The following is a 127,692-nucleotide window of genomic DNA, read 5'->3' as shown; positions in this document are numbered from 1 at the left end:
AGACGCGCTGTGGGTGGGACAGGGGAGGCAGAGTGGGACCCCCGTCCGAGGACGTCCTTGAGGAGACTTCTGGAGTGAGAGACGGTGCCCAGGGCAGGCTATGGCCACTAGACTTCACCAGAACGGAGCAAAAGGCCAAAGGAGGAGACAGCCCCACACCAGTGAGTCCGCCGTCGGGCCCCGCCGTGCCCCGCACCCCGACCCCTCGGTCCCCTCATTCGGTCTCTCCTCCAGGACCCCCTTCCCCACTCTTTGGGGTCCCCGTGCCCTCTTCCGGCCGAGCCCTTTCTTCTTCTTTCCCTCGAGTCTGCCTCACCTCCTCTGGGATCCCCCAAGTTCCCGCTGCCCTTGTCCAGGTCGCCTCAGCTCCCGCCCGCCCCCCGCCCGCAAGCCCCTATGCCCAGCGCACCAGGCCCCCCGCCAGGAGGGCGGGGTGTCGGCCTGGCCGTGCTGACCCGCGTGCCCCTCAGCGGTGCAGAGGCTTCTGAGCTGGGCGCTGCCCACGTCCTGGGGCCGGTTCCTGTGGCGCCAGCCGGGCCAGTTCCCCGTCACCGCTTTCCTGCTGGGGGCAGGCACCGGGGGCCTCCTGGCCGTAGGTGAGCGTGGGGCCGGGGCCGGGGCTGGGGAGCGGGCCCTCCCTCGACCTTCGCCCTGACCTGCGCCCTCAGGTCTCTTTCAGCTCCTGGTGAACCCCATGAACATCTATGAGCATCAGAAGGTGGTGGTGCTGTACGGCTTGGTGGGTTAGTGCTGGGCCGAGGACGGGGACGCCCGCAGGCCTGTGGGGCACGGCCCAGTGCCGCGCGCCCAGGGCGAGTCTGAGCGTGCGCCTCTGTACCCAAAAGTGTCTCGTAGCCTCAGCCCCGTCTTGGGCTTTGAGGGGAGATGCAGAGGGAGGAGGCCCCCAGTCTCTGGGAGAAACGGGGCCCTTACACTTCGGGGGACTGCCCCGTCTGAGGGGCTCCCCGTTACCCACACGATGCAGCTCAAATCCACAGCCCTTCCTAAGGCCCTTCTCTCCTCTCTGGCCTCGTTTCCCGTGGCTCCTGAGAAGGTCGTTCATCCAGCACTAACTGCGCCCCCACCGAGGGCTCCGCGGGAAGCGAGGCCGACAGGCGCGCGGCTCTTCCGGAGTTTAGTTCTGGTGGAGAGAGTTGGAGGATAAACCAGCAAGAAACAAGCGAAAATGTTTCCAGTAGTGACAAGTGATACTGAAAAAAAGTAACGGGAAGGGGCCAGGGAGCTGCCTTAGCTTGAGCAGTCAGGGCGGGCTTCCCGGAGAAGGTGCAGTTTGAATGGACACTTTGTATCAGGAGGTGTTGGGCTGCAAGAAGGGAAAAGCCGCTGGAGATGCTTATCATCTCATGGTTTTGGAGGCTGGCGAATTCCGCAGCTCAGAAGACGGCCCCCCCCCAGGAATTCTGCAGCTCAGAAGGCTCCCCCCTCGCCCCCCGCGCCCCCCACCCCCCAGTTCCTCTCATCATCTTTCTCTGGCGTCTTTGCCCCGCCAACCGCTCCTCCTCGGGTCGTGACGTGGCTGCCGCAGCTCGGGCGTCGCACCTTCACACGACCATGTCAAAGGCCGGCACGTTCCTTCTGGATGCGTCTTCTGCGCACAAGGGCAGCTTCGCTGTCATCCGCCCCCAGCCTGCTTCCCCGCGCATGTCCACGGTCGGAGCCGCAGCACGTGCCCCCGACCCCGCCCAGGGAGGCCGTGCCCCCGACCCCGCCCAGGGAGGCTGCGTGCAATCTGCTCCGTCGCCAGCCTCTGTGGGCCCCCAACGGGAAACTCTGACCACTGCCTTCTAAGCTACTCTCCCCCTGACGACCGCGACACAGACCCTGAGCTTTCTGGTTGTTTTCATTTAGGAGGCCTGGTCCTGCTCCGGTAATCACGGCTATTTTTAGGTTTGAAAGATCCAATCCAGTCCGCATCAGAATTTCAATCTCGAGTCTATTCCCCAGCTTCTTCCCTCTTTCCCGTCCCCCCTCCCCCCAGGCCTGACCCGCTCAAGCGTGACCAGGCGGGGGCGGGGCGGGGGGGGGGGGGATCCACTTCCTTCCCCTCTGCTGCTACCATGTCAGAAAGGGGATTAGAAGAATTAGAGGAAAAGGGACAAAAGTCTGAAGTCCCCGATACCGTTATAATCCCACTGCGTCTGTGTGCCAGGCACTCACTCCCTGGCCGTCCCGGGAGGACCGCTCTGGTCTCTGGAGGCTCCGTGGGGACCTTGCAGTGCCCAGGTCCGGCTGAGGGCAGCTCCACTTGGCTGGCCTTGAAGGACGCCCTGCGTACCTGGGTCCCGCAGGCCGCCCCGGCCTTCAACTTGTGGTTTCCTCCCCTAGACAGGTGCCGTCTTGGATGGGGAAGCTCGCAGGTGACTCGAGGCCTGCCACCCTCCAAAATGGCCACTCGTCCCAGGGACACGCACACCCCAGCCCCGCCCACCTGGGAGAGCAGGGCCCCAGTTCATGTTCCCCACGCTCCCCAGAGTCCTGCTGAGCCGTCGCCCCAACTCGCCCCTGCTCCGTGCTCTGTCCGCCACCTGGGCATGGTGCCACCGGGCTCTGCAGCTCGGCAGGCCAGCCGGGGAGAGAGGACAGGTCCCCCTGGAGTGTCTCGCTGGACGTGGGGCGTGGAGGCCTGCCCTCGCCGCGGGCTCGCCTCCTAGGTCTGCCTGCTCCGACCGCGTCCCACCTCGTCTGGGAAATTCACGTTTCTGGTCTTGTCTTTATGTAGCCGGTTGTGGTGGGCGACAGGAGTGAGGGACGGGCTTGGCTCCTGGGCGCCCAGAGGGTGTCTGCAGCTCTAGACACCCTCTCTAGAATGCAGGGCGACTCTCGTCACCTATCGTCCTCCGCCCGAGTCTTTGGCCAAAAGGCCAGGAGCACAGAGCGAGACCCTTTTGATATCCTGCTTTACCGTGATTGGGTTAGACAAATACAGAGCTGCCCGAGGAGCCAGAGCGGGGACAGGCCATCACCCTTGAACAAAACCCAAGCTGTGTTAGCAAGGAAGAGGGCAGAGCGCTGCTGGGTGGCGCCCGGCAGGGCTTGCCGCAAACCCGTGTGACTAGGTGGGGCCGGCCAGGTGAAGTACAGGGGCGGGTGCTCCTGGCAGGGGGGACGGCCGGACGAGGACCTGGGTGGGGGCGGCGGAGGAATGACCTGGGCACGGTCCAGGAGCGGCGGCAAGGCCGGCGTGGGTGGACGCGGTGGGTGGAGGGCTGAGGAGCATGGCGCCACTCCGGGAGCGGGGCAGGGGCCAGACGCAGGACTCTGCACGTGTGGACGGAGCCGAGCTTTGACCCAGTGTGGGGGAACGTCGTTGGATGGTTTGAGGCGGAAAAGGGACGTGATCCGATTTCTGTTTTCACAAGATCACGGCTGCCTTGTGAAATGCAAGTGCAGGCCAGCGCGAGGGCGCAGGACCCAGGGAGCCCTGGGCCGCGTGACGGCCGTGGAGACGGGGCGAAGCCCGGGCGGGCGGGGTCCACACGGGGCTCTTCTTCCCGCTTCCCCGACCAGCTCATGCTGCTCCCCCGGCCTGGAAGGCCGACACTTACTCATCTCCCAGGCCCGGCTGACACATCCCGTCCTTTGTCCGGCCTTCGCGGCCCCACCCCGGCCCGCAGAAGGGCCCACTCCCTCCTGGCTCCCGGCACCTTAGAAGCGCCTCCCTGTGCCCTGAGCACCACGGGCTGTAGTCATTTGTTTACTCGTCTGTCTCTCTCCCTGGATTACGAGCTTCAAGGAGCTCACTGTCTCCTGCCAGAGACCACAAGGAGACACACGCAGAACTGCTCGAACACACCAGGAGGGGCTCACGGGCCGGGCGCGGGCCGGCCACGCCGCTGCGGCTGTCAGGGCCACCCCTCTCGCCGCGCCCAGCGCCAGCGCCTGCTTCCAGAACGTTCCCCTTGTTGTCCTCTCTGCTCCCTCGGCACCTCGGCTGAGTGGGAATCCAGCCCGGAAACGGGAGGCGTCGGCCGCCTTCGCTGACACAAACATGCACACGCACGCACGCACGCACACGGAGCCGAATGCACGGGTGGCCGGGGAGGCCCAGCGGCGTCACCGGGAATGGGGACGAGGGCAGCAAGGCGGTGGTGCCCGAGCGGGCGGGGGTGGCGCTCCGGGGAAGCCAGGTCCCTCACCGCCTCGCCGCCTCCCGGGCTCTCCTGACAGGCTTTGGGGCCGCAGGCTGGGGGACCTCTCCCCACATCCGCTGTGCCAGCCTCCTGCTTATACCCAAGATGCTGGGCAAAGAGGGCAGGCTCCTCGTGCTGGGGTACGCCTTGGCCGCCATCTACGAGGGTGAGTGTGCCCCTGGCTGCCGGTGAGAGGCTCCGAGGCAGTGGCCCTGTGCAGGACACCCAGCGGGAGCCAGGCCCGGTGAGGCAGCGAGGGTGGGACCCAGGCTCGGTGGCCCCTTCTTGCCACGTGGCCCTGACAGGGGTCCCCCATCGCTGGACCCCCTTAGTTTACACAGGTGAAAAAGGCGGGGGTCAAACGAGATGGCCCAGCTCTAGAAAGGGGTCACCGGGTGCCGAGCGGGCCCTAGGGGTGGGCTGGAGAAAGCTCCTGAGCGCCACGGGGCGCCCCACCCCCACCCCGCCCCGCAGGACCGCTGGCCAACCTGCGGCACAACCTCCACGCGGTGGTGGCCTCGCTGGGCTGCACCGTGGAGCTGCAGATCAACAACACCCGTGCGGCCTGGCGCGTCTCCACGGCCCCCCTGCGCACCGTGTTCAAGGACCTGCTGGTCAGGGCCCTGCTCAGGACCCCGCAAGGGCGGTCGGGGGGCCCTCCCCGGGGCCCAGAGGCCTTGAGCTAGATGACATGGGACCCAGGCTTTACTCCTTCCCGGTGGGGGCGCCCCCTGCAGGTTTCACGGACTGCCTTCAAACACTGCAGGGTGTGCCCAGGGCCTGGGCACCAAATGCTGGTAGAGACCCCCAGGCATCACACATGCCCCTCCCCCACATTTCCAAACACCTGACTGGACAGTTAGTCCTCTGGGCAGCTGGACAGCCCCATCAGGGGACCGGGGCCTTGGCTTTGCGGGCCTGGGGCTTTGGAGTTGGGCGTTGGAGACCAGAGGCTTGGAGGGACTGGGGAGTCGAGAGATGGGGAGGTGGGGGCTGAGGGGCTCGGGAACATCGAGACGGCACAGAGGTCTGAGGGACCAGCCACGTGGGCTGAAATCCATGGACCGGCTGAGCCCTTCCCTGGCTTGGTGAGGGGTCTGGGATGGGAGGCCTGCTGGGGAGCTGGGAGCCTGGGAGGGGACTGGAGCAGAGGCTGAGAACCTCAGTAGGCCTAGGGCCAGAGCCCAGAGCTGGCCAGTGCGGGGAGGACAGGCCAAGGGGCAGCAGAAGCTCTAAGCTCCTCCTCCCCACCCCCTCCACACCCAGGGCAACAGAAAGTCACTGGAAGCCGAGACCCAAAACGTCTCCAACTCCTTCAAGGACCTGGACACCCAGGTGAACAGTGAGGCCGGCTACACACCTGAGGATGCCGTGGGCTTGGAGGAGACAGCCCCGGGCGTGGGCGCCCACCACGCTGTGGCCGTCGGGCGCCCCCTCTCCACACAGAAGAAGTTTGAGCTGAAGACCAAGCTGCGTTGCTCCTGTGAGAGGCGTCCCCGGACACCACCCCCCTGGCAGGGCGGGGCGGGGCCAGGGCCCCCGGACCTGGCGGTGGGGGCCTCAGACAGCCCTGGGCCTCCCCGCAGACCTGGTGAACAAGGCCATCCTGAGCTGCCGCCGCTGGTTCGACCGCAAGCACGAGCAGTGCTTGCAGCGCATCTGGGTCCCGCTCCTCAGCCACCTGCTCTGCCTGCCCATGAAGTTCAAGTTCTTCTGTGGCATCGCCAAGGGTCAGCCGGCCCGCAGGAGGGTGGGGAGCTCCAGGCGAGGGAGCCGGGGCCTTGGGAGGCACGGGGTAGGCGCGGGACAGGAAAGCAATCGGGCGGCGGCTTCGGGATCTGAGGACAGGGCACCCTCGGAGCCGGTCCCTCCGCAGACTGGCTCTGTGACCCGGAGGAAGTCTCTGCTAAGCCCTGAGCTTGGCCTCCGCACCTGCAATGGGCATAATCCCGCTGCTTCCCCCACTGAGGGGTTTTGAAGATTTAAGGGGGTGACACATGGGACGAAGGGAACAGAGCGGGCGCACAGAGGAGCTGTGGGTGCCTGTCCCCGTCGCCGTTATCGTTTGGGATGTCACAGACGGGTGAAAAACGGGGAAAGGCAGGCCTCGTTTCCCGGGAAAAGAATTCCAGGAGAGCAGGAGGGGAAAGGCTGGGGGAGGTAGGAGGTCAGGGGCAGGGGGCGAAAGCAGGATGGAGAGGAGCCCAGGGAGGGAGGCCCGGAGGCCAGGCCGGGGACGCAGCCCCTGACCGGCCCCCTGCCCGCCCCCCGCCCGCCAGTGATGGGAGTCTGGTGCCGCAGCCGCATCCCAGTGGAAGGCAACTTTGGGCAGACCTACGACTCTCTCAACCAGTCTCTCGGTGGCCTCCGTGGGGAATTTTCAGCCACGATTGACCTCAAGGTGGGAGGCGCGGGCCCGGCGGGGGTGGCGCGGAGGGGGAGGAGGGCACGGGGGGTGGGGCTTGAGGAAGGCGCGGAGAGGGCACCGGAAAGAGGCGGCTGGGTGTGAAGGAGGGCAATGACGTTGGCGAGGGCACCGGGGGACAGGGAGCGGGACAGTGCCTGGCCCGTGGTGGTAGCCGTGGTCCTGACTTTGGGACTGAGTGGTCAACCAGGTGCGAGACAGGGCGTCAGCTCCTACCAGAGCAGGGGGGGAGCCTCCATCACAGAGAGTAGCCAGCAGAAGGCAGGGGCAGCTCCCGCAGGCCCTGGGACGAGCGGGGGGACAGGCCATGAGCGGGGCGCCGGGGATGAGCCGGGGCACAGGGCGCACCGCAGAGAGGCGGGGTCTGGGCCGGCGAGGCTGCACCTGTGCCCTCCGTCAGGAAGAGAAGCGGGCCGGGCTGCTGGGCGTCAACACGAGCTGGGAACACGTGAGCACCGGGCTGCGGGACTACGTGCGGCAACAAGAGACCCAGCTGGAGTGGGCGCTCGGGCTGCTGCACGTGCTGCTCTCCTGCACCTTCCTGCTCGTCCTGCACGCGTGAGCCCGGCCCCCGCCCCAGGCGCCCTTCCCGGGCTGCGGCTCTGGGTGGGAGCCCCCCGCCCGCCCCGGGAGTCCTAGGAGGGCCGGGCCCGCCTCCGCCTCCCAAGGCCCACGTTCCTGTGCCTTTAACTTCGCCTTTTACAAAGGCGGGCGCGTCGTTTACCCAGAGTTCAAGGAGACGTGGGCATTTCATCGGGCGAAACGTCGCCCTCGGCCCTGCCGCCTTGAAAGGGCGCCGTTGCCATTCATCCGCCTCCCTCCAGCCTTCATCCCGACGCTGACGTTTTTACTTTTCGCTTCGACTTTTGATTTTTTTCCTTGCCCTTCATACTCCCTTTGCCTCCGACTTTGTGCCATTTTTATCGTCCAATTCTGCTTTCATTTTCTCCCGCCTGCTGCGTTGGCAGCTACTTTCCCTCCATTTGGACCAAAGTCCTCAACCCCGCCCAGCCTGGCGTCCAGCTGGGCTGCCCTGGGCCTGGCTCAGCCGCCTGGCGACCTCGGGAACCTCTGTTTCCTGTCTCCACCCCCAAATGCCTGAGATGGGCAGGGGCTGGGCGGGGACAGCCACAGGGGCTCCTGATCTGTCTGTCCCTGTGTGTAGGGTCCAGAGGGACTGCCAGTGAGTGGTTGTGTGGGTGCCTGTAAGGGCAAAGGTGGATGAGCCACGTCCCCGCCCTCAAGAAGCTCATGGTCACGGGTGGGCCAGAGAGGCGTCCACCAAACAGAGATGAGTCAAGGGCTGCAGGGCAGGTGTGGGAGCTGAGCAGACGCCCCTGCAAGGGCCACAGCTGGCCTTCGAAAGGTTGCGCCACAGTCTGAGGCGAGGATGCCGGCAGCTGCGGGATGTGGTGGGCAGAGGACCAGCTGCAGCAGGCATGGCCAGGAGAGTCTGGGAAGCCCAGCAGGACAGCCTGGAACCGGGGCGAGTTGCAGGATGGACTAGGGTAGGCTGGAGGCAGGAGTCCTCAGTGGGTCAGAGGTTAGGGAGCCTGGCTGGAGTGGGGCGTGGCAGGAAGGGGAAGGTGTAGCAGATCTCAGCGCTAGCTCTGGGAGCGAAGGAAGGAGGCACCGAGTCAAAAGGCACTTCCAGGCTTTCAGCCTGGTGAGGTCACTCTCTGGAAGGGGCAGCGTTGCCGCCGGGCGCGGCCCGGGCTCCGGAGGCCCTGGCGTGGCTGCCGTAGGTCTCTCCACAAGGGGGCGCTCACAGTCTTTCCTCGCATTCATGGCTGTTTCTATCTCCAAGGCAAAGATGTGCATAGCTTCTTACAAGGTCCCGGAACCAACGGCACTGGAACCTGTGCTGTTTACAGAGCTTATTTAATGTAACTTTACAGTTTCAAACACACCGTCAACAATTAACGTTTTTCCTTGGGAAACCGAAGCGTTATGCAGGCCCTTAGGAGACACGCAGGCCCGCACGCACAGAAAACACTGCTCTGCTGAAGAGTAAGAGGAAGGACGTGAGGGTTGGAATGAGCTTTGCCTGAAGGAACTTCCAGGAGATGTTTTGCAGTCTCAGCCAAGAAGTGGGGACGCAAGAGGCGAATGTAGGGGTCACCATGGATCGGGGGACTCCTGCAACCTTGAGGGGTCCCCACCCCTGCGCCTTTGCTTCTCCTGCTCTCCCCTCCGCTGATACTCGTCCTGCGAGATCCCTTCCTCGCCCCGCTCCCGTGCACGCGCCCGGCCCTCCCAGCCCGCAGAGTCCCCATCTCATCTGTCCCCTCCGGTGTCTGTCTTGCACCGGACCACGTGCTGCCGGAGGGCAGGACAGTCCCTTCCCGGGATGTAGATGGCGCTCAGGGGTCAGCTGAATGAGTGACTGAGCCTCAAGGAAGCCGCGGGGGGCGGGGGGGGAGCGGGCGCGGAGCACCGGAACAAGACAGAGCCATCCGCGTCCGCAGGTCCTTTTCCTACACGGACAGTTACAACGCGGACATTCGCTTTGACAACATCTACATCAGCACCTACTTCTGCCAGATCGATGAACGCAGGAAGAAGCTGGTGAGTGGGCCCGGCCCCGCCCTGCGCGCGCCCTGCGCGGCTTCGCCCTCCAGGAGGGCAGCGGGGAGTGGGAGGGGGCCCTGGAGCCCCTCACCCTACGGCTTCTCTCCCAGGGCAAGCGGACTCTGCTGCCGCTCCGCAAGGCCGAGAAGAAGGCCGTCATCTTCCCCTACGACCCCGCCATCCAGGCCTTGGAAATGAAGAACCTGGTGAGGCCCGCGGGCGAGGCGCGGCCCTGAGCGGGGGCGGGCAGACGCGGCGGAGGGGGCTCCGCGCCCACCCCTCCCCGCTGCTCCGGGGCAGATCCCGGAGCTCCTGGAGACGCTACCCGCTCTGCTGCTGCTGGCCGTGCTGTGCGGGCTGGACTGGGCCCTCTACTCCGCCTTCCACACCATCCGCCACCACTCCTTCCTGCAGTACTCCTTCCGCAGTGAGCGCGTCCCGGAGACATCCCCCCGCCAAATTCCCACCCCGATTCTTCCAATTGTGCCACCTCCTCCTGGGGTCGACTCTCTGGCCCTGCAACCCGACAGTGGCCACGGGGCCTCCGCGCCCAACCCCCTTGTGTCCGCAGCAGGGCGGGGTGGGAAAAGCGCCGCTGAGGGCCGAGGCGGCTTCTCTGCCTTGACCTCGCCCTGTCCCCTCCACACTGACTTTCCTGACACGCGCCCTGCCCCGCTGTGACCCTGGCCTCAGGCAGCCACAAACTGGAGGTGAAAGTCGGCGGGGACTCCCTGCTCGCCCGGCTTCTCCGGAAAACCATCGGGGCCCTGAACACGTCTTCGGAGTCGGTGGTGGAATCCAGCAACATGCGTGAGCGATGCTGAGATCGCGGACCAGAGGAGTCGGGCGCTGAGGGCAAGGGTCCTTCCAAGGCGGAGGGCTGGGGGACTGGCCTTGGGCGTGGTGAGTCGGGAGTTGAGCAGGCACTGTCAGGCCCTACTCGAAGAGCTGCAGAATGACAGGCTTGGGGCAGAGGCCTCTGGGGGCTGGGGCCTCAAGGCCAGGGGGGCCGTCCAGCAGAGCTTCCGGCTCCCATGGAACGGTGTTCTGTCTGTGCCATGCTGAGCCCAGAGCGACGTGGGCCCAGTGCCCACAGGACAGGTGAAGGGCAGGCGGGAGGACAGCGAGGTATCAGGGACCTAACCGGCGCCCTCGCGAGGGTGGGGAATTCATCCGCCGCTGCCCTGTGCCTGGGCTGGTCCTGCCTGGCCAGACGCTCGACACGCCTGCGCCCTCCACGCCAGCCTGCCTGCCCCAGCCCGTGTCCCTGGACGCCAGGGCCTACGTGAGGACTGCACTCCCCGTCGGCCTGCTAGTGTGCCTCTGCCTGCTCCAGGCTTTCGGCTACCGGCTCCGGCGGGTCATCGCAGCCTTCTACTTCCCCAAGGTGCGCCCTCCCGGGCCTGCGCACGCATGCGCGCGCGCACGAGCTGGCACCCAGCTCCCCCCCCCCCACCCCGCCCCGGCACTGCCGCTAGCATTGACCCCTGTCCCCTGCTCCAGAGAGAGAAGAAACGGATCCTGTTCCTCTACAACGAGCTCCTGAGGAAAAGAGCGGCCTTCACCCAGCTGAGGAGGGCGGCCATCGTGAGGCAGGCTCAGCAGCAGAGGGCTCCAGTAAGTCCGGGCCCGGGCCCCTGTGGCTCCTGGCTGGGTCTGAGAACCGTGGGAGAAGGGTGCCTCCCTTCGGTCCACCCAGCCCCATCCAGACCCTGGCCTTCTGAGATTCGGTGAGTCCTGCCGTGATTCATGCCAAGGGCCCTGCTCGTCCAGCTCCAGGAGGCCGGGGCTGTGCCTGTCTCTGTTCCCTAGAAGCCAGCCCAGCCCGAGGCACTCGGTGGAGCACCAGGAAGCAGGCAGAGAGGGATTGGATACAGTCTGGTCAAGGGAAAGCAAGAGGGGTTCATCAGAAACAGGGACCCCAGCAAAGCCACAGAGCACACTGAATAGGGCTGCAGACCAGAAGCTTGGTGCAGTTTAGGGGTGGGACAGGTGGCCCGGAGGTCAGGGAGCCTCGTGAAGAAACACATGGTATACAGCAAGGGCATGGAGTGGAACCAGGTCCCAGTCACACTCCCGTGTGGCCCTGGCCAGGGTCCTCCCTGGACCTGCTTTCCCCTCTGAAGAACAGGGCTTGACAGACCTGTAGGCTGCTCACTAGGGGGCGGTAATGGAGCAGTGGTCAGGGGTGGGCTCTGCAGCCCAGGGCCTGGGTTTAAGTCTTGCCCCCTCCCCTTATGACTGTGACAATAGCGGGACCTTGAGGGTTCACCTCCCCGCTGCGCCTCGGTTATCCCCTTCTGTAAAGCGCAGCTAACCACTCCATCTGGTTGAATGAGTTTTGCTGCCATGCTGCAGGCATAGGGCAGCTCTGTCCGCCTGTTAGTTGTCACCGTGTGACCCTAGGCAAGCGACCGCCCCTTCAAGCATCCGTTTTCTCATCTGAAAAACAGATGACGGTGATGATAACAACATCGGCCTCACGTGGTTGTTTGAATTGAGTTAATTTACTTACAGTTTCTCAGTACAGGGCCCAACATTGTAAAAAATTAAAAAACGAGCGGTAGCCATTCTTATTCAATCAGCCCTAACGAAGCTCACGACCACGAGACTTCGTTTGCTTAACTCTTTCCTCCGGTGGTAGATCCCCCACCCCATGATGCACAATGGGGGCTGAATGAATGAATATCCGATGGGAAAAACGAACGTACTGTGAGTCCGTGACCCTGTCCTGACGTCCAATGGGTTTCGATGGGCAGATGGAAAGGCGCTCACTCCAAGCGGAGGGAGGAGAATGTGCAAAGCCTCCGAGTCCAAAGGGAGCGCCAGGTGCCAGGGCCAGTCGGAGGGGAGACTGGCACAGGAGGGGCAACGTTCCGGGAGGCGTCAGCGGCAGCGGAGGCCAGAAAGGCCCGAGACTGTGCAAATCCCTGAATGCCAGGCCACAGAGCTCTGCTTCTGGCTGGCAGGCAGTGGGCTTCTGGAGTTTTTTTGAGCAAAGAGCGACCTGATACGGTGGCCTGCGGAGAATTCCCGGCAATTGTGTGAAGAGAGAGGGCGCGGCAAGCACCAGCCTTGTGGTTGGGAACCGGGGTCCCCGGGTCCAGCCAGGTCTGAGCGTTTGCCACCTGTGAGCCTTTGGGAAAGTCACGTAACCTTTGTGAGATTCATCTTTCTCATCTGTAAAGTGGGGACAGTCTTATCTGCCCTACTCACTTAGCCGCACCGTGAGAACCAAATATAATGACTTATGGGAAAATGCAAATGAAGGTAGCTGCTGTCACCAGCTGGGAGAGACCAGGGCTGCATCCTCCCCTCTCCATCGCGGAGTGGGGGCTCTCTCGGACCCACTTCCATAGATAGCACCCTTGCCCTCCAGGGATCTTCTTCACCTGGTCCAGCCTCCTCCAGCATGGGGGCATTGTCACGCCCTGAGACTTTAGACAAAAGCGCTGTCCAGTTCCCCTCACGCCTCTTTTCCCCCTCCTCGCTCCCCAACTGGCTCTGAACCCTCCTCGCCTCCCAACAGCGCCACCGCCTGGCGGACGTTCTGCACCGCAGCTGCCCACTCCTGCGCCCCTGGCTGCGGCGGCGCTGCGTGGTGTGCCAGGCACCGGAGACGCCCGAGTCCTACGTGTGCCAGACTCCGGACTGCAAAGCCGTGTACTGCAGGCCGTGCTGGGACGACATGCGGCAGCGGTGCCCCGCCTGCACGCCCCGCGAGGAGCTCTCCTCCTCCGCCTTCAGCGACAGCGACGATGACGTTACCTACGCGGAGTGAAGGGGCGTCCTGCTCGCTCTCCCACCTCGCTCCTTCCTGTTTAATAAAATGCCGTGTACACTCCTGCTGCCCGCGCCTCTCGGGTCCGGTACCGGATCGGCGGGGGGGTGGGGTTTGCGGTGGGAGCCGGGCGCGGCCTGGCGGGCAGTTGGGAGGACTGGCCCCTGATCGCCGCAGTGCCGAGCAGCCGACGAGAGGCGGGATGGCAGCAACGGGTCCGGACCCACGGCCGGGTCGCACCGGGCTTCGGCTCCCACTGCACGCAGCCGCGGGAGAGCCGCGCTGCGGGGCGGAGCGGGCGGGGCGGTAGTCTCCGGCGGCTCGCGGCTTCGGTACCGGCTCGCGGCGGGGGCGGGGCCTGCCGCGGCGGAGGGGCGGGGCCCGCCCGGGCCGGGTGGGAGGGGGCGGGGCGGGGCCCGGCGGCTGCGCGGCGCGGCGGGGTGCGCGAGGCAGACCCGGCCGCCGCGGCTCCTCGGCGCGCGGCCCAGCACCTGCCGCCCTCGGCCGGCCCGGGGCGCCGCTGCCATGCGGCTGGCGCTGCTCTGGGCCCTGGGGCTCCTGGGCGCCGGCAGCCCTCTGCCCTCCCGGCCGCTCCCAGATACAGGTGAGTGCCGGGCCGGGAGCCGGCGGGGGAGGACTGGGAGGAGGCGCAGGGAAGTCGGGAGGCATTGGGGTGCTGGGGTCAGAAGACCCTGGGAGACCCCAACCAGAGCGCGGCCCGCCCTGGTCTGCTGTCTTGGGCCGAGGGCCTGGCGACTGGGGTGGAGACGGAAGGAGGGTCATCCTCAGCATCGTCCCCGCGGGCACTTCAAGGCTCCGGTACCCGGCACCGAGGAGGCCTAGCGCAGCGCCCCATTCCCTAAGGCCCGCGGGAGAGGGTCGCCCCCCCCCAGGACTGACGTCTCGCTTCTCAGGGGCCTAACTGACCATTCCACCGGTGCCAGGGCGCCGAGTGGACACGGCTCAGGGTTCGGCGAAGGGGATTCTTCCCGGCCCTCCTCCCGGGCCTGAGCGGTCAGGCCCCCCTCCCGCGTGCCAAGGCCCCCAGAAACCTGGCTGAGAGGGAGGGGCCCGGGAGACGCCGGGAGAGGGGAGAATTCGCCAGGAAAGAGGCTGGGACACCGACTCCTCCTTGGAACTTTCACTTCCCGCTGCTGTCTTGGGCCGGGGGCCCAGAGGGCCGGCCGGCGCGGGTGGGGTGTCCGGAGGAGAGAGGGCCATTGTGGGGCGGGGGCGGACTCGGGGAGGAAGCGGAGGCTGTGGGGAGCGGGTGTGCCGGACTGGGCACGGGGGTGTTTAGGGAGGGGGGTGTTTGCACTGCTCACCCAGAAACGGGCGTTCCCAGCATCTCCGATGTGAGTGGGCGCCAGGCCACAAGGCTTCGCCCAGTCCTCAGAGGGGGCGTTCCTGGTGGGGGGAGACTGGGTGGGAGTGGAAAGTCGGGAGGGTCCCTATCAGAGCCTAGGATTGGCCTGAGAGGGACAGGGAGGGGCCACAGGTTGGGCAAGCTGGACTTCCTTTTTGGGGAGGCCATGGGTTGCTGGGCTGAAAGCAAGATATTGGAGAGGAGCCCCCACGCCTTAGTGTTCTCCTTTAAGTCCCAGCATGCAGTGCAGGACTCAGGTGGGTCAGAGGGCACCAGCCACCGCCAGCCTTGGTGCTGATTCTCTGCGCATTCTCTTGGGGTGTCCTGGGGGTCCCTCAGGTGGTGCTGAGGAGGAGCAGGCCAGGTCAGCAAGGGTCCTGAGCGGGCCTTCAGAGGGCCAGGCCCTTCCGGACGGCCTCACGCTCAGCCTAACAGAGGTGCTTCAGGTGAGCCCCCCCCATAAAGAAACATGCCCCCCGCCCCAGCCAGGTGTCTCAAAGCCAAGCCTGGCCGAGGAGCAGGTGAGTAGTGGACCTCACTGTGGCACGGACACCCCAGGTCCAGCTGCCTCTCCCACTGCACCCCAACACCTGGCTTCATTTATCTCCCTCTCCCCTGGACACACATCTGTCTGCTAGAGCCCCACCCAGCCCATCCATCTCCACTGGGAGATGCAGAGGCCAAACTCGCTTTGTTGGTCTGTGTAGTCGTTTTGCTCAGTGGGGCACTGAGGTCCTACTGAGTGCCCCCTCCCAAATTCTAAAGCTGAGTCAGAGGAAGGGCTGGAGCCTGCGCTGGGTCCTCCACGATGCTTCCTCTCTGGGCAGGAAGCCGAGAGGGGGGAGGGGGGCGGCTCAGATACCTTCCCTGACCTCCCGGCCCACCCCCCAGAACAATGCCCCAGGCCAGGCGGGGCTTCCTGGCCCCTCCCTCCCAACCCCCCCCCCCCAGTGATCTAACCCTGGTGCTCTCCTAAGGGCCTAACATTTTCTGATTGGGGAGGGTCGGGATTTGGGGCAGGATCAGGGAGGTGACCTGTCCTCTGGTGCCCACAGACCAATGTGCCCGAGACTTTGCGGATCAAATTGGAATTGGATGGTGAGAGTCACATCCTGGAGCTGCTACGGAACAGGTAATAACGATAGCAGTAATGGCGATAATTCCGTGGCTGGCGACACTCAGTGCCCGGATTCATGTGGCGCTCACGGCAACCCCAGAAGGGAGTCCGCGGTTGCTACTATTGTCCTCATTTTATAACGGAAGAAATCAAGGCACAGAGAGGTTAGATAACTTGCCCGAGGGAGCATTTGACTTCTTGCTCCCTGGCGTATGTCATCAGTTTGGTTCAAATAAACTCTTACAAAAATTAAAAAAAATAAAAAAATAAAAAACACGAAAAACCACCTTGCCCAAGGTCACATAGCTAGTGTGTGGGGAAGCTGGGTGGAGCCCCGGTGCCCGGCAGGGTGTGTGGCCCAGCCGCCACCCTCTGCTGACTCTGGAAGAACAGGAAGGTTGGGGGATTTCCTGCCCCCCCCCGCCACCCCCCTACCACCTTCAGGCCTCGGGCTGTCACTGTGCCACCCTGGGAGGCAGCTGACACCACCCTCCTTTTCCTCCGCAGAGAGCTCGTCCCAGGCCGCCCGGCCCTGGTGTGGTACGAGCCCGATGGCACCCGCGTGGTTAGTGAGGGACACACTTTGGTGAGTCTGACTGGCCTGCACCCTGTTTCTGGCCTGAAGGTAGGAGGGAGGGGGCAGGCGGAGGGCGCTGTCCCTTGAGGATGTGGGAGGACGCCGCGTTTCTTCCCCAACAGGCGACCCCAAACCCTGGCTGTCCCTCGAGCGGTGCTCTGTTTCTGTGCCCTAGGAGGACTGCTGCCTCCAGGGAGCCGTGCAGGGCCATCCGGACTCCTGGGCCTCGGTCTGCACCTGCTCCAGCCTCAGGTACCGGGGCTGGACCCCATGGAGGTGGGGGGTGGCAGGGCATGAGGCACGGAGCCGAAAAGTCTCTGATTTCCTACATCCTTCCCTAGGGGCTTGGTGATCCTGTCCCCAGAGAAAAGCTACGCCCTGGAGCTGGGGCCTGGCGACCTTCAGGGTCCTCCCACTGTCTCCCGGATCCAAGACCTCCTCCCGCCAGTCCACGCATGCGCCCTGAGCCGGCGGGAATCAGCGCCCCCCCAGGCTCCACCAGAGCACCCCCTGGGACAGCGACACCGTCTCCGGGTAAGGGGGAGCAGCAGGAGGGCGGCCCTGGGGCCCTCGGAGCTTCGTTCACGGTGACGACAGCTCCTGCGAATGCAGTGACTGCCACGTGCCAGACATCGCACTGTGTGGTCAGACAGAGGCGCCCGAAGAGCCCGTTGACTGACGGGCCACCGGGACCCTGGCAGGCCAAGGACTCGGCCCACGGGGACCAAGAGTAGGTCATGAAGCTGGGAGCAGAGCCCTACTTTTCTGTCTCCAAATTCAGAGCTTTATCCGAATTAAAAAATAACAATAATAGCCGAGGCCATCAAATACTTACCAAATACCAGACACAGTTCTAAGCGCTTCACGTATACACTGAGCCATTTGATCCTCCCAGCAACCCGGCGTGGTAAGCAGTTTTATTATCCCCATTTTACAGATTAGGAGGCTGGGTTCTCATGGCTCTACGATTGACATTTTACATAGCCAAGTGTGCTCTCTACACAGGGGATCACGAGACCCAAGGATCTGAGTCCAGGACTCACATCTGAATCCTGGGTGTACCACTTATTAGCTGGACGGCCGTGGGCACCTTGGCCTCTCACACGATGGAGCTGCCGAGCGCCTGCCTCCCGGGGCCGCCGGGGGTGGCACATGCCCGGCGCGTGGCGAGCACTGCCTCAGCAGCGGCCGTCGTCACCGTGAGCGAAGCTCCGTGTGACCACACGGCGGGAGTGGACACAGGTCGGTTGCCCCACGCGGTGGCTGGCGGTGAGCAGCGAGCGTGCCTGACGCGCCTTCTTTCCACAGCGGAGGCGGGACGTGGTGACAGAGACCAAGGTTATTGAGCTGGTCATTGTGGCCGATCACTCGGAGGTGAGCTCGCCAGGCCCCGCGGGTCCTCCCCGGCCCCGCCCGCCCCGCCGCCTCTCACGGCCGCCTCTTCACCCACAGGTCCAGCGGTACCCGGACGCACAGCACTTGGTGAACCGCACGCTGGAGGTGGCCCTCCTCCTGGACACAGTGAGTGTGGGGCCGAGTGGCACCCGACAGCCCCGCCCCGCCCCGGGGAGCCCTGCCCTGAGCCCCAGCTCTTCCTCAGCTCTTCCGGCCGTTGAACGTGCGTGTGGCGCTGGTGGGCCTGGAGACGTGGACCCAGGGCGACCAGATCGAGATACACCGGGACCCGAGTGTCACGTTGCACAACTTCCTTCGCTGGCGCCGGGCCAACCTGCTGCCTCGTTTGCCCCACGACAGCGCCCAGCTGGTGACGTAAGAGCCCCAGGCTGTCGGCGGAGCGGGCTCTGCCCCGGCCTGGCCAACCTCACGCCCCGGCCCCCTAGCAGAGGCCCCGAAGCTCGGGCCACCCTGGCCTCGGGGCGTGACCTTGATCTCTGTCCCTCAGTGCTACTTTGTTCTCTGGGCCCGCGGTGGGCATGGCCATCCAGGACTCCATCTGTTCTCCCGACTACTCGGGAGGCGTGAACATGGTGAGTTACCTCCAGGTCTCCCCCTCAGTCCTGGTGGAGCTCCTCCCAGCCGGGGTACCATTCGGTCGCTGAACCCCCACAAAGTGGGCACAGAGGGCAGCGGCGCACTGTGGCCTCTGCTGACCGGGCACCTCACTAAATGGCCAGCTCGTCAGTGTGCCGCCCTCGCCCGGGAGGTCTTCCCCCTGAGGCTCAAGGAACAGAGGTCCCCTCCCAGGGCCACACAGGGAGGCAGGGGGACGGAGGCAAGACGGAACCCAGGTTTCCCCCGACCCAGGACTGGGCTCTCCTCCGGAAGCAATTGAGGAGGGAGGTGGTGCCTGCTGGGAGGTCCCGGGGGAGAGCACAAGGGTGGACCGCAGCTCCCCGCCCCCACAGGACCACTCCACGAGCATCCTGGGAGTGGCCTCCTCCATCGCGCATGAGCTGGGCCACAGCCTGGGCCTGGACCACGACTTGCCCGGGACCCGCTGCCCCTGTCCAGGTCCAGCCCCAGCCAAGAGCTGCATCATGGACAGCTCCACAGAGTGAGTAGCTGCAGGGTGTGCGGGGAGGGGCGGGGATAAGGTGGGGGTGCGGGCGTAGCCCCAGCCTTCCTTGCCGCCCTCCTCAGCTTCCTGTCAGGCCTCAACTTCAGCAACTGCAGCCGACGGGCCCTGGAGAGGGCCCTCCTGGGCGGCATGGGCAGCTGCCTCTTTGAACGGCTGCCCGACCTGCCCTCCAAGGCCACTGTCTTCAGACACGTGATTGCAGAGGCCGGCGAGCCTTCGGCCTGTGCCTTCCCGGAGGTGAGCCCCGCCCACTCCATGCCCCTGCCCCGGCTCTTGGGCTCTGTCCAAGCGTCCCGAGCCCCTCTCTGGTTCTAAAGGGCCCTCTCACCCCTGGCCCACCTCCCGGCCTGCAGGGGCACCCTTCTGGGATCGGGCTCCGGGAGGAGGGGCTGGGTGGGCTCTCAGGCCAGCCTGCTCTGAAGCTCGGCCCCCCTGTGCGCTGACCCACAGGACTGCGCAGACCCCTGCTGTGACCCCTTCACCTGCCAGCTGAGGCCAGGGGCACAGTGTGCATCCGACGGACCCTGTTGTCAAAACTGCCAGGTGGGCACAGCCTGGACTGGCCTCCGGAGCTCGCCTGCCCGGGGCCGGGGTGGGAAGGGTCATTCTGACGCCCAGGGCCCGGCTGGGTTGGCCCGGCGCCCACACCGATGCTCCCTCGCCCTCCACAGCTGCGCCCGGCTGGCTGGGAGTGTCGCCCGGCCAGAGGCGACTGTGACTTGCCCGAGTTCTGCTCAGGAGACAGCTCCCAGTGTCCCGCGGACGTGAGTCTAGGCGATGGCGAGCTGTGTGCTGGCGGACAGGCCGTGTGCGTGCAAGGCCGTTGCGCCTCCTATGCCCAGCAGTGCCAGGCTCTCTGGGGACCAGGGGCCCAGCCCGCCACACCGCTCTGCCTCCTCACTGCCAATACTCAGGGGGACGCCTTTGGGAGCTGTGGGCGCAGCCCTACTGGCAGCTACGTGTCCTGTGCCCCGAGGTGAGTGAGGGAGGGGCCGCTGCCCGGGGCTCGGGGGGGCCTTCGCCCTGCCCCCACTGACCTCGTGCCGCCTCCCTCACCCCAGAGATGCCGTTTGCGGGCAGCTCCAGTGCCAGGGGGGCACAGCCCAGCCTCTGCTGGGCTCAGTCCGGGCTCTGCACTGGGCGACACTGGACGCCAACGGGACCCAGGTCAATTGCAGCTGGGTGCACCTGGACCTGGGCAGTGATGTGGCCCAGCCCCTCCTGAGTCTGCCCGGCACAGCCTGCGGCCCTGGCCTGGTGAGCAGCCCTGCAGGCAAGGCCAGGTGGGGAGGGACATCCGGACCGCGGCCAGTGGTGCCTGGGTCTCACCGGCCCCCAGCGTCAGAGGCACAGACTCCCAGGGGAGTTCACGTTCCTACTCGCCACCGAGTAAAGTCCTGTTTTCCCAGGAGCCTCGGTTTCCCCATCTGTAAGAGCAGGGTGTGGCCTCAGCTGTGTTGGCGAGAGTGTGACCTTTGCTCTTCTTCCCCACGGGACAGGTGTGCATCGACCATCGGTGCCAGTCGGTGGGTCTCCTGGGAGCAGAGGAGTGTCGGAGCAAGTGCCATGGGCATGGGGTGAGCTGAGGGGGGGCGGGGCGGGGCGCCTGGAGGGAGAGATGGGCCTCGCAGGCAGTTCCAGTCCTTGCCCCGTGGCCCGGGCGGCTTACTGACCTCCAAGGCCAGCGTCCTCATCTGGCCAGTGGGCGTAATGATCGCGCCCACTTCCCGGGGTACGCCCAGCGCGTAGGAGGCACTCACGGGGGTAGCGCGACCTCGTTTCTGGTGGAGAGGCCACTCTCTGCGCGGCGCTGGCTCTCTGTGCCCCGTGACCCCAGCACGCTTCCGGTCGCGGACACCTGGGGTCTTCAAAGGCCAGGGACAAGAAACACGTCCCAGAGCGCAGAGCCCCTCACTGCCCCCCTGTGCCTCCCAGGTCTGCGACAGTAACCGGCTGTGCCGCTGCGAGGAGGGCTGGGCACCCCCGGACTGCAGCGCGCAGGTCACAGGTAGCCCGGCTGGGGCGGGGCAGCTGGGAGGGCGGAGGGCTCATCCTTTACGCGCCTCTTTTTCCAACTCCCCCTCACCGCTGGCTCCCTGTGACCCCTGACCCCCTCGCTTCCCCTGAGTATGTGCCCCTCTCCCCGCCCCCAGCTCCTCCTGGGAGCTGGGGCCTCAGCCCTGCCTTCGCCCGCCCGCAGCCTCCAGCCCCCTGGCCGCAGGGCTGCCCGTCGGTCTCCTGCTGTTGCTGATTCTCGTGCTGCTCGGCGCCAGCTACTGGCACCGTGCCCGCCTGCGCCAGCGACTCTGCCAGCTCAAGGGACCCAGCTGCCAATACAGGTTCCCGCCTGCCCGCTGCCAGCTCCCTCCAGAGCCCCCCACCCCCTCTGCACGCCCAGACCTCTTCACCCACGCGTAGTGGACCCACATGGGGTGCTGGGATGCTGGGGCCACGCCCCCCAGGGAGCCCCACCAGGGAAGTGGGGCCCCCCCCAAGCTAGTCAGCTTCCCTCTCACCCCTGATTGGCCCTAGGCCCCCCACATGCTGCTCTGCAAGGGCTGGCCGCAGAGGGTTGACCCAGCTCCAGGGCCACATGTGGATGGAGGCTGGGCCTTTCTCCATGTTCAGGGCAGCCCAGTCCGGTCCCCCGGAACGCCCGGGACCCCCGCAGAGGGTCCTGCTGATGCCAGGTGCCAAGGTGAGTGCTCGGATGCCAGAAGAGAGAGGGCCTGGCTTGGCTGGGCATCCAGCCCAGGCCCTGGGTAGGGGGACATAGAAAGCTCTAGACTCAGAAATGGACTCACATGGCCCTAGAGTCAGTCGGCGGAGCCAGGGCCAGCTCTCCCGTCCCCCACTGGCTGCAGGCTGAGAAGCCAGTCCAGCCCAGAGTGGGGAGGGTCCGCCGAGCTCTCTGAGCTGGCTAAGCTGGTGGCTTGGAGAGGTGGGTCTAGCCCTGCTCCTGGCAGTGGCCCTGGAGAGGAAGGGTGTAGGGGCCAAAATGGCCTTCAGTATGCCAGGACCTGGTGAGTGCCCGCGCCCTGAGCCCTCTGGACCTGCTGGCAGGAGCCCGTGTGTGGAGGTGGTCTGCATGTCCCCTCCAGCACCGTCACCCCCTCTGCAAGAGACTGAATAACCGCGAGCACGGCCGCCACCACCCTCCCTGGACACTGACCCCTCTCTGCCCACATCTGTCTCTGCTCCCTCCCCACCCCACTCTGTGCCTGTCTGCTCCCCCTGCTCTCTCGCAGGCTAGTGCTCTTGGCTTTCCGGCACCCCCCTCCAGGCCGCTGCCTCCTGACCCTGTGCCCAAGAGACTCCAGGTAAATCTGGGCCAGGCCCTGCCCAGGGCAGGCGGGAGGCTTGGTGCCCAACTGCAGTTCTCATCCCTGTTCCCTGCCAGTGGTGCTCTTCTTTAGGGGACCAGGGTGCCCCTCAGCCTTCAGACACTCTGAGCCCCAGCAGCAGCAAAGGGTGAGCCTCCTGCCTTGGTTTCTACCACCATCTGGTGGTCAGTGGCGGGACTGCAGCCGGCCAGGGACACCACGGCGACCCCTAACTTCCTCTCCCAGGCATCTGCGGTCATGCACCCAAGCCCTGCGCGCATGCCTCCATTCTCTCCTGCCCCTGGCTGATTCTGCATGTTGACTTGAATCCCTCGAGAGAACCTCTGCATGCCCACTGCCCCTTGCTGTGCCCTCACAGCCACTGCCCCTCTCTCTGTTCAGGCTGAGCTGGCTGACCGACCCAATCCCCCCACTCGCCCTCTGCCGGCAGACCCGGTGGTGAGGCACCCAAAGGTAACAGTGGAGGGAGAGAAGGGCACAGCCTCTTCCCCCACCCAGGGCAAGCCGCCCCCTCTGAGCCTGAGGGCACATACCCCTGTGGAATTTGTAATGGGTGACAGGTTTGTCTGGAGATAAAGGTGACCTCTGGTGCTGCCCCACCCCCAGAAGGTGGCGTTCCCCAGCACCAGTCCATGGGGGTGGCCAACATAATGCCCCCTCTCGACCCCTCCCCCTACCTTCCCTCCCTCTCAGGGGCCTGCCAAGCCCCCACCCCCCAGGAAACCACTGCCTGCGGACCCGCAGGCCCGGCGCCCTTCAGGTGACCTGCCTGGCCCAGGAGCTGGAATCCCGCCGCTAATGGTCCCCTCCAGGTGGGCAAAGAGGGGCGCTGAGGATGGGTGGGCCGGGTGAGCAGTCTGGGGAAAGGGGACCTTTGACCTTTTTTCTCGGCTTCCCGCGCTCCAGGCCTGCGCCTCCGCCCCCAGCCTCGTCTTCGCTCTACCTCTGACCTCTCCTGAGGTTCCGCTGCCTCCAACCCGGACTTAGGACTTAAACAGGCAGCGGACCGGCCCCCTGAAGTCCCCAGCGATGACAGAGGGAACCCGAGCCTGGAAGCAACGGAGCCAGTGTCTTAAGACAGCGGGCACCGCCAGGAGCTGTGGAGCATCACCCTAGGGACCCGCCCACAGAGTTGCAGCTGGGAGTTGGGGAGGGGCTGGGCGCGAGACCCGGCTGAGCCAGGGGTGCGCAGCCTTTCTCTGCTCTGTTGCAATAAACGAGAGATCTTGGGAGCGCGCTTCCGCGTTGTCTGCTTATGAAAGGCCGCGTCGCTCCTGCTGCAGTTCCAGGTCTGGCCGCCAGGAGACGCTGCCGCCTCAGACGAAGACGGGATAGGGCGGACAGGGCAGCGTGTGTCTCCGGGATGCTCTCGGCTTCTTTCCGCCCGGCCTGGGATGGCTCAGAGCAATCCAGCACCAAAGGAAATTGTACGCCTTTTGCCTTCCTCAGTCGCCAAGCCCTCGCCCCCAACACCCTGGGGGGACCATCGACACACCGGCCAAGCTCTTGGACCCGCCGTCCCCACCCTCTGGCGAGCCGCTGGGAAAAGTGGATCTGGCTGGTGTTCTCAGAGCCCCGGAGCCGGGGCGGAGTGGGGCGGCGGCTCCCACGATCCCAAGGGCTCGCACCTGCCTCCTCCCCCGCCCCCACCTGAGGGCTCGGGAACAAAGGTGCTTTGTACCAGCCGCAACCACCTCATTACTTCGTCTTCGGGACTGGGGCCGCGTGGGCCCCCAGCCCAGAGCAGAGGTGTGGGGAGGAAAGGGACAGGCGCCAACCCCAAGGTGAGCATCAAACTCGCCACTGAAGGGCCGCTGGGGAGAGGAGAAGGGGTGTCCCAGGAGGCGATTTGTTCCTCCCCCTCCACCTACCCCCCTCCGCGCTATCCCTAGATGTGCAAAGAAAACGGGGCGATGTGCTAAGGTGGCTGGACAGGCTTCGCGGATCCTGCCGCGGCCCTCACTTTACTCTTTCTGGGTAAAGGGCGCGTGCTCCTGTTTAAATCTTCCAAACTTCTAATAAGGCCTTCTACCCTGTACTAATGCAGACACGAAAGACATGACCTTCTTAGAACCCTCCCTCTGCCTGCCCCCCGCGACGCGGTCCAGCCTCAGCAGCAGCTGGGCTAACCTGGCGCGCGCCACAGGGCACAAGGGGTTAATGGGAGTTGGCGCTGAGTGGAGAGGCAGAGACGCGCTCCCATTGGTGGAAAGTTAAGCGGGGGCGTGGCCTATGGGTCTCCGCACACCGCCCCCTTTCTCGCACCCCCCCTTCTCCACTTTGTACCTTTCTCGCGGCGACTGCAAAGCGGGCCGGGCCGGGCCGGACCAGACCAGACCGGACCGCGGGGGCGATGCGGCTGCTGCCCCTGCTGCGGACTGTCCTCTGGGCCGCGCTCCTTGGCTCCCCTCTTCGAGGGGGCTCTGGCCTCCGCCACGACTTCTACTGGAACTCCAGTAACCCCAGGTAGCCGGGCCGAAGTCGGCCAGAGGCCAGCCGGGCCGGCGCGCTCCCAGGCCGGGCGCGCGCCTGACTCTCGCTCTGTGCGCGGCGCCGCCTGGGCCCGGCCGCGCGCCGGGGCTCCTTTGTTTGAGCCGGCGGGGGAGGGGGAGGGGCGAGGCGCGCCCCGGGTTTCCCCCCACCCGCACGTGTTGGAGGGGCGGCAGAGGACCCCAGCCCCGAGGGGTCTCGGAGCCGGGAGCTGAGGGGCCTCGGCCAGCACTCCGAGCCCCGCCCCCCTCGCTGCGCCCGGGGATCCCCACCCTCCCTCCGGCCCGAGCTGGGGCGGACGGGCTTGAGAGCGAGGGAGGGGGCTTTGCTCTTGTGAAAGAGCGTGGGTCCCTCTCAGGCTCGCTCGACCTCCCCTCTGGCTCTCCCTCTCCTGATTTCGTTCGGCATCTCTGTTTTCATCTTGGTCATTATCGGCCCTCTGTTTCTCTCCAGCCTCAGCCCCGCCTTTCCAGCTGAACCACCTTTGGGCAAGTTGGTTGACCTCCCTAACCTCAGTTATCTCATCTGTAAAATGGGCTAACAATACCCAGTGCCTTGGGAAATCTGGCGGCGAACTGAGGTCACGCGTTTGAAAGAGGAGAGGGCTGTACAGATATAAATTATTATTTCTTCCTTTCTCCCCGAGCTGCCTGCCTTCGAACCTCCGTATTTCTGACTGTTTCCATCCCTCTCCCCAATTCCCGCTGCCTCTCTGCTTTCTCCATCTGTTTTCCTTTCTGATTCTCTACTTGAGACAATCTGTGACTCTGCATTTATGCACTCACTAACATTTATCAAGCACGCACTGTGTACCAGGACCTGTGCTAGGGTGTGGGGATTAGAGAGATGAGAAGACCTAGCCTCTGCCCTCTGGGAGCCCAAAGACCCCCCGGGGAGGGCGGGCAGCCGGGGCTGGTCATTACGGCCCATGTGCAGTGATCAGAGCTGTTGTCCTCCTGCTTGGCTAGGAATTCCTCTCTCTGTTCCAGGCCATTGCCTCTGAATCACTGGGAGGACTTGTTAAAAATTCAGGTTCCTAGCCCCCAACCCTGAGGTTTGTGGTTCATTCATTCAATCCACAGATGTTTGTTGGGGGCTGTCCTTGTGCAGGACGCTTTTCCAGGCACTAAGGAGGCTGTGAAACAAAACGTACAAAGGTCTGGCTTGTGTTCTAATAGGTCTGAGCCGAACCCAGGAATCTGCATTTCTAATCAGGACTCCTGATGCTGGTGGCCCATGGACCACCCACTGAGGGACAAGTGGGAGGCCTTTCCTAGGTCAAGCTGGGCTGTGTGTAGGGTGGGGACAGGGCAAGTGGTCCATGCTGTGTTTGACGCTTGGGGGGGCAGCCTGTCCCAGCGCCTCCCACCTGCACTGCTGCCCCTGGGGACTCCCCTGCTCTGTGTGCTGGCCTGGCGTTCTTTTCGGTGCTGGACTGAGGTCTCTGCGTCTCCTAAGGAGGCTGCTGTTCCCAGGCTCCCCCTCAGCTGCAGCCTGCCCTGGGGACCCGGGTCTCCACCCCTTGCTGCAAGCGGCCATCACCCAACACCGACGATGCGCGGGTGCTGTGCCAGGCCCTGCTTGGCTGCTGGGCCACAGAGATCGGTGGCCGCTCCTACCCCACAGGCGGGGTGTGCTGAGAGGCCTTCTCACGTTTGAGCCCCGAGGTTAACCTCTCTGAACCTGTCGCCTCGTCCATTTTTTACACTCCCTTTGTCTCTCGAGAGCCATCAGTCTGGGGACCTGGGGCCTGGCGGAGCTGCTCCCTCTGCAGAGGGCGGGGAGAGGCGGACAGGGGCCTGGCCCGGGTGTGCCGTGCCATGTCACCCTCGGCCCACGCCCGCCTCGTGCCCACAGGCTGCTTCGAGGAGACGCAGTGGTGGAGCTGGGCCTCAACGACTACCTGGACATCTTCTGCCCGCACTATGACGGGCCAGGGCCCCCTGCAGGCCCTGAGACGTTCGCCTTGTACATGGTGGACCGGCCGGGCTACGAGGCCTGCCAGGCGCAGGGCGCGGGCGCCTTCAAGCGCTGGGAGTGTGCCCGCCCCTTCGCCCCCTTCGGCCCCGTCAAATTCTCAGAGAAGATTCAGCGCTTCACACCCTTCTCCCTGGGCTTCGAGTTCTTACCTGGAGAGACATACTACTACATCTGTGAGTGAGGAGGGACAGTGGCCACCTCCTGGGGGAGCTGGGGGGTGTGGGGCCCCTGCTGGTGCTGCCAGTCAAGGCCGAGAGCCAGAGGGGAGGGGCAGGGATGGCACTGGGAGCGAAGGCCAGGCCTGGGGGGCGTGGGCTGTGGCCAGGGAGCGGGGTGAGGCCGAGTCCAGGGCTCGCTCCCTATGTCTAGAGTGAGTCTGTAGAGAGGAGGAGGGAGTTGGGGGAGCTAGGAACGGGGACGAGGGCGTGAAGAGGGCCATGCATGGGGCCTGGCATCTGGATCCGGCCCAAAAGGAAGACGCTCTCCAGGGAGCCGGGCCAGAGAGAGGCCGGGCAGGTCCGAAACAGAATCTGCAAAGCAGTCTGTGCTAACGTCTCCCTCCCGATCCCAGCGGTGCCCACCCCGGGCAGTGCCGGCCAGTGCTTGAGGCTCCAGGTGTCCGTCTGCTGCAAGGAGAGCAGTAAGTGGGTGGACACGGGGAGCAGCGCTTCTGGCTCACGGGGGCCCTTGGGAATGGGGGAGGCGTGCGGAGAATCTGGGGGCATCAGACTCCGAGGGGTTCAGGCGGGGCTGTGAGCTGTGGCTTCTTCTCCCCGATTGAGCCTGCGGAAGCTTCCACTGCAGCCCTGTGTGCGGGGCCCGCGGAAGCACATGTACAGGGACAAGGCCCTCGAAGGCCTCAGCTGAACTGGTGGTTTTTAGGGGCAATCTGGGGGAGACTCGGAAGTTGGAGCTTGGAGAGGATGAGGTGGTAAATTGTGGGGAGTGGCTGGTTGGAGACCCTGGAGAAGAGGAGGGGGTGAACAGCAAATGGGGAGAACGGAGGCTGCCGGAATGGAGGCCCCATCAATGCCCCCTTCCCCCCACAGAGTCGGAGTCAGCCCATCCCGTTGGGAGCCCTGGAGAGAGTGGCACATCGGGGTGGCAAGGTGGGGGTACTCCCAGCCCCCTCTGTCTCCTGCTGCTGCTGCTGCTCCCAATTCTGCGACTCCTGCGAGTTCTCTGAGCCAAGCGGACCCTTCCTGCCACCCTGGGACCCTGCGCCCCCCAAGACTCCCGGGAGGAGGAGCCCCACCACCTGAGCTGGGAGTGCCAAGTCAGACAGACAAGATGGTGGAGCGATGGGGGAGGTCAGTGGACCGGAGCTGGCCCTCGCAGGTGCCGGCCCCTTGTCCCAGACGGAACATGGCCTGTGGGGAGCTACAGACAGCCCTGGGCGCCTGGAGCCCTGGCAGGACAAACAGGGTTTCCCTCGGCCGCTCGATGGTCCCGCCGCAGCCCCCAGGACGACTGGGATTAGGGGGGATCAACTCCTTGAGCCTGCTGGCCCGAAGACCTGGGGCTGGCGGACTGCAGACCAGGGCGAGGACGCAGCCCAGGCCTGCCATCTGTGCCCAGCGCCCTGGGGGCCCCTTTCCCGGGGCAGCACCTTCCCCTCCCAGGGGGTCACTCATTTGTCTTCTGTGAAGACAAACTGGCCTTGAGGCTGAGTTTCATACTGATTTGTATTTTTATAAGTGTCTGGACCAAACTCTCAATAAACCGCCCATCTTTGCGTTGCTCTGGCCGACTGACTGCCCCGGGGCCGCTTCCCTCACGGCGGGACTCCCTGCAGCCTCTGCTCTCGGCTTGGCTCGGCCTGACCTCCATGCCAGCTGTGCCCACGCCGTCCCTGCCAGGCCTCCGTGGGCACCCCTCTGGGCAGTGTGGTGTGGGTGCCAGCAGCAGCTGTGGAGCTTGGCACCCTCTCCCACCTCCCTTGCTGGCTTCCTGTGCTGAGGAGGGGCGGGCACCCTGACAGCCCACCCACTTGGGGCACTGCCCAGGCCGCGGGGGCACCGAGGAGGGCAGCACCTGGGTTACAGGGTACCTGGGTCTCTGGGATCCAGGCGTCCCCCCTCCCAAGGGCAGTCTGGGCGGTGCCGGCCTGGAACGGGGAAGGTGGGGTCAGATCAAAGCCTCCTTCCCTGGCGGCCTCTTTGTTCTCCGCTTTTATAAGGAGGAGGGGGTGGGGCAGAGGAGGGGGGGCCCTTTGCTCTCAGCCCCACACCGTCTCCCACCCCTGGCAGGCCAGGCTGTCATCCCCCCCGAGCCCGACCGGGGCCGCCTTTCTGCACGGTGCCCTAGGTGGAGCCGGAGGAACGGAGGAAGGGGTGCCCCCTCCCCCACAGCTGTGCCCTGCCCGCCCGGTGCCCCGCCGCCGCCACGGGCATGGTGCCGGCCCGCCTGGCAACCAGCCCACGATCGATAGGTGGATGTTGTGCTGATTAGCTCGGCGGCTGCGGCAGCGAGAGGCGGCGTGTGAACGCGGCGGTGGGGGGCGGGGGGGGGGGGGCAGGGGGCGCTGCGCGGAGCGTGCTGGGGGTCCAGAGCCCGACAGGCTGAAATGCGGGCGATTGCGAACTCCTCCCCCACCCGTGGCGCACCTAGGCCAGACTCTGTCCCTCTCGGTTAATTCCATTGCTCTGGCTGAGGCCTGGGGTGGAGGACAGCGGCGCGGCGGGGTGGACACGAGGTGACCCCTTCCCCCATCCGAGGCCACTATCAGAAAAGGCCATGCCTGGAGGCGCGTGTGCCTGCGTCTGCGTGTGTCAGGCCCTCACCCGAGACGATCTTTGGCGGGAGGAGGGGGCGGGGGAAGTGGGGCTGGAGCGCGACGGCGTGGAGTCTGAGCTGAAGGATGACCTGTGGGCCCGGTCTTCCGGTCCTGGGTTCGAGTTCCATCTCTACTGTCATCCTGGAGCTTGTCTATACGTCGCTATGGGAACCGATTGTACTGCTACCTCCCCTCGCCAGTGAAACCGTGGGCGGGGCAGGCGGGGGCGGCAGGTTGGCAGCCCCTACCCCTGCACCGAGGACTGTGGGGGCCTCACCCCGCTCCCAGCGGGCGCAGACACCCGCTCTTGGCCGAACAAGCCAGGCGCGCTCGCTCCCGAGTCGGGGCCGCGCGCGGATCCGCGGCGGATGAGAACGCATGTGCGGAAGAGACGGCGGCCAGGCCGCGCTGCGGGAGGCCGGACGCACGCCCTCGCTCAGCGGGACGCGCGTTTGACACAGACACGCCCCCGCCGGCCGCCGGCTGCCCGCAGGTGCGAGGGCGGCCACGTCTGCAGCCGCGCGCTTGTGCGGGGGGGTCGCGAACTCGGGCCCGCGGGCCGCGGGCCTCAAGCCAAACCGGCCCTCCCCACCCTCACCCTCCGCGCAGCCCGGGGCCCGCGCGGACAGCTGATTCGGTCCCGGGGCGCGTCCCCCTGCAAGGAGAGGGCCAAGTCCGCCGCTGGGGCCGAGAAGGGCTGAAGGCGCTGGGGCCGTCTTCCCCGACAGGGCCCTACCTACCCATGGGAAGTCCTCCAGGCATGTTCCGGGGCGCGGTCGCAGGAGGCTTGGGCAGGCCTGCAAGTTTTGGGGCGTCGCCGATCTCCCCTAAACTCAGCGGCGCTAGACGGCCGAGGGTGGGGCCCTCAAATCGCTGGGCCTGCCTAGCCTCTCTCAGACAGATGCGGGAACTCCCCCGTCTGTGGCCCCCTCGATCTCGCTGGCCTGAGAGCCCGGGTCTCTGCCACCCGATTGTGGATTGTGCCCCCCACGTTCCGGGGCTGCAGATCGCCCACTCCCCCAGAGGCGAAACCCTGAGGTCTCGGCCTTTTTATGTGCCGCCCCCCTTTTTTCTCCTCTTTCATTAATTCCTTCCTTCCTTTCCTTAGTCATTCATTCAGCGAATGTGAGCTCCTAGCACACCCTTCTTTCAGTCGGCCCCCATCCCGTCAGCTGGGGGTCGTCGGGGAATCCCAGCAGTGACGCAGTTGGAGAGGTGCACTCTGGCTTCCAATAGACTAGGATCCAGGGACATGGGGCATGAGGTCATCTGCGGTGATGCTCATTGGTTGGAGCCTGGACTTGAGGGGGTCCCCATAGCTACCGACGGCACCTCGGAGCTGGAGAGTGGTGGGCGTGGTGGGCGCTTGAACTCCTGAGGCAGCTTGGGTGGTACTGGGTGGGGGGCGGGAGGTCTCCCCGCTCCTGCAGCCCTGGCCCTACCAAGCAAGCTCTCATCTTTCTTGGGGTACTTTTTCTCCCTCAAAGTGCTGGTCAGTGCCACTTAACCCAGGAAGGCTGGGGCCGGGGGTGAGTGCGAGTAGCAGCCTCGGGGGCCTGGACGCCCAGCTGCAGCCGCCCGGAATGTTAATTCCGAGATCCTTGTGCTCATCAGCATATCGTCTGCATCTCATTTGCATTCTCTTCATTTAAGGTCAAATTGGGCAGACATCTCCACGTCTCCAGCCCTGTCGCTGTCTGTGTCCCGTCTATCCCTCAGCATAATCTCTCTCTCGGTTGTCCAGTTCCTCACCCCGCCCCTCTTCCCAGCCTCCGGCGTCTCCTGGCGTGGGAGGGTGGGAGCGGGGCCGCCTAGCTAAAGGAGAGAAGATAAGAAGTGGGCCGCCCCCTCTGGATATTTGGTGACAGATGGGGAGGGCCGGTCTGTACTGCCTAGAGACTCAATTGGCAACGCGAACGGTGCGGGGAGGTGCCCTGGGCTGAGCCGAGGGTCTCCAGGGCCAAATTACCCACAGGCCTGGCAGGGTGCTGAACTGGGATGCCTGCTTCCAGCGAGGGGCAGGCCTGCCCACCTGTCTGGTGCCAGGGCAGCTTCTGTCCTCCAATTAAGCCCTAATGAGGTGTCGTTAACCCTTACCTTGCCAGCCAGCCCTCAGGCGGAACGCAAATTCACGGTCTCACACTGAGCAGAGAGGGAGAAAGGAGGCCTTTGCGATGGAAGGGGGCAGAGGCGGGACTAACACGCACTTGGTGTCCTCTGTGTGCCTCTGGGGGAGGGGCCTGGCCGACTGTCCAGAGGCATTTATTCTTCCATTCCTCAATTCAACAATTACCTATTAAGCCCCTCACCTACTCCTACTAGCTAAATACCAGGCCGCATGCTAGGAGCTGGGATACCACTTGCATAAGACAGGATCCCTTCCCTTAAGAAATCTCTGGATTACTCAAGAAGACAAACTGGCCAACAAATAATTATAATGCCAAGTGCAAATGCTATTATAGAGCCATGGACAAAGTGGTGTGGGGACACAGGGAAATAGGCCATCGGAGAAGGCTTGGGTTTTGAAGGACAGAGTTTATGGCAGCGAGGGGGTGTGCGTCTGACTCGGTGTGGGTTCCTGCTTAGCTGTGTTTTTGGGGTGGCTGGTGTCCTCCCCCCAGAGCTGCATGTTTTGCCTCTGTGCGTGCGTGTGAGTGTGCCCACGTGTTATCTGGATCTCTCTGTGTCTGGAATCCCTTCTCCTGAAGGCGCGTTGTGGTTTTATTACAGATCGATGTTTGTTGTGAAGCTCTTGCACAGATCAGCCTGAACCTGCCCAGCCCAGGGGAGGGAAACTGCAGAGCCGATGCTGGCTCTTTGGGAAGGGGTGGGCAGGCACCATCTTCACACCTGGGGGCCCAGACCCTTGGTGCCCCAAGTGGCGGCAGGCTTCCCAAGGGAGGCTAAGGTCTGGGCCCCCAGGCTATGGCAGGGTGTGCCCAGGCCACAGTCCCTGTGCCCCTGGATCCCCAGAGGAGCCATGGGGGTTCAAGCCACCACTCCCCACCAGGTTCTCGGCCCCCTCCCCCAGCCCGTTCGGTCTGCGGAGGAGCAGGCCGGCTCAGACCTGTCTGCTGCTCTCTCCCGCAGGGAGGCAGGGAGCAGATCCTTTTCAGGGGACAGGAGAGGGCTGGGGAATGCTGAGGCCCGCTGGGAGGCCCCGGGTCCTCCACCCTGACCCTCCGCGGCTCTCTCCAGCCTGGGTTCTCCCCACCCCCTCGGGAGGGTCATTTCTCTGGAGTTTTCCCAGACATAGCTTTCTTTGCCAGGGAGGTTCTCGACTGCTGGGTCTAGAGCTCCAGCAGTGAAGACAGGTGTGGCAGGGGGAACAAGGAGATGTGACCGTCTCTGTGCTCAGCGATGTCTACCCCCAATTCCCTCTGTCTCCTTACAGCCACTTGCTAGAAGGCGAAATTTTGGTGGCAGGGAAGAGGAGAGAGTCTGGATCAAGGGAGAATTTTTGGGGTTAAGGAGAGGTTCCAAGGTAGGGGACCTCTTCTTGTCAAGATGGGGACTTCTGTTTGGGGCTGTAACTTCTCCTCTGCCTGATTCCATCTAATCCCTTCCCACCCATCCCTACTTCCCAAGCCCCAGGCCACTTCTCCCATCACGATAGCTGTTAGAGCAGGTTGGTGACAGGGAACAGAGTGAGTCTGGGTGGGCAGACACCAGGAGATAACCTCCTCGCGATAACGAGGAGGCCTCCATGCATCAGACCTCTCTGGGTCCTAAGCGCTGTGCTAAGTGCTTCCCAGAGCGGGGTCCAAATCCTCATCCCAACCAGCTCCTCGAGGTGGGGTCTCAGTACCCCAACAGGGCTGAAGCAACGAGCACAGCCAGTGAGTGGCAGAGCTGGAATTCGGACCCGAGCCCATGCTGTTCCCTGCTGGGCCAGCCCGCCTCCCCTTCAGCTTCTCCCGAAGCACACTCAGAGGAGTCACACGCACTCCAGTGTAACGCCCCAAAACGCCTCCCCGCTTCAGGCGGCTCAGCTTGCCAGGCTCATTAGAGGGATCAGGGCATGACTAGGATGGGAGGGTACGGCACCCCGAGCGCCCCCACCCACCGGGGCCTGCGTCCTCGGCCACGCCTCACAGCCCTGCTGCCCACAGTCGGTCGTGTGCACAGTTCCAGGTCAACACATGGACATTTGAGCGGCACGCAGCCTGGCCGGCACGCACTGCCCCCCCCGCTGACACCCGGGTCTCCGCGTTAGGGCCACACCGGCCGCCTGCCTGCACTGACTGGGTCACACGCGAGCCCGTGCGAGGTGCAGAGCCTGTGAATATTTCATGTCTGGAGCTGGCAGCTGCCTCTCCCGCTCACATGTGTGTCCCATCCTCCCTCTCAGAGGCTCCCTGTTTATTTGTTTAATGAATTATTTATCCATGCTCCCCTTCCCTCCTGGCCTCCCCTTCTCCCGAGGCCCCGGCCGCCATCATTTATTGAACGCAGCTCAGCTCTGTGGTTGCCACCCAGCGTCCCAGGAGCCCCTTGGGCCACACAGCCTGAGCGCTCCCTCTGCCCCCGACCTGTTCAGCTCCCTGCTTTCTTAGCCCCAGGGGGAGGGGGTGAGGTACCACATTCAGAGAGCTCCCCGGGGCCTGAGCTCAGTGCCCCTGGAGAGGACCTGGCAGCCAGCAGTGTGTCAGCAACCCTGAGGGTCAGAGGGAAATGAAGGCAGAGCCTGCAGGGCAGGAGGGGGGTCCTGGGGCCCTAGAGAGAGGGAGAGGACCGGCCCGCAGGGAGAGCCCAGCCTCCACGAGCCCTCGACCTGCCGAGAGGGGCCAATCGCCACCCAGGCCCCAACACCGGTGTTTGGAACTGGCTGGTGACCCATTAGGGGTAGTGAAATCCAGAAGTCAATTTTATGGATCTCGACCAGCTGTTTACAGCATTCAATTTTTTACTTTAAGAACAGAAGAAAAATATCAGAATGTATCCTCTGTAATAAGGTTAAGTATTGTTTCATGAAAATTCTTGTTTCAGTTTTATACGAAAGTGTGTGTGTGTGTGTGTGTGTGTGTGTGTGTGTCACTGTTTTGCAATCGTAAAATATATGTCTCACTGTGATGGGTCACAGTCAGGACAGGTTTGAGTCATAGTTATAAACAGAGGCCTAGACCCCAATGATAGAAGCCTGGATCCTTCCATGACCCAGATGCCTCGAAAAGAGGTTGACTTCAGATCAGGTCCCAGGCACGTGGACAGTGGCCCGGCTCTTACACCCAGAGAACCGATCCCTAGAGCAGCTCAGGCGCCATGAGCAGAGGCCCGAGGCGGGCTTAGGCCTCAGAGCTAGGAGCACACGTCCCGCAGTCAGAACTGGCACACGCGCAGTCGTGCGGTCTGCGCACGGCACCAAGAAGCCACCCCGGGAGTGAGCTGGGGCTGACACCAGCCCGGGCTCCCTTCCTAAGATAGGGAGACACAAAGGGCCACCTTCTGCAAAAGGACATGGCGCCATGTGCCAAGAGATGCACCCTCAGAACTGGGTCTTCACAGAGAGGGGCTTTTTCTAATTCACGCAAAAGCCCAAATCAGCTGATTCGGGTAGAGGCCCAGGTAGACGAAGCCCCAGATCCCATAGGCAGAGGCCCAGGCCCTACAGAGAGTATCTCAGAACTTAAAGCCTGGAGGCTCAGACCCAAGGAGAGAGCTGCTTCCATCCTACAGCGAGGGCTCCAGACGCTAGAAAGGAGGGCTCAGTTATTACCAGAGGGTGCATGTGGGGGTGTTCGTTTCTAAGGAGGAGCCCCTTATAGAAAGGGGCTCACATCCATAAGTGGGATCTAGCTCCTAGAAACAGGGATTTAAGGCTTCCAAAATGGAATCCGAAGTCCTGAACCAGCAAGCTCCCACTCCCTGGGAACACGGCCGCCTCTCTGCCAAGTGCGGGCCCCACGGAGAGAGGCCTCCCTTTGCGGAGCAGGGCGTGTGGGTGGTGGGGAGGGGGCTGGGCTTTTGCGGCACCTGGAGTAGGCAGGTTAGCATCATTTGGGTGAAACAAATCTCCCCGGGGCCACACAGAGTCTCAGGGGGAGGGAGAGCTGTTTGCAAAGTCCCCCCTCCCCACCCCAAGGGGCCTAATTTATTTCCTAGCTCCTGAGAAGAGAGAACTCTCCAGGTGGAGAGGAGCTGCTGGAGGACAGAGCCTGGCAGCACCGAGGCACCCTGGGCCTGTTCTGGAAGGCACCGCCCCTCCCCCCACCCCACCGGGAAGGTGGACTTGTGGTCAGGACATCTGTCCTGCCAAGGATAAGCGGATGAAGGGTGCCTGTACATCCTCTCACCATGCCTGTCCCCCTGGGCACAGGTGGTTGGCTCGGGTCCTGAGAACCTAGTCTGAGACCCGGCCCTGCTCGCTCAGCCTGCACCTCTCCAAAAGAGAGGAGGTGGGGGGCAGACACCCCTAGGTCTGGATTCTAGGCCACTACTTCTGCTTCCCAGGAACAGAACGGAAGGAGAGCACAGAGCTGTGTGTGTGTCACAGGGCGCGTGCGGGCCGGGTGTCACGCGTGAGCACGTGTCTGCGTGTGTGCCGCTCTGTCTCTGAGTGTCAGAGTGCGTGTGCTTCTGCGGATCTCTAGCCATGGGAGAGTAACCCTACCCGTGTGTGCGTGTGTGCGCGCGCCCGTGCACGCAGGGGGTATGTGTGTGTCTACATGTCTGTGCCCAGTGCCCGGGCTCCTCCGCGCTCAGCCCGGGGGTGTCTGCGCTTTTCCCCCTGAATGTGTGTAATGTCTGTGCTTGAGTGTCACGATGAGGACATGACTGTGGAGAGTGGGAACCCAGGGCGCGTTGCCCTTTGTCCTCTCGTCAGCACGGATGAGAGCAGGAGAGAGAATGCCTGGGGACACCATGGGCCACCCTGGAAGGTGGCCCTGCTGGAGCACTAGCGGGGAACCCTTTGCAGGTGTCCCAGCAAAGCCTCGTGTGCTCCAGCTGACGCTCTCCGTGCTCCCACCCCCACCAAAGGCCCTTCCAGCAGCCAGGACTGAGTTCCTCTACCCCACCTCCAAGGAGAACAAGCCTCACGCTCAGCTGGAGGAGTCAGGTCTTATGTGCCAGGTGAGGGCTTCACCGCCGCCATCTAGAACCCCCTGACTCTTCGTTCACCGGGGCAGAGGAGCATGGAGGGAGCAGAGGGCTAGGCCTTTCCTTCAAAAAGGGGGTCCAGTTCTACTGATTAAGAGGACCTGGACCCCCAGCTTCTTTTCAAGTCTCCACCCCATTTCGGAGATGAATGTGCTCAACGAGATCCAGACCCCTGTCCTGGCCCCCTAATCCTTCTCTCGGGAACTCCAGACTAGGGAGCAAAACGCCCAGGACCGGCGGTAGCAAATGAAACCTGGCGGAGAGAGGTGAGGAGCGCGCCGGCGGTTCCGGAGGGGGTCGCACTGCCCTCCCTCCGCAGCGCCGCGCGCTCCGGGCCCGCGCGGGGCGGGGCCTGGCGGGAGCGCGCCAGGGGCGGGGCTTCGGGGCGCGCCCGGGAGGGCGGAGGGACGGGCCGGGGGCGTGGCCTAAGGCTCGGGGGCCGGCGGCGGCGGCGGCAGCAGGGAGCAGGGAAGCTATCAGCCGGGAGCGCGGGGCTCAGTCGGGGGGCGGCGGCGGCGGCGGCTCCGGGGATGGCGGCGGCTCCGCTGCTGCTGCTGCTGCTGCTCGTGCCCGTGCCGCTGCTGCCGCTGCTGGCCCAGGGGCCCGGGGGGGCGCTGGGGAATCGGCATGCGGTGTACTGGAACAGCTCCAACCAGCAGTGAGTCGGGGCCGGGGAGCTCGCGTGTCCCGCGTCAGTGAGGGGGGCTGGTGGGCCCGCGAAGTCCTGGGGAACCTGGGTGGGGGCACGGCCGGGGGCTGGTAGGCAAGGGAGAGGGGGACACACTACCGGCGTCTGTGGAACTTGGGGGGGGGGGTTCTGAAAGAGGCTGTTGAGGTAGAGTAAGGAGGGCTTGGGCGTGCGGAGGAGGCTGCTCAGGGAACCCCACCTCGGCTTCTCCCCGCATCCGCCGCTGGAATAGCGTACCCCCATCACACAGTCCCCCCATCCTCACCCCCTTCCGGCGGGGCTGGGATTGAGGAGTATCCGCGTGCTGGGGATAGGCCGGCGGCACTCGGGGGGCCCAGGGATGACCTGTTTTCAGTGGAGAGGGTTTCAAGGGGTTCTACCTTGGACTCCTGCCTTCAAAAGTGGGGTCCAGAGCTGAGGCAAGGAGCCCGACTGAGCACCGCCTCAGGACGCAGGCGAAGGGGATGCCCTGGTTGTGCGGATAAACCCGGCCGGGGTGAGCCGGGCCTGGGTCGCTGAGTTAGGGCGCCCTGAGGGTGCTGCTTGGTGAGGATGGGGACGTGGGGTGCGGGTGAAAGGGAAGGAGGCCGGGAGATGCCGGCGTATCACACACGCACACACACGCCGGGGCTGGGGACGGCGTGCGGCTCCAAGTGTGAGCGGGCGTGCGCGGCTGTCAGTGTGCGTGTGTGTCTGGGTGTGTGATTTGTGTGTCTGCGACGGCGATCGTCTGGGGGTGGGAGCGGGCGCCGGTCCGGGAAGGGGCTGCGGTCGCTGTCCGCGTGGCGGGCCGCGTCTGCGTGCGGGGGGCTGTCGGCGCCGCCGCGGTCTGGGCGGGTGTCAGGGCGGCCGTGTGGGTTTCCGGGTGTGTGGCGCGGCGGCTGGGCGCCGGCTGCGGGGCCGGGTCCTCATTCTGCTCAGTCCTCGCTGCCCTTGTCTTCTCCTCCCCGCCGAGTCGCCGTGCGGATCACCCCGGCCGCCACCGTGTGTGTCTGTGTGTTGGGGGAGATCCCTGGGGACGCGGGGGTCACTGTCACACCTGCCCAGGCGGCGGCGGCGGCACCGCATCTGACTCCCCACCCCGGGGGGGGGGCGACTCGGGAGCAAAAGCGAGGCCCCCGGGGAGGGGACCGGGAGGGCCGCGCGGCGGCGACCCCCAACCTCCCGGGGGAGGGGCTGCCGCTCGCCGCTCCGCTCTTTGTTGTTTGGGGCTCCGCGCCTCCCCCTCTCCCTCCTCGCGCCCGGAGTGTCAGACTGGGGGTGGGGATGAGCCAATGACGCCCCCCTCTCGCTTCCCTTGGAAACCTCGGGGTGGGGATGCGGCCCCTCCCCCCAGGAGCGGGACTCGGAGAACTCCGGCGGCGCTGGGGGCCGACTCCCCTGCTCCATCTAGCTCGTCCTCCTCCCCCAGACTCATACGTCCGCCCCCCGCACCCGCTAGAGTCTGGCGGGGAGTGAAGAGCGCGCAGGTGAGGGGCCCGGGTTCCCCACCATCCTCTGGGCACCCCCGCGTTCTTAGCGGAAGCCAGAGCCAGGGGTATGCGGGAACGGCCGGGGTGGCAGGGTGTTGTTGATCAGGTTCCCCTCCCCCGCATACACCTGGGCGCAGGTGAAAGCCTGGGAGTGGATGAGGCAGCCCGGGCTTCGGGAGGGAGCCTCCTTTCTGTCTTCCCTGCTGCCCGCAGGTCTGGACCGGCAGCGGTGGGAGGGGGTGCGCACCGGGCCGGGAGGCCGCCGCCGCCCCCGCCTCGCTTCCTCGGCCTTTGTTGCCGCTGCGCCGGGCTCCCCGGCTCCCTCACTGCGGCAGCCGCGGCCCCATAAATCGTGAGAGCGACGTGCTCCGGAGCCGGGAGTGGAGAGGGCCAGGGAGCTGGGGGCGGGGCCGGCCGAGCCACAGGCTCCCGCGCCCCCTCCCCCCAGTCACGTGAGCTGGGCTCCAGGCTCCCACCCCCGTCACGTGCGGAGGGTCTCTTCCCCTTGGGGTCACGTGGAGAGGGTCTTGCGACCCCTCCTCCTGGGGGTCACGTGGGAGGGTGCTCCTGGGACACGTGCGGCGGCCTCCTTTGACAGACCCGGGGGCCGTGCCCTGCGCGAGGCCGCGATCTCGGCCCCTTCCCTCCCCACTCACCCCCACCGTGTGGTCCCCTGGAATAGGCCAGACCTATTCCCAACCTGGCCCAGAAACTAGGAATGGGGGGACTGTACTGGAGGGAAGCATGAGAGTGTGAGGTCGAGAGGTCCCCTGAGCCCGGAGTGACTGGGGGGGCGGCCGATGGCCGAATACAAGCGCCGTGACGGGTGCTTGGTTTCTGCGCAGAGCCGAGCCGCGGCGTCGGGGCCCGCCCCTGCTCGCAACGCTTCGGGAACATCTTTCTCTAGCTGTCTCCTACCTGTCCCTTTATCTCTGAAATGTTTTAGCTCTCATTTGTCTTTCCTTCACACATTCATTCAGCAAATGTTTATTGAGGCTCTACCACTTCCACGCCGGGCTCTCCGTCTTCCCCTGACACCGAGGGCGCCCGCGCCCCCTCCTCGCACCGGGTTCGCGTCTCGCCGTCTCCTGCTGTCCGTGGGCCTCTGTGGACCGGCCTCTCCGTCTCCCCCTCCAGGTCTCTGGGTCCTCGTTCTCGTCCCTTTCTCCCGGTTTCTGGACGCCCGTCTTTCTCTGCGCCCCACTCCCTTTCCCGGATTTCTCAGTGGGTCCGGTCTCTAATCACCTGCCCTGGCCGAGTGCGTTTCGCTCTCACTCGGCTTCTGCGTAGCTCGCGTTCGGCGGCGCTCTCGCGCTTCTCCGCCGCTGCAGATCAATAAACCTTCGCCGCCGCCGCTGTCGCAGGGAGGAGGGGCGGGGATGCGGGGCGCGCTGACTCTCTCCCACCCAGCGCCGGCGGGAGAAGCCCGCGCGGCCCAGTGCAGGGGGATGGCCAGACTCGGCAGGGCGGGGTGCGGAGCCGAGGGCGGCCGAGGGGTGCGGGGGTGTCAGCGAGCACGCGCCGTCCCGCGAACGTTCCCGCCACCCAGCCACCCCCAGCCTGGCGCGCAGACCCCACGCCGCGCACACGTGGTCCGGCCTCGCCTGCTGGAGCGGGCGGCGCGCGGCCTCGGGCGCGCGCGGTGGAGGGGTCTGGTGTCTTTACGTGTCCCTCCCGCACTTCCTTAGCTCCGCATCCCGGTGTCTCGAGGTGGGGGCAGGGCTTTGACAAGTTCAGGGCCCCTTGGGGCCCTTTCCCTACTCCCTGGTCGTTTAGACGCCCTGTTTACCTGCTCCTAATTGCCCCAGGAGGAGAGGTTTGCTCCTTCCGGGTCTCCCCGCCGCCCACCCTCCCGGCCGGAGCAGAGGGAGCGTTGAGGGAGTGGGGGTCAGAGGTCGGAATGCGCCCGGAGGGGCGGAATAACGGAGCGGGGGCCACCCTCTCCAGGTCGGCACTCGCCTTTCTTCGAGAGAGCTGGGAGGCTAGCGGGGATGAGTGAAGAAGGGGCGAGCACAACCCCATCCCCAGATCCCAGCGCGCCCCACTCCCTGCCGGGGGTGCGGCTCTGGGGGAGGGGTTAGCAGCGAGCTCCGCCGGGCCTGGTGGCACCTCCCTCCTCACCTCCGGGACAGGATGACAGATTCAATAAAAGCTCCCAGGCCACGCCAAGCCGACACCTCAGGTCTCCCAGGAGTGTAGCTGGGGACTCCAGCCCTCCTGCCCCTCCCCCCAGATTCCAGCCGGGCACGGCCATTCCACAAGTAGTTCTTTTTCTCTGCCCAGTGTTGGGGGCATTTCAGGGGGCTGTTCCTGCCTCTTAGCCCAGGAATAGGTAAGAGGTGGCTTCTCTTCACCAACGACCTTTCTATAAGGCTAGTCCCCACCCCATTGGGGAAACTGAGGTACCTGTTGGAATAGGTCTGGCTTTGGATGACTCTATGCTAGGATGGGGCGTGTTACAGGGGAACTGGGCAGTGCCCTCAGGGAAGGGCTGCTTCGGAGCAGGGCTGGAGACCCGCCTGGGTGAGGCTCCAGGACAGAAGCCCCAGTGAGGCCACGCGGCTGCGCTAGGCCTGGCCCCCGCCACCGGTGGCCACCTCAGAGCCGCTGGCGGAGGAATGGTAGACTTTGGGATTGGGCACAGAGAGGCAAACCTGGGGTGGCGGCTGGGAGCCAGGCCTGGTCTAACCCGTTTTCCTGCTCCTGGTGCCCCAGGCCGAGACTCCTGCCCACCTGAGTGCCAGGGCCAGGGAGGGGCCTGAGTGACCTGTCACTCCCGTGGGAACCAAGTGGGGCTGGTGGCATTCCTGATGACTCAAGGAGCTGTGCCCATTCTTCCTGGCATGTCCAAGCGCCGGCACTCACCTGTCCACCTCACTGCCAGGCTCGGGGAGGGGGCTGCACAGGCGAGGCCAAGGAAGCAGCTACCGTGGGGAGGGACCCTCGGGGCCCCGCCCCGTGCGGAGGCCTCTGGCTCCTTCCCCTAAGAGAGCTAATTACTGTTTGTGGAACTGGGAGGTGCCAGGTGGCATGAGGAGCCCGTCCCTCCCCTCGGGGAGTTCCCAGGGACCAGGGACCCCAGTGGTTTGACAGCTTGCCCAGTATCCCATGCCTTCCCGCGTCCTCCATGCGCCCTCTTACTGCCAAGGTATGCGCACCCCGCTCACAGGAAAAGCCCACCTGTCCGAGCCTCCTGCTCAGACGCCGTCACCCCCACGCCTCGCGGTGCTGCTGGCCCGGGCAGTACGACCAGGGCCTCGCTGATGGCTGGTGAGCAGGTGGAGCTTACAAGGACCCAGCATCTGCTTCTCTGTCCCATAGGTGGCTGGGGGAAGTAAGTGCCACAGCCATCTCGTCTGGGCGCTGTGCCCACGGATCTGCCCGGCCTCATTAAGAGGCGGTGGTGCCCAGGCTGAGGGGGGCGGTGTGTGGAGGCAGCAGTTTGGGCTGGTTGGCGTGATACCACGTGGAGCCTTGATGCCGAGTCTCTCAGCTCCCTCATCTGTCGTGTTACATTATTGGGGACCTAACTGCCCATAGCCTCAGGATGGAAGTCAGTGGGACTCGAGGTTCTGAGACCAGCGATACTGCAAAGAGCAGTGCCAGTGTTGGGGGAGGGCAGGGAGAGAGTTTAAGGTTAGGGGGCAAGTCATGCAATCCAGCACACAGACTGCCGAGCCTGTCAGCCACCTGTGAGTGGGCGGTGGCCGTATTTGTGTGTGCGCCACAGAAACTGTGCATGTATATGCATGAAGACTCCGTACATGCGTGTGCGAGGACAGGTCCTGTGGGACTGGCCGTGGCGTGGACCCGCCGCGCAGGAAGGCGTGCAGGGAGAGGCGGTGGGGGCGCGCGTCTATCCGAAGGGGTCCCTCCCACTTTCACCCTTCCCGTCCCTGCCTAGATCCTTCCTCCCCACTGGTGGATTATGGGGGATAGATGGAGGAAATCCGGGCCTGGGTCTGGGAGTCGCGGGGGCCTGAGCCGTTTCTGTGGTAACGAAGGCGTGCGTCCCTCCTTCCCTCCACCTTTCCGCCCGCCTTTCCTTGGAGGACGGCCGGGCTTCCCTGCGCCTTTGCTGCCCCCTCGTGGCCGACAGGAGAAGGGCCGGACAAGGAGCGGGCAGGGAAGGCCAGTGCGGGGACTGGGGACACTAGGGCCCTGGGGACAGGCAGGGACCAGAGGGAACGCTCTGAAGAAAAGCTGGGAGGCTCGTAGCCCTTGTGGAGGGCGCGCGGAGCGGAGAGGTGGAGGACGGGTTGGCGTGGCGGTTCTTCTCTCTGACCCGCTGCCGCTCCCCCGCAGCCTGCGGCGAGAGGGCTACACGGTGCAGGTGAACGTGAACGACTACCTGGATATTTACTGCCCGCACTACAACAGCTCGGGGCCGGGCGGCGGGGCGGAGCAGTACGTGCTGTACATGGTGAGCCGCGCGGGCTACCGCACCTGCAACGCCAGCCAGGGCTTCAAGCGCTGGGAGTGCAACCGGCCGCACGCGCCCCACAGCCCCATCAAGTTCTCGGAGAAGTTCCAGCGCTACAGCGCCTTCTCGCTGGGCTACGAGTTCCACGCGGGCCACGAGTACTACTACATCTGTGAGTGGCAGCGGGGCCGGGGCCCCTGGGCCGGGGGCGGGCCGGCGCGCTGTCGCCAGTCTCCATCGCTAGTCGTGGCACCCCGTTACACGGCGTGGGGGCCGGGGACCTCGGGGTTGCAGCTCAGACAGGGTCGTGAGACTATGAGGGGTTTGGTGACAGTCCGAAGTTCGGGTCGCAGAGTCACCGTTTTCTGTGCCGGACATTCTGGGGGCGGCACCTCAGGGCTCAGGGTTTCTTGAGGGGTGGGACCGAAGGGGCTGATGGCAGAGCCCCGTAAGCAGTGTCCAGGGGCCCGGCAGCTACTGAAGGAGACCGCCCGGGAGGGGCGGGACGCCGAGAGGAGTTTGAGGGAGGCGCGGGCCGCCCGCGGGATCCCGCCACTCAGGCCGCGTGTCCTCCCCAGCCACGCCCACCCACAACCTGCACTGGAAGTGTCTGAGGATGAAGGTGTTCGTCTGCTGCGCCTCCAGTGAGTAGAGCCGGCTCCCGGACGCCGCCCCGTCCTTGGCTCCCCTGCTTTGGGGCTCCCCTGGCTTCCTGGGGATGAGGGCGGAGGGCACTGGCGAGGGGACTCACTCCCCAGCCGTAGCAGGGGGAGGGAATTCTGGCCCTGACTGTCCCCTCCTCTCTCCCCACCCGCCCCCCTCCCCGCAGCATCACCCTCCGGGGAGAAGCCGGTCCCCACTCTCCCCCAGTTCACCATGGGCCCCAATGTGAAGATCAACGTGCTGGGTGAGTGCGCAGCGCCCTCTGGTGGCCACTGCCGGAACCGCAGTCCCCTCCCCGGGGCCTGCTCGCCTTGCATGCCTTCCCCACCCCGCTTCCCCGCTCCCCGGGGACACCGAGCCCTCCTACCCCCGTGGGTGGTCACGTCCCGGCTCCCCCGCTGCTGCCGCTGCCGCGCGCCCCCGCCTGGCGAGCAGCCCGGCCCTCACCAGTGTGTCTCCTCCTCTCCCCACAGAAGACTTTGAAGGAGAGAATCCCCAGGTGCCGAAGCTGGAGAAGAGCATCAGCGGGACCAGCCCCAAGCGGGAGCGCCTGCCCCTGGCGGTGGGCATCGCCTTCTTCCTCCTGACATTCTGGGCCTCCTAGCTCTGCCCCACCCCTGCCGGGGGTAGAGATGGGGCGGGCCGGGGTCCGAACAGGGGGCCTTCGGCCTCTCCACGGGAAGCCCCGCCCCCGCCCCGCAGCGAGGCCCGCACCACGCAGCTGTGCCGCCCTCCTGCCCCTCCCCCCACGTAGGGCGCTGTAGTGGGGCAGCCGCAGGTCCCAGGGGCCTTGTGGCTCTGGCAATGTTTGGTACCAAACTGGGAGCCGTAAGGGCAGCGCTCAGGACTCCCTGCCCCTTGGTACCTTTCTCTGATCCCCAGCGCCCTCCCGGTTCGTCCCCGCAGGGAGACGAGCAAATCGAAGCGCGGAAGACACCCCCAACCCTGTCTTCCGGGGGCAGAAAACGGGGAGGGGACTAGGTGGGGAGGGGGTGGCGTCGCCCGCGGTTCCCTTCCCCTGTTTACAGCAATAAGCACGTCCTCCTCCCCCCATTCGCACCCCAGGATTGTGGTTTGGATTGAATCCAAGTTTACAAGTAGACACCCCTGGGAGGCGGGCAGCGGACAAGGGCAGCACGGGGGTGGGCACCGGGTGCCAGGCAGGCATGTACAGACTCTATATCTCTATATATAATGTACAGACGGACAGAGCCCCTCCCCCTCCTTAACCCCTGACCTTCCCGGACCCCCTCTTCCAGCTTCAGGCCCCTTCCCCACCAGGCTAACCCCCAGGGGGACCCCCTGGCCCCTCTTTTGTCTTCTGTGAAGACAAGACCTATGCAACGCACAGACACTTTTGGAGACCTTGAGAACAATGCCCTGCCCCCCGCAGCCCGGAGCCTGCCGCTCCCAGGCCCCTGCCCTGCCCGCCTCGGTGGTCCCCACCCATTCTCCTGGGCCTTTTTCAAGTGCTTTGGCTGTGACTTTCATACTCTGCTCTTAGTCTAAAAAAAAAATAAACGAGATAAAAATAACTGAGTGTGTGTGACTTCCAGGGGCCAGTAGCCTTCTGCACACTGGTCAGGCCCTCCCAGGTCACAGGGCCTGTGTTGGGGAGGGGACTCCAGGGTCGAAGGGACAATTAAGCACCTTGTTCTCTGTCTTGTCTCCTTTAAAGAGGCGACTCTGTGTGGAGGGAGCAACAGGGGCCCCCCACTGGGCCCGGAGGACCTGGGGCACCCCGTCCAGCCTCTCTGAGCCTCAGAATCCCATCGGGAGCAGGATTATGACACATCTGTCAGGGTCGGCGTGAGCATTAGACGACGGAGTTTGAGGCTCAGTCGGTGGTGATTTCCTCCCACCCCAGCTTGTGAACTTAGTTAGGAAAAAAACTGTATCTTTATTTTTACTCACCTGTAGCTGAAATTTAACGTTCTCCTGCATACTCGGGCCACAAGCCACAACAGCGAACCGCCTGTGGCTTCCCGAGCAGCAGAGGTCACGGGCGTTTTCAGACACGGTCACAGGTCTTGCAGATGTCTGTCTCCGAACAGTGTCTGCTCCCAAGACGACGCTGACCCGACCACGGCTGTGACACCTGCCGTTTTCAGTGCTGAGAAGCACATCTATTACCGTGCCCCAGAAAGTCAATGTTTTGATAACTTTCACTATCATTGGTTTCCTCTGTAATTTTAATTTATTCCTTTAAGATGTTATGGCCAAAGGGCTGAGAGTTTGCAGCACCCCCCCCCCACATCCGTCTGCAGAGTGAGGGGACAGAAGGGGCAGGGGAAGAGTCCCAGGCCCGGTCTCAGGAGGCTGGGCGAGGTCGGGGCTGCACGGGCGGGCACTGTGCGGGGTGCCGATGGAGCCCACACTGGCCCCGCCTTCCCTGCCCAGCTGGCCCAGCAAGGGGTGCCTTCTTCTCACTGCCAAGCTGTGCACCCGTGGGACGCCATCTCGCCCAGGCCCTCTAACTGGCACTGTGTGGGCAGGTGGGCCCTGGGTGAGCGCCCCTCCTGTGTGCCCCTGTGGCTTTTGCCGGCAGCACTGTGAGAGTCCCTGGGTGACGGGCACTGTGACTTCTCCCCTGCACTCAGAAGACAGGGGACGCAGAATTTCAGCCCGGCCCTGGCAGAGCAGGGAGGGGTGGGCGGGGGAGGACAGGTGGGGAAGGAAGGGGACAGCCAATCTGAGGCTCCCTGCCCGGGGCCAAGGCTGAAAAGGCTCGTCCGCCCGGTTGCGGGTTCAGGGGGCACTTGCTGAGCGCCTGCCCAGGCTGTCCTGGGCACTGGCGTGGAAGAAGGTGGCCCTGCCCTCCAAGAAGCTCACGATTGAGTTAGCGTGTGTTGGCGTGTGAAGAGGAACCAGGAACACGCACGCACACGCATGCACACACAACGGCAGGACCAGGGTCACGTGGGTAAGTGTCACGAGGCTGTGAGAACGCGAGGAAACAGCAGGCTGTCACCTGGGGACACCCGAGGAGGCTGCCAGGGTGAGGAGGTACACATAGCTGGGTCCCCACAGGGCACGGTCGTGACGGGCTCGAGGCTGAGGAGTGTGGGTTTGTCCCATGAGGGAGCCACAGCACTGGGCTAGGCTGCTGGCTCCCTCAGTCCGGGGGCGTGGGGGCTGGCCAGCCGGGATGGCGAGGGCCTGTGGGTCCTAAATCCCGGGGACGGGGGCCCTGGAAAAGGCAGGCGTTGGGAGGCGGGAACCAGAGCCGGTCCGCTCCATTTGCTGAGTACCTACTGTGTGCCAGGCAGGCACACTCTGCGCCCCGTGAGCGCTGTGCCCTTGGGGGCCTCACTGTCCCGACAGGACCAATGAGAAAACAGGCTCTGAGAGGCTCTGTCCCTCGGCTAGGGTCACGCGGCCTGGTGAGGCTGGCACTCGAAGTGGGTCTGACGGCCACCGTGCCCTGCCCACCACCTGGAACCCTTTCCCACCAACCCCGATGGCCTCCTGTCACCCCCCGCCCCAAAGGTGCTCAGTTTTTGGAGAGAGATCTCAAAGGACCTCAGACCTGGGCTAGGGGAGCCACTGCAAACGCAGCCCGGACAGCCGGAAAGGCCCGGGCTCAGGGCCAGGGCCCCAGCCACGGTGACTCCGATGTCCGCAGAAGGCCCAGGACAGAACTCGGCGGCCTGACCCCTGTCTTTCTCCCCTCACACTGCCATGTGTCTCCCCAGGGAGCTGAGGCCGATATTTGAGACTCTTAAACCACCACAAGCCCTGATTAAGGAGGAAGCTCCTCGAGGTCCCTTTTCAGTTACCCCGAGGCTGGGGCTTCAGGAAGCTCAGGGTCCTGCCGGGACCCCTCCCCCTCAGACGAGGCTCTCGTCCCGAGCATTGAGGAGGGTGAGGAGAGGGGTCAGCACCAGCGACCCTGAACTCTGACACGGGGCCTCTGCCTCATGGCACTGAGGTCTACACAGCCCAGGGTGTCCTGGCCAAGACAGAGGTGACAGCCCACCAGTGGCAGGGCCTGAGGGCGGTGCCAGGGCCCACAGGGCAGACTCGAGGCCAACCGAGGACGGGGCAGGGCCGGGCAGCGGGGCACAGAATCGGAATAGCTTCGGAAGCGGGCAGAGGGCGACCGGACTACACGGGGAAGGGGGAGACAGGCTCAGCTGCCTCCCTCCTGCACATCCAGCACCTGGGGGTGCCCGGGGACCTGCTGCCAGCTGCCAGAGGGCGGCGCCCCGGGGCCCGGACGTTCTGTGACTGTGCTGTCCCCGTCAGCCCAGGGCCCCGACGAGCACTGCCCCACGCAGCCTCCGAGGGCCTCACCCTGAAAGGGCCTTTCCCAGGGCTTCTCGCAGGGGACGCCCCTCGCCAGGGCAGAAAACAACAGTGAGGACAAACACAGGGCCCAGACCCCGGTGCGACTGGGGCCGAGGCCGCCATGCCCTCCCCGGGGGGGGGGGGGAGCTGGCCGCGGGCCGCATTCCAGGCTGGGAGTGAGGGAGGAAAGGGGCAGCGTGGAAAGTGACCTCTCAGGGCGATCTGGTCGTAAATTCCTACCCGGGCAGGACGCTTTACGCCAGCGCTTGCTGCTGCCGGGCTTCCGGCTTCACACGCCTTTGAACTAAGTGGTACCCTTCCTGCAGAGAGCAGGCGACCTTGTTAACCGCCCTGCAGTCGGTCCCGCCTGGCTTTCTCCCACGGTTCTGGAAGCTTCTGGACATCTCCTTAATCTCAAACGCATAAAAGAAACTGCAGAACTGTCGGCCTCCGGAGCATCCGAGGTCTCGCTCCCCGGCACGTTGTCAATGTGGCTCAGATACACGCTCAGAAAATGTTCTGCTTGTCTGGTCGGGTCTTCCGTCAACGGGGCCCGGCGCGGGCCCCTTGCGGGGAGCCGAGGGCCGTGCTGGAGGGTGTGCTGGGCTAGCCGGCTCGCAGCCTGGGCAGCAAGGGGAGGGCCCAGCCCGCCCTCCATCCCAGAGTTTCTCTCGCCCCGGTCCCCCTTCTCCCCCTCCCTCCCAAGGTCCGTGGAGTTGGGAACAGACTTGGGCCCGGTCCACACCTGTCCGGCCTGGAGCTCCTCGGCCCCAAAGCCTTCCTCGTCCTCCCTCATTCTCCTGGTTCTGCCCAGCTGGCAACCCCGGGGGCCTGGGCTGCGAGAACATGGATGAAGGTTGAGGGCTCTGGTAGATGTGGGGGGCACGGGCGGGAAGTGGTGGGGACAGGCTGGGAAGTGTGGAGCTGATGCGGACTGCCCAGAGGCGCCTGGGCCAGGCTGGCCGGAGGCCCTTTGGGCCAGAACCTGGATCAGACCCTGGGGCAGTCTGGCCTCCAACTTGGGCAGGCAGGGCAGGCAGCTGCGGGCCCTCCCCTGGAGGGTCGGGTCCAAATTCTTGGCTTTCACCACAGCGTCCTGACCAGGCTAATTACAGGGCTGTCGCAAGCCTGGCTATAAAAGGGTGGATGAACCGGCCAGGGACCCGAGAGGCTCCCTCGAGTGGCCTGGTGTCCCCCAGCCTGCCCCTGAGAGGCTGGTGTTGGCCGCGACCCCCAGGCCTCACGTCCGATGCTCACACACAATTTTACACACTTCAGCTCACACCCAGTCACATAACATCACAACCTCGCGACCCCACACAGTCAATCAAACTCCCTGCTCAGGGAAGGGGGAGGGGAAGACGACCCAAAGGGGCCTCAGAAAGGGGGGCAGGGGCTCTGTTTACACAGCTGGCCAGGGGGGCAGCCCAGGCGCCTCGCAAGGGCCACCCCCGCCCCACACCTCGGGCAGGAATGCTGACACACACTCCCTCGCCTCTTCCACACACATTCGGCTGCGTGTCCAACACACTTCAAAGCCGCACTCACACCCTGCACAAGCGCGGGGCACACACAGGAATGTCACACCACCTAACACGCGGCGGAGAGGTTCGCAGGCACCCCACGCCACGCAGGGTCACACGGGTGGCACACCGAGGGCTGGCGACCCACAGATGACAGTCCCCGACACAGACCAGGCCGGCAAAGTAAGCAAACGGCGCTTCGTGCCGGGAAGGGCAGCGGCCAGACGGACCGGACAAAGTCTGGAGTCCGAGAAAGGCTGGGGCTGGAGGGCGGTGCCACGTTCACACCCCCGGGACCCGACGGGTCACGTCGGCAGCCACGTGGAACACAAAAACAACTCCCAGGGCCCCAGGGGTGTACCCAGACTCGGCCACCAACACGCGATGAGGCAGGCAGGGGCTCCTCGCTCACAGCCACACGGGCGCCGGCCCTCACCCCGCGGAGCTGGCGCCGGCACCCCCTCCGGTGACTCCGGGTCATTGCTCGCCCCTCCCGCCTCGCCGCAGGCTGGTGAAGGACCTGCGCTGGGGACCAGAGAGGCCCCTCTCCACGCCTCACACACGCGCACCAAGGCCTGAGTAGGCGCAGGGAGAGCGGCCAGTGCACCCCACTCCACGCGGGGCCCTGCGCCCACTCCATGCAGGGCCCTGCGCCCACCCCGCCTCCCTGGGCACTCGCCCTGGCCCAGCCCAGCTGTGGAAGGTGATCAGGCACCCCTCCGTGTCCTGAGCCCTGTCACTCGGGTGCCCTCCAGACCTGACAGGGCGTGGTCTGACAGCGGGGGAAGGGGGTGCTCTCAGTGGACCCCTAGCTTGGGCGTGCAGCCTGGGCCTGCGGGCAGGGCTGTCAGGGGAGGCTCGAGGGGTGGTGGGCAGGTCGCCAGCGCGGGGTGGGCGTGGGGGGCGGGGGCCGGCAGGGGAGCCGGACCCGCAGGGGGGGCGGCGTGCCCAGAAGGTCAGAGGCTGTTCTATTTATGTTTCACACCACGAGCGGTCACCAAAACGGCCGCGCGCGCGGCACGGCCTTTCCCCACAGCGCGCCCTCGTGCACGCGCACTCACGCCGGCCCGCGGTGTCCGAGCGCATGGCGCCCTCTAGAGGTCCGCGCGCACATCTGCGCCCCGGGCCCCGCTCCGGGACAGGTGGCGGCGAAGCCGGGAGCACCCGGGCCAGCCCAGAGCCTTCCTGCTGCGGACAGCGCCACGCCAGGGAGGCGGCGGCGGCTCGGAAGAGGAGGGTTCCTGGCCAAAGGCGCTCAAGTGGAGGCCTGAGTGATAAGCTGGCTGGATTTACTACTGCCAGGAGGTGGCAGGAGAGGGAGCTCTTTGGTGACAATACACTACGGTCCCAGAAGGTGCAGTACTCCCCTCCCAAACGCCTGGGGCTTCTGGGGGACCCCCCTGGGCTGGGGAACCCAACCCAGCGCTCTGTCCGCAGAGTGGGTGCCAGGTGGCCCTAGGAATGGCCGTGACCCCGACTCTATTTTATCTCCTTTCTTAGCTTATTAAGCTATACTTTTTTGTTTTGGTTCCTCTAGGAGCCCGCGCCCCAGTCTCCCTCTTCGAGCGATGTCGCTCCACTCGACACCCGCCGCCGCCCTGCGCTCGCGCTTCATTTCCGCAGACCCCATGCCCGTTACTAGTGCTGCTCTGCTCCCTCCACTATCATTTACAGAGAATTTTAGACTAAGGAAAGGGTCTTCTCTGTTTACCCACGTGTTTGCCATTCCCGGGGCTCTTCATTCCTTTGTGCACGTGGAAATTTTCATCTCCTGTCTTTTTCCTTCTGCTTGCAGGCCTGCTGGTGACGAATTCCTTCAGCTTTTGAACGTCTGAAAGCATCTTGATTTCACGTTCAGCTCTGAGAGCTCTCTCCACGGAATTGTGGGCTGAGAACGTTTGCCGTTCGGTGCTTGAAAGACGTTGCCCCCTGTCTCCGGGCTGCCATTGCTTCTCTTCTTTGTCTTGACACCAGGTTCTGTTTCCCCTTCGGGCTGCTCTGAAGACTTTTTCTTTATCCCTGGTGTTCGCAGTGATTAAGGCAGATTAGATGTGCTTTCATTACAGTTTTCTTCCCAGTTCTTGTCCTTGGGGTTTGTCGAACTTCTTAGATACACGGGTTTACAGTTTTCATCACAATTGGAAAGTCTTTCGGCCATTACCTCTTCGAGTGTTTTTCTGTCACCCCTCTGCCCACATCCTGGGCACAGGCGGCTCGAGTCTGTCCCACGACTCACTGCGCCCTCCGCCTTCCTGTGCTGCCTGATTTTTGACCCTTCGTGTTTCATTCTGGATAGTTTCTATCGCTGTCTTCAAGTTCACCAATCTTTTTTCCTGCAGTGTCTAATCTGCTCTTAATTCCATCCAGCACATCTTTCATCTCAAACACTGTACGTTTCACCTGTAGAAGGACCCTTTCCTACGGGGACACGTCGCCCAGCACCCAGCTGACGACGCGGGGGGACTCTCTGCAGGTCCCCAGCATTCTCTCTCTCCACAGCTGTCCTCTCCCGTACCCCGCCCCGCAATCTGCCTGCCTCAGCCTCTCCCAGACTGCCCGCTCCCTGTCCCCGGCCCCGGGAGGTCCCTGTGACTCCACCACCGCCAGAATGAGAAGGTGACCTGTGACCTGTGACCTTGGAAGAGACCTTCCTGCAAAGGTGACTGGTTCGCTTCTCAAGAAGCCCGTGTTGGGTCTTCTTCAGTCTTTCTGCCCTTCCTGGCTGACGTAACTGGCACGGACAGCCCTGTGTGTCACTTCCCGTAAGACCCCCTCTATTGAAAAGGGGAGGGGGGCTTTATATCGTAATGTGTACACCATTCCTTTTAATTGTATGTCACTAATTTCATCACGGTAATGCACTACATAGATTAAAAGGTGGAACAGGACTAAATAGCTTTGATGAAAAATGAGGCCCCCACCACATACACCCCCAACGCCCCATCCCGGCCCCCAGAAGCAACCTCCCTCAATCCTTCTAGTCGTTTCTTCTGATATTTACCTTCATATCTCTAAGTAATCTTATTTACCTGGTGTTGCTGTTTTTCCCTCTTTTCGCCCAATTGTAGACTTTCTCTTTTGCTGTCCCCTTGGGGAAGGTTAGTAGTCAGTTCCCACGTCCTAACCCTCAATGTGTGAACACGCAGACTTCACCTCCGCACGCCCAAGGCAGCTCAATCCAAAAACGTCATTTAAATCAACATTAGCTTTTAGATTTTTATGAAACTGTAACAGTTATTCACAATCGAGCCATGTACCATACTATGATCCACTCTATTTCCTGAAAACCTTTTTATTTTCTCATCGTTAATAATTATCTGGAAAGACCCAGTAGAGAAACAGCCAAAGAAAATGAATATTTCACAGAAAAGAAAATACGAATGGCTTTTAAATTTTTAAAAAGATGCTCGATCTCACACATAAGATAAATGGAAATTAAAACTACATTAAGATAGCATTTTGCATTTATCAGCTTGGCAAAATTCCAAGTTGACAACCCACTCTGTTGACGAGGCTTCAGGGAACAGGCGTTTCCATATATTGCCAGTGGGAAGGCCAAAGGGCACATCTCACAGGGAGGGGGATTTGGAGATCTCAAGCAAAATTACAGGTGCATTGACCCTTTAGCCCAGCGATCTCGCTTCCGGGAATTCGTCCTGCCGCTCTATTTATACTCACTGGAGACAGTGTATGTAGGTAATTCTTCACCGGGGCATTCATTTACAGTAGCAAAGCACTGGAAAAACCACAAGTGTCTTTCTATAGAGAACTAGTCAAATAAACTACTGTACAGCCACACAATGGAACACCAGGCCACTAGACAAAAGAACGAGGAAGTTCTCTGCAGGACGCGGCACAAAGTGGAAAAGCCTAGAACGATGTGCATAGAATGCAAAAATAGGACAGTGTATTCATGTTTACTTGTACCCCGTGAAAAAACCATGGATGACGACAACAGTGTAAATGTAGTTGACACCACCGAACTAATTACACTTAAAAATGGTTCCGACGGTAAGTTTTTACATTGTGTGTGTGCGTGTGTGTGTGTGTGTGTGTGTGTGTGTTTTGCCACAATTTAAAAAAGACCAAAATAATGGTGGCCTTTCTGGGAGGAGGGGGGGGGCATGGAGTCAGTTATTTCGCTCTTTATATCATTTTTTGATTTTTCAGCCACGTGAATGTATTACCTATTCAAAAAATAATTGAAATGTAAAATGCTGCCTGGATTCTTTCATTCATTTATTTTCACTTTTTTTGCCTTATCACTAATCTATGGCTATGCTCTGATCAATGCCCTCGCCCCAGGGGGCCAAAGGCCTCCGGCTGGGGAGAGGCCTTTCCCTGAGAGACACTCTCCCTGGAGACATCCACGCCCCTGCTCTCATCTGGGTCGGCTGGTCTTTAGTTCGGGGTGGTGGGGGTGCACAGCTGCCACCTCGAGGCTTCCTTCCATCGACGGTCTGGGAGCCCCTCCTCCGTTTGAGAGCCCTGCTTCCTGCGCCCCACGTCTCCTTTTCCCTGTGTTTACGTCTCACTTTGTGGATGTCCCGCCGACGGCTTCCTGAGAACACGGGTGGGCAGGAAGTGTCGCCACGGCGATGCCCATTCTCGCTCCCCGAGGTCATGTCTTCCAGCCCCGGGGACCGAGCGCGTGACCACGACGCGCGTGTCTAACTGCGAAGCACAGCCGAGCGGGCGCTTTGCGTCGTCCCGGCACGGCCCGGGGCTCCACGGAGACGCGCGCCGGGAGCCACGGGAACCACGGGGCAGTTGTGCCTCCAGCCCGGGGCGGACCGCAGCTCCCCTCCCCGACTCGGAAGCCCCGGGGGCGCGGACGCCCCGGTCCCGCCTCTGCGCCCCGCGCCCCGTCCGCACGGCCCGGGCCGCGGACGACTCGCTCAGGGACCCGCATCGTGGCGCTGCTAGCGGCCGAGCTAGAGTCACCCACGCGCTAGCGAACAACACGCTGGACGTTTCTGGAAGCTGGGAGACTTGTTGTCTGAAAACTCGTGTCTCTGTCGTAACGTCGTTTAGGCCTCGGGAAGCGGGTCCCAGCCCCACGGTCCCTCAGGCAAGATTGCGGTGCTGCCCCTTGGGACCCTAACTCTCCGTAACAGGAAGGGGGGCAGAGGCCGCGGTGGCGGCCAGGCCCGGGTCCCTCCTTCGGGAGCAGCAGCGTGGGGTTCGGGGTCCCGTCCTGCACACGCGGACCTCAGGCGCGACGCCACCGCGCACCACCAGGGGGCACTGGCCCCCGCGGGCTCCGGTGAGGACAGTCATTCCCGCCGTGGCCGCCGGCGAGGTGAGGGTCACTACGGCGGGTGGCGGGGGTCGTCGTTATCATGAACAATCAGCAGGAGCGACGCGTGTCCTGGGTGTCCACGCGCGTCCTGGGTGTCCACCGCAGCCGCGGGCCGCGGGAGATCAGGCCGAGCCCCACAGAGCCGGGGGGTGAACCGCAGAGCTCTGGCTGCATCTGAGTTTCTGATGAGCGGCAGAGCTGCTTTCGGTGTGAGTGTGTCCTGAATGCTGCCCAGGCTTCCCCGTTGATCTGAGATTCAGATGCAGCCAGGCACACCCTACACCCTATTCTTATCTGCTAACTCTGGCAGGCTCCTACCTGAAGAACAGGTGACCTAGATGGGCTGGGAGGAGGGGGGGGCACCTCCCGGGCCCGAGCAGTGTGCGCCCATCTGCCAGGCACCAAGCCTGGTGGTTTACGAGAGCCACCCCCGCCCCACACACACACACACCCGGCCCGTTCGCGCCTCCTCAGGCTTTACAGATGAGGGCGCCCACTCTCGGGACCACTGCCGGGTGGGGCCTAAGCCCTGGCAGGCTGGGCTTGCAAGCAGCTGTTTCTTCCCTGGCAGCAGCGAGGCAGAGGACAGGGCATGAGGGCCGCCCTCCCGTGGGAGCCCACCCAGGCTCTGGGCCAACACAGCCTCCCTGCTCCCTGCCAAGGATCCGTGATGTGTGGATGTGTGTGTGTGCGCGTGTGTGCGCGTGTGTGTGTGTGCGCGCGTGCACATGTGTGTGAGGGAGAAATTTCTTTTTAAGAGCTAGACTCAGAGATCGCCACTCCCTTCAACGTTTCCATTCTACGGGCTGCGTTTTCGGATGTCTTTGAATTATTCATACGAATCAAGTGCCCCTTCCATGCTCAGTTTCGAGTTCCACGGTCTCCGTCCCAGACATCATCGCAGGGCATAGTGCCCAGCTACCAGAGTGTCCCCGCCCTCCATCAGTCAGGTGCCAGGAGATTTCATAATAGAGACACATTTACTGCAGATCGTCTCGTCCCCACGGATGCTGTCCCCAAACAAAGGGTTTCCGGCAAGACAGACATCATGTCTGCCGTGTACATATCAGCACAGTCAAATAAAGCCGCATTTGCTTCAGACTGTGATCTGAATTCCGTCAGTCCTAGATTCAGTGCCATCATGTCTACACTCTAAATGAGGCAAAGTTCGAAAACTATGAAATAAAAAAATACCTGGTATGTGATGGCTTTCACCAAATTAGGCCCGTGTCAACGTAGGGTCTTTATTATCTGCAAATGAAAACAGTTTGATTCGACAAACATTGACCGAGAGCCCACTGCGAGCACAGAGCTGTGGGCAGAGTGCTGACAGCCAGGACCCAGCGTCGGTCCTCGCCGGACGCGTGGCAGGGACCGGACACATATTCAGCTAAATTTCAGCAGAGAAGGAACAAAGTAAACATTGTAAAAGACAAAATGTCACAGGGCCCAGAAGAGGGAGTGATTAATTCGCACTGTGGGGAGGCGGTGCTGAGCCAGCCCGGACGGATGACTAGGATTTTGACAGCTGGCGAGGCCTCCCCGGCAGAGGAACAGCCGGAGCTGACGGCAGGGAGGACTACCCATCCCCGCGCCCCTCGCCAAGGGCTCCGCGCTCCGTCCCAAGCACTGTTCGTCGTCCGGCACGATCGCACTGACTGGCTTCGGAAGAGAGAGCCACATGCCCGTGTTATTGCCCCTGCAGGGCCTTAACCGGTGATTTATACGTGTAGTGGTTTTGTAAAAGATGCTAACATCCCAGACGAAACCCCCCGCCCCAGGCGCACGGCCTCCCGTGCATTCCAGCCCCGGGACGCACACCCTGGCCCACAACGGGCTCCTTCTCCCGCCGCGGGGCTGCTGTCTGCGCCTCGGCACGGCCGCCCCCGAACCCCCTCGTTAACGTGCGCGCCAGGCCACACAGGCGCACACATGGCCGGCCCCCATCCCCGGTGCCAGACGGGAAATGCATCTGCAGGATTTTAAACAAGTTTAAAATGTGCCTTCAAATTTTACAACTTGCTTTGCTTGCCCGAGGGAGGCACCGAGCTCCTTGTATAAATATCACCCCAAACAGGCCTGCTCCACACCCCCCCGGCTCGGGCAGCTTGGCTTGTCTGTGTGAGGCCCAGGGTGGGTTTGGGGCGTTGCGTTTATTTTGATTTTTTTTTTTTCATCTGCGTCCTCCGTGCTCACTGGCTCTTCTGTCACATTTATTTCACTGGCACTCTCCCGGTAGCCAGTGGGGAGAAGAAATGTTTCTTGCTCCTCAGAGCGGCCCGGAACAGGACCATTTATCTCAAGGAAGCGGCTTCCTGGCCGTGAATCTGACAGGTTCTAGAACCGGGGCATCTGTGGGCAAAGGAGAGGTGTTCCCCACACAGCAGGGACGAGGGGCGCCCGGGGTCCTCTAAGTGCCCCAGCCCTGGCCCGGTGTCCCTATCTGCAGGGGCCTCGAGATGCTCCAAGGAGCAAGAAGAGAAAGTTGTATTGAAACAGGAGCCTAGAGAGTGATGGGGAGGCAGAGAGGGGGTCTTGGGGTGCCCTGGCCTGGAGGAAGCGCGGGGCGGGAGCCAGAGACCCAGCTTTGCTGGGGGTCTTGGTGCCTCGGGGCCTGATCTGGGGCCTTTGGTGGCTGAGTGACCCAGAGCTGGAGCGAGGGCCTGCCCCAGCCCGCCTTCGCAGGTGCCGAGCTCCACAGGTGCGGGGGACGCAGCTGCGTCCTCGGCCCCCTCGCCCTGCCCCGGCTGCCCTCGCCTGGGGCGGGCTGGGCCCTCACTTCACCGAAGCCCTCTGCAGATGGGCTTGGCTGGGCCGCTGTCCCAGGAAGGGCTGTGGCAGCACCTGTCCCGAGAGTCTGGGGGCTTATGTGGACGCTGGGGCCGAAAACCACCAAGCAGCCAGGACAGGACACCTCACAGGACCGTCCCTGCTGGAGGGGCCGCGGAGGCTCCCAATGGAGGCTCCCAATGGCTCCGCGGCAAAGTCCTCATCCTCAGAGAGGACTAGAAATCCCAGGAGGGTACAGGAAGGTGACAAACATGCGGATTTGTGCTCAGCCCCACCCCAAGGAGCCTGTCGGGCCTCAAGGGCAGAAGCAGCTGCGAATGGAAACTGGCTAGGTAGCGAGACCCCTGGAGGCACAGGCTGCCTCTCCCGGGACCCCCTAGCAGAGGCGGCAGGAGGGGACGAGGGGGGGTCCTGCCGCCACCAGCCACGAGCACAAGACTGCTGGGAGACTATCACTATGGGGGGCAGAGCGGCCGCGGCGGACGCCCCACGGCGACCATCGGCAGCAGGAGGAGCATCTGAGGGGCACTTTGCGGGGGGCTGGAGGTCCTCCGGCAGCAGGGAGGAGCGGGAGCCAGCGGGGCCGGAGTCCACGCCGCCACCGCGCGCCCCCTGCGATGAAAAGCGTGACCGCTGCCATCGCCACCACCGACGGCGAGGCCTTGGCGGGGGCCGGATGCGCCGGCCTTCCTGAGCACGTCACAGACACCGCCTCGCTTCATCCTCACTGTGACCCAGAACTCTCACCTCACAGACGAGGAAACTGAGGCCCGGCGCCACCACCGCCGAGCGGCAGAGCTGGGATGTGAACCCCTGGTTCTGCCGCAAAGCCCGGGCCCTCGGCCAGGGCGAGGCCTGCGGAACCCGTCACCTTCCGCCTCCTGCCTTTCGGCCCCGCTTGGAGTGGCCGCTCCCCGTTCGCTAGGACGGGCCCTGCCCCCGCCTCGAGCCTTCTCACACGCACGCCTCCTGGGCTTGGCGCTCAGCAACCCCAGCCTCTCTCTGACGGGCCCCTCTATCTACGGGGCCCCGATTCCAAGATCGAGAAAAAGTCTTTCCCTCCATTCTGAAACCTCAAGCTACCAGCCTTTCCCGGTCGACATCTGCTTGCTTGCTAATCCCGCTTCCATTCCGCTGTCTGGGGACAGAGCCCAGTTTTCCTTGGGGACCCCTCGTCCTCAGCCCGCCTCCCAGGCCCTGAGCCTGGCCAGTGTCACCCCAGCAAACCACAGCCTTCAGGTGTGGTGGCTAAAAATTGACTCTTACTGAAAATTACTGTTTGACTATCGCTATGGGAACATAGGCCTTTGATTATAGGAACATAGCATTCTAAACGAGCTTTCTGCTTCTGTAACCCCGCTGACGCACCTGACCTGCGAGTTGACAGGTAGTGGATAGAAGAAAGATAGCCCTTTGTGTTCAGACAGAATGAAGAATGGGGTTTAGGGCTTAAAAACCCTGTACCTCTACATTTCGGGGCTGCTTAACTTGGGGTCTGCGTACCCCTGGCAGACCCAGCTGGCTGAAAAAGAGTGTGTTTCCTACAACTCACTGAGTTCCGGTGGTCCGTGTGTCTGTCGGGGGCTGGCGGCCACAACAAAAGGACTGCTCTGGGAGTGAGCGTGTGGCCTGAGGCAGGCCACTGGGTCCTCCTCAGACCCTGGCTGAAGGGTGGAGGTGTCCTCCTTCTTCCGGGGAGACCGAGGCGGTGGGGTGGCAGCCTGAGGCCTGGGATTTGCCTCCCCGACAAACATACCTGGCCCTCCTACTCTTCTCTGACTCCTGCCTGGCTTCTGGCGGGCCCCGTGCTTGCGAGCCAGCCCTCCACTCTCGGACATCACGTCCAGGGCCTCAGATCCGGTTCTCTGTCCCCTCTCTCCACACCTCTAACTCAAAGCGCTGTCCCCAGACCAGGCCCCTCGCAACTTCTACACCCATTCCCCAGGCACTCCAAAGCCCTTTGAACTTCACCTGCTCAGACGGAACGGAATGCGCCCAGTACGCGCCCAGTCCCCCCTCGAAACTCGCTGCAAGTGATTGTGAGAAATGACCAGATAGAGCCACTTTAAGAGGGAGTCAGAGCTGCCATCCCAGGGGACTGTCATTTTGGTCTGCAAACCTTCCGAAAGTTAAAACTGGGCAAAATAACCTTTGGATCGGGCCTAGAGCAGGATTGTATCCCAAACAACTGTTTGCAAAGGTAACAAGAAAGCAGGTATTATGATTACAGGACCAAAGATTAAAAGTATCCTTTAGAATTAGCCTCTCTGTTAGCTTATCTACAGAAAGCCACCTCCCTGGGTGATCTGATCATAAATTCCTGACTGGGTGGGTCACTACGGGCTGCCGGCCCCAGGCCTGTGGCTTCTCTGCCTTGAGCGGGCTCTGTCCATTGTTTCTGAGCCTCTAGGTTCACACACCTCTGAAATGTCCCCTTTCCTGCCGCTCAAGGAAGCAAATAACTGCCCTGTAATCTGATCCCCGCCTCGCTCTCTCCCGCTTTCTAGTTTCCCTCCTGAATCTCAAAACCATAAAAGAAACTACAAAACTCCACAAGCCTTTGAGATCTTGCTGGCCTATGTTGTCAGTTTTGGCTCAAATAAATTCTGTCGACATAAGAAACGTCCAAACCTGTAGCGAATATTTATGAGTTTATGAGCCAAATTGAGGACAATTGCCTGGAAGCAAAACCTCAAAGGGTTGAGAAAACGCTCCTTGAGAAAGCGCTCGGGAGAATGGAGAATGGCAGTTTTGCAGCTCATTTTATATGTTAGAATCAAAGGACGTAAGGAGGGTTACATAAAATCTGCTCGTGGTGGCTTAACGGGGTAAGACCCCCGGGGGGGTCTCTGGGGCGGGATAAAAAGCAAAACGGAGGGACGCGCGCTTCTCCTACCCTGGCGGGTGCAGGCTGGGTAAGGTTTACACAGAGAGACGGTCCCGGGGACCAGAGGACAGTGAGGGACTCTGTGCTCTGGTGGGAGGGTGTAGAGGAGGAGACGACCTTTGGAAGGTCTGTTATCTTAGATGCAGAAAGAGGGTAGGCAGACACTTCAGATAAAGGCTGACCTTCCTCTAGGAAGCTACAGGCCTGGGACGTGACGGGCCGGCCCGCTAAGACCTAAGACTTGTTGTTAGTTAGGGATTTTCGTATTCAGGCGGCCCGCGTGGTGACTCTCGGTCTCTGAGTCCACAGGGCCCGCCAGGCGGCCTCCCCGGGCTTGTCAGGTTCGGTCTGCGGTCCTCTAACTCTTATAAAAATTCCCCGCAGAGCTGGATGTTTCTTAGGTCGACACTTCTGCTGATGACTTGTCCGGCTCCCCTTTCTCACGGCCACCCCTCACCTTCGCCGCCCCGTTGGAATGCTACTTGGGTTCCTGCCCAGATAACTATCCTTTTGCATCGCAAACCGGTGTTTGGTGCCTCCACGCTCAGCCTTGCTCCGCGGGGTCACGGGATCCTTCCGGTTCCCAGGCTTCAGATGGAGGCGCCATCGCCGCCTCTCTCCACACCAGCCCCGGTTTTGTCTCGCCGGCCACAGAAACCGACCCCGGGTCAAGAAGAGGATTTACTGGAAGGACATCCCGTCGTTCACAAGCTGGATGGGAAGACGGATGGAAAGACGGAGCGGCCTTGGGAGGTGGGCGGGAAGCAGGCACGCGGGGCAGCCAGGGTCCCCAGGAGAGTCCACTGCGAAGCGTGTGCTGAAGGCCCCAGCCGCTGGGTCCTGCCTCTGCAGTCCCCGGCCGGCTGAGCTCCTCCGGGAACGGCAGGGAGGGCGAGGACTTACCTGAGGCCTCCCACCTGGGCTCCCGATGCGGACCAGATAACCCCACCTTCCCCCACATCCAAACAGCTGCCACAGCCTGTAGATTGTTCCGTGATGGTCTTGTATCTCTGTGCCCCCAGTGGCCTGCGCCCCAGGCTAGCACTCGCCCTTCTCTGGAACAGCCGGAGGGGGTGGGGGATGGTGCACGGTAAATCCGGACTCCGTGTCGGCCTCGGCTCGACCACTTCTGCGCTGTGTGACCTCGGGGGAGTTACTGCTTCTCTGTGCTCGCTGTTTTGCTCATCTGTGAGATGCAGGTGATAATACTATCTGTCTCTTTCAGGGACTGTGAAGATGAGGTGTGTTAATGTATGTACAGTGTTTCAAAAGAACCTGGATGGAGCGGGTCCCCTAAGCTAAGTTACTGCCCTCAGGGCGCCCTCAACTGCACACCTACCTCTCCGCCTCCCCCGCCCGCTGCCCCCCACCCCCGCGCTGATGAAATGCAGCCCCTCTGTGCCCAGGGGCCCTTTCCAGCCAGAAGGAGCCTCCCCAGGATGTCTGTGCCCCACACGGGTCGGTGCCCTGAGAGGCGCTTGCTCTGGGTCCCCGAGCAGGACCTGCTCGCCTGCGTGAGGTGCTGCCCACTTCCTGCCTGGCCTTCCGGCCACGTGTTTGCACACTCCTGCCCACCCCCCCCAGGCTTTACATGCCCACTCCTCCCTGAGACCAGCTAGGGATCCCCAGGACCCAACAGTGCCTGGTCCATGGTCAGTGGTCACTGATGACGCCTAAGCTGGGAGGAAGAGCGGGGTGACGGAGGGTGCTACATGGGGGAGGCGGCGGGGAGGGGGAGGGGGGACCGACTTCCTCCCCATCTCCTTCGCAGGTCAGGGGTGTGGCCCACATTGCCCCTCTGCGCTTGGACTGCCCTTGCTAGCCATCCCTACCTGGGGACCCCTCAGAAGCATTTCCCCCCTCATCTCTCTGCCCCCGGGGAACCTCGGGGCTCTTGGCTCCCTGTCCCTGGCTTGGTCACCTACCACCTGTCAGAGTAAACATTTGTGCTCCTGGGGCTCCCCCTCCCTGCCTCCCCTGTGTCCTGAAGGCCCCCTGCTCACCCCAGTATGGCACGGTGACCCCTGTCAGCTCAGGAAGGCCGGGCCGGGAGCCAGCCTCACCGACGGCCCACCCCCAGGCTCTGCACTGGGCCTCAGCTGTCATTACGCTGGGTCCCTAGAGCAATTCTACGAAGAAAGTCCTCATGGCCTGTCTTACAGATAAAAAAAAAGGGGGAGTACCTCAGAGAGGTTAAATCACTTTCTCAAGTCTCTGGGCTCAAAGCCAGACGCCTCCCACACTGTCTCCCTGTCCACGAGTGGCCTTATCTGGCACCCCCTGGGGTGCCTAGCAGAGTCCCCCACACACAAACAAAGAGACCTTAGTGAATGCTCGGGGAAAGGGGAACTGAGCCAGACCTGGACACCTCCTGCCTGCAGCGACAGGCCAGGGCAGGCTTCGGCCTCGGAGGACTGCTCTCAGAGCCTGTCCCACAAACCCTGCGGGGCCCCCGGGACCCTTCCGCCTCCCCGTCCCCTCTCCTCCTTCCCCCACCCGCAGGCTCCGGCCCTTCCTGGTCCCTTCTCTGCCCACGGCCAGCGCTCTGTGCGAAGCCTTCCTTTGGTACCAGGACAGCTGGGCCGCGAGGTGTGGAAGAAACACACCGGGTCCCCGCTTGAGTTCTGAACCACCGCCACCTTCCCGAGCCTCCGTTTCGCCCACCGAGTGTGTGGTGGCGGGGTGGGGGGCAGGGTGCAGAATTCCTGCCTTTGCCCACCTCGCAATGTGTGGGAGTCTATAAAGATAAAATAGTACCCGATAAAATACGCAGCCGACAACCCCGGGCGATCGTAAAATGTCACACAACCATAAGGGAGTCTGGGCTGCCTGTAACACGGGCGTTAGACTGTAACCTCTCACAGAAGTTACCAGAACGACTGCAGAGCCGTGGGAAAGAACCAAGAACGTGCTTGCCCCGAGCTCTCACTTAGGGGGCTGATTTTTTTTTTTCCATTTTTTTTTTGTGCCTCTCTAAGTTTGTCACTGATCTGGAATCAGGAAAAAAAAAAAGTTATATGAAAGTAATGCTTCTGCTCTTGCACCAGGTTATCGGGAGTCCAGCCAGCGGCAGGAGGAGGCTTAGGGCCACGCCGAGGGTGAATGCCCTGGACCGCCCTCCCCTCCCACTTGGGAGCTGGGACTCTGGGCAGGACAGATTGCTCTGCCGTGGAAACCACAGGGAAGAGATCCCGGGTCCCAGGCCCCCAGCTCTCCTGCCTGCCGGGGTGTGCCGTCTGCAGGAAGTCCCCCCCAGCCCCTCGTAAGCACAGGGTTCGCCCCGACATCCCAAAGGGACAAGTGTTCTGAGCTTCTGCCGCCCGAGCTCCAGGCCTCCACCTCCACTGCCCCTGGGACAGTTCCACCTGCAAGTTCCAGGGCCCTGAAGAGTGACGAGCCTGTGGCAGGGTCACCCTGCTCCCCGGCTGACACACTGCAGTTCCTCATGGGGCAGGGCGAGGCCACGTGGGAGAAGGTGGCCCTGACCCCTGGCAAAAGGTCCCTTCTCCTCCTTCACAGATGCGGGTGGGTGTGGCCAGGGACACAGCCAGTTCTGCCGCCTGAGGGGAAGTTGGCTGGGGAGCTGCTCGGACAGATCTCCCCCAGGATAAAAGGGGAGCTGTGCTCCCTGCGCGCCGCCGGTGGCCTCCGCCGGGCAGCAGGGCGGAGAGCCGCCAGGGCTTTGTCCCTGCCCTGTTGAGCTGCTGTCCGCTCCAGAGTGCTCTGCCATGGGGACAAAGACAACCTTTTGCGTCGACTGCTCGCGGCCGGGTATTCCGCCCCTCGCGGCCCAGGTCCCCCGAGGCCACACAGTGGCCGGCGCTGCCCTCTCCGCTTCCCCCGCCCGGGCCTGTCCCTCTCCCTCCCGCCTTCTCTTCCCAGTGGCACTTCTGCCCCCAAGCCATCCTGCCCTCCTCGCTGGCTCGGCCTCTTCCAGCTCGGTCAGACCCCGTCCTCTGCTGGGCCTCCACCCTGCCCCTGGGGCGCCTGCAGCTCCGGCCTGCCCAGCCCCCACGTTTGGAGCCCGCAGCTCCTGCGCCGACCCACATTCTGCCATCTCCGGGGTTTTTCTCCGACGCGAACCGGATGGTGTTTCCTAGCTAAGTAGCCGTGGTCTAGAGAATCACGTTCTAAGTCCCAAGCATGGCGCCCGAACCGCCTTCTGCTCTCGCGTCCGGCCCCTCCCCTGACCCGTGCTGCTGTGTCAGCTACGCTGCTCTCCCCTGAGCAGACCTGCACCCCTACTCATCCTCCAAAGCCCAGTCCGAGTGTCCCCTCCTCGTGAAGCCCTCCCGTGCCCAAACGCACACTCCTTCCCCTGTGCGCTCACGGCCCACTGCTCAGACTGCTGTCCTGATTATCTTGCATCCTAACTACACGTTGGCGAGCAGGCTGGATCCCGCTAGGGCAAGCGTGTGCATCAGGGGCCCCGCTGCCTCCCAGTACGGTGTTTGGCATGAGAGATTAGCCAACTCGTGGTGGGAGAGGGAGCAATACTGAACACCTTCTGGTGCTTTCTGTGCAGAAACCCCAGTCCCGTCCTCTGCGGCCCTGCCCCTCCCAACCACCCCCCACGTCCCATCCTGCCCAAACTCCTCTTCCCTGCAGTGGATTCCAAGGGGAGAAGCCCACCTTGTCCTGAGTTGGCTGCGGGTGGGGTCTGGGGGAAGCAGATCCATTAGGTTCTGGCTGCCTTGGCCCTCAGTAAAATAACTGGACTGGTCCGCAGAAGAATCTGGCTTGAGTTTGACAAAATCAAGAGCATTTTCCCACATCTGTGAAATCCCAAGATCTAGAAAAGCAGATGATTCCCAGATTTCATCTAAAACACAGGCTGCGTGAGGGCCCGACCCCTGCCTACCGCCGTCCCCCGAGCCCCCGTCAAAGCAGGGTCCAGAGCGCCTGCTTCGTAAATGCTGCTGGATGACACTCAAGCCCAGGCTCATTTCTGAGAACCAATGAACTCAAGCGCCCAGCAACTGAGGACAGTGTGAGCGCGTGGGCGGTGTGTCTGTGACGCTCTCCTGCCCGTCACGGCGCGCACTCTGAAACACTCCACGGAGCGTTATGCTGCCATTAAAAAGACGGTCTACAAAGCTGTCACGACATGGACAATGTCTCCTGTCACACAGTTACAGGGAAGTACACACAGAAATGAGTGATATTTATCATGCGATGTGAAAGCAAGCAAAAAACCCCAACATCCCACAAGCCGAAGGCCGGGAGGACCGACGGCGGCTGGCGGCTCCCCGGCCCTCTATACTCCAGCTTTGCACGCACCACACAGAAAGTGGGAAACGCACTTAATTCTCCAAAATGACATGCGGGGCGTGGAGCAGAGGCTGTGCCAGGCTCTGGGCCCCACCCTCACCCCTGGGGGGGGTCCGGAGACGCCCTCAGGGGCTGGCCAGGCTGGCGTGCCCCAGGGCCGGGTGGCTGTGGCCTTTCCCACCCCAAACCACTGGGCACTCCGCAGAGTACCAACCAGCCCTGCCTGGGCCAGACTGGAAACCCACCGCGGGGCAGGCAGTGCCCTCCCTAGGCTGGCCACCCCCTGGGCATGTATCTCAGGAATTCCCAGCAAGGACTCAGAGGGGAATTTCCCAGACAGGCAGACAGACAGACTGACACCTCAGACAGCTCCCGCCAGAGCACAGATGTTTGCCTCGGGGTGGCGGTGCCGAGAGCCTGCACAGGCCCACGACTTTGCGGTGAGAGGTAGGCTGGTGCCAGAGCCAAGACGAGGCCCGCCTGGGCACGCTGGGGCCGGGGAGGCGGGGAAGAGGGCGGGGTGGGGGCTGAGTGGGTCACGGGGACGCGTCTCCGAGCCCACGCTGGCCCGTGGGGATCGCACAGTGCCTGCACCTCTCCAGCCGCCCAGCAGGGGTCGCAGCGGCTCTCAGAGAGCCGGGGCGGTGAGCGCCGGTAGCGCGTCCGCGGGCGCCACGCGCTTGCAGGCAAGTTTGTTGTGTTCCTGCTGGCTTGTCACCTCCCCTGCTGGTCTGGGGGTCTCCGAGGGCGGGGACTTTATCATCCTTGCCCTCACTGCCCATCACGACACCCGGCGCCTAGGGGTGCCCCGGAAGGCACAAATACATGCAGAGAAGAGCGACAAGATCGAAGCCTTGAGTGAGAATGTTAGGGACAGTGCCAAGCCCGGGAAAGAGGGTTCTGCGTCCCAAAGCCCCCCACGCCTCTCCTCCACCGGCTTGCCTAAGCGCAGGCAGGGTGGGAGCGGACGTGGCCCTGCCCGGCTGGGCCGAGCGAGCCTGAACCTGAAGCTGCCGCCAGAGCACAGCCTGGGGACCCCACACGTTCCCACCCGGCAGCCCCAGCAGCCAGGGAAACGGGAGGCGTGCCCCGTCTCCCACGGGGGGGGCAATCCCCCCTAGGCTGCCATCAGCCCTCCCCTCGCCAGCCCCTCTCCTGTTTCTTTTCAGAGCAGTGCGCTCCGCAGACTAGTGATGTCGCCCCCTCAACATTTATTGACCAGCTACTACGTGCGTAAGGACTGTGCCAGGTGTCGGCAACACAGCAATGAGCCAAAAGCTCGCTGTCCTCGTGAGGCTTTGATTCTATGGGACACAGAAGGGATGGAATGACCCTGCCAGGGGCATGCGGGCAGCCAACGCCCAGGTATCCTTCCAGGTGTGCACACCGCGAGTGAGGCGCCGCCCTGGAGCCTGTCGGTGGGTAGACTTCGGCCCCGTGGGAGGGGCGGGCTGCTTGTCCGGTAAACGCCAGGCTGGGCACGTAGCCTGGGGCAGGTGCCCGCCTAAGGGTGGGGGCAGCGCGTGAAGCCAGATCTGGACCAGCGCTGCCGGGTGGCTGGCCCTGCACTTAGTCGGCGCTGAGTAAATATTTACCTTCTGCGAGGCCTGACTCGCCTCACACAGCAAGCACCCCGGGGGTGGGGACCGACCCCGGCCCTCCCCCGCCCCAGGCTCCTCCCCAAGCGGTCAGCGCCGGCCCAGCCGTGGCGTCCTGGCCCCACGTAATTACAGAGGCCGTCGCCAGGCCTGGCCGTAAAAGAGGAGGATGAAACGGTCTGAGAACCCGGGAAGCTGGGCCCGCGCCGGCCCGGGGCCCCCGGTGTGCGGCTTTCCGCGCCGCGCTGCCGGCTGCAGGGCGGGCCAGGAGTGCGCAGGCCCTCCAACGCCAATCCGAGGCGCGCGAACAGCCGCCCGATCACACAGAAGCCACCAACACGCAGGCACACGGCACTGGGCCCTGCCGCGCCAGACACACATGCGCCCAACCAAACACCTGCCCGCCCGCTCCACCCCGCGAGCGGGGAGGCAGACGCCCACCCGCCAGCCCCCCTCCAGACGGCAGCAGACCCCCGCGGGGTGGGGGGGGCACAGCGAATTCCAGCGGGTTTGTTTACAGGGCTAGGGGGAGGGGGCCGAGTGGGTCCTGGGGCCGGAGGACTGGGGAGACGCAGCCGCCCCGCCCCGGACACGCAGACACGCCTGCCCCCACTTCAGGTCCCGCTCGCCTGTGCACACCCCCAACATTAGCATACGAACGTCAGTTTCACACGCTTCCCCACCCCACACGCGGCTGATAGTATTCACAAATGCTTTCACACTTGCGCGCCGTCACACGTATCTGCACACTCCAGATGCACACGTGCGGCTGCAGTTCGTCACCCTGCACGCTCAGGCTCTCACAGTCCATATTTAAAGCCCGTTCGCACGGTACACACGTGTCCTGGCGCACACACACGCACCCCACACGCCCTGGAAACATGAGTGGACCCGCTCGGGGGCTCGGGTTCCCGAGGGGCTCCCCCTCTCACAGGCGCAGAGGGGCCCTCAGCCCCTGCCGCACACGGTAGGCACTTGATCGCACTTTCTTCCCGGCATCTAGGCGATGACACAACCTCCCGAACAAAGACAACATTGACAAACCCAACAAAAACAAACAGCCGCGTGTGCGGGGGGAGGGGCAGCCGAGCGGCGGAGTCCGGGAAGGGGTGAAGAGTGTGGGAACGCGGAGCCCGAGCTTAAGGTGCAAGGCTCGGGAAAGGTGCTGGACCTAGCGACCCCCTTGCACCCTGAAAGATCCGGGGACACAGACCCCCCCCCCCACACACACACACACAGGCCCACAAAGCCGCGCGCAGACCCGCAAGTGAGCGAACACGCCGCGCGGAGCCGACCGGTCCGGCAGAGGCGCGCGCCCGGCTCCGGGCTCCCCGCCCCTCCCCGCCGCGCCTCTCCCCTGCGCTCCCTTCCGCCAGCTCCCCAGCCGCGAGGCCGCAGGGCAGCGCGGGGCGGGGCGGGGCGCGGGCGGGGCGGGGGGGCCGGGCGGCGCCGGCCCAAAAGGCGGAGTCGCGGGGCTCCGGAGCCAGATCTGTGAGCGCGGCGCCGACTGCGCCCGGGAGAAAGCCAGCGGGAGCCCAGCCCCCGAGGAGCCCCGCGTCCTCGCCCGGCCCGGCCCGGCCCCGCGCTATGGAGCTCCTCTGGGCCCCTCTCCTGGGTCTCTGCTGCAGTCTGGCCGCTGCCGACCGCCACACCGTCTTCTGGAACAGTTCAAACCCCAAGTAAGCCCGGAGTCTCCAGCCCACCGTCTGGGCGCCCGGTTGGCGCTGCTGACCCCAGGTTACTGGCCCGGGCGGCCCCGACCGGAGTCTTGGGAGGTGACCAGAGGCAGGGCGGGGAGGGGGGGTGTTCCATAGGTGTGCTGCCCCTCACCTCGCCCCCAGGAACAGGAGGAGTAGGCCACCCCGGGGCTGCTTGCACGGCACTGTTTCTGCCCCCTCTTTCCTTCCCTCTGGCACCCCTGTTTCTCCGAAGTGAGGGACCCACGTGAACAGTTCCTGCCTCCTGGCACGGACCACTCTCCCTAGTTCCGGGCCTTTCCACCATGAAAGCCTCAGTGCCGCTCCTTGGCTGCCCCTTGGGCCTCTGCCCACACTGACAGGTACCCGACATGAGATCAGGAGTAAGCAGAATGCTCACTGTAATCCCCCGAAGACCCCTCGGGAGGGACCAGGGCTGTGGGCATGGAGCATTCATTCTGCAGTTAAGGTGACTGGAAAGCCCCCATCCCCAGGGCTCTCTCGTGGTGACATGAGCGAGGCACAGGCCCTGTGTGCGTAAGCCATGAGAGTCACCTGTTTATGAGGTTTCAAGTAGTGAAACTGAAGAGATGGGGGAGGGGAGGTCACGAGAAAGATCCGGAAGGAATGGAAGTGGTTAAAGGGTACCAAGGGCTCTGGGCAGGAAGGAGTTAATTTCTCCTGGACAGGTTTAGGGCTTCAAGGCAAACCGTACAGTACTGAAGCTCCTGGGACCCTTTGTTCTTGCCCTTGAGTTTTCTGAAGTTATGGGAACAATATTTTCGGGAAAATGGGAGGGGGTAGGGCGGAGCAGGGAGAGGCAGGCTGGACAGTTTGGGGTCAGGGAAGACACTCAGCTGGCCACCCAGAGCCCCCGCGCACCTGCCCCCCACTGCCCTTGAGAAGCACATTGTGCCAGGCTCCTCCTGAGGGGAGGCAGCGTGGCTGGCGTGGGGGTCTGTCTGTGGCACGCTGGGTGGGGAGGGCGCAGCCAGCTGCCACCCCGAGAGGGCAGTGCCCTCCTTCCCACTGGCCCTCCCCTGCCCTACTCCTGCTGCTCTTTGCTTCCTTGACCCAGTCCCGTCCTAGTGGGACAGAGCAAAGTCCCTGTTTATGCCTATGCCAGGTGTTGGCTGGAGGGGGAGGAGGGGACAGGAAGGCGTGAGCAGGGAGGGGGGAGCCCCAGCCTTTTCCGTTCCCAAGCTCCCAGGTTTCCTCTCTTTCAGGAAGGAGCCTCTTCCTTGACCCCCCCCCTTCCCTGACGCCGCTGCCCCCCTTTCCCACTCGGAGGGCAAGTCAAAAGGGCGCTAAGTGGACCAGACTGGGGGCGGGCGGGGGGGGGGGAGCCCACCGGGCACCGCTTCTGCTGTCCATCTGGCCAGCACACTCGCCTGCCATACCCAGACTAAAGAGGAGCCGGCCCAGGATGGAGTCCACGGGCTGCCAAAGCGGGCCCCGCTTGGGGGCAGAGATGAGGTGGCAGTGAGCCGGGCGGGTATGAGGCTGGCATGGGTGACTCAGGGCAGTGGGCATCTGCCCTGAGATCTCAGGGCGGGGGGCAGCACGGGAAGAAGGGTGGCCCCACTGTGAGCTAGGCACTAGCCTCCTTAAAGCCAGAGGGGCAGGCACCCCGCCCATTCTGACCTGCCAGCGCCCTTTGCCTGGAGCGCAGTGCTGGGGGCAGGTGGGCACTGTGCCATCCTTGGGTCCTAGGGGCTGTCCACATCTGATGAGGTAAATTGTTACAGGTTCTCATGAATGCTGGGGTGGGTGGCAGAGGTGGGTGAGGAATGAGTCAGTGCCCGTCATGGAGATGGGGGAAGACGCCAGGCCCAGAGCTGAAATACCTGTTCTGAAATGGCTTCTATGTTTATCTCCCCAGAGAGGAATTTTAAAAGCCTCTGCTCCTCTCTCTCCCTCCCCGCCCTCCGTCCCTCTGCACGCGCTCTCTCTCTTCCCTCTCTCTCTTTTCTCTCCTTCCCTCTCTTCTCTCCTCTCCCTCCCTCCCTTCCTCCCTCTCTCCTACCCCCTCTCTCACTGTCACTTTCCCCAGGGTGAGGGAGGGCCCTGGTAAGCTCAGCGTGAGCGCCGGCATGCCATTGCAAGGCCAGGCCTCTTAGGGCTCCTGCTGACTGGGCAGTGGGTGCCCACCTCAGGCTCTTGGCCTAATTCCGGCCCCTCCCCCCACCCTATGCCCAGGGCTTTGGCTTGCAGAGAGTTGGCAGCCAACTCTGCTGAGTGTCTAGCTGGCAGTGCTAGGGGAATTCAGAGAAGCTGACCAGCTTGGAGAGGGAAGTGGGGAGGCACTTCCCCCCTCCCCCCGCACCAGGACCCCACCCAGACTGGAGCCAGGTGTCTGCAGCTGGGGGGAGGGGCGGGTGGGCAGTCAGGCTGGAGCCTGTGGAGCCTGGGGGCAACGGGCTGGGGGAGGGGAGCTGGCTCCACCTCGGGAGGAGGGGAGGCGGGAGGCAGCCTTTCTGGAGCTTACCTCGGGGGAGGTGAATGTGTGGCTTTTGCAGATGAAGGGCCCGGGATGTTTTGGGGTGCTTTGAGAGAAGTGGATGAGGACACCCGAGCACACGTTTGAGAGTGAGGAGGAGAGACTTGAGAAGGATGAATGCACTGGCGAGAGGGATTCAGCTTAAAGGACTCGGGCCTTATCTCTGGGCCCGCGTGTCCTGGGGGTTTGAGGGAAAGTGAAGCTGAGATGCGAGGTGCTCGGGGGAGAGGACGGAGGTGGACGTGCAGCCGGGCTGGGGCTGGGTGCCGGCCTGGGGGAGGGACAGGGTCCCATGGGTCCGGTGACGGAAGCGGCCGGCGGGGTCTCAGGCTGAAGCGCAATTGCATGGAAAGGAGCAGATTTGGGGAAATGTTTACGGGCAGCAAGAATGATGAGTGAGCTCAGGGGATACTTAGAAGCCCCTCCTCACGTAAGTCTCAGGGCGTTATGGGAAATGTTGCCTGGGATGCCACCTGGGTACCAGTTAGAGGATTATGGGAGACAGTGCTGGTGGGGATGCTGGAGATGGAGGGAGCGTTTAAGAGAGGAGATCGGTAGACCTTGGGAGGCGCGGCTGTCGGAACGCCTTTGTGCGGGGGTCCGGTGTGCAGTGTGAGGGGCCCCGTCCACATCCGGAGGCCCGCGGCTCTGGGCTGGCTTCTGAGGGGCCGCCGTCTCCGCCCTGTGTGCCCAGGTTTCGCAGCGAGGACTACACGGTGCACGTGCGCCTGGGCGACTACCTGGACATCATCTGCCCGCACTACGAGCCTGCCTCGGTGGCGGACGCCGACATGGAGCAGTACACGCTGTACCTGGTGGAGCGCGAGCAGTACCAGCTGTGCCAGCCCCAGTCCAAAAACCAGGTCCGCTGGCAGTGCGACCGGCCCAGCGCCAGGCACGGCCCGGAGAAGCTGTCTGAGAAGTTCCAGCGCTTCACGCCCTTTACCCTGGGCAAGGAGTTCAAAGAGGGTCACAGCTACTACTACATCTGTGAGTGCCAGGGGCGTGCACGCAGGCACCCATGCGGGGGGACGCAGCTGGCGGGGGCACACGCAGCACGCCTGCTTAGTGGGGCTTCGGGCCGCCAAGGGGGCCCCTTCCAGTCCTGGCTTCTGTTTCATTCATTCATGTTACAAACGGACAGTGAGCTTCTACTCTGTGCTGAGCACTCTGCTTGGCATAACAGGCACAGAGCGTCCCTGTCCTCAGGAAGCTGGGAAGAGACACGGAGGTTTTCAGACCATTAGAACAGCACGGTGGGACAGACTTGAGCACAGGGGCCCTGGCCAAATGACCTGGGTATCTGCCGGGCTAGGGGGCCTCAGAGAAGGCTTCCTGGCTTCCCAGAGCTTAGGACAGGCAGAAGAGTCGGCCGTGAACGAGGGCACGTGTGCAGAAGGAACACATCTTCAGGGAACTGCGTATGGCCAGCCTGGTTAGAGTAGGAGGGACACTTGGAAGTGGGGAGACAGGAACTTGAGGGGCGGGCAGGGCAGACCATAGGGCCTAAGACGAGCTGCGGAGTCTGGACTGGACCCAGAGGGCAGTGGAGCAGGGACACCCAGGGCAGGTGAGAAGCAGTGGGCCGCGAGGAGGGGGGGTTGCGATGAGCAGGATGAGCAGGACGAGGGTTTGAGCTTCTATTTTCTTCCAACAAAAGTCCCTTCCTTAACGCCCTGTGGGTTTGTGTTGCAGCCAAACCCATCTACCACCAAGAAGACAGGTGCTTGAGGTTGAAGGTGACCGTCAATGGCAAAATCAGTGAGTGTCAGGGTGCTGTGGGCCTCCCTCCTCCATGCCTGTGCTGGGCCTGGCCCAGCGATCTGCGGTGGTGATGGGGGGCGGGGTTTCACTGCCCGGCCCACCCAGCACCCCAGCCCTCTGCCTCCCTGGAACACTGCCCGACCCTTGGCCACCCCTGTCTTGTAGCTCACAGTCCTCAGGCCCACGCCAATCCACAGGAGAAGCGACTTCCAGCAGGTAGGTAGCTGGACCAACTGGGCTTGGGGCACGCGAGGGGGTCGGGGGTGCCTCCTCTGCCAGGCAGGGCCCAGGGAAACCTTGCTGGGCTGCGGGCCGGCGCTGGTCGTGGGTCCGCTCACCGGGAGCCTTCGCCCTTCACCTTGCAGATGACCCGGAGGTGCAGGTCCTCCACAGCGTCGGCCACAGTGCGGCCCCCCGCCTCTTCCCACTCGCCTGGGCTGTGCTGCTCCTGCCATCCCTGCTGCTGCAAACCCCGTGACGCTGTACGCCACTCCCAGCCTAAGGATCGGAACTGGGCTCAGGAGGCAGGGGCAGCCACCCTCGCCTGTCCCTCCCGAAGCCCCGGCCCTGGGAGCCACTCCCGCCACACGCACAAGCTGCCACCCAGCAGCCTCGAAACGGGTCAGTATTAGGGGTTTCAACCCAAAGGAGGTCAGCAGGCCAGGCAGTGCCACCTCAGCAGGAAGGACAAAGACGTGGGGACAGCCATTCCCCTGCCATCCCTGCCCTTAAGCCAAAGAAACAAGCTGTGCAGTCATGGACGCTCAGAACAGCGCTGTGGGAGCAGAGCTGGAAGGAGTCAGGGTGACGCGGTGGACGCCGCGCTCGGAAAGACGCCCCTGCCCGAGAGCGGGGACACCGGGACAAACTGACCGAAGGAAACGCGGAAAGAGACAGTTTCCTGCCCACGAGCCAGGGGCAGGAGGGGCAGGACGCTGGCGCCGGCCCCACGCCTTCCACCTGTGCAGCTGCGCTGGCGAGGGCCGGGCCAGGCCCTGCACCCTCTCCCATCCCGGGGCAGCACTGCCCGGCGGCGCCAGCAGCGGGGCCGCGCCAACCTGTTTACTTCCAGGGGAGCCATAAGGGCAGCGCCCACGTGCCCGTCTGTGCCTGGAGTGTGGCCTGAAGGGCAGGGCCCCCGTGTACAGAATCTGTATATACACTTGTGGTGTGTCTGCTCATTTATACAACTGGAGTTTTTTTATACAACGTTCCTTGTCTCAGAATATAATACGTTTTTTTGGACGTGGTTCTCCACCTCTCCGTGCTAACTCGACCGTTGAGTCTCTGCCGCGTGCGACCCCAGTAGCGCCGGCTTTGAATTGCTTCCCCTCCCTCTGGAAAGAATGCCGGCCCCCAAGGGCTGTTGTCCCCCACAGTTGTTCCCGCGTCACCTCTCGGGTTCTAGGGGTACCCCCAGCCCGGAATTCTTCCTGCCCAACCTCTGCCCCAGTCCCACGCTCGCGGCACTGGGCTTTGGGCTCTGGCGCGCGGGGGAGTCACGGCAGCCCTCCAAGGTCGGCCGAGCCTTGGTGCCCGCCCCGCGGCCCCACCGACGGACGTGTGGGCGGCTGGGAGGGAACGCTCCCAGCGGCAGGTCGGGTTGGACTAGGGGTGTCAATGATGCCCGCTCCGGTGGACCCGCCAAGTTAGCGGTGTGGTTGAAGGGGGGAGGGCACCCGAGAGCACGGGCGGTTCCTGGCAAACCCTGTTATTCAGGGAAGAGACTGGGAGAGGCTTGGGCAAAATGGGGGGAACCTCCCGAGCCCTGGGCCACGGCGGCTCTGGGGAGCGCGCAGCAGTCCGGTCGGCTCCAGCTGGCTCGCGGGCCCGTGGGAGAGAGTTGAGGCTGGGGATCGAGGTGACGCTAGAGGAGCGTGGGGGGCCCGGGGACGCGGCCCGGCCGAGGCCTGGAGGGAACGCCAGCGCCGCGAGCCCCGCGAGCCGCCGGCGCGCCGGAGAGCCGCGCGCGCGTCCTGGCCTGACGTCCGCACCGGGTTCCGGTCGTTTCCGGGGGGCCGGCCGAGCGCGCGGGGGCGGGGCCGGGGCGCGGGGGGCGGGGCGCGGACGTCGCGGGCCGGCGCCCAGCTCGCCTGCCCGCGGCGCCGAGCGCGGGAGCCGGCCGGGGGAGGCATGGATGCGGCCGGCGCGGCGGACACGCTGCTTTCCGGGGCCTGCGTGCTCTTCACCCTCGGCATGTTCTCCACTGGCCTGTGAGAGCGCGCGGGGCGGGCTGGGGCAGGCCGGGCAGGCCCGGGGAGTCAGGAAGGAGCCGGCGGGGACAGACGTGGCCGCAGCCCCAGGCTGCATCCGGAACCCGGGGTCAAAGTGGAACCGGGTCGAACGGGCCGGGATGCCAGGGCGGGGCTGGTCACTTGACCTGAAGGCAAGGGAGCTGAGGGCGGGGCCGGGGGTCTGCAGTGGTCCCGGAAGATGACGGCGTTGGGGATCTCGACTCGCCAGCAGTCTGGTTCTCCCCTCCCCTCTCACGCCCGCGTTCGGGGCCCCGTTACAGCTCCGACCTCAAGCACATGCGGATGACACGGAGGGTGGACAATGTCCAGTTCCTGCCCTTTCTCACCACGGATGTCAAGTGAGAGGGGCGACGACTGCGGCGGGCAAAGGCGGTCTGAGGGAGGCGGGGGAGGGTGAGAGGACCGTGGCAGGGGCCACTCGGGCCCCCCTCCCACGACCCCGCGGGCAACTGCCCCTCCCCTGCACCCTGCAGCAACCTGAGCTGGCTGAGCTACGGCACCCTGAAGGGAGACGGGACCCTAATCGTCGTGAACGCCGTGGGTGCTGCGCTTCAGACCCTATACATCTCGGCGTATGTGCACTACTGCCCTCGGAAGGTAGACGCCCTCCCTTGCACCCCCCCCCCCTCGGCTGCAGGCCGTGCCCTGCTGGCAGGACAAATACTGCTTCCTGGAAGACCAACAGGCTGGCACTGCCACCTTTTCCTGGAAGGCCGCTCCAGCCGTGCAGTTCTCCCTCCAGGAAACCGGCCTGAGACTCTCACAAGCCCCTCTTCTGGCAAGGCTGGGAGCTCTGCCCAGCCTGGTGGGGCCTTGCTGCCCAGCAAGCTGCCAGGAAGGGCTTTTGTCTCCATAGTTCCTCCAGAGCCAGGGCCACCGGCTCTGCTTCCCTGTTCAATCAGGCAAGCATTTATTAAGCTCCTACTGTGTATACCACGCTCACAAAAAGGTATTTTGCCCTTCCTGAGCAACCTCCTGTATTGTGGGTAAATGAAGTCACTGCTGGGGAAAAGGCTGACAGGTGCAATACTGGAGGCTTAGCCAAAGGATGCAGTGTGGCACGGGAGAGGGCAGGATGAATTGATTTCAGCAGGGGGGTCAGAGGGCTCCTGGTCCACCCGGAAGTAAGGCTGTTCCCTCCCCGGCAGCATGCTGTGCTCCTACAGACCGCAGCCCTGTTCGGGGTCCTCCTCCTGGGTTTTGGCTACTTTTGGCTCCTGGTGCCCAACACTGAGGCCAGGCTTCAGCAGCTGGGCCTCTTCTGCAGTGTCTTCACCATCAGTATGTACCTCTCGCCATTGGCCGACTTGGTGAGTGAGGGTGTCCAGGGAGGAGATAAGGGTCAGGCTCGGTAGAGGTGGGGAGTGGGGAGCAGGAGGGAAAGGCTGGGTCACAAGACCAGGGAGCATGTTTGACTTTGGAGGAAACTTAGACAACGTGGAAGCTTTGCTGTATCTGGGCTCGGACTGTCTCATCCTCTCCCACAGGCCAAAGTCATTCAGACTAAATCAACCCAACGTCTCTCCTTCTCACTCACCATCGCCACCCTCCTCACTTCTGCCTCCTGGACCCTCTACGGGTTTCGACTCAGAGATCCCTACATAATGGTGAGCAGCACTGGGAAGGGGTGACAGGTGTGCAAGGTGGAAAGACAGCTCCTCGCCTCATAGCCGCCTTTGTGATTTCAGGTGCCCAACCTTCCAGGAATCGTCACCAGTCTCATTCGCCTCTGGCTTTTCTGGAAGTACCCTCAGGAACAAGATAGGAACTACCAGCTGCTGCAAACCTGAGGCAGGTCACCTGACCACCAGGCACCTTAATGCCAACCTGTTACCAAAGAGAGCTCCTTTGTTTCAGCTGTTCCTGCCGGCCGGCTCTACAGGTGTTGTGGGTTATGGAAAAGAAAGAGAACTTTGAATCAAGGGACCAAAGAAAGCTTTACTTAGAAGATTGGGTGGGATGGGGAAGATGAAGCACTTATTTTCTAAAGATTATATTTTTCAATTTTGGAGGTTGGGGTGAAAAACTTAGAATGTGCCTTAAAATAAACTGTTATATACTCCTGCCCAGCAAGGCTTATTCTCTTTTCAGTGATTCTCAACCCATCTGGCTGCACGGGTGAGGGGGGTGGGAGACGGGGCGGGGTATACCGCCTGATCAATTTTTCTCGGGCTGGTAGGGTTGGCTCAGAAAGGTATCTGCAAGAACCAGAGCAACCTGGGGAAGACCTAGGAAAGCCTTAAAAAACAGAGCTTGGAAGTTATGAAGGAGAATGTAAGTTAGGCTTCAAGAACTTCCTGATAGGACCATAAAAGTGAAACCACAATTCCATCCTGAGAGATCCTGAGAAGCGGACTTTGCCTCCTCGTCTGCCTTTCACAGCAGGTACACTGAACCCCCAATTCCCATTCTCCATACTCGAACTAAACGAAGTTTAGAAATACACTCGCTCTTTAATGGGGGATGAGACGGGGGCCGTCCGGGCGGGAATGGGGTTAGGGTGTCAGAAGCGCATCCCCCTGCGGGCTAAGTCGGCTCGAGCCTCCTGGATCTGGCTCTGCAACTCACGGGCGGCGTCCTCGCAGTCGTGAAAAGTGGCTACGCGATAGCCCACAGTGCCCAGGGCATAGCAGCCGGCGCACACCAGCAAGTAAGCAGGCAGAGGCCACAGCACCTCCCGGCATGACAAGGGCAGCTCCAGGCCCAGGGCTCCCGTGGTCAGGGCGGCCCAGGCGGAGCCCAAGAGGGCCAGTGCCCAAAGCCACTGCGCTAATTTCGTCATGGTTGCTGCGGGAAGAGAAACAGAGCTCGAGGTCCTTCCACTCCGCGACCGCCGCTCCACCTGGGACCCACTCTGCCCCGCGCCACCGCGCTCCGTCTCACCTACCTTTAGGGCCGCTGCGCCATTCCTCTCGCCCTCCTCGGCGTCTCCATTCAGCCCGCCACCTGCACGTTCCGCGGCGGCGCGCTTCCCGTTCCGCGCTGCCCTGACGTCACGTCCGGAAGTCCCAGCGGCTCTCCCGCCGCCTCCGCGCGGCTTTCTGGGAGTTGTAGTTTTGGCGGCGCCTGCAGGGCTCGCGGCCGCGGTCTCTCTCGCTTGGCGGAGTTCTGCTTCTCTCCCTCAAGACCCCGCTCCAAACCTGTGTGGGGCTGGCAGAAAGCCTGAGGCCACCATTAAACCTTGCAACAACATGGGAATTTACTATTGTTTCCTTTATACGTCATTTCTCCTCCATAGAAATCCCATTGGTTCATTCGTTTATTTACTCTTATTCACTGGAACGTTTCTTGAGCCCCATGATAGAGTTTGGAGAAACAGAGATATCAAGACACTCGGCCCCCACCTGGAGTGGAGGGGGAAAGAAGAAGTCGGGGAGACGGAGGCACTGACAACCAGCGATGATGCCTTGAAACAGGTGTTCGAACAAAGGTCATAGTTTTGAAAAGAAACGCAGGGAAGCAGCCCGTACAGCCTCGGGCTGGGTAAAGGAAGGCTCCGGGAGGGTGTGTTTAAGGGAAATAAGTGTGGGAACAGAGGAATTACCTGATGTGCTTAAGGTATTGAGAGACAGGCTATATATCTTTCAAAGAGTTTGGGGGTCGAATTCATGATAGGTATGTAGACAACCCAGTAAAGGAAAAGGTCAGGCAGTTATCCACTTCCAGGAATGCAAAGAATTATAAAAGAAAGGAAAGAGAATCGATAAAAGCCTGCCCAGTAAAGACTAGTAGGAACATGACTGTACGTTGGACAGAATTAGGTTTACTGACTTGCTGCTGCAAGAGACAACACACACCAGAGGAACTGCCCAAAGAAGGGCTCATCAAAGGCAAAAACAGGATACGGGAAAGGTGGAGACCAGGTAATATTTAAGTAAAGCAGTGTTCTGATCAGTTCGAGGGAAGCACAGATATCAGTGAGGGAACCAACAACAAGCCTGGGTTGAGAAGTGGACTGAAGGTCCACTTGGAAACCGCAAAATTAGGATAATTTTAGACAATTATGTAATAGATGATAACTACATAATTAAGGTAAAGCGAGTCTGTCGTATCCAGAACGCCATCATCTGAAGCTTTGCATCTAGGTGGGAAAGCATGGCTGCTCTTTTATGTCAAAGTAATCCACGAGGCTCAGACCTCCAGGCAGGAGTGGGACATTCTGTTCTCACCGATTGATTGATTTTAAATACCGAAGTTTGTGACTAAGATTTTAGAGAAGTTTCTTTTGTGTTAATGAACAAAAGCAGTCCTTAAAGATTTACGGAGTCTTAGTGCAAACACTACATAACTCCTGTGAAGAATATGTTCACAGCAATAATAACATAAACGCGGAGTACCGATTTAATTAAAAATTAGAAGGTATTTGAATTGAGAGGGTGGGGGCGGGGAGCCTATAAGTAGTCAGGATTAGAGAGAAACATATCTTTATCTTCCAAGGCAGGCAGGTGGCTGATTATACCTAAAATAGAAAAACTGTGTGTGTGTGTGTGTGTGTGTGTGTGTGTGTGTGTGTTATTTAGAAATATCGAGGCAAGCACCAAAAGCAGCAGCCCCACACCTTGAGAGCACTTTCTGGATGAGTGTGTGTAAGGATGAGAAAATGGTAGGTGCCTTGAAGAACTAGTTGGCTTTTTACTCTACGGAAATTCCTTTGTTAAAGTAAAAATTAAACAAAAACATTTTTAAAACTCGCTCTATGAACGTCAAAGCCCTACCCCTACTCCCTTCCCCGTTTCCTCCCAAATCTTCCCGGTTACTCACTCAAACCTCACTGGGCACCGTGACTTTCAGCACAGGTCAGGGGTGGGGCGTCAGCTTTGCAATAGAAATTCCATTTTATTCACCCATAGTAGACCTGGCTCTGAACCATTGCCGCTCCCCAGAAAATGTTGGGGGAGGGGGAAGATAATGAGAAGGGGCTGCAGCACATAAAAGCAGATAAGAACATATAACACTGTAATAATCAGAAGGCTAAATATTCATTGAGGGACGACTATGTGTCATGCCCTCTCTGACACTGTTAGGTTTAATGTTCACCACGCACTGCAGTAGGTACTTTTATATTGCCATGTCTGAGTGAGGAAACCCAAGCAGAGAGATGGTTAAAAAAAAGTAATTTGCCCAAGGTCACGCAGACAGTCAGCAGCAGAGCTGTTCCATCAGCTCAAAGCTATGTGCTTAGTTATTTCATCCTCCTGGGTTACTGGTTCAGGAATGGGCAGATAGGGATCATCATGGCAGCTGATACTCATCAATTGATTGCTCTGTAATGAGTACTTTATGTGCATTATTGCATTCCATCTTCACAGTCATCATATGAAGAACATGCTATTATCTCCACTTCACAAATGAGGAAACTGAGGCACACCCCAGATAATCTGACTTCGGAGCCTGCAAATTTTGCCACTGCGATATAGTACCTCCCTCCAGAGATCAACGGGACATAATAAAAAGAGGAGAAATAGATCAAACATATACCAATTTAGCATATGATAGACACATCATCTCAAGTCAGGAAAGATGAATAACCTGAAAACCATTTGCAACTAGTTTACCATTTGAAAAAGTAAATTCAGTTAGATTTCAGCCTCACACCTTATCCAAAAATTAATTCCTGGTGCCTTAAAGGTAAAATTCAATGTGAAAAGTGACACCCTTACTACGGCACAAGAAAACTGGGGTACCTTTTTCCCTGATGCCGAGCTGGGGCATCGTGCCCTCCAGTCAGCCTTCCTGGGCCCTGACTGTGTCCCGTGGGCTTGGTCACCATCTTCCTTCTCCGAGCCCCCACAGCCTCTCTCTCATAGATGGCACTCACTACGTCAAGCTGTAGGGTTTTGGTGTCCCTGTTTGGCTCTCTCCAGGACCAAGCAGAGTGCAGGGAACCCAGCGAGCCTTGGCTCAGCGTGAGATGATGAGCAGAGGGAAGGAGAGGTTGGTATTTGATGGTGTCCAGGGAAAATGGCCCAGCATTCCGAGTTCCGGGAAAGAGAACGACTCCAGAGCTTCTCTTCTGCCAGACGTGAGGCCTTTGGCCTTGGCTGGTGCTGGACGGAAGCCAGCAGATTCTGATGGCCCCAACTCCTTGTTCTCCAACCTTTTCCAGGTCTTCGCTCCTCTGCTGCCACAGGAGGACCCGGAGAACGTGATTAGAGCAGGGTATGAGAGCGGCACAGGTTCGGGGTTAAAAACTGGGGGCTTTAGAGCCTGGTTGTCCAGAAGTTAGGTTCTGGCTTTTTCCTTCACTTAGCTACGTGACCTTGGGCAAGGAACGTAATCTCTCTGAGCCTTTTTTCTTAGCCGCACAACGGGACCAATGATTGATCCTCCCTCATAGGGTCGCTCTCAAAATTAAAGGACACAATGTAGGTAGGGTACTGAAAACGACGTGTGGCATTTGGGACGCAGGCAGTGAATGTCAGTCGCTCTCGTCGTTGTGAATAGCTGTTATTGGTGACATCTCGGGGCTGAAGACGCACCTTAGTCCCCACAGAGCGAGCCCAGCCTCTTCCCATCATTCCCAGCCCACCTGCTGAGGTAAGTTACTTCTGCAGATGGCTAAGCTCATGTTTGTTGGGGCTTTCTGTTTTTGCAAGCTTTGATTTCAGAGGGAGAGAAATTCCAAATCTGGGAGCAAAATTACATACGGCACAAGGAAGGAATTGACTGGGGGGAGGCGGTGGGTTTGGTTTCGCAGGGGTCTGATGCCAGGTTAATACTGGAAAGGTGAGTAAGAGACATTCTGGCGGGGGGAGGGCATGCCAGGCGAAGGGTGAACCTACACAAAAACTCAGACGCAAGAGAGTCAACGGTGAGTCACCCTCAGAGACTGCCTTTGGGACAAAGACGGCTTCCTGTGGCAGGAGATGAGGCTGGAAAACCCGGCCAGGCTATGAAGGACCCCATGAAAGTATCTGTGTTGGGGGGGTTGGGCCCTCAGGTCAGCAGCTTCACCCCTGAGAGGAGTGGGCGCCTCCCACGTGTGCCTGCGCAGATCCCATCAGGCAGCAAAGCTTTCCGTGTACCCACAGGGGCTGAGGTGATCGCCGGTCGCTGGTCAGGCTGTGTTGACTCCATCCCTGTTCTCAGGGCGCCCACAGCTCCATCAGGGTGACAAAGACAGACACACACGTAATCAACAAAAACACATACTTACAAAATGACAGCCAGGCTCCTGGAGGAAACGGTGGATCTGAGATCCTGCAGCTGATGGGAGCAGGGGCTGGGAGGGTCAGGGCTTCCTAGGGAAGGTGAGCCAGAGGGAACGCGATGGGACAGGAAGATAGCCCTGGGAGGAGGGACCAGCGCACACCTGGGGCTGAGAGGGGCACGTGGCCGATTCGGGGATGAGGCGGTGGAAGCTGAGCCCCAAGTGTGACGGAGGTGTGTTGCCAGTGGGGGCGGGGTTCTCCTTTAAACAGATACGTAAGGAGCACCCGTGAGACCTCAAGCAACTTTCTGGTGAGCAAAGCAGACGAATTCCCTGGTGGGAGACAGACAGGAAACACTCGCGCTAATATTCAAGGGGTGAAGTGGTGAGGGGTACTGCGGCGCGGCTGGGGACGGGGCTCACGGGGCGCAGTGCGCTGCTACACCTGCAAGAACACCGGAATGAAGCGAAGGAGGGAGAAGCGCAGGTGTCTGCCGAACGAGTGTCCCAGGCTGTGGGGACAGCCAGCCGAAGGCTGCGGGGGGGAGCTGGCCTGGCACGGGTGGCACCCGCCGACGGGCCTGGGCCAGGGTGAGCGTGGGACGGGCACTGGGCGCTGAGCGGTCAGCGAGGAGGCGGGGCCCGGGCGGGGTGTCGTGACCACGTGGGTAAGCAGCGTGGCGGGCACCGACGGATCCGAATGTCAGTTCCATTTGCCTGGTGGGTCATCCTAACCTTTTTCATTTCACCTCGTTTTGTTTCACTGACATGGGTGTGTTAGTCGGGGGAACACAGATGCATCTGTTTGTCTTAAGGAAGTGGCTCGTGTGGGTACAGAGGCCGCACGTCCAAAGTCCGCAGGCCTCACGGAAGCCTTGCCTCCCTCCAGCGCGGAGCTGGCCGGGGGCTCCAGCGGGCTGGAGGCACAGGGAGGGGCCGGTGTTAGTTGGTGTCCGAAGTCCGGCCGCTGCAGCGTCCCGTCGTGCTGGGGAGGTCAGGCTCGCTCAGCGTGGGCCCTCGGTCGGCTGGACGAGGCCCCGTCGTGGAGGCCAGTCTGCTTTACTCCCACGTTCAATGCAAACCCCTCGCAAAAAACCCCCTCGCAGAAACATGCAGAGTAACGTTGGACCAACTACCTGGGCACCGTGGCCCAGCCGAGTCAACACGTAAAGTTAACCAGCACGTGGCCACCACACAAGGCTGACGTGAGGGTTGAACTTGAGAATGTCTGCAAAGCACAAAGCACGCTGGCGAGCGGCCAGCACTCGGTTAAAGGAAAAACACCATTTGCCAGATGCCTAGTGGGGCGGGCACTCTGCCGCCAGGCTCGTCCTGTCTGCCTCTCGAAGCGCCACAGCAGTGTGATAGGCGTTATCACCACGTTTTACAGCTGAGGAGCGCGAGGTGCAGAGAGGGCCCCGGCCTTGCCCAGGACCCTCCCCTGGGAAGCCAGCGCCCAACCGGAGCAGGGTCTGTCTGACTTCAAGGCCTGGGTTTTCCCACCGGGGACCGGCCAGACCCCGACAGAGTCAGAAAGAAGGCCCTGGTCGCAGAGGCTGGAGTGGGGGCTGGAGGCTGAGTGGGGACAGCAGGGGCGTCCAGGGCCCTGTGTTAGTCCAAGTACCCCACACACGGCAGTCCCTGAAGCGGCCCCCATGGCAGCTCCTGGCCCTGAAGGAGTGTGGGGGGGTTCTTCCTGTGGCCCCAGCTGTGCAGTACTTGTGGGGGCGCAGCCCGCAGCCCACAACGGTTCCCTTGCTTCTCCAGCTTATTCGGGGTGAGGGCCCCTCGCGGGCCCCCAGGGCCACCTGGCCCAGGCCTTGTCACACAGGCCTCACATTTAGGCTGCGGACAGGCACATGGTCACTCACTTTCACTGAAGAATTTCCAAATATGCACAGAACTCGACTGAATTATACAATGAACCTGATGTGCCTGTCATCACGAGACTTCGTGTACTAAGGCCTGTGATCCCCTGTGATGAACACAAAGATGTTGTATCATGATTTCCTGTTAAAAAGCGTTCGTTTGGGAAATGTAAACATTTCAAACACGCCTCAGTTTTTCATTTTAAAGTGTATTTGGAGCCTCGGTACTGGAAGGGACTGGACCTCTCCCCACCTTTTGGAGGCCTGCCTCGGGGAGCAGCTGCAGAGAACTTGGGCCCTAGGCAGAGAGGGAAGGACGGATGCCCCCTCTACACCCGAGCCGGGTCACAGAGGCTGGGGGCAGGTGGCGGGGGACAGCGGAGCCTACCCCGCAGACAGCAGGCCCAGGGCATTCCTCTTTGCCCTCCGCCCCAGACCATGCGGGTGCCAGACACCAGGGCCAGCTAGGGGGCTCCCTCTGCCTGGACAGAAACGCAGCCCCCGGTGTTGCCGGCGCAGCCTCTGTGTGGCCAGCTCCCTCTGTGGGGGTGGGGGTGGGGGTGAGACTTGGGAGCAAGGTCTCCGCCCTGCCCGGGGGCAGCCAAGGCTGGGAGGGAGGAACGTATCCGAAGGCCAGCAATTAAGCGCCACCAACTGTGCCTGCACAAGGGTTCCAGCCATTGTTTGCCCAGGCGGAGGCTCTGTGGGTGACCCTAAGTCAGGGAGGAGTGGCCTGGGGCGGCCCCCGGAGGTCTCCAGGGCAGGGCCTCCAGCCTCCCATTCTTTCGCGGTTCCCACAGCGCCCCGGGCCGGCGAGCGCACAATGGCTTCAATGCGCGCTTTTGACGGACGCCTTCCCCTTTGTCTCTGTCTCTGCGTCTCTTGGCATCTCTGTCTCTGCGAGTCTCTGGCTCACTCTTGTTTCCCAACATCCTTCCCGAGCCCCCGGGGAGCAGAGCTGGGGGGGCCGGGCAGTGGGAACGGGACAGCGTCCTGTTCTCACCAAGGACAATGAGGGCCGGAAAGGGCTGGAGCCAAGGCCTGGCGGCCTCCGCGCCCCGGGCGCTCCCGCCCCGCCCCTCTGGCGTGCCCGACATGCCAGTGCCCTTCGTACAGTCCGTAGAGTCCGGCCTCTGCGGGTCGAGGACCCTTCCTGCCCCGTCTCCCCTTCCCGCTGCCCTCGGTCATCACCGCCTGCCCCAGGGGGCACCCTGCCCGCAGGCCTCCACCTGCGCCCCTCCCCCGCATCACTTACTCCCGCTTCCGGAGCGGGCGGCGGGGGCCGGGGGTGTCGGGGCCACGTGTGAGGGAGCAGGAGGAAACATCTGGCTTCTCTCGTCCCCGGGGAGGGGACTGCGCCCTCTGCCCGAGGCCTCAGCCTCCAGGGTGGCAGAGCCCCAGGGGTCCCAGGGCCGAGAGGCTGGCACCTCTGCCCTGCTCACCTTCAGGTCCCCAGGAGCCCCAGTGGCCTCCCGCCCCCTTACCTGATGGTGGCTGAGCAACTCCTGTCAGGGTTAATTGGTAGGTCAGGCGCAGGCAGCCTGCAAGAGGGCCTGAGCTGGCGCCAACCCACCTTGTAAATGTACCCATTCCCTGAGGAACAGGTCATTATTCCTGGGCCACCTGCTGTCCCTGGTGCCCACGCTGTGGGTGGCAGCAGGTACCGAGATCCCTTGGCCTGGCCCTGGCACCTGCTCTCCAGCTCCTCCCCACCCTGCCCTGGCCCACCCCAGCTGCGTCTGCACTGCCCCGACCTGGGACCTGGCCCTCTGCCCACTGCTCCCACCCCAGGTCAGGACACAGCCAAGGTCTGATCCAGACCCAGAACAAGCCCAGCGTCCTCATAGGTCCAGCGCCCATTTCGGACAACAGCGCCTTCTCCCCGAGGCTCCCAAGTCCGCCGCCGCCCCATCACTAGAGAAGCTGGAGCCTAGCGCAGCCATCTCCCCTGGGAAGCTCTGGTCTCGGCTGAACTCTGCCACCGCTCCCAGCCTAGGGGAACTGGAGACCCAACTCAGGCTTCAGCCCTCCCAAGGGAGCTCGTCTTCTGGGTCCCAGAAGGTTGGCTTCCACTGGAGACCCCGCAGCAACCCTCGCGGCCCTCAGGGTGCGTCCGCAGGGAGAGCGTTGCTAGGCTCTCGGCGACATGAGCTCACGGCGCCCTCTGCAGGCGTCCGGGGTGAACTGCAGGCACACCCTCCTCTGCCACCAATGGGAACAGATGGATGGGGGTCGGCCACCAATGGGAACAGATGGATGGGGGTCTCCAATCCTTAACCAGAACCCCTCTGACTAACTCATCTTCACGGGGGCCTCTTCTCTGACTTAGGCACACCCCATGGACAGAACTTTCCACTCCAGGGCAGTCTTGCTGCACGCTATCCAGCACTGTGGAGGATGTGAATCGGACTGAGGCACTGCGTGCACCCCAAAGCCCACAGCACCAGCAGGAGGGGGTGCCACGGTGCCCCTCGCAGCAGAGCACCGACAGAGTGGCCCCTGCGAAACCACTCCGCTCACCTCCAGCGGGGCGGGCATCCGGGACGCAGCCCTGTCCCTACCGTTTCACATACTTTCCTAAGACGCAGGAAGTTCCTAATCTCCTGGCTACTGGACAAGAGGAAAACGAAGGCACCAGAAGGAAGGGGAAGGGGGCAGGAGTCGACCCTGGACATCTCTCAACGCTAGGGCAGAAGAAATGGGTCTCAGAGGCGACACAGGTGGGGACCCCCCCAGACTCGGGGCAGAAGGCAGGGGACTCATTTGCTCTGGGTGCAGAGCTGGGAGTGACAAAGCCTCACCCCCCTCGTGTCAGTGGAACCCAGTGGGAGTGTGGGGGAGGGGCTTTTCCCTTCCTTCCTCTTTTGTCCCAAGATGCGGTCCAGTCCCCATGGGCAGGCCTTCTGCACTGTAGCCTGTACCTCTGTCCGAGAGGGCAAGACTGCAGGTCATTGGAGCACTTTTCTTCCATGATGTGACGCAAGCAAATGCCACTCCAGTGCCTGCCAAAGTGCCTGCCACTGGCCGCACTCCATAAACATTCGGTAAAAATGAACCTTGGAGGAAGAAAAGCCCCACCTTCCCCACGGCCATTAACACAGCAGGTGCACCTGCCCCCGCACTCTGCACGCCCACCACACAGGCACCGGCTAAAGAGGTCCACAGCGCGTCACAGCTCAGAGCTACAAAGATCAACTTTATTGGACACCCAGGGTCAGTTTCTCTTTTTGCCCTTGCCCGTGACCTTGGCTGGTGTGAGGACTGGAGCTGTTGCCTGGTACAGCGTGGAGGAGATCTTGTTGATGTAGTACAGACCGACCATGGAGAAGATGAAGCTGCAGGGCAAAGAAAGGGCAGTCCTCAGTGGGCACGCTGCCGGCCTGGTGCCTCCTCGGGCCGGCACCAGCACCAGGCAAAGAATCAGGCTCAGTTAGGGAATGGGGAAGAGGAAAGAAGGGAGTACAGACGGGGCAGGGGTGTGGGGAAGGCTGGAACCATCACAGGAAGCTTCAGGGCCAAAGACAGGGTGCTGCACCCCTCACCCAGCTGACGGGCGCTTACCAGGTGGTGACACAGACTCGATGGATGAGGCCAGACGCAAAAAGAGCCAACAAGAGGCAGAGGAGAACTGGGGAGGCAAGAGGGGACAGGAGGGTGGAGGTGAGCCTGGGATCGCATGTGAAATCAGGGCGAAACGTCAATCTTAGGGAACCCGCTTGAAGGGATATGGCGTGACAATGGCCGGAGGACCTCCGGTGGCCTTGATGATGCCCGGGACACGGAGGCAGGAGATGCAGGCTCCTCACCAGCTCTGCCTCAGACATCATTTAGCTTCCCCATCCTGGCTCTACTCCGGTGGAAGGGAAAGGTGACAGCAGAGTCAGAAGGGCCAGGCTTGCTCCCGTTTGGGGAAGAGGGTCAAGGCTCTTCCAACTGAAGCCAGCCTGTACGGATCAATTCATAAAACTGACTGGCCAGTGGCGAAAATGAGGCGTCACTCCCTGGACACAAATTGGAGAGCACAGGGCCTGGCTACACAGACCCCTGGGGGCAGGAAAGGGTCTCAGACTATCTAGAGTAGGGCTGGAGAAAAGGTGGAAGGACAGACAGCAAAGGCAAACCCCACCTGTCTGGTTGGGAAGGGCACTGCGGGCAAAGAGGGCAAAGAGGAAGAGGACCGAGAACCCTACCCCACACCACAGGGTTCTTTCAGAAGCAAATAAAAGGCAATTCGCATGAAAACCAAATCTAAGAGAGGAGTCCCACGGGGGCTGCTGGATGGAAGGAGCTCTGGGGCCTGCAGCAGGGCTCCGTGGGGAGAGCAAGACCAGGAGGAGGGCGACAGCCATGGACCTTTGTTCTCCTGGTGGAAGGCTTTGTAGGAGACGGCAACCGCTGTCACGTTTTGAGCATGCGGCAATTCCTAGGTGATCCGGCTCTGACCCTAATTTGCCTTGAAACTTAATTCTCCATAAATACATAAGTCATCAATTCTCAATTACGTGAGCAATCACAAGGATCATTTCAAACAGAGAACAATCTAAGTTATTCTAATTTGGCCAGGATATCTGTTGACACAGAAACTTGGGGCATCTGATCCTTAGGCTCTTCACTATCGTCTCAAATATAATTCACTAATACTGGGTCAATTTCACAGCAGAACCCCTCAACGAACGCCTTCCTTCCTGCTTCTTCTGGTGAAACAAAGCACACATCCCCAGGGACGGATGCAAAACTTGCCTGCTCCCCTCGAACCTCCTCTGGGAAGTGCCCAGAAGGCAAATGAGTTTTTTGCTTTTAGAAATCTTTTCTTCCAGCCCAATTCCAGGTGCTAAAGAAAGCGCTAGATCCAAAGCCTCACAAGTCTCCAGACAGTCTTATTAACACATTTCCTTCTCCAAAACAACCTTTACTTTCCAAGTACCTCAGTACTGTGTTGGGGGAGGTTGGAGGAGGAGAGGGTTCAAATATTCAACCCCTAATTCTCACTTACTCTCTGGGAAGATCTTCGCTTGGAATCCTTTGCCAAAGACAAGATTCTCCAGATTATTGAAGGCCTGGGTGGAGGGAATTAAGGAGCAGTGCGAGCAAGGAAGGCAGAGCTGTGTGGGTAATGCAGAGGCACAAGCCCGCAGGGCCCTCTGCCTTTCCTACCCTCAAACACCGCGACCCCTTCCACGCAAAGAGGATACTGTGAGCGAGAAGACGAAAAGGCCGGAGCCAAGCAGGCCCCCCTGGATGGTGAGCCACTCGGTGGAGGCCAACTGGCGGCTGTACATCTGCATCCCAGCGAAGAGCAGCAGGGACAGGAGGGAGGACAGCGCCAGCGAGGTGCCCGTACCCACCACTGGAGGGGATGAGAGAAGAGGCGGAGTCAGGAGGGGTACTCCCTCCAGGAGCTGCCCGCAGATTCATCAGGTCCCGGAGCTCGAGAGCCCGACCGATTCCCAGCACTCGCGAGCCTTCGGCCTCTCCCCAACTGCCCCCGGCGACCCTCAGGAATTCCTCAGCCCGGAGCGCCAGGCACCCTGCGGTCCTGTGCAAATGCCCGCCCCCTGGAACCCAGGACACGTCAGCTCTGCGGGGAGAGGACCAGGAAAGCTGGTCTGCTCCAACTCCAACCCCCACTAGTCTGTCCGGGGGATCCCGCTGGTCCCGTTACCCATCACGCCCGCTCCTGGGTCCAATAGGCGCCTCTGGCCAAGAAAGACTGCAGCCGAACCGGGCGCGGTTGCCTGTGCGCATGCGTCAGCTCGACCGCACTTGCTTCCCGCGCGTCTTCCGGTCTCCCTCTCGGCGCCCGTACGTAGCGCCCTCTTCCGGCAGGGAGGAAACATTGCGTCAAAGCGCATCCTTGGCCACCGCCCTAGTCCCCCGCCCTTACCGCACCCCGAGCATCTGCCGCCTCTCAGTGCAAGCTGCACTTAACTCTTCAAGTCACTGGGACCACGGCCCATCTCTGTCTTCTTTGCAATTTACGTCGCCTCTAGTGCCTGTCCTCCAAACTTCCCGCCCCCCGGGAGCATCGCCTCGACATCTCCCGTAGACTCTTGGCCAAACCAAAATCCAGTGCTGCCATCCTGGAGCCCACCTCCCTCGAAAACTATCCTCCTGCTTTATATGAGCAAGATTAGGAGCCAATAAAGAATGCGAATATGGGAAACAGTTCTCTCCTCAAATACGGTTCCATGTTCCCCAACCCCCCGACCGCCTTCCGAGAACCACGTGGGGAAAACTATTTCCCACCTCCTACCCCAACAGGCGCCGTTCGAGGCTTGTCCCTGGAGCATGCGCAGTCGTGATATTTCACCCCACCCCTCCCCACACCCCCCACCGCGCTCCTGCATTAAGCCCGCGGTTCGCAGCCGCAGCCGGGATCGGGCACGTGGGGGCGGGCGGGCATGGTAAGGCCATGGCCGAGGGTGAGGATATGCAGACCTTCACTTCCATCATGGATGCACTGGTCCGCATCAGTGTGAGTTAAGGTGGGGTCGAGGGGAAGGGGAGCGGGAGCATAGGCGTCCGGGGCAGGCCGGGACCTTGAACAGGTGGGGATCCGGCGAGATGCAGCCCGAGGGCTGGCGATGGCGGAACGGACTGGGAGGGTCGGGGCGCAGGCACCAGAGGGTAACCCGGGCGCCAGTCTGGAGGTGGGTGCCGTGAAGGCGTCTCCGTGCTGGGGTGTGAGGAACGAAGAGCTACCGGAGGCAGCGGGTGGGTGGGGAGGCGGCCATCAGTGCACCCCGCGGCTGGGGCTGCAGGGCCAAGGGGCTGCGTTGTGAGGAGGGGGCGTGAGCTTGGAATTTTTCCAAAAAACTGAGGACAGGTGGAGGGCGATGAGGGAGCCGCCCCAGCGTACAGTTCCCAATTTGGACAGCTCCGCGAGACCCCACCCCACCGCACCCCCTCTCCCGGCTGCCTCCGAGCCTCCTGCGGTTGTCATGGCAACCCGTGCCCGGCTCTCCCAGGGGCGGTGCCAACCCTGCTCCCCCCATCACTTCCTCCCCCCTCCCTCCGTGTCCCTCCCTCCTTTGTGTCAGCTGCGCCCCTGACCGGGATGGCTGCGAAGAGAGGGACCAAGGTGAGGTGAGGGGGTGGGGCATAGCTGGAGGACCCCCGCCACCAAGAAAGGGAGGGGTACTTCCGGTGGGGAGGGGGCGAGTAGGCGGGGCGCTCGTTTCTTTCCAGGTTGGGGAGGGGTTCACGGCTAGCCAGGTTGCGCCGGGGGAGGGAACGCGAGGTCCGGGCGGTGGCGGGCGCAGGAGAATGGGTTAGTATCAGGGGACCGACGGAGACGTCTGGGAAACTGAAGGATGGAGGATGGAGGTTGGGGCGGCCGGAGGCCGGAGCCGCGGCAGGAAGACGGCCCGGGTGAGCCCGAGGATGGACAGGGAGCGGCGCCTGCCTATGAGGAGGAGTCACGGTGGTGGGGGGGGTGCGGGTATGCCAGAGAAGGGGGCGGGGGTACGCACGGAGCTGCAGAATGGGCGGTGTCCTTGAGAGAAGTGCCGGGGGCCGTCGCAACGATGGGGGAGGGGGCAGTGGCCAGGTGAGAGGGGCTGCGGGTCCCGTGGGAGGCACGAACTCCAGCCGTGAGCTCCAAGTACCGTCCTTCTCCGTAGGCCTTTAGCTCTGCAGGAGGGAACAGGGCTAGAGGCAGAGCTGCCAAGGTCTGCGAACCAGGCCCAGCTGGTGCTGGGAAAAAGCCCTAGGTAGCTCGTCCTGCCCCTGTCCGAGACCCCTGGTCTCTAAGACAGCGGTGAGGCCTATCAATATATGCCCGGGGGACCAAGCTCTGACCCAACCTCCTGGTCCCTCCACAGACGAGCATGAAGAACATGGAGAAGGAACTGCTGTGCCCAGTGTGCCAAGAGATGTACAAGCAGCCGCTGGTGCTGCCTTGTACCCACAACGTGTGCCAGGCCTGTGCGCGCGAGGTGCTGGGCCAGCAGGGCTACGTGGGCCACGGTGGGGACCCCAGCTCCGAGCCCACCTCTCCTGCCTCCACCCCTTCCACCCGCAGTCCCCGCCTCTCCCGCAGAACTCTCCCCAAGCCAGACCGCCTGGACCGGCTGCTTAAGTCAGGTGGGGCTGGGGCCTGGGGGTGGGGATGGGGATGCCAGGCTGTCCATCGGGAAGGTGGAAGGGGTCCCCCTGGTCCCGAGCACCTGCCTGTCTTTCAGGGGGTGGAGATGCTGCTCATCCAGCTCTTGTAACTGACCTCAGCTGTGGCATGGTGGAGATTACCTGATAAACTGAACAGACTCCTCCCGCAGCCCCCCGTAATTTTCATCTCCCTCCCCCCTCCCCCCAACCCCGGCCCATCCACAGGCTTTGGGACGTACCCCGGGCGGAAGCGAGGTGCTCTGCAGCCCCAGGTGATCACGTTCCCATGCCCAGCCTGCCAGGGCGATGTGGAGCTGGGGGAGCGGGGCCTGGCAGGGCTGTTCCGGAACTTGACCCTGGAGCGCGTGGTGGAGCGGTACCGCCAGAGCGTGAGCGTGGGTGGCGCCATCCTGTGCCAGCTGTGCAAGCCCCCGCCACTAGAGGCCACCAAGGGCTGCACCGAGTGCCGCGCTACCTTCTGCAATGAGTGCTTCAAGCTCTTCCACCCCTGGGGGACCCAGAAGGCCCAGCATGAGCCCACCCTGCCCACCCTGTCCTTCCGCCCCAAGGTGAGCCAGCACTTGCGGGCCTGGGAGGGGAGGGGCATGGCGGAGCTAGATGGGAGGGGGCGCCCGGCCTGTGGCCTCCAAAGGGAGGTGGGCAGAGGTGTGCTGTTGCCAAACTCCGTTTTCTGTAACAACCAGCACCACGAACAAGGCCTTGAACAAATCTTTAATCATCCTTGGGCCCCCGTCTTACCCGATGAAGGAGGCTGATAACTTCTGCCCTGCACTGTCCACACCCGCAGGGCTGTTCGGAGGATCACGTTTGTGAACTTAAATGGTAAACTAAAAAGGTCTGTGTGCATTTATTCACTGGACAAATATTTACCAAGCACCTACGTGCCTAGTGCTATTCTCAGCATTGGGATATGGCAACAAACGAGATGGAGGTTAATTATTAACCACAAGGCTAAGATTAATTATCGTCATTAATGCTATTACCGAACGTCTCCTGGGCTGGATGAAGGGAGGGCAATGCCAGTGCCTGGAGGGCGCAGAAAAGGCTGTCCGTGGTACCAGTGTGCACCACCAGGGGACACTGTGGAGCGCCGCCGGCGGAGCTCCGCCCCACCCCCATCTGGCCAGTGCCGGCAGCGCCCCAACTTCTCCCTGGCCGGTCCACACAACATCGGCGCATCGTTCCCCATGGCTGATTATGCCATTGCTCTTTCTGTCCCCAGGGCCTGATGTGCCCAGACCACAAGGAAGAGGTGACCCACTACTGCAAGACATGCCAACGGCTGGTGTGCCAGCTCTGCCGGGTGAGGCGCACCCACAGTGGCCACAAGATCACACCGGTGCTCAGCGCCTACCAGGCCCTCAAGGTGAGGCCCCCCTCCACCCCACCCACTCACACCTCCTCCCAACGGATGGTTCTGCGGAGCTGAGCGCGATGCCCACCTCTTTCTTCCCCCTCAGGACAAGCTGACAAAGAGCCTGACATACATCCTGGGAAACCAGGACACAGTTCAGACCCAGATCTGTGAGCTGGAGGAGACCGTGAGGCACACCGAGGTGAGGGTGGGCACGGCGGTGGCCATAGGCCCTCCCTGGGCCTGGGCGCGTCAAAGGGCTGTGCCTGGGCCGGGCCCAGTCACCTGGCTGCAAGCTCAGGAAGGCTCTGTGGGGTCCGTGGACATGCCAAAGTGTGGTTAAACCAGGCTGGCAGGAACACTAGGGTCCCAGGCCAGGCGGTGCCTGGAGCTACGGTTGGGACAAGGTGGCTATTGTGCAAGCTGGGGAGCTCGAAAGGCCCCAGGGACATGGCTCCCATGTCCTCGGGCTCTGCTGCCTGCTAAGGATGGCACACGTCCCTGGAGCTAGGGTGAGGCGGTGGCCCTGGTGCCCTCTGCCGGGTCGTCTGAATCTGCTGACGTGCGGATGGGCAACGGGATGGCACAGATGCCAGGGGACACTCGTACACTCGTGGTCTCTGCTGTTCGGGGGGGTCCTCAGTGATGAGGCCGCGGGCTCGGAGGGGTGGCACGAATGACCAGGAGCTGAGTCCATCTGCGTGTACAGGTGCCCTTGGAGCCACGAGCCTGGCCCTGTTGGAAGGCGGGGGTAGGATCTCCCCAGATCTTTCGTGGTCCTAGCCATAGCATGGGGCCCCAGGAGGTTGGCACAGGCGCTGCCTTCGAGGAGATAGTGAGTGTTGCTCTCTGGGCAGGTGAGTGGTCAGCAGGCCAAGGAGGAGGTGTCCCAGCTGGTGCGGGGGCTGGGGGCCGTGCTGGAGGAGAAGCGCACGTCGCTGCTCCAGGCCATAGAGGAGTGCCAGCAGGAGCGGCTGGCCCGGCTCAGCGCCCAGCTCCAGGAGCACCGGAGCCTGCTGGACGGCTCGGGGCTGGTGGGCTATGCCCAGGAGGTGCTTAAGGAAACAGACCAGCCTTGCTTCGTGCAAGCGGCCAAGCAGTTGCACAACAGGTACTCCCAGGGGCATCGTGGGTGGAGCCAACCTCTAAGACAGTATCTCAGAGCCCACTGGATGGAGAGCCGGGCTCCGAGGGTTTTCTCCAGGCGAGGCCCACACCCAGCATGCCCGAGGGGACCAAGAAGAGGCCCAGAGCAGGCGGGGAGAGCCGGGGCGGAGGGGGGGAGGCTGCCCAGATGGCAGTGCCTGACCCTTGCCTGCCCCATCCCAGGATTGCCCGGGCGACAGAGGCCCTGCAGATGTTCCGGCCAGCCGCCAGCTCCTCCTTCCGCCACTGTCAGCTGGACGTGGGGCGTGAGATGAAGCTGCTGACCGAGCTGAACTTCCTGCGAGGTAAGGAGCCGGCCAGGCCCTGTGTCCGATTAGAACCTTCCTCCCTTCTCCCCCAGCAGCGGGCCGGGGGGCAGCGCCCACCGGGGACCTCCCGGCCCCCCCGCCCGGCCCGGTCAGCCGCCCCTCGCACCCAGCGCACCGGCCACACTGTCCCACCGCGCTCAGCGCCGCTTCTCCCTCTCTTTGTTTGTAGGCGTGGCCACCGCGGACTCTGCTCCGGAGCACCCCAGGCAAGTCAGCGCCCCGCCCCGGGGGCCTGCCCCCCGCCGGGCCCCCCGCCCCGCGCCCCCACGCAGCTCTGCCACCCACTCTGCCTCCTTCACTGTCCCGCCTTAACCAGACTCCCGGTCCTCCTGGGCCAGGGCCAGCTGCCCTCTGCCTTCCTGAGGGGCTTGCCTGATCCTTGCCCTTCTGACTTGTCCTTGCGGCCCTTGCCCTCTGGACTTCCCTCCTCTTTGCCTCGAACTTTGTCCTGAGCCGTCGAGCTTTTGCTCCACTTTCTTGCCGACTGGCACCTGGCTCCCTCCCACTGTCCCCTTCACCGCCCTCTTGCCTGGGTTCCAGTGGCCTTTCCCCGAGTCTCCCCTTTATTCATAGAACAAAAAGGGCCATAGAAAGAAGGGTCCCCATCTGGTCTGATACCCCCAACTGACAGAGGAGGAAACTGAGGCCCACAAAGGGGAAACGACACAAAGCCAGAGTGACAGGGCGGCAGGCAGGACTAGCACCCTCCTGCCTGCCCCGCGCGCGCATGCGCGCGCGCCTGCCTCTTCCTCACCTTGGGCTGCGCCTGCCCAGCGCCCACCCAGCGCCCAAGCAGGTCTCCTCCGCAGGCCCCTCTCACCCACACTCACCCCCCGGCTCCCGCTGCTTTCCCTTCTCCTGCCCGCCCCCCGTGCCCGGCCGGTGGCCAGGCCCTGCCTGACCGCTGTCTCTCCCAACAGTGCCCGAGGCTCCGGTCATAGACACGCAGCGCACCTTCGCCTACGACCAGATCTTCCTGTGCTGGCGGCTGCCGCCCCACTCGCCGCCCGCCTGGCACTACACCGTCGAGTTCCGGCGCACGGACGCGCCTGCGCAGCCGGGCCCCGCCCGCTGGCAGCGGCGGGAGGAGGTGAGGGGCACCAGCGCCCTGCTCGAGAACCCTGACACGGGCTCTGTGTACGTGCTGCGTGTGCGAGGCTGCAACAAGGCCGGCTACGGCGAGTACAGCGAGGACGTGCACCTGCACACGCCCCCGGCGCCCGGTGAGTGGCCGGAGGGCGGCGCAGCGGGGCACACGGGCGGCGCAGGGTGCCTGGGGACCCAGGCCCTCACAGCGGGTGAGACGCACGACGCAGCGGGTCACGTCCGCCAGCGCCGGGGCCAGACTGCATGGGCTCGAGTCCCAGCTCTGCCTCTTGCCACCTGTGTGGTCTTGGGCAAGTCGTTCACCCTCTGAACTTCAAGGTCATCTTCTGTGGAGATAGTAACAATACTCACGTCATAGGTTCCTTACGAGAACTAAGTGAATCGGTACACGTAAAGTCCTAGCGGTGTTCCCAGCTCAAGTAAGGACTCAGTGGATGTTAGTCAGGTGACGCCAGAAGACAGTGTGCATGCGCCCTGGGCCACAGCCTAATAGAGGCGGGTGGCCACCGTGTAGGGGAAGGCAGGGTAGGGATCGGGTGTAAGAACTAAGCGTGGGCTGGAAGCCGGAGGCGGATGGTGGTGGGGATGTCGCCGTGCGGAACGGATCAGCAGTGGGGGCCGCGTGCGAGGGCCGGGACGCCGGCCCCGTGCCTGCAGCGTCGGCGGAACTCTCCATGGGGCCCCCTGCGCGGTGGGGACGCCCCGCTTCCGGTCCTCCAGGCCCCGTTCCCAGAGCTCCCTGCCACCCCCGCCACGTGCTCCACGCTCCGAAGTGTCGTGTGCTAACGCCTCGCAGGGTCCGGCGCCCGTGTCCATCCCTGAAGTCCTTCCTTCCGTCTCTCCCCTCCGCCCCCCACTCCAGTCCTCCACTTCTTCCTGGATGGCCGCTGGGGCACAAGCCGCGAGCGGCTGGCCATCAGCAAGGACCAGCGAGCAGTGCGGAGCGTTCCGGGCCTGCCCCTGCTGCTGGCCGCTGAGCGGCTGCTGACCGGCTGCCACCTGAGCGTGGACGTGGTCCTGGGCGACGTGGCCGTGACCCAGGGCCGCAGCTACTGGGCCTGCGCCGTAGACCCCGCCTCCTACTTGGTTAAGGTGGGCGTGGGGCTGGAGAGCAAGCTGCAGGAAAGCTTCCAGGGCGCTCCCGACGTCATCAGCCCCAGGTCAGGCCTCCCTGGGGGCTCTGGGTGGGGGGTGGGGGCAGGGCAGGGGTGGCACGGGGAGCCAGGACTTGCAGGGGTGGAGCCTGGGGGGTAGGGTGGTGAGAGCCAGGCCCGCGGGGGTGTGGGCTCGGTGGAGGGGCTTTGAGGGGTGGCGGCTTCAGGAGGGTGTGGCTGGGGGCAGAGAGGACAGAACAGGGCCATCTCCACCCGCTTCCACCTGTCGCTCGGGGCTCAAGCCTCTTTCTTCCCTGAGACCCCGTTTCTAACGCCCTTCCTCCATCCTCCCTTCACTCGCATCTTTTCTCAGCGCCAGGAAAATTCTCTCCTTAAAGGTTCCATCTCCAAACCCCCTGATTCCCAGCACCCCGTTAACACCCTCCCACACACGCGCGGCCTCTCCCGGTATCCCGTGTCTTCAGCACACCTCCCGTCCAACAGCGGTTCCCTCCCCTGACACCCCTCAAATGTGACAGAGGTCGCCCTGTCTCTCTCCCAGCGTTCATCTGCCTGACCTCCTTCCCCTGTGCTTCCTCTGTGCCCAGGGCCTTGGTCATAAGCCCTCGCTCTTCCGCATTCGCGGACCCTCAGACCCTCCTCCAGCACGGGGTCCCCCACTCCGGTTTTCCTCGCCCCCTTCCTGCCTCCCTGAGGCTGCGCTCTGCCGCGTGCTGCGCCAGCACCTTGCCTTTCCGGTGCCCCGATGCCTCTCTTGCCGCTGTGATGCCCTTTCGATCCCCTCTCCCTGCCGAACCGAACCCCCGACTCTACATTCCAGCCCCTGCCCCTTCAGCGTGGCCTCTCCTCGATACCCCAGATCGCCCCTTTCAACCACTCAGTTCCCCAACATCAACCTTATGATGTCTCAGTCCTCCGGTGCCCCACCCCCCGCCCCCTCACTCCGCCCCCAACACCCTCCTACTCAACGCTGCTCCTACAGGTACGACCCTGACAGCGGGCACGACAGCGGGGCCGAGGACGCCACGGTGGAGGCGTTGCCGCCCTTCGCCTTCCTTACCGTGGGCATGGGCAAGGTGCTGCTGGGCCCCGCGGCCAGCGCGCACGCAGGGCTCACCGGCAGGGACGGCCCGGCAGCTGGCTGCACCGTACCACTGCCGCCGCGCCTGGGCATCTGCCTGGACTACGAGCGCGGCCGCGTGTCCTTCCTGGACGCCGTGTCCTTCCGCGGACTGCTGGAGTGCCCCCTGGACTGCTCCGGGCCTGTGTGCCCGGCCTTCTGCTTCATCGGAGGGGGCGCGGTACAGCTACAGGAGCCCGTGGGCACCAAGCCCGAGAGGAAAGTCACCATCGGGGGCTTCGCCAAGCTGGACTGACCTTCTCAGGCGCCTCCTGGGCCCTGGCCCTCCAGGCCTCCTGGAGCGAGCCGGGTTGTTGCTCGGCAGCTTCGCCTTCGGACTCCCTTCCGTGTGGCCCCGCCCCTCACTTGTGTCCAGGTCTTCCCAGGCCCTGCTCTTGACCTAGGGACTCTCCTCTGCTAGCCTCTCCGGATGTCCCCATTCTCTCCATCGCCCGTTAACCCAGGCCCCCACCCCAAGTCAGCCCCACGCCCTGCCCCCTGCCCTCGCACCTAAGCGCGTCATGGAAAGAGGCCCTCCCACCCCGCCCTGTGCCCGCCCCGCCCCCGCCGGGAGGGTTCGCTCCCCCTCCCAGGCCCTCGGCATGGCCCCCAGCTCTGCCCTCTGCCCTGTCATGCCCTCTGCCCCACTGAAGCTCAGCTAGGCCTTGGCGCAGGCGGGCTGTTTGGCCAGACACTGCCCAGGCAGTCCCTGTGAGGGGCAGGGGGCCCGCCAAGCCCACCCGTGTGGGTCCCCATGGCCCTTGGCGACAAGGCCCTTGTGCCCCGCTCCTTCCTGCATGCCTCACTCGTCCCACACCCATGCCAGTGTGCCACGTCTCCCGGGGCCCCAGCGGAGTTGGGTGTCCCCTTTGGGCTGGGCCAGGCAAGGCTTCTGGTGCCCGCGTCTGCCCGCCACAGGAGGCCCTGCTAGGCCTGTGCCAAACAACAGCTGTCATTTTCATGGTTTATAAACAATAAACTGATGCCAGGCGCACCTCTGCCTTCCCCGAGCCCGACCATTCCTCTTGGTTTCCGTGCTGGGTGTGGCGGCCAGGAGGGCCCCAGGGTGCTCTGCCATGGGCAGAGCCCCTGACGGAAGGAGGCCCCCAAGCCAGGCGCTCCTGAGTCTCCCAGCCACATGCGTACCCGGCCCCGGCCCAGGGCCACCGGGGGGTGCATCGCTCTGGGGGCCTCGTGTCATCCCCCACAAGGACAGGCATCCCGCCGGAGGCGCCCAGGCCCTGAGGGAATGTGGTTAAGAGGAAGGGCACCGTGCCAGGGCCAAAGCGGTCAGGGAACCAGAACCACTTCCCCATTCCCAGAATGCGGGGAACAGACCCCAGAGCAAGCGGGTAGGTGCGGAGGCCCGCGGCCAGGGAGGGGGCCGGGCTTGGTGCCCGCCCCGGATTCACACTTATGGATTCAACACTTATTGAGGAGGTGTTGACTCTGCAATGGTTATCGCTGCCCCGAGGTCTGACTTCACACCCGGGCAGCTCAGAATAGAGCCGCCTGGGGCATCGTGCCAAGAGGCGAGCGCTTGGGCCCCCAGCCCCCAGCGCCCAGCGGGTGAAAGCCGGGGTGAGCCTCGGGGCGTGCAGGCAGGGCAGGTCGTGCTGGCCCGCGGAGCCCAGCCACACAGGTTTCGTTTCCTCCTTCCTCTTGTGCCAGCAGCAATAGGAAACAGGTCACTCCTGCACCCCAATGTCATTGCCTCTCCAGCCCGCCCCCCCGCCCGCAAGCGACGCTGGCTCCCTGTGGCTGCCTTTCCTCCCTGGCTCATTCCAGACCCCCTCCCACGCATTCTCACCTCCCCTCCTATCTAGGGGACACAGATGCCAGACCAGAAATTGGTAGTCAGAGCAGGGGAGGCCACGTTTTATTCAGCCATGTTCCGGTTCCCACTGTCTGCGGGCTTTCTGGGCCAGTCCTGGGACCCACTGCCCAGGCATGTCCCCAGGGGCCCTGATGGGCTTCACCAGGGCTAAGATGGGTTAAGGGACTTGATGGGGTCTGTGAGGGAGGCTGTGAGCAGCCCAGCTGAAGTTCCGGCTCACCAATTCAGAACAGGAAGGGGGCCACCTCGCACTGAAGACCGGGAGGGGGAAGGCTGGCTCGGGCTGGACGCTTGGGAGGCGACGTGCCCCTACAAGTTGGCAGAAGTAGCTGCCAGGTTTGTGTAAGAGAGGCTGCTGCCACCATTGCCTGCAGAAACCTGAGCGGGGAGAGAAAGGGGCCGGGCTGAGGGCAGCTTTCCTGGGAGACGCTATGGCCCCAGGGCCCCCGGTTGCACCCCAGGCTGGGGTCATAGGTCCAGGAGCCTGACCAGTTCTCAAGGGGTTAATTCGGAGAGAGCACCTGCTGGGCACCAGCAGCAGCCAGGTGACTGTAAACAGGGCCCCTCCTCCTCCCTCTGCTCCCCTGGCCTCTCTCCCTTGGTTTTAACCACCCCCCCCCCACCCCCTCACCCTGCTCCTGACCCTGGCTCCCTCCACTCTCCGCTCCTCCAGCCCAAGGAGGCCTGTATAAAACTGGGAGAAGGAAGTCCCAGGTGGAGGGAAAACGGGGTCAAGAAAAGGAAAGTCCCCCTCCCCCATCTGGAGTCCCAGCCCCAGGTGACCAAAGTAATTATTTACTAGGTTCTGGAGAGAAAGGCTGGCCAGGAAAGAGGGAGGAGGGGTCCTTACACCCCGTCCTAGGAATGCTGCCCAGGCTCACCTGGCTCCATGAAGTTTCCTCCTCCCTGTCACCTCAGAGACCCCCCCACTCGGCCTTTCCCGATGACCTTCCGGTGTTAGGGGACCGCTGGGGGCGCAGGTGCTCATTACTGGGCACGGAGCCCCATGTGTTCCACCTCTGCGTCGCGGCCCGGCTTGGCAGCGGCTCAGCTGACCAGTGACTGCTGCTCTGCCGACACTCCCTCTCGCGGTCCCTTCTCTTCTGCGCGGTCTCTTTCCCAGGCCCTCCACTGCTTACTTTATGTCACCTCTCACCTCTGCTAAGTTCTTGGGATTTTCCAAGGACCCTTCTGGAAAAGGACCCCTCCCCAGCGAAAGCCTCTGTCTCCCTCCACCTGTGGGGCCATCCTCACCTCATAAGGGTTAGGTTTGGTACTGCCGGGGGGCACATAGCGCCCGTGGGTGTGGTAGGTGGGGTACTCGCTCATAGGATGGTAGGCGTCTCGGGCGGGAAAGATGTCCAGCTGCCCATAGTTCTTCTGGCGGCACTGACACACGGTCTGGGGAGACGAGAGGTTGTGAGGGGCCACGGGGTTCCTTCTGGCGGGGAGACTCTGGGCAGGGTTGGCGACCGAGCACTTACCAGGACGACGAGATAGATGATGGCCAGCGCAGTCAGAATGCAGACCAGCACCAGAAGGGCAATGCCCCAGCCGGGCACGCCGGACCCCGGCTGGGCAGAGGAAGGGTATGTGGCATCGGCCACTGAAAGGAAGAGCAGTGGTCAGGGCTGTCTGCTGAAGGAGGGGCCTCCCCCCGTGAGCACCAAGAGGGAGCCAGACGCCGAAGAGAGAGGGGCCCGCGTGGCACAGCGCCGGCCACGAGCAAGCGACATGGCCTCACCGCTGACTCGCGAGATGTCCAGGTTGTACGTGGTTTTCGCCGTTTCCAGCTCGCCCTCAGTCCACTGTGCCTGCAGCTCACTGGCACTGGGGGGACTTCTTCCAAAGGCCAGAGTGGATTCCACCAGCACAGAGCCCGGCCTGCTCACAGGGGAGTGGGCAGCTCAGTCGCGGGCCCCAGCTGCTGGGCACCGCCCCACCCCCGGCGCCCCCTCGAGGCATGCACACACCCCACACAGAGTCCGCGCCCAGAGCCGTACCTGAACTTTACAATAGAGAGGCCCAGGAAATCCTCCTCTTTTTTGTAGATCTGTGAACACTGGGGGAAAGGGAAGCATTAAGGCCCGGCGCACAGGTTGGGGCGGGCTGCGGGCCGCAGCAGGGGGCAGGCGGAGGGAGGCAGATACTCACCAGGTTGGAAATGTTTCTCTGCAGGGCCTTGAAGTAGGCAGTGCTGCGGTCTTCCAGGGAAGAGTTGAATTGAAGGTTCAGAATGCGGAAGGACAGAAGGAAGATGAAGATCCTAACAGGCTGGGAATTAGTCCGAGAGCTGGGGGAGGTGGGAGGTTCTGTGCTGTGGTCACTGCTACTGGCAGCAGTCCTGGTACTGTGGCTGGCAGAGGTGGGGTTCGGCAACGAGGTGGCATGTGGGGTGATTGTGGAGTTTGAGGCCAGATGCGTGGTGTTCGGAGACGAGGAGGTACCCGGGGTGGACGCGTTGGCCGGGCTCGAGGTGGCTTCCGTGGCGGACGCGTTGGCCGGGCTCGAGGCCGGGCCCGCGCCGGTTGGAGATGGGGAGGCGCCCGCGGCGGACGCGTTGGCCGGGCTCGAGGCGGCGCCCGCGCCGGTTGCAGACGAGGAGGTACCCGGGGTGGACGCGTTGGCCGGGCTCGAGGTGGCTTCCGTGGCGGACGCGTTGGCCGGGCTCGAGGCGGCGCCCGCGCCGGTCGGAGACGAGGTGGCGCCCGGGGTGGACGCGTTGGCCGGGCTCGAGGTGGCTTCCGTGGCGGACGCGTTGGCCGGGCTCGAGGCGGCGCCCGCGCCGGTCGGAGACGAGGTGGCGCCCGGGGTGGACGCGTTGGCCGGGCTCGAGGCGGCGCCCGCGCCGGTTGGAGACGAGGAGGTACCCGGGGTGGACGCGTTGGCCTGCTCGAGGCGGCGCCCGCGCCGGTTGCAGACGAGGGAGGGTACCCGGGGTGGACGCGTTGGCCGGGCTCGAGGTGGCTTCCGTGGCGGATGCGTTGGCCGGGCTCGAGGCCGGGCCCGCGCCGGTTGGAGACGGGGAGGCGCCCGCGGCGGACGCGTTGGCCGGGCTGAGGCGGCGGCCCGCGGCCGGTTGCAGACGAGGAGGTACCCGGGTGGACGCGTTGGCCGGGGCTCGAGGTGGCTTCCGTGGCGGATGCGTTGGCCGGAGCTCGAGGCCGGGCCCGCGCCACGGTGGAGACGGGGAGGCGCCCTCGGCGGACGGCGTTGGCCGGGCTCGAGGCGGCGCCCGCGCCGGTCGGAGACGAGGTGGTGCCCGGGGTGGACGCGTTGGCCGGGCTCGAGGCGGCGCCCGCGCCGGTCGGAGACGAGGTGGCGCCCGGGGTGGACGCGTTGGCCGGGCTCGAGGCGGCGCCCGCGCCGGTTGGAGACGAGGAGGTACCCGGGGTGGACGCGTTGGCCGGGCTCGAGGTGGCTTCCGTGGCGGATGCGTTGGCCGGGCTCGAGGCCGGGCCCGCGCCGGTTGGAGACGGGGAGGCGCCCGCAGCGGACACGTTGGCCGGGCTCGAGGCGGCGCCCGTGCCGGTCGCAGACGAGGAGGCACCCGGGGTGGACGCGTTGGCCGGGCTCGAGGCGGCTTCCGTGGCGGACGCGTTGGCCGGGCTCGAGGCGGCGCCCGCGCCGGTCGGAGACGAGGTGGCGCCCGGGGTGGACGCGTTGGCCGGGCTCGAGGTGGCTTCCGTGGCGGACGCGTTGGCCGGGCTCGAGGCCGGGCCCGCGCCGGTCGGAGACGAGGAGGCGCCCGGGGTGGACGCGTTGGCCGGGCTCGAGGTGGCTTCCGTGGCGGACGCGTTGGCCGGGCTCGAGGCCGGGCCCGCGCCGGTCGGAGACGGGGAGGCGCCCGCGGCGGACGTGTTGGCCGGGCTCGAGGCGGCGCCCGCGCCGGTCGGAGACGAGGTGGCGCCCGGGGTGGACACGTTGGCCGGGCTCGAGGCGGCGCCCGCGCCGGTTGGAGACGAGGAGGTACCCGGGGTGGACGCGTTGGCCGGGCTCGAGGTGGCTTCCGTGGCGGACGCGTTGGCTGGGCTCGAGGCCAGGCCCGCGCGGGTCGGAGACGAGGAGGCGCCCGCGGTCCGGCTCTGGGTAGAGGGTGAGGTGCTGGCTGTGTTCGTGGATTGGTTTGTGCTCTCACCTATAAGCACTGTCAAGAGCAGCAGCGAGAAGAGGAGAAGGGCCCGGGTGCCCGGCGACATGGTGCTGGCGCCCTGGGCGGGCAGGGTCAGAGCAGGCTGGAGCAGGGAGCGGGCGCTGGTGCAAGGTGGAGCAAGCACAGGCGCCTGCTGCTTTATACCGGTCCCCCGCCTGCCCGTGGCTCAGCAAGAGCAGGTGACAGGTGACAAAACCCAGCCCCTCCCCCATCCCCTACTCCCCTCTCTTCCTGCTCCTCCCCAGCCGTTCCTGTCCCCTCAGGTTGGCTCTGTGGGCTCGTCACTCAACCCTCTGACTACCTGTTTGTTCTTGGCGGGCCTCCCCCCCTCCCCAACCACTCCCTGGCTCCAGAGGTGGTGCGTGTAGGGAAGGCAGGTCTAGGACCTGGGTCCCCGAGGCTCTAGTTTTAGCCCCGAGGCAACAGAACAGCCAAGGTGAGACAAGGGACAGAGAAAGTGGGCTAGGTCAAGGCAGGGAAATTTACCCTCAGGTCCCGCACTCTACTCCCCATTCTCCCTGGGCCCCTGAAGCTGCACTCTGGGGGCCGAGAAGAAATGGGCAGGCTAGATAAGGTGGGGACTAGGTGCTAGTTTGGGACCCCTCCCCCACCACTTCCAGGAATAGCCCCACCCTGAAACTGCTCCTGGTCTGGTCCCTTCTGCAAGCAGTTCTACCCCGAAACCCACAGTCCCCGCCCCTGCTGGACTTGCAAGCAGCCTGAGTTCCTTCCTTGTCTTTCTTCCGAGAAGGAATGGGGGAAGAAATTTCCACTTAAAGAAGGAGGAGAGCTGGGCCCCACTGAACGCTAGGATCTTTCCTTCTCAGTCCTCCACCTCATAGCGGCAGTGGCCGGCAAGGCTGCCCGGGCTCTCCTGCCCTCTAGTGGTCACCTGGAGCTGGACAGCGCCTGCCCAGGCGCCGTGGGGGAGGGGGGGGGGTCTGCCCTTGCCAGGGACTGGGGAGGGGCTGTTGTTGAGCGGCACTGCCTAACTGGAGCCAGAGGGAGCCTGGGGAGAGCGGCGAGAAGTCGGTGGCTTGGACAGAGAAGGGAAGGAACGCGCCACTGTGACATCGATGGAGAGGCTGGGGACTTTAGGAGGGGACCCTGGGGCGCACGGAGCGGTGTCTGACGGAAATGGCGCTAAGTGGGTGGGATCCTGAGGTACCTGGAAGGGTCACCGAGGTATGTGGGAGAGGACATCGGAATGTGGGAGGGGTAATGGAACAGGTTCCGTGTTTAGGAGGCAGAGATTAGGGTGACAGAATGGTATTTGGGGGCACTGAACTATCCTTTGGGGAGCAGAGTTGTATTTGGGGTAGGGCAGCACGTGGTGGTGGGAGCAAAGGTGTATGGGAAGGTGAGTAACTCTGGACGCCTGAGAGGTATTTGGAAGGGCAGAAATATTTGGGACCAGGGCGGCATCTGGGGTCACAGCGGCACGTGGTGTTTAGGGTGTCCGACCCTATCCAGAGGTCATGAGTTGCGGTCTCCGCCAACGAAAGCTGTACGTCAGCGTCAGGAAAACAGTTCTTGGCCCCAAGAATACAGATTGAAAAAATGAACTTTAAAAATACTCTGGCGCGGCGGGACTGGAGGGAAGGCAGCCAGCGGCGAGGGACCACCGGGCGGGCGCGCGGCCCCGCCTCCTCGCTGGCTGGCGTGGCTTTGTGCTGCGGGGCGGGGGTCGCTGACGTCAGCGCCCGGGTGCGCGGGCCGGACAGGCGGGGAAGCCCCCCACCCTCCGGCTAGAGACCCAGCGAGTATCTAGGTGGGCGGCCCCAAAACTTCAACCCCCGGTGTTGCTAGGCAACAGCCATTCAGTCGGTTGCTGGGACACGCGTTACCATGGCGACGGATCCGCGCGCCGCGCGGTGGGAGTATTTAAAGAGCAAGCGCGCGCAACGCTCCGGCGTCGGAAAGCGGCCTTCCGGGATACCGCGGTCGACCCTTCTCCCTTCCCCCCTCCCCTTGGTCGCCCCCTTCACCCTCTTCCGGAGACCCAGTCTCTCTGGCATCCGAGGCGAACCCGGCTCCCCAGCGCGCCCCCGGTCCTCGTGCCGGTCCGCCTTCGAGCGGCGGGGAGCGGGACCCCGGGCCCCGGGCGGGCGGGAGGGACGGGACGCGGTGCAGTGTTGTTCTTTCCCCGCCAATATTGCACTCGTCCCGGCCTCCGGCCCCTCCGGCCCCCCCCCCCGGCCCCCCGGCCTCCCCCTCACCGCGAGCGGGACAGCCCCAGCCCTCCTCCTGGCTCTTGATCCCTGCCGATCTAAGAGAGACTGGAGTGTCGCCGCTGCCACCGTGGGTAAGTGGGGCCGGGAGGACTTCAGCCATCCCCCGACCAGCACCTCGTCCTTCGCCTAACCCCCATGCAGCAGCTTCCTCGCTGTGCCCCAAACTGGGCCAGACTTCCTCTCGGGCTAACTTCCATGCTGCCGGGCCTGCTCCCTCGCCTCCCTCCGCTTCCTCCCTGCTCCCACACCATCCTGGAAACCCCCTAAAAGAAGTAATTGCACTGGCTTAGAAAACAACTGGAACTTTATGGCAACGTGCTGTTAATCTCTCCTGGGGTTAACACCTGAGAAATACCCCCTTGAAAACTTCCTGTCTCCTCAACATTGGGGTCACCACCCCTCTGGGGCCGGACCCCCGGCGGGTGCCAGAGGCGGGTCTGTGTTTGGCCAAGGGGCTGTAGATTAGGCCCTGGGGCCTCCAGGATGGCCCCCAAGGCCAAAGGGTCTAAAAATCAGGGTTCCAGATCCGGCAGCCATCTCTTCACACCCTTCCCTGGAGCAGCTGCCTCCGGAATGGCTCAAAGTCCTCGGGGACGGTGTCTGAGGAAGGAGAAGCCACTGAGTCAGGGACTGACTGCCCGAGGGCCTGGGCGCCCGGCTGACCCGCGAGCAGGGGCTCACCGTTGCATCGGTACTGGAGGTTGGACCAAATGATGTTTTCTTGGGAGAAGCAGAACACGCCAAGACGCCCCCCTCGCATGGACGTGTCGATGATCACCCCAGAATCCGCCACTAGCTGGGGACCCTCATAGAGCTTCACTCTGTCCAGGATAAAGGTTTCTATTGGTGCTAGGGTGCCAGTGAACACTGCCACCATGCCGGGGCCCTGCTCAGTCCCAACCCCCCTCAGCTCACCAGGCCTGAGAGACAAGGGAGGAGGGGAAGGGGAGGGAAGGGGGTGCTTTTCTCAGGCCTGGGGCCCCTGGCTCTTTGTCCAGCCCCCTTTGCATCTCAAAGCAGCAGCCGCATTCCAAGCGAGGATTGGGTTGCCATGACGATGAGCACAATGAGCTGGGGGGTGAAGTCACCCGCTTCCCAGGCTCTAGTCCACCCCCCTTTTGCCTTGCCCTGGCACCCCGCAGCCCCAGGCACCTTAAAGGGAACCAACCCAAGTGCCTGGACTCTGGGCTCTTGGCCACTTGCCCTCCCTTCCCTGTCATCCCACCAACTAGGTGATGCAGAGCTGTGGCCGGAGCGGAGCGGAGAGGCCTCGGCTCTGCTCCCAGAGCTGTGTCTGGGGCCTGCCCTGCGCCTCTGCGAATCACAGTCCCTTCCAGGTCAGAGGCCTTGAGGCAGGTTCTGAGCTGTAGGGGTGGAAGGGCTGGATGTCACGTGCCTCTCTCAGTCCGGCCTGGGCTTACAGAGCGCTGAGTGGGGCACAGGAAAGGGGGGACGTGCCCAACAGAGCCGCGGCCGCGATGCAGGGAGGAAGGGGCCGAGGCGGCGGGCCTGCGGTGAGGGGGGAGGGGGAAGACGGAGGCCGGTGGTCCCCGTCCGGCCCGCAGCACGAAGGCACTGAGTACGGCGTCACCAGTGAGTCCCAGCTGAAGGTGGAGGCAAGGCCGGCGCGGGGCCCTCACCGGATGTAGCCGACCTGGGGCCGGTGCAGCAGCTGCCAGCGGTAGGAGGTCTTGTCGCGCCAGCCCGCGTTCCGGGGGTCTGTCCACAGCAGCCGGACCTGGTCAGGGGTGTGGCCGGTATGCCACAGGGCATTCCGGAGGTGCTCGCCTGGGCCTGACACCGATGTCACTGCCTGGGGGAAGTGGGCAAAGCCGGGCGGTCGACCACCGGACCCGAGTGAGGTTAGTAAAAGGAAGGCAGGGTGGTCAGGAGAATGTTCTGGAGCCCTAGGGAGCCCACTTCTGGGTAGGAGGGCTCCTGCTCAGGCGGGGGAGGTTTGGGAAAGGGCCCCAGACCGGGGAACCTGGGCAGCGGCGGGACCTTGAGCTGCAGCCCGGGCTGCGCAACAGCCCGGAAGGGCGTGGCCTGCCAGTAGGTCTGCTCCGTCTGCTTCCACATGACCACGTAGAAGCGGCCGCTGTCCTGGTAGCTGAAGAGGAAGCCCGCGTAGTCGTCATCGGTCACCGTGTTCACGTGGAAGGTGCCTTCGAAGTCCACCCCGTTGAAGGCTGTGTACCCTGGGGGATGGGATCAAGGTCAGGGGCAGCAGAGCTACAGGCGGCCCACCGAGCAGCGGGGGTGGAGGGGACGCCTGCTGCCCGTGTGGCCAGCTCGCCCCCCGCCCTGCGCCCCCATCAGAGCCCTGTTTGGAAATGACCGAAATTGGACTGGGTGTCCCTTACATACCAACGGCCAGGCCGGGGTCGCTGTTCATGGTCTGAACGATTTCCATGCCCTGGTGGTGGGGAGTGAAGAGGAGCCGTGAGCCGGGCACATCGCCCTCCTCGGCCTGGCCCAGCCCAGGGTCCATGCTGACAGCCCCCGCCCAGCCCACTGCCCTAGTACCTGGTTGAGCACGACCCAGTTTGGGTCGATCTGAGCATCCCCCTCGGGATCCAGGACAACCGTCTGATAGGCCCGGAAATCTGTGAGGGTCACCTCTGCACTTTCGGGGCACACATCCAGGGGATCGGCCACCGCGTCATTGTCAAAGTCATCCTCGCACACATCACCAACGCCGTTGCCTGGCCGGAGAGGCGAGGCGCTAAGGCCCCGGCCACCGCCACTATCCGATAGCACCTGCCCTCGGGCCCTGCGCTCCTGACCCACTGCCCGCCCCGCAGCAAGGCCTGCCGCCTCTCCCTGAGCAAAGCCTGCACAGGTCCAACCCTCTGGGGCCTCAGCCTCACCATCTGAGTCCTTCTGGTTGGGGTTGGGTACCAGGCGGCAGTTATCAGGACCGGGAGGCATGTAATCTGGGACACCATCATTGTCATCGTCCCCATCGCACTCATCTCCAAGTCCGTCATTGTCTGAGTCCAACTGAGAGCTGTTGGGGAGCTGTGGACAGTTGTCCTTGGTGTCCTGATGTCCATCCCCATCACTGCGCAGAAGAACAGGCACCAAATAAAGGCTCTAAAGGTACCACATCCTTCCCTTGCCCCCTGCTGAGGAGTCAGGCGCGCCCTCCATTCAGCCAGACCCCCGGCGGGCGGCCAGGTGGGAGGCCAGGTGGGAGGCTCCGCAGTAAGTGCGCAGGGGAGACTGGGAATGACCGGCTCAGCGAGGAGCGTCAAGGCCGACCCCAGGGAGAACGGAGCACGCCCGCGAGACCGCCGCCCCTCGGCCCAGGCCCTACCTGTCTTCGTCGGTGTCGCACACGTCCCCCACCAGGTCGCTGTCTGCGTCTGTCTGAGAGACGGGCGCCCGTGCTCGCCATCTCTTTGTAACGGAAGAGAGGGGCCGACACCTCCCACCGCCCGCCCGGCCCCCAGCCCGCCCCTGCAGCGCCCTGTACCTGGGTAGGGTTGCTCACTTCGGGGCAGCTGTCACAGGCGTCTCCCACCCCATCCTCATCCCTGTCTGTCTGAAGGGGGTTGGGGACTTTAAGGCAATTGTCCAGTCCATTGGGGATGCCTAGAAGTCGTGGGGACAGCCAAGGGTCGTCACACTCTCTCCCAGGTGAGTAAAAGCCCCAAGCTTTGTCTCCCGTCTGGAGGACAGCTGTTCAGGAAGCGCCCATCCCTTGTCTCACGCTCCTGCCAGTTCCCTGCCTGACCCTGTGGCCTGCCTCACGTGGCCACTGACACCTGGCGCAGGTGGTCCCTCACCCACGCGGACCCCCACGAGCACGGCCCCCCAGTCCTCAGACTTCCCCGCCTCCCGGCCGCCCCCCCGCCCCCGGCCCAGGCTGGCACCATCCCCATCCACGTCGTTGTCACAGGCATCCCCTTCCCCGTTGCCATCGGTGTCCTTCTGGTCATTGTTGGGAACGTTGGGGCAGTTGTCACAGGCATCACCAAATGAATCTGTGTCTGAGTTTTGCTGGTCCTTGTTGGGGAACAGCCGGCAATTGTCCTGGTGTGGAGGGGAAAGAGTCAAGTCTCCCCTGAACCCCTGGGTACCTAGCACCCCCTGGTCCTTGTACCCTTGTCTGCAGCCACTAACTGGTAACGGTCCGCCTGCTTGGCGCAGTCCCGCCCACCCAACCTCCAGGTGGTCCACCTTGTCCTGGCCACCAGCCTTCTGCTCCCCTCACGGGGGATACTGGGGCCCTTCCTGGAGAGCTGCCGGGGGCCTGGGGGTGCATGGGACAAGGCGTCAGGTGAGGAACGGCATGGGAGTGGGAGGGGCGGGGCGCCGGGGCCACCTCGACGTTCTTGATCCCGTCCCCGTCGGCATCGTCGTCACACTGGTCCCCCACGCCGTCGTTATCCGCATCTTCCTGCCCGGAGTTGGGTGTCAAAAGGCAGTTGTCCTGAGGGTCGGGGGAGGAGGCGGCCGGGTGAGCCGCAGCCAGCGCTGGCCCGGGCGCCCGCCCTGCCCCGCGCCCGCCCGCCGGCACCTGCTTGCAGTGCTTGTGGTTGTCCATGCAGGGCAGCGCCTGGTCCGGGTAGCCGTCGATGTCCGTGTCGGGCCCGCACACGTTCCCGTTCCCGGCCCAGCCCACGTTGCACTGGGCAACGCGGAGGCTGCGTGTCAGCGGTCTGGGCTGACTCCCCCGTCCTCGCCCCCCCCGCTCCGGCTCCAGGTTCGCCAACCACCTCCCAGGCCCAGGCCTGCCCTCCTCTCCCTTGAGGCCGCAGCCAGCCCTCCCCCCCCCCCCCAGACGCCTCCTCTTCCTCCCGAGCCCCAGGCCCCACTCACCAAGCAGGACACTGCCCCATTGCGTTCAAAGAGGCAGTGCGCGTGGACGTGGCAAGGGCTGTGGGCTGGGCTGTGGCAGGTCCGGGCCGGGACGCAGCCCTGGCTCTGGTTGCCCAGGAAGCCCAGGCGACAGGGACCACACCTGAAAGAGCCCTAAGCACAAGGAAGCAGTATTCGCAGGAGGCAGGGTCAGCCTGCCAGGCTCCCAGGGCCCGCACTGTCCCAGCCGAGGGCTCAGGGTGGGCACTCAGCTACGTGCCAGGACCGTGCCGGTCATCTGGCACCTGTCGGTTATCTCCGCCAGGTTCTCCCGACAGCCTTTCCAAGCGGGTCAGAGCCCCATTTGCCAAGTGAGGACACAGAGGCTCGGAAACGCCGAACGACTTGGTAAAGGTCACAGCTAGCACGAACCGGAGCCCAGACCGAGTCCACGGGGGACACCTACTATGCGCGGCGCCTGGGGGAGGAAGAGAAGGGGCAGGAAGTTCGGGAGGGGTGCACGCGCCGCCACCTCAGATGCACTCGGGGCGCTCAGCTCACCAACGTATTGGTGCAGATGGAGTTGGGGTCACAGCCACCATTGTTGCCGTCGTTGCATTCGTCAATGTCGCTGCAGACCTGAGGGGCAGACGCCGGGTAGAGCCAGACCTGTGCGGGTCCCCTCAGACGCAGGCGAGGGCGGGCTCGCCTGCGGACACCCACACGACGCCCAGACCCCACGGCAGCGCAAAGCCAGCGGGTAAGTCGGCAGCCTCATCCCGTTTATCACAGGGCCCCACGGCCAACCCAGAAGCCCCGGCCCCTGCCAGGCCGAGCTGTCTCGTCTACACACTCCACCGAACTTGACCTGCTTGCTGGCCCGGGCGTAGTCGATGCCCACACCGGACACCCGTGTGCCCTTGTAGCCTCGGGGACAGGCCTCGCAGTGGAAGCCGGGCATGGTGTTGATGCAGCTGGAGCCAGGGAAGCAGGGGTCAGCGTGAGCGCACTGCGGACCAGATGACGAGAGGTCAGGCCCCTGCCTGTGACCTGGGACACGGCTCCTGGTCTCCCGTTTGCAGCTCTCGCCACCCAATGGCGCAGTGGCCGGAGCCCACCCCCCCACCCCTCCCCCCCCGCCCCGGCCTCCCTCAGTCCTGGCCAGCCACGCTCCCAGCACCGCCCCCAGGCGGCCCTCCAGCCTTTGCCCAGGGGTGTGACGCCCGCCCGCACTCACGGGGCGTTTCCAGCCGGCATCTGTCCTAACCCCGTCGCTCTGCTCCTGACCAACGCTCACCACCCGGCTCCCGGGGCCTCTCCGAACGCCCGCCCCCAGCGCCCTGTGCCATCCCGGGCTCTGGCGCCCCACCTCGTTGATCCCGCCCCCAGCGCCCTGTGCCACCCCGGGCTCTGGCGCCCCCACCTCGTCGATGTCCCTGCAGTGTGTGCCATTGCCCTGCAGGCCAGGTGGGCAGGGGCCGCAGCGGTAGCCGGGGTACTCGTACACCTCCATGCAGTCCACGCCTCGGAAGCAGGGGTTGGGGCTGCAGTGGGAACGCTGCTCGTGGAAGCCTGGGGGAGGGCGTGGCCAGAGCCGACGAGAGGTCACCCCTCAGGTGGCCAGAAGCAGAGGCCAGAGCCGCGGGCTGAAAGCACAGCGCAGCCCCCCGGAGCCCCGCCCACAGCCCCACTCACCGCACACCTGACACTCCATGATGGTGTTTCGGATCAGGGACATCTCCTTCACCTGGCGGGCAGAAGGGCGGGGGGAGTCAGCGCTCAGCCTCTGCCACCCGCCCCCGGCGGCGCCCCCTTCGCTGGCCCCCTCCGACCTGGTCTCGGATGTCGTCCCGCAGCTCCACCAGAATCTGGTTGAAGAGGGTGAGCTGGGTGACCAGCGCCTTGGTCTGCTCGCCTGTCAGGGCCCAGGGCGTGGCGGCTCAGAGCTGGGACAGGCCTGGCCCCCGCTGGGTAACGGGCCAGCTCCTGCCAGGGCCGCCCACCCGCCCCCCGCTCCCGGCACAGAGGACTCGGGGGCAGGCGGCTGCCGAAGCCGGGGACCTCCTCCCCACCTCGGGCCCCTTCCGCCGCCTCGGGCCTCCTCACCTAGGATGGAGTGGAGTGCGCTGGTCACTGGGGAGGAAGGGGAAACGCGGTCAGAGAGCAGGGACGTGGCGAGGGGCCTGGCTGGCAAGGGGAAGGAGAAGGGACAGGGACAGACGGCCAGAGTCTCGGAACAAAGACGGCTTGCCGGGCGGCAGGAGGAGGGCGGCCACGGCGAGCGGCGCGGAGAGGGAGAGCTGCCCCAACCCCTCACGGTCAAAGCCCCAACCCCTCTGGTTCCCGGGCTCGACAGTGACCGAAGGGACCCACGCAAGGGGCCCCAACGCAGGGCCAGGGCCCCAAGACCTCCCACTTCTTTCCCCCCAAGGTGCTACGCCAAGAGCCCTTTCTTTGAAACACCTGGGAGCAATGGCATTTTGTTTAGGTAACTAAGAGCCTCTGTGTGTCCCTGTCAGAGGGACGGAGCGGATGAACGACACTCAGAGAAACTGCTGGCAGGTGACAGCCGCCAGCAGGAGCTAAAAGACCCAGGACCCTCATCTCCGTCAAAACCAAGACCGAGCGGCCAGCCTCCTCGCCCCGCTCGGAGTTCCCCAGAGTCCCCCTCTTCCCTGGGACAGCGCTGTCCTGGCCACCCAGCTAGATGGGATGACCCACATGGCTCCCGGGGTTGGCGGCATTATTTTGGAGATCGCGGTGTCAGAGGTGAAGGAGATTTGGGGCAGCAGGGTCACAGTGCCGCGAACAGGCAGACCAAAGGAACGAGTGTTAAGAGAGGCCAAGAGGATGAGTCACCAAAGACCCCAGGATGCTTTGTGGGGGCGGGGATGTCGGCTAAGGGAAGTCTCTGTGTCACCTGCGCTGTGGATGGACTCGTCCCCCTGGAACGGACACTCACTCAGGGCTCCGACCCGGGCCATTGACCCACCCAGAATCATCTTCATGGACTCCACGAAGCCCTGGGCAGGAGCAGAGCGGGGCGGGAGGGCTGACCCACTGCTCCCACCGGGGCAGACGCTTCCCCAGAACCCCCGGGGTGCCCTCCTCCTGCTCACCTGCATCCTCAAATAAGCCTTCTGTCCGGTCCTAATCTCCAGCCCATCGACCTCCGCTGGAGGAATGGGGGCCAGCGCCGGAAGGCCGGCGTGCTGGTCGCCCAGTTTGCAGTCCACGTAGAGCTGCAGGGCGGGGCTGGGGCGGGCGGGGCCGCGGAGCCGCAGCAGCGCCGTGTGCGTGCGCCCGTCGGCCAGGCCCGCTTGCTGCAGGTTCACCGCATGCACTCTGCCGTCCTCCCGCTGGTACCGCACCAGCACTGCCGGGGAGCGGGGCTCAGTGCGGGCCCCGCCCCCACCCCGTCCCCCACCACGCCTTGGGTCAGCTCTTCTGGACGCCCCATCTCCGGGGCCACGCCCCTCTGCCCGGCCTTGCCTCTCAACGCTGGGCACGGAGGAGGTACACAGCACGCGTCTTTCCCATCAGAGACTAGGACTCAGTGACATCAGCTCACTCTGTGCCATACCAGGTGGCAGCTGGTCCTCAGGGACGAGGGCCCTCTCTGTGCCCCTGCATGCTCCATGACTCCCCCTCCCCTGCCCCTAGGCACCCCCAAGTACAACACCCCAACCCTACAAATGCCTGGCCTCACCCTGTTTGGGCACCCAGCCTTCCAAAGCACCTCCTAAACATCCCATGCCAAGTGCCCCTCATTGCCTGGACACAGCCCGAAGGGTCCACAGCCCCGGTGTAGCCCAGGGACAATGACCAAGGGCGGGGAGTGGGCATGCAGGAGAGTGCCCAGAAGGGTCACCACTGCAGAACAGGTGCCCGCCAGTCACCTTTGTTGATCTTGCCCACGACAGAGGCCTCCAGCCACCGTGTGTTGTCTTGGCGAGAGTAAAGGCCAAAGAGGACACCGCCCTGCTTGGGGGGCAGGCGGAAGGTGGACAAGAGGTAGATGTCCCCAGCTGTGAGCAGCGCTGTCCGGATCTTCTCCGCCACAGCTACCATCTGCCGAGACTCGCCCACAGTCAGCAGGTCAATCACTGGCCAGGCGGGGATTATCGAGGTCAGAGAAAGGGGTCAAATGCTAGGGCCTGCCCTCTCCCCTGAGCCCTCGGGTGTGGCGCCCTCCATCCCTCCCCGCCACCCCACCACCAGACGACGTTAGCCACCTCCTCGAGTTCGACATTGCTGCCCTCAGAGGACCGGGCATCGTGCCTTCCTCTCCCTCCACACTGGGTCTGCCACCCTCTGGGGACCCACAGGCCTGAGGCTCACTTGGAAATAACAGAAACAGTGCCCCGCAAACTTGAGATGTCCCCACCAGGTGGCGCAAGGGAGTCACTGTGCCGGCGGCAGGCAGGAGTAGCACCTGGTGCCGGCAGAGCACGCAGGGCAGGCAGCTTCTCCCTCCACGGCGGGCTCCGGCTCATTCCACGCCCCCGACGCCCCTCCTCCCACCCCGAGCACTCCGCACACTCGCCCCGGTCGGGAACAGCTGCCCGCTGAGGGCTCCCGCCTCCCACTGTCGGGCTCTCTCCCTGGGGCATGTAGGACCCAGCTCCTCTGCCTCCTGTGTCCTGGCCAATCTGTGGTTTCCCTCCCAGCCAGTGAAGAATCTGCCTGTGTCATCTGCTCCAGCTACCTCTCCCACACCCACAGGCCTGGCCCGGCAGCAGACCTCCGGGAGAGCCCGGACCTCTCCGTCCCCACCCCCACCACTCTGTCCTCGGACAGCCAGCAGCAGCCAGGGGACCAGGCAGCCCAGGGACCCACACGGCGCGCCCACCTTCGCGCTGCTCTCCCCACAGTGGGGCTCTGCAGATGCTCAGGCACCACCCGGCCGGGCAGCTCTAGCATCCAGCTCCTGAGCCCTGCGCCCTGGCCTGATGCTGGCCCTGGCCAGTCCCCCTCACCTGCCCACCTCTGCTGTTCACTCCTCCCCACGGGCCATGATTCACCCACTCTGCTTCCCTCCGCTCAATTTCACGACTCTGCCTTCTACCCTGGCCCACATGTTCCCTGCTACTAGGCTGGAGGCAAACCGGGAGCAGGCCGAGGCTGGAGACGGGCTTACCCTGCAGGTTCTGACTGGCAGATGAGAAAGTGCAAAGGAGGAGAAGAGCCAGGGCCCCCCGAAGTCCCTGTGTCTCCATGCCGCTCAGCCGGCTCACTACCCCTGGCAGGCAGGCGGCTGGGAGGGGAAAAGGCTAGGCGGAGGGAGCAGGAGCGGGGGGCGGAGGGACTGGAAGGGGGAGTTGGAGGGGGGGCCAGCCGGCGGGTGAGGGGGGGCTGAAACAAAGAGCTGCCAATCACCCTAGAGGCATCCCCAGCTCAGGGAACCAGGGGCAGCCGGAAAGGGCCCCGGAGGCCTCGCTGCCTCCAGCCTCCCCCCAGTGGTGCTCTCGCCTTGCTGCCTCCTCTCTCCCGGCACCTCGTCGTAGAGGGCCACGACCAAGTGCTACTGTTTTCTGGGTCACAGCTGGGGAAGGCAGTGCCCGACAGTGGGCATTATTCCACAGCTGGCGTGAGAGGATGCCAGGGGAGTGGTGGAACCTCGCTGGCTCCAGTGCCCACGGGGCACGGAGCATGCTGCTCAGACCCGGCAAGAGCCCTTTATGAGGGCGGGGGTCCCCTGTCGCGCGCCTGTGCCTCCGTTTTCCCTTCCTCCTGGGAAAACCTGGAAGCGTCCAAAGGGAACTGTGTGAACCTGGTCGTCAGCGAGGTCGCAGTGAAGGAAACTACACCGGGAACAGAAGTAGACCAGGAAGGGGGGCCAGGCCGCGAACACCGGGGGTACTGCCTGACAGGCCGCGACCCGGATGAAGCGGGGGGCGCCTCGGTTCCCGTTACCAAGGCGACAGCCTGCGAGCCCCTCCTCCCCTCCCCCCACCCAGGCCCGAGCCCGGCCTCGCTCCGGCCGCCGCCACCGCCCCTGTTTTGTTTCCATGGCGACAAGCGGCGCGGGCCGGCTCCAAACATAACGCGCTGTGGAAAACATGCGCCTCGGGGGACCCCCCCCCCCGCAGCCTGTGCTCGGGGCCGAGCCCTAAGGGGCCCTAGCGCAGTCCCGGCCACGTGCAGGTCTGCGCGAGCCCCCAGGGCCGGCCCGGACGCGCGAGACCCCCTGCTCCCAGCCTGCCGCTTCTCGGCGGTTCCTGGGCTCCCCTCGACCGAGGCGCCCCGACGCCCGTCTCCGCGCCCGGAGCCGCCGCGCGCCCCTGCAGCCCCGGGGCCCGCCCCGCGCCACCCCGCCGCCTCCCGGGCCTCCCTCCGCCCCCGGCCTCGCGCGACACGCGGGGCGGCGGCCAGGGGCGGGCGCGCGCCGGGGTCGGCGAAGCGCGGAGGGAGGTGCTTCCGGGACAGAGGGCGGGCAAGATGGCGGCGCCCATGGAGCTCTTCTGCTGGGCTGGGGGCTGGGGGCTACCGTCCGTGGACCTGGACAGCCTGGCGGTGCTGGTGAGGGTGGCGCCGGCGCCCTCTGCTGCGCCCTGGAGGACTAGGGAGGGGGCATCCGAATTTTACCGGGGCGCCTCAGCACGGGCGCAGTGGGGGAAACTGAGGCCATCAAAGAGCGTGGGCTCGGAGTGGGCTCGGTGCCCTGTGCCTTAGCTGATCGGGTTTTGCGCAGCGTTAGAAAGAAGCCTGGTCGGGGGCTCAAGAAGTGGGTCGTGGTCCGTGCCCATCCACTGACTGGCCGTGTGACCTTGGGCAGATCCCTTCTCTCGGTGCGCTTTCTTCATCCGGAGTTTCCTAAAGCCGAGGAATGTCAGAGTTCTCAGTCTTGGCATTCCTGTCTCCCCCACAGCCGCCCTCTCCTCCGCCCCCGTTTCCTCCTCCTCCACCTCACCAAACAGCATTTACTGAGCTTGTTTATGGAACCAGAGGGGCCACAGCCAGGCTCTGTAGAAAGAGCTTTGGAGTCAGACCAGTTCATCTCACTCATTTGCTCCCTCCTTTATTTAATAAGCAGTATTAGATGTCTTCCAAATACCAGTCATTGGCACGCTAAGGTAAATGACTTGGTCTCTCCCCTGGAGTTGTTCACAGAAAGGCAGACATGACAGCAAAGAAGTGTAATAAAATGCGCAGGTCTAAGGTATAAGCAGGAACAGGCCTTGGAGACTGCCAAAGGCGCACGGTCAGTGCTTCCGAGAAAGTGTTAGAAAAACCTCTGAGGGTAGGTGCTCACCAGGCGAGTAGTAAGAGAGGAGACAGAGGGAAGAATTTTCCTGGCTGACTTGTAATCATGGAGAATCCATAACCTCTGAGCCCCGTTTGCCCATAGTAAAATGGACACAGTGTTATTCAATTCTTTTTGGGTACGAGGCAAATGCTGAGCAGAGATCGTATCACAGAAGGCATTCAATAAATGTTATTTCTCTTCTTGCTTCCGCTGTGGGGGCCGCGTCCCTGACCTCTCTGCCTCCTGCTTCTTCCCTGCAGACCTATGCCAGGTTTACTGGTGCCCCACTCAAGATGCACAAGATCACCAACCCCTGGCGCAGCCCTTCAGGTACCCAGTGTCCCCGGAGAGGGGGAAAGAAGGGAGCATTTGGGGAGGGGGCAGGAGACAGGGCGACAGATAAGGATGAGGTGCCAATTCGTGAGGGTGGGCAGCTAAGGGTCTGGTGTGCAGACTTCTTTTTCAATGTCAGGAGCTCTGCCTGCCCTTCGGACCAGTCTCGGAGAGGTCATCTCAGTGCCACACAAGATCATCACCCACCTTCGAAAAGAGGTAGGTGGCTCGGGGAGGGGGACCGCTGGTGAAAAAGTTCAGTCAGTTCAGTGCAACCCATTTATTGAGTACCAGGCATGTGCCAAGCTAGAGGTGGGTGACCGGCGCTGCAAGGAACACGTGGTGTGACGCGGTAAACAGCAGGCCAGAGGTTCGGCTGGGGCGCTGCGGAGGCATCCGGAGGCACCGTGCCTTCTGCCTGTGGGGACGGCGACACCAGGAAGGGGGAAAGGAGAGCGGAAGAGAGCAGCTGGCTCAGATGGGGCCCTTGAAAATGGGACCGGAGAGGGACTTCCAAGGGCCATTGCCCTTTTCTCAGGGACCAGGGCAGGCGGGATAAGGGGCTCAGGATGGACAAGGCTTAAGAGCCAGGCGGGGAAGTCGGAAGGGCATTGTAAGTGGAAGGGGGCGGCCTGGGCTATGCTCTTCCCTCTCCCCTGACTGTGTGACCTTTGGTAAGTCATTCGAGGTCTCAGAGCCATAAGCTCCTTATTTGTAAAACTAGGGGGCTTAGTCAGGATGCTCTCCAAGGGTCCTGCCAACTCCTACAGCCTGGTTCCCACTGGGAACACACCGTCAGAAGTGCGACCCTCTTCTTGCCTTCGATTTTCCCCAAAATGAAAGAGCTGGGGAATTAGTGGAGACTTGAGAGGCATGGAGAGAGGGAAGCCAGGAAAAAGCCAAGGTTCCTGCCGGGTTTCCTTCTGTAGGAGCACAGCTTGCCGGTTTCTAGAGTCTTTTCCTAACACAGCCACACCGAGAGAAAGAGATTAGTGCTCCAGCCCGCAGGGGAGAAAATGAAGCTCAGAGAGATGTCAGGATCCTGCCTAAGAGGTTATCTGGGGACGAAGCTCACTGGGGCTCTGGAGGGGGGCATGAGCACCAGACAGTGGAGCCTAGGAAGGGGTGGCAGCCTGAGGCCTGGGGACACGGTTGGAATGTGTGCGCTGGTGGCGCCTGGACCACAGAATGAAATAGAAGAACTAGCCAAGAGCTGGGCGTCAAGAGAACAAGGCAGGAGGCCCAGGGCAGGGGCTCACTGGGTCCCAGGAGCCGCGGATGGCGTCCCGTAGTCCTGAGGTGTGGATGGAGGCCCAGATCCACTGTTAGCTCTAGGTGCCTGGGCTGGGGAAGTTATTGCGAGGAGGCTGCCGTCAGCGGGCACGGCGCCACCTTTCCGTGGAAACTCCGGGAGCTGCTCCTGGTTTGCGGCCGGGCCTTCCTCTCCCAGGGGCGCGGGACCTCGATGGCCAACAGGCTCCCAGGCCCAGGCTTTGCGCCAACAGAAACAGGCTACTGTCTGTGCCCAGGCCAGGAGCCTCGGCGGGAAAAGCTCTTTATTCTCCCTCTACTGCACTCAGAGGCCAGCGAGGAGGTACCAGACAGGGCACCCCGGGGGAGTGCCCCGGAGCCCCCGCATCCACATCATGGCAGGCCTTTCCTCCACAGAAGTACAATGCCGATTACGATCTGTCTGCCCGGCAAGGGGCAGACACCTTGGCCTTCATGTCTCTGCTGGAGGAGAAGCTGCTCCCAGTGCTGGTGAGTGTGCCCAGACCTCCTTGGTGCTCATGGCCAGTGTGGGAGGGGGCGAGGCACAGCCCCCGGCCCCCCGGGCTTGGAGCAGCACGGGGATCAGAAGCCTGGCCGGAGTCTAGCAGGTGCACTGGCTCAGACCTGCCTCTGCCTTCCCGTTCGCCCAACGCAGATACATACTTTCTGGGTAGACACCAAGAACTACGTGGAAGTGACTCGGAAGTGGTACGCGGAAGCCATGCCCTTTCCCCTTAACTTCTTCCTACCCGGCCGCATGCAGCGGCAGCACATGGAGCGGCTGCAGCTGCTGCTCTGTGGGGAGCAGAGGCCTGAGAGTGAGGACGAGCTGGAGAAGGAGGTACCTCTGGGACAGGGGGCTGTTGTATGAGAGGCGCCCCGAGGATGACGGCCAGGAGCGGGACCGCCCCGGAGGGGAGGCGGTGCGGCGCCCGCAGCCGCAAGCCTACCTGTGTCCCCCCTGCAGCTGTACCAAGAGGCCCGGGAGTGCCTGACCCTCCTGTCCCAGCGCCTGGGCTCTCAGAAATTCTTCTTTGGAGATGCGTGAGTGTGACTCCAGGGCAGTGAGGTGGCTTGGAAGGAGATGTGGGTTCAGATGCAGCCGCAGGGCCTGGGGTGGGTTCAGGCTCTGGGCGAGAGGTCCTCGGGACAGACCCTGGGTCTGGTGACAGTGGGGCTGTGTGTGTGGGGCTGGAGCCACCCCAGTGGTGCAGGGGCGCGGGAGGGCTGCCAGGCACAGGAGGGGCCTGCGGGGCCGTGGGGCACTCAATGTGCCCTTTATGCAGCCCTGGGATGGAGTCCCAGTCAGGGCCCGGCTGGCGCCACCTGGGGAGCCCTCCCCGTACCAGGTCCAGTGGGGCGTCCTCCTCCGCTCCGCTGGTGGCCCCCGCTGCACCCTCTGCACCCCCCGAGGCCAGGCCGCCATCCTCCACCCCGCCCCCTCTCTGTTTCAGCCCCGCCTCCCTGGACGCTTTTGTGTTCAGCTACCTGGCGCTGCTGCTGCAGACCAAGCTGCCGAGCGGGAAGCTGCAGGCCCACCTGCGGGGGCTGCACAACCTCTGCGCCTACTGCACCCACATCCTCAGCCTCTACTTCCCCTGGGATGGGGGTAAGGGGCACCCCGATGGGGGGCGGGCAGGGCCCCGGGCGCCAGCCCCCCGCCCACCCTCCTTCCTTGCCCCTCAGCTGAGGCGGCGCCTCCACGCCAGACTCCAGCGGGCCCAGAGACGGAGGAGGAGCCGAACCGGCGCCGGAACCAGGTCCTGTCCGTGCTGGCGGGGCTGGTGGCCATGGTGGGCTACGCCGTGCTCAGCGGCATCGTCTCTATCCAGCGGGCAGCGCCTGCCCGGACACCTGGCACACGGGGCCTGGGCATGGCCGAGGAGGACGAAGACGAGTGATTGTCCTCACGTGCCCAGGACTGCTTTTTCTACTGTCATGCATTCCAGAGGTCCCCGTGTCTCCCCGTCGTTGGTATGGCCGGAACTGGGGTGTTCCCCCACAATAAACCTGCTCACACGACTGAGGTCAGACATTCTCTCTGTTGAGGGGCCACCGTTTTTCCTAGTTGGTGCCAGGGGCCGTCTGGGGGCCTGAGCCCCCCCAGGTCATGGGCCTCCTAGCTGCCTGTGCCCGGACGCTGACATGCTTCCCCAGGGGGCCTGCTCTGCACCCCCAGGAAAGACAGGCAGTTCTCGGGGCTGGGTCCAGCTTCCCGCCCCCGCCTTTCCTTACCCTCCCCCACCCCCATCTCGTGTTTGCACAGACAGTGAGCTCACCCCGGGCCTCGGCCCAGCTCCCACAGGCAAGCAGCACAGAGCACACACTCACACAGCCCGGGAGTGGGGGCCACTGGAGCTTCCCAAGGGGCCTCCAGCCCTGGCTGCAGTTAGAGGGCAGAGTGAGTCACCCAAACCACTGCTCCTGGGCTTACGTCACTGAAGCTCGCCCGGCGCTGCTGCACCCTCCTTAGGCACAGACAGCGCACGAGCCGACTCTGTCCCTTTAATGTCCATGTGGAGCCCGGGCGCCGGCCGCTGTCTCTGCTCGGTCACTGGCGACGCCACAGGTAGGTATGAATAGAGTAGGCAGGCGAGATGGTCTCCAGGAAGCCCACGGCGGGGTCCTTGATGGTGACAGGCACGTCCTTCGAGGACCTGAGGGGGCGGGGAGAGGCTGAGCGTCTGTTCCTGCCGAGGCCACCGTCCCGTCCCCAGCCCTGTCCCGGGCCCTGCTGCTGCTCTCACCGGTTTAGCACGACCACAACCGCAGAGCCATCGGGACGCACGAGTGCCACCGTGTCCAAGTCGTTCTTCTCACTGGCCGCCAGCCCCACTCGCTGGGAGCCCTCCGGAATGAACTTGCTGGGTGGGGACAGGCACCTGAGGACAGCTTCCGCCCACCCTTCCCAGGGGGCCTGCCAGACCCTTGCCAGAGCTCGGCCCCGACCGTCCAGGTCTCGGGCCACGGGCTGGCACACCCTGCCCTCCACCCCCAGCATCAGCCGCTCGCGGGTTATCTGTCACTTCCCGCCCCAATGGTGCAAGAAGGACAGGTGTGCCCTCCCGAGTTCCCACCCGACATGCCTTCCTGTGCTCGTGTGGGCTGACGTAAGCCGAGCGGGAGGCGCCGGCCCGCGCCCGCGTGGGCGAGCCCGCCCCCACTCACCTGAAGTGGCCGAGGTGGTAGAACATGGGCTGTTTGTAGAACGTGTCCTTGGCGATGTCTACGATGACGGGGCTGTCGACGAAGTTGCGCACCCAGTTGGGGCCCCCTTCGGGGTTCAGGGCCAGGTTCCAGTCGGTCCAGCCGGCCACGTGGTAGAGGAGGTTCTAGGGTAGGGACGGGGCAGAGAGACGCGGCTTCACCCTGGGTCCCCGATGGCGCCCTGAAGGGTGGCGGGGACGCAGCAGGGCCCCGGCGCCTCTGCCCTGTGAGAGGCGCTCTGTCATCTAAGGCGACAGGTGGTGAGGGCGGGGCTCCCCAGAGAAGTCGCGGAGGGGAGGCAGGCTCTGCCCCGACCGAAGCATACTGGGGAAGGGCGACAGGGCGCACAGATCTGCGAAGGGAGGGCGAGGCAGGGATCACAACATCCCCAAATCTGCCCCAAAGAGCAAGTCAGCGGGGAAAGTCGGGGGCGGGGGGCCTGTGTCGGCCTTCGGCGGGACTCGGCGGGGGCCGGGCGGCCCGCTTCGTGCGGAGGGGGACAGGCCGCTCACCATGATGACGCTGTGGCTGTACTGCATCCCGCGATCCCAGGACCCCAGCCGGACGCTCTGCTCCCAGAACTTGGAGCCCACACAGGCCTCTGAGGCAAAGAGCATGGTGTCGGGGAACAGGCGGTGTGTCTCCCCCAGGGTGGCTTTTGCTGGAGCCAGAAAGTCCAGGTACCAGTGGACAGCGATGCCATGAACGTACTTCGCTGCTTCCGGCTCCGCCAGCACCTGCGCAGGGAAGAGGAAGGGCACCTGGGGAGCGGGAGCCGCTGAGCCTGGGCCCTGCGCTGGGGACCTGCGAGGTGGACAATGGGTGACGGTAACCAGAGGAGGTCAAAGTGACAACCATGGAGCTCCAGAGGGGGCCGTCGCCACCACGGCACCCCAGGGTGCCACCTGGGCCCCTGGACCCAGCCCAGAGTGCTCTGGGAAGCGGGTCAGGGCAGGGAAGGTGCTCCGGGAACCTGTGCGCGGCCGATCTGGGGGTCACTAGGCCACCGCAGGGAGGTCCTGGGCCTTACCACCTGGGCCCAGTGGGGCAGCAGCAAGCGCTGGTCATCCATCATGAGCAGGCGGACGTCGCGGTGTGTGCTGTTGGCGAGGGTGGGGCCCAGGTCACGGGCGATGAAGTCGCGCTGGTGCTCGGGGGTGAAGCCCAGGCACTGGAAGGGGTACCCGCTAAGCAGCCCTGCGGAAGGCTCGTTCTCGGCCGTCACCGCCCAGAACCGCAACCGGTGCTTGGCGTAGGCGTCCAGGAACCTAGCAGGTGACGGGTGTGAGTGAGCGTGACCCACAAAGGGGACCGAGGCCCTGGGGAGCAGGAGGCCCAACCGGGGGCGGGGGGGCGAGAATCGGGGTCCCAAGTCTGAAAGGCCAAAAGGCGAGCTAAGGAGAGTCACATCTGGACGTGGAACCAGGCTGGGACACAGAGTGGGGTGTCCAAGAGGGGAGGCTGGTCCAGACCCCATGGCTTTGCTGCTCCCTTACTTGACAAAGTATCTGGCCCAGGTCTGGTGGTGGCGGTCCCCCGGCTGACCCTTGAGTGACCCCCTGCCATTCACTGCCCCATTGGTTTTGAGCCAAGTGGGGGCTGTCCAAGGACTGGCTAAGAGTGAGATGGGGCGCGGGGCCATCTCTAGGGCTTGGTGAATCAGGGGTATCTGGAAAGAAAGGCAGTGAGGAGGGGCACTCAGAGCTGGAACACAGACAGGCTGGCCCAACCAGAGCGACGTCAGGCCTGCGCCAGCCCCGCCCCCCGCCCCCCCCGCCCCCCAGGGCAGAACCGCAAGGGCCAGGCCGAGCAGCCGGAGGCTTCTCAGCCACCAGGCCTGCATGCCACCAGGCGGCCCGTGCCGACCTTGAGCTTGACATCCTCCTCCGGGAGGCTGAAGTTGTGCAACTCGAAGTCATCGGGAGTGTCGGCATAGGTGTAGACGCGGATGGAGAAGTCGCAGCTGGCCATGGGTACCCGGATGATGTTGTACTCGATTCCTGCAGAAAAAAGACTGAGATATGGGCGCCTGCGTCATCAGGAGAATGTGGGGGCCAGCCAACGGGAGCTGGGGCTCCTGGGTGGGAGCCTGTGGAGCCGGGCGCCTGGAGGAGCACAGGCCTCCTGGGCCCGAGAGTCCCCAAGCACTCAGCGGAAGATGGGTAGGACAACCCCACTTCGGCGGGCATCGAGAGAGGCCCCGACTGTCAGGGGTGGGTGGAAGTCAGGGTCACAGGAGACGTCCGAGAGCCGGGCGCACTGTCGTCTCCCCCCGCCCCCCCTCACCTTCTTCAGAGAAGTAAGATTTGAGTAGCAGGTCCCGGGCGGGGGGCGACAGGGCAAGGATGTTGAGAGCGGCGGCATCCGTCATGGCCCCTCCAAAGCCCTTCATTCGCTGGAACTTCTGATCCGGCTGCAGCGTCAGGAGCAGCCCTGAGGACGCCGGCAGAGGATCGAGGGCGTCAGTGACAGAGGAGAAAGCCCGCGGAGACCACGAGCTTGGCTCAGCGCCGGGGCGATCCCAGCCCGGCCCGGCGGGGGAGGCCGTGGCGGCTACCTGTGCTCGTCCGGCTGGCCTGGACAGTCCCGAGACTCAGCTCCATCCGGCGTCCACTGCGGGTGCTCTCATAGCGGCTGAAGGTGCCAGGGGCAGGCAGGGTCAGGGGGTCAAGGGAGTCACAGTATGTGGCATTGCAGACGCAGACCACTGAGCTGTAGCCGAAGCTTTTGGGGCTGCAGGGGCGGGCACCTGGGGGGGAGGAAGCACAGGAGCGGACAAGGGCTGAAGGCCGAAGCCGAGGGGAAGGCATATTGGTCAGAAGGAGGGCCTGGATGCCGGTTTCAAAAACCCCCTCGCTGCACCCCCAGCCCCAGGCTGCCTCAGTCGCTCAAAAGCATTTCTTGAGCACCTCTTGAAGTTCACACCAGTTGGCCAGAGGCCACGAGAGGGTCACAAGGCAGAAGGGAGCATCATCGGGGCTACACTCCTCCTCAACTCGCTCACCTGATGCCCAGGAGACCGCCTGAAGTAGAAGCAATCCCGTGAGGCCGGCAGTCAGGGTGCCTCCCCTGCCCAGGGGCTTGGGCCATTCCTGAGAACGGAGTGAGGAGTGACTGGAAGGCAAGCCCCTCTCCACCCCTCACCCCTCCACTGCCTTCCCGGGCAGCTCTCGGCTGCTGATGGATGCCCGCAGCCTAGTCTCCGTCCCTTTAAGAGGGACGGCACGGGCCCTCTGCTAGCGACAGCCCTCCCTCCAAGCCCTCTGCTGTGCAGCTCTCTGCGCACCCCAGCCAGGACCCTCCTCCACCCCTCTCCGCACCCGGTTCCCCCCGCGACTCCCCCTTGCCTCCACCGGTCCCTCCATCAGAGCGCCATGAGGGCCTGAGTTCGAGGAGAGTCTGTCATTCACGGAATTCCAGAGCCTGGATGGCCAGGATTCCAGGGGCAAAGACCAGCTGGGAGCCGCGGCCCACTCACCTCTCTGGAAGGACTCGGGGGGAGCTCCATCACCGGACAGGAGGACTGCAGGGCTCCCCAGCCTCGGAGGGGACAGAGCGTTTGCAGAATAAGAACAGGGATGCAGGAACCTGGGTAGCTATAGACACCAGATGAGCCTCGCGGGTTAATTTCCGCATAATGGAATGAATTGGTCATGTGATGCCTATGGGAGAGTCACATGATACAGGAAGTGAGGCAATGGCAACCATATTTGTAAAGGGCGACTGGCTTCCCCTGGGCTGTCGGCGATTACACGCCCTGCAAAATCCCGGAAGGCATGTGTAGATGACAACTTCAGGAAGAATCTGGATCAGACATCTGAGCGAGGAATTGGGGCGAGGCTCCCGAATCTCAGAAGATGGAAACCACATTGCTTTCTTGAGAAAAAAATGTGAAAGTGATACTAACAAGCCGATACTAATCAAAAGAATTCCACTGTGCAAAACAC

General features: G+C 63.4%; 13 protein-coding genes and 1 long non-coding RNA gene across 28 annotated transcripts in view; 8 read left to right on the top strand and 6 right to left on the bottom strand.

Moving 5' to 3' along the window:
* The window catches only part of DCST1 (DC-STAMP domain containing 1), a 13,209-nt gene extending 256 nt beyond the window's left edge, over window positions 1-12,953 (top strand). The window contains exons 1-16 of the mRNA XM_016135643.2: window positions 1-161; window positions 471-596; window positions 669-743; window positions 4,189-4,317; window positions 4,626-4,765; window positions 5,418-5,634; window positions 5,738-5,881; window positions 6,431-6,552; window positions 6,977-7,134; window positions 9,045-9,144; window positions 9,258-9,353; window positions 9,448-9,574; window positions 9,841-9,957; window positions 10,392-10,534; window positions 10,651-10,764; window positions 12,677-12,953. The exon at window positions 1-161 is cut by the window's left edge and continues 256 nt beyond it. Coding sequence (XP_015991129.2) covers window positions 101-161; window positions 471-596; window positions 669-743; window positions 4,189-4,317; window positions 4,626-4,765; window positions 5,418-5,634; window positions 5,738-5,881; window positions 6,431-6,552; window positions 6,977-7,134; window positions 9,045-9,144; window positions 9,258-9,353; window positions 9,448-9,574; window positions 9,841-9,957; window positions 10,392-10,534; window positions 10,651-10,764; window positions 12,677-12,928 — 2,121 coding nt within the window. The 5' untranslated portion in view covers window positions 1-100 and the 3' untranslated portion in view covers window positions 12,929-12,953. The remainder of the gene's footprint in view (window positions 162-470; window positions 597-668; window positions 744-4,188; window positions 4,318-4,625; window positions 4,766-5,417; window positions 5,635-5,737; window positions 5,882-6,430; window positions 6,553-6,976; window positions 7,135-9,044; window positions 9,145-9,257; window positions 9,354-9,447; window positions 9,575-9,840; window positions 9,958-10,391; window positions 10,535-10,650; window positions 10,765-12,676) is intronic.
* Window positions 11,636-14,324, bottom strand: LOC118612877. The gene is made up of 2 exons (XR_004955210.1): window positions 14,254-14,324; window positions 11,636-12,964 (listed from the first exon to the last, which is right to left on the bottom strand). It is a non-coding gene; the product is annotated as an uncharacterized LOC118612877 (long non-coding RNA).
* ADAM15 (ADAM metallopeptidase domain 15) lies at window positions 13,363-23,108 on the top strand. 7 transcript variants are annotated; one of them, XM_036234839.1, is made up of 23 exons: window positions 13,363-13,532; window positions 14,634-14,740; window positions 15,350-15,426; window positions 15,919-15,997; window positions 16,164-16,240; window positions 16,330-16,522; window positions 17,297-17,362; window positions 17,441-17,509; window positions 17,589-17,758; window positions 17,892-17,976; window positions 18,355-18,503; window positions 18,590-18,764; window positions 18,978-19,070; window positions 19,199-19,503; window positions 19,589-19,784; window positions 20,027-20,104; window positions 20,463-20,535; window positions 20,728-20,866; window positions 21,156-21,225; window positions 21,776-21,847; window positions 22,253-22,324; window positions 22,565-22,683; window positions 22,778-23,108. In XM_036234839.1, the coding sequence occupies exons 1-23, from the start codon at window positions 13,454-13,456 to the stop codon at window positions 22,818-22,820; spliced, it is 2,586 nt and encodes an 861-aa protein (XP_036090732.1). In that variant the 5' UTR covers window positions 13,363-13,453; the 3' UTR covers window positions 22,821-23,108. The 7 variants fall into 7 exon arrangements, with proteins under 7 accessions (XP_036090732.1, XP_036090733.1, XP_036090737.1 ...); XM_036234840.1 differs by lacking the exon at window positions 22,253-22,324 and adding an exon at window positions 21,928-21,998; XM_036234844.1 differs by lacking the exon at window positions 22,778-23,108 and adding an exon at window positions 21,928-21,998.
* Window positions 23,109-23,226: 118 nt separating this feature from the next.
* Window positions 23,227-27,767, top strand: EFNA4 (ephrin A4). Of its 2 annotated transcripts, XM_016135644.2 has the most exons (4): window positions 23,736-24,337; window positions 26,219-26,514; window positions 26,913-26,981; window positions 27,391-27,767. In XM_016135644.2, the coding sequence occupies exons 1-4, from the start codon at window positions 24,225-24,227 to the stop codon at window positions 27,525-27,527; spliced, it is 615 nt and encodes a 204-aa protein (XP_015991130.1). In that variant the 5' UTR covers window positions 23,736-24,224; the 3' UTR covers window positions 27,528-27,767. The 2 variants fall into 2 exon arrangements, with proteins under 2 accessions (XP_036090743.1, XP_015991130.1); XM_036234850.1 differs by lacking the exon at window positions 27,391-27,767 and having other exon boundaries at window positions 23,227-24,337; window positions 26,830-26,957.
* Window positions 27,768-36,643: 8,876 nt separating this feature from the next.
* EFNA3 (ephrin A3) lies at window positions 36,644-44,996 on the top strand. 3 transcript variants are annotated; one of them, XM_016135641.2, is made up of 5 exons: window positions 36,644-36,873; window positions 42,681-42,970; window positions 43,377-43,442; window positions 43,628-43,705; window positions 43,935-44,996. In XM_016135641.2, exons 1-5 carry the CDS (start codon window positions 36,746-36,748, stop codon window positions 44,063-44,065), a joined length of 693 nt encoding a protein of 230 aa, XP_015991127.1. In that variant the 5' UTR covers window positions 36,644-36,745; the 3' UTR covers window positions 44,066-44,996. The 3 variants fall into 3 exon arrangements, with proteins under 3 accessions (XP_015991127.1, XP_015991128.1, XP_015991125.1); XM_016135642.2 differs by lacking the exon at window positions 43,628-43,705 and having other exon boundaries at window positions 36,700-36,873; XM_016135639.2 differs by lacking the exon at window positions 36,644-36,873 and having other exon boundaries at window positions 42,304-42,970.
* Window positions 44,997-68,568: 23,572 nt separating this feature from the next.
* Window positions 68,569-74,328, top strand: EFNA1 (ephrin A1). 2 transcript variants are annotated; one of them, XM_016135638.2, is made up of 5 exons: window positions 68,569-68,801; window positions 72,014-72,309; window positions 73,015-73,080; window positions 73,249-73,299; window positions 73,449-74,328. In XM_016135638.2, exons 1-5 carry the CDS (start codon window positions 68,710-68,712, stop codon window positions 73,559-73,561), a joined length of 618 nt encoding a protein of 205 aa, XP_015991124.2. In that variant the 5' UTR covers window positions 68,569-68,709; the 3' UTR covers window positions 73,562-74,328. The 2 variants fall into 2 exon arrangements, with proteins under 2 accessions (XP_015991124.2, XP_036090731.1); XM_036234838.1 differs by lacking the exon at window positions 68,569-68,801 and adding an exon at window positions 70,322-70,553.
* Window positions 74,329-75,151: 823 nt separating this feature from the next.
* Window positions 75,152-77,407, top strand: SLC50A1 (solute carrier family 50 member 1). 3 transcript variants are annotated; one of them, XM_016135634.2, is made up of 6 exons: window positions 75,152-75,296; window positions 75,599-75,676; window positions 75,812-75,935; window positions 76,487-76,648; window positions 76,826-76,945; window positions 77,027-77,407. In XM_016135634.2, the coding sequence occupies exons 1-6, from the start codon at window positions 75,217-75,219 to the stop codon at window positions 77,126-77,128; spliced, it is 666 nt and encodes a 221-aa protein (XP_015991120.2). In that variant the 5' UTR covers window positions 75,152-75,216; the 3' UTR covers window positions 77,129-77,407. The 3 variants fall into 3 exon arrangements, with proteins under 3 accessions (XP_015991120.2, XP_015991121.2, XP_015991123.2); XM_016135635.2 differs by having other exon boundaries at window positions 77,009-77,138; XM_016135637.2 differs by having other exon boundaries at window positions 75,177-75,277.
* Window positions 77,408-77,771: 364 nt separating this feature from the next.
* DPM3 (dolichyl-phosphate mannosyltransferase subunit 3, regulatory) lies at window positions 77,772-78,348 on the bottom strand. Its single transcript, XM_036234837.1, has 2 exons — window positions 78,226-78,348; window positions 77,772-78,125 (listed from the first exon to the last, which is right to left on the bottom strand). The coding sequence occupies exon 2, from the start codon at window positions 78,118-78,120 to the stop codon at window positions 77,842-77,844; it is 279 nt and encodes a 92-aa protein (XP_036090730.1). The 5' UTR covers window positions 78,121-78,125; window positions 78,226-78,348; the 3' UTR covers window positions 77,772-77,841.
* Window positions 78,349-87,532: 9,184 nt separating this feature from the next.
* Window positions 87,533-90,223, bottom strand: KRTCAP2 (keratinocyte associated protein 2). The gene is made up of 5 exons (XM_016135633.2): window positions 90,019-90,223; window positions 89,549-89,703; window positions 89,350-89,413; window positions 87,918-87,984; window positions 87,533-87,691 (listed from the first exon to the last, which is right to left on the bottom strand). The coding sequence occupies exons 1-5, from the start codon at window positions 90,206-90,208 to the stop codon at window positions 87,571-87,573; spliced, it is 597 nt and encodes a 198-aa protein (XP_015991119.2). The 5' UTR covers window positions 90,209-90,223; the 3' UTR covers window positions 87,533-87,570.
* Window positions 90,224-90,660: 437 nt separating this feature from the next.
* TRIM46 (tripartite motif containing 46) lies at window positions 90,661-99,665 on the top strand. 2 transcript variants are annotated; one of them, XM_016135632.2, is made up of 10 exons: window positions 90,661-90,831; window positions 92,180-92,441; window positions 92,688-93,031; window positions 93,706-93,849; window positions 93,944-94,039; window positions 94,695-94,948; window positions 95,167-95,288; window positions 96,233-96,535; window positions 97,282-97,579; window positions 98,517-99,665. In XM_016135632.2, the coding sequence occupies exons 1-10, from the start codon at window positions 90,769-90,771 to the stop codon at window positions 98,908-98,910; spliced, it is 2,280 nt and encodes a 759-aa protein (XP_015991118.1). In that variant the 5' UTR covers window positions 90,661-90,768; the 3' UTR covers window positions 98,911-99,665. The 2 variants fall into 2 exon arrangements, with proteins under 2 accessions (XP_015991118.1, XP_036090728.1); XM_036234835.1 differs by lacking the exon at window positions 90,661-90,831 and adding an exon at window positions 91,183-91,437.
* An 843-nt stretch (window positions 99,666-100,508) lies between these two features.
* MUC1 (mucin 1, cell surface associated) lies at window positions 100,509-106,775 on the bottom strand. Its single transcript, XM_036235175.1, has 7 exons — window positions 103,589-106,775; window positions 102,646-103,484; window positions 102,495-102,553; window positions 102,236-102,375; window positions 101,976-102,097; window positions 101,746-101,892; window positions 100,509-100,869 (listed from the first exon to the last, which is right to left on the bottom strand). Exons 1-7 carry the CDS (start codon window positions 104,688-104,690, stop codon window positions 100,801-100,803), a joined length of 2,478 nt encoding a protein of 825 aa, XP_036091068.1. The 5' UTR covers window positions 104,691-106,775; the 3' UTR covers window positions 100,509-100,800.
* A 389-nt stretch (window positions 106,776-107,164) lies between these two features.
* THBS3 (thrombospondin 3) lies at window positions 107,165-116,969 on the bottom strand. 2 transcript variants are annotated; one of them, XM_036234833.1, is made up of 23 exons: window positions 116,825-116,969; window positions 115,584-115,790; window positions 114,804-115,060; window positions 114,605-114,707; window positions 113,791-113,817; window positions 113,517-113,599; window positions 113,380-113,431; window positions 113,108-113,256; window positions 112,553-112,693; window positions 112,246-112,323; window positions 111,706-111,858; window positions 111,404-111,514; window positions 111,209-111,316; window positions 110,757-110,916; window positions 110,357-110,475; window positions 110,198-110,250; window positions 109,749-109,942; window positions 109,405-109,583; window positions 109,246-109,294; window positions 108,880-109,076; window positions 108,519-108,691; window positions 107,560-107,699; window positions 107,165-107,478 (listed from the first exon to the last, which is right to left on the bottom strand). In XM_036234833.1, exons 1-23 carry the CDS (start codon window positions 116,901-116,903, stop codon window positions 107,420-107,422), a joined length of 2,871 nt encoding a protein of 956 aa, XP_036090726.1. In that variant the 5' UTR covers window positions 116,904-116,969; the 3' UTR covers window positions 107,165-107,419. The 2 variants fall into 2 exon arrangements, with proteins under 2 accessions (XP_036090726.1, XP_036090727.1); XM_036234834.1 differs by lacking the exon at window positions 116,825-116,969 and adding an exon at window positions 116,026-116,041.
* Window positions 116,902-122,558, top strand: MTX1 (metaxin 1). The gene is given in 9 exon segments (XM_016166267.2): window positions 116,902-116,933; window positions 117,645-118,206; window positions 119,194-119,263; window positions 119,406-119,485; window positions 120,935-121,027; window positions 121,194-121,379; window positions 121,506-121,582; window positions 121,993-122,147; window positions 122,225-122,558. Coding segments are annotated over 9 exon segments (1,470 nt in total). The 3' UTR covers window positions 122,440-122,558.
* Window positions 122,559-122,561: 3 nt separating this feature from the next.
* On the bottom strand, window positions 122,562-127,401 carry GBA (glucosylceramidase beta). Its single transcript, XM_016166266.2, has 11 exons — window positions 127,224-127,401; window positions 126,750-126,837; window positions 126,303-126,494; window positions 126,032-126,178; window positions 125,612-125,745; window positions 125,242-125,414; window positions 124,776-125,013; window positions 124,258-124,482; window positions 123,707-123,870; window positions 123,286-123,402; window positions 122,562-123,195 (listed from the first exon to the last, which is right to left on the bottom strand). Exons 1-11 carry the CDS (start codon window positions 127,398-127,400, stop codon window positions 123,090-123,092), a joined length of 1,761 nt encoding a protein of 586 aa, XP_016021752.2. The 5' UTR covers window position 127,401; the 3' UTR covers window positions 122,562-123,089.
* Between the last annotated feature and the right edge of the window lie 291 nt (window positions 127,402-127,692).

This window comes from Rousettus aegyptiacus, unplaced genomic scaffold (genome assembly GCF_014176215.1).
Source record: "Rousettus aegyptiacus isolate mRouAeg1 unplaced genomic scaffold, mRouAeg1.p scaffold_m13_p_17, whole genome shotgun sequence".
Lineage (NCBI taxonomy): Eukaryota > Metazoa > Chordata > Mammalia > Chiroptera > Pteropodidae > Rousettus > Rousettus aegyptiacus.
This window is presented reverse-complemented; position numbering and strand designations above follow the sequence as displayed.

Coding starts and splice junctions, on each gene's coding strand:
- ADAM15 (XM_036234839.1), top strand. CDS start 13,454: ATGCGGCTGGCGCTGCTCTGGGCCCTGGGGCTCCTGGGCGCCGGCAGC. Junction 17,759..17,891: donor GACAGCGCCCAGCTGGTGAC/GTAAGAGCCCCA, acceptor TCTGTCCCTCAG/TGCTACTTTGTTCTCTGGGC. Junction 19,785..20,026: donor CAGCCTGCGGCCCTGGCCTG/GTGAGCAGCCCT, acceptor CCCACGGGACAG/GTGTGCATCGACCATCGGTG.
- EFNA4 (XM_016135644.2), top strand. CDS start 24,225: ATGCGGCTGCTGCCCCTGCTGCGGACTGTCCTCTGGGCCGCGCTCCTT. Junction 24,338..26,218: donor TGGAACTCCAGTAACCCCAG/GTAGCCGGGCCG, acceptor TCGTGCCCACAG/GCTGCTTCGAGGAGACGCAG. Junction 26,515..26,912: donor AGAGACATACTACTACATCT/GTGAGTGAGGAG, acceptor TCCCGATCCCAG/CGGTGCCCACCCCGGGCAGT.
- EFNA3 (XM_016135639.2), top strand. CDS start 42,304: ATGGGGGATAGATGGAGGAAATCCGGGCCTGGGTCTGGGAGTCGCGGG. Junction 42,971..43,376: donor CCACGAGTACTACTACATCT/GTGAGTGGCAGC, acceptor TGTCCTCCCCAG/CCACGCCCACCCACAACCTG. Junction 43,706..43,934: donor TGTGAAGATCAACGTGCTGG/GTGAGTGCGCAG, acceptor CTCTCCCCACAG/AAGACTTTGAAGGAGAGAAT.
- EFNA1 (XM_016135638.2), top strand. CDS start 68,710: ATGGAGCTCCTCTGGGCCCCTCTCCTGGGTCTCTGCTGCAGTCTGGCC. Junction 72,310..73,014: donor TCACAGCTACTACTACATCT/GTGAGTGCCAGG, acceptor TTTGTGTTGCAG/CCAAACCCATCTACCACCAA. Junction 73,081..73,248: donor GACCGTCAATGGCAAAATCA/GTGAGTGTCAGG, acceptor CCTGTCTTGTAG/CTCACAGTCCTCAGGCCCAC.
- SLC50A1 (XM_016135634.2), top strand. CDS start 75,217: ATGGATGCGGCCGGCGCGGCGGACACGCTGCTTTCCGGGGCCTGCGTG. Junction 75,297..75,598: donor GGCATGTTCTCCACTGGCCT/GTGAGAGCGCGC, acceptor GCCCCGTTACAG/CTCCGACCTCAAGCACATGC. Junction 75,677..75,811: donor TTTCTCACCACGGATGTCAA/GTGAGAGGGGCG, acceptor TGCACCCTGCAG/CAACCTGAGCTGGCTGAGCT.
- DPM3 (XM_036234837.1), bottom strand. CDS start 78,120: ATGACGAAATTAGCGCAGTGGCTTTGGGCACTGGCCCTCTTGGGCTCC.
- KRTCAP2 (XM_016135633.2), bottom strand. CDS start 90,208: ATGCGCTTTGACGCAATGTTTCCTCCCTGCCGGAAGAGGGCGCTACGT. Junction 89,414..89,548: donor TTTTCGTCTTCTCGCTCACA/GTATCCTCTTTG, acceptor CCCTCCACCCAG/GCCTTCAATAATCTGGAGAA. Junction 87,692..87,917: donor CGAGTCTGTGTCACCACCTG/GTAAGCGCCCGT, acceptor TTTGCCCTGCAG/CTTCATCTTCTCCATGGTCG.
- TRIM46 (XM_016135632.2), top strand. CDS start 90,769: ATGGCCGAGGGTGAGGATATGCAGACCTTCACTTCCATCATGGATGCA. Junction 92,442..92,687: donor GGACCGGCTGCTTAAGTCAG/GTGGGGCTGGGG, acceptor GCCCATCCACAG/GCTTTGGGACGTACCCCGGG. Junction 93,850..93,943: donor GCGCCTACCAGGCCCTCAAG/GTGAGGCCCCCC, acceptor CTTCCCCCTCAG/GACAAGCTGACAAAGAGCCT.
- MUC1 (XM_036235175.1), bottom strand. CDS start 104,690: ATGTCGCCGGGCACCCGGGCCCTTCTCCTCTTCTCGCTGCTGCTCTTG. Junction 103,485..103,588: donor CGGCCAACGCGTCCACCCGG/GTACCTCCTCGT, acceptor CCCGGCCTCGAG/CCCGGCCAACGCATCCGCCA. Junction 102,554..102,645: donor AGAGAAACATTTCCAACCTG/GTGAGTATCTGC, acceptor CCTTTCCCCCAG/TGTTCACAGATCTACAAAAA.
- THBS3 (XM_036234833.1), bottom strand. CDS start 116,903: ATGGAGACACAGGGACTTCGGGGGGCCCTGGCTCTTCTCCTCCTTTGC. Junction 113,818..114,604: donor CGAGTCCATCCACAGCGCAG/GTGACACAGAGA, acceptor CTTCCTCCCCAG/TGACCAGCGCACTCCACTCC. Junction 108,692..108,879: donor AGCCCGGGCTGCAGCTCAAG/GTCCCGCCGCTG, acceptor CACTTCCCCCAG/GCAGTGACATCGGTGTCAGG.
- GBA (XM_016166266.2), bottom strand. CDS start 127,400: ATGACCAATTCATTCCATTATGCGGAAATTAACCCGCGAGGCTCATCT. Junction 125,746..126,031: donor ATCTTACTTCTCTGAAGAAG/GTGAGGGGGGGC, acceptor TTTTTTCTGCAG/GAATCGAGTACAACATCATC. Junction 123,196..123,285: donor GTTGTGGTCGTGCTAAACCG/GTGAGAGCAGCA, acceptor CCGCCCCCTCAG/GTCCTCGAAGGACGTGCCTG.